This window comes from Castanea sativa, chromosome 4, assembly GCF_040712315.1.
Source record: "Castanea sativa cultivar Marrone di Chiusa Pesio chromosome 4, ASM4071231v1".
NCBI lineage: Eukaryota > Viridiplantae > Streptophyta > Magnoliopsida > Fagales > Fagaceae > Castanea > Castanea sativa.
The window spans coordinates 46030024-46152663 of NC_134016.1; the positions used below are offsets into that span (position 1 = coordinate 46030024).

A 122640-nucleotide genomic window follows, 5' to 3' on the forward strand; every position below is an offset into this window, starting at 1 on the left:
GTCTTTAAGTCTTTCAAGTCTTGACTCTTGTTATCTTTCTTATCCATCTTCTTACGTATTGTTTGTATTGAACTAGTTTCTTTATTGCTTCGTCTTTCCATTCTTTCCATCATTTCTTTTACTTCTCTTTCTCTTATTATACTCTGTCGTCTTTCTATGTCATCTTTTCCTTGTATTATTCTTATAGCACTACTTTCTTTCTTTTCTGTCAGTGTAGTCTCTGAAGTCCTTAAGTTATTTCTTCCATCATCTTTTCTACATGTCGTGTTTATAGGTCTATCGGTGCTTACTAAGCTATTGTTTTGTCTACTATGCCAATTATTTGTCATTAAAGATGATCTATGATGAGGTTCAAAGTCTCTTTCTTGTTCTGAATTTAAAGCTTTAATTCTTTCATAAAGGTCCAGAAAACTATCATTTTTTCTTTTCTACTTTAATAGTGGATCTTTCAATAGCTTCTAAATATTCTAATTCTTTATTAATCCTATCTAAGAAACTATTATTGTGTCTATCAGTCTGTCTATTGATTTTATCTCCTGTTAATGTACTATTATTTATATTATTATAGTTATAATTATAATTATCCATATCACTGTCAAAGTCAGAACCTACCGACGAACAGGTGTTGTTTGGGTGGTCCCGCAATGGAGTTTCCCCAGGAGATGGTCTCGATAGCAAGGATACTAGTGGTTAGTAATAGTTCCGCCAGTAATTATTAATTGCTTGGAAATAGAATAAATACGTTTATCATCTCATCATTTGTTTACTTGTTCACACTTAGGTTCGGCACAAATTAATTATAAACATGGACTACGATGATATAGATTATGATGAAAGTTATAGCATAAGAGATATAGACAATAATTGGTTAAATGATAATATGGATTATGAAACAAATTCTGACTCAGCTCATCATTTGTTTACTTGTTCACACTTAGGTCTCGCAAAGAGTTTTGTTGTTTACTAAGGAGTACACTTCTCAAAAGGCCTACATTTTACTTTTAAATGATTCTTTATTTTTCAAAATGTAACAAGTGGAAAATTCCCAAGGAATGAGTATGAAGTTGCTTAATGTTAATTTTTGGAGCTTAAGCGGCCCATGTTTCAATTAAATTCTATGCATACCTGTGTACATGTGAAGGCAGGTAATTGCATGGGCTATATCTATTGCAATCTCCAGCCGCTCTGCCATTTCAAGTCCGTTTCCCAGTTTACCTGCATAAAAAGATGATTAATCTTTTCAGTTTCTTTTCCTAGTTAACATTTCAGCTGTTAGTTGAGCAACTGCACTTTCTGCTCATAGGTAAACTGTTCAAGTAATTTTTACAAAAAAAAAAGCTTCTACAATGAAGATGGTCTCTGATTTCTGACCAACCCATCACAAGATCCAACCAAATACTCAAGTATCAGATTCTAAATTTGCCGTTGGAAGTGAATTGGAGTTTTGACATTGAGAGTGAAGCCAAAAATTAATCTCATGATTCTCTTCTTGCAAAAAACAAAGATTTTCCAGTCAATAAGAATGAAAGAAAGAGCTGGTTCTTTAGTGTAGAACCATACTCTTAGAATGAATTTTCTTTCATTTCTTATCCTCATTTGATTTATACTGTTCTTCTGCTTCATGGAATTGGACAAAAGCTCAATAGGAATTAGTTGTGAACTATTTAGTTTTCCACGTGCAGCACACATACATACTTGACTTCTGCTTATGCTTTCCTTGATTTTACTCACAGTTAATCTTCAGAGTTATAAATAGTTGTTGCTTGACTTACCATCTAAATGTTCCCGAAGTGTTCCGTTGCTGATGTATTCAACCAGAATCATTTGCTCATCTCCATGCTCCAGATATCCATATAACCTTACCAAATTTAGATGCTCAATCATTGACAAGGTAAGTATTTCATTCTTGAACTCCAATGATAAACGCTTGTCATACTTGTTCTGCACATATTTTCATGTTGTTATGCACACCAATGGCAAATGACCTATATTTATACTTCTAATACATTTTTGTCCCTTAATCACATAAAATCATTACCTTTAAATATTGACAATTCAAGTGATATTTTATAGTTAGGCTTTACATTGTGTCTCGTATTACAACATTATCAATCAAAGGCACCACTATTAATCTTAATGTACCTGTTTCATGCGCTTTATTGCAACTAGTGTTCCATCTTTGAGTCTCCCCTTGTACATTGTTCCGAACGCACCTTCCCCACTCTTGATGATAGCTCTTTATCATCAGATCAAGACACCAATCGGTTTTTAGTGTAAGTAGAAATTAAACTTCATATCTCTTATTCAACCCTTAGAGACTTTACCAGTTGTGATAACTGAAATTCACTACTGGATAATACTTAATTTAAGAGGTTGATCTTAGTCAGCAGGACATGTCTTTGCTCCAACTAAACGGCGTGTTTAATGGGACCATGTGCGTTGAGGGGAGGATTAAAGAAAAGTCTCAGAAGTAAGAAGGCGCACAACAACACAATACCGTTTTAAGCAGCAACATCATTACCAAACAAAACAGAGTGGCTAACTGAGAGTTTGAATTGAAAAGAAAAACACAACTTGGTTTGAGTGTTTCTGAGAGCGAAAACCCTCGAAGAATTCAAAATTACTAGGTAAGTGTCTTAAAACCTAGTCACACCTATTTTCCTCAACGTTTACACTATTTTTTCCCTTGAGAAAATCAAATGTTTGATCTATTTGGTAGCTGAGAAATTTTCACTTTAATTTTTCATATAATTTTGGAATTGTATGCATTGTACGAAGTTTGAATGATCTAATAAAAAGACATGCTAAATTGTTGATCTATATGGGCTAGGGCCGACTCTAGATATTTTGGGGCATAAGGCGATAACTAAAATAGAGCATTTTTTAAATTTATGTATTATTTAAATTAATATTTTTAAATTATAATATATTTCATTTAAAATATATTTTTATTGCCTTTTGATATGCAAATTAACTAATTAAAATTTTGTATTCAAGTTCTTCTAACATCTCCTTTTCAATCGATAATATAACTAATCTACTTAATCTTTATTGGGAAATTGTTAATTTTAGATATGATTTTATTAAATTGTATTGTTTCATTATCTTCTAACTCCTTTTGGTGAATTTCTTGCTCATTTGTGGTATTTTCATTTAAATTTTGTATTGTATTTTGTTTAGGACTAATAATAAATTTATTCATTGATCCTTTTTGTGACTCAATTCATTTTTCTTCTTTTTTTATTTTTATTTTTATTTTAAGTTTTCCATATCCAAGTACATATTTTCTAGTACATTTCTAATCAAACTATATTTACAAATAAACACTATCTATAATATATTTATAATAACTAGAATACAAAATAATTTTCAAGGGTAGAGCAATAAAACCTTATATATAAAAAGTACAATTGTAGGCCTTGTAGCTACACCGAATAATAATAAGTATCTAGCAATCTCAACTTGCATAAATAAAGACATATTTATTATATTATTCAATGAATTAACACTAATAAAAATTTTATATATTTATTCTAAGTTACAGCTTACAAGTTTTGTTTTTTAAATTGAAAATTTTTTATATTATTTTTTTTGCTTGCTTTGTGTGAAGCTAGTATATATAGTATAGCACTACTATTTTACTAATACACAGTAAAAGTCAAACAGATCCAATAACAAAACATAATATATAAAAACTAAAAACACAAGATTATTAAAATAAAATAAAAATCACAAGCCCATAAGTAAAGTAAGCCCACAACACAGCCACAGCCCACAAAAGTCCACCACGATGAAACAAAAACAAAAAGCACCCTTGAAGATTCATAGTGCACTGAGGAAAACTGGAAAATTAGATTTTAAAGAGGGAAATAGTGAAACAAACTATATCTTAGGTCCTTGATGAGAGAAGAGAAGTAAAGCTGAGATAGAAAGAGAGCAAGAGTGAGATAGAGAGAGCCACAGTGAGTAAATTTTAGGGATTTGAGATTTTTTATTTATTTTAATTTGTGTGTAATATTTTTAGACTATTTTATTTGGTTAAATTTTGGATTGTTTAGAGGTTAATGATATTATTTTTGGGACAGTTGATTTTGTTTAGAATTCTTTGTTTTTTGGTTAAAAGAATGTAGCAGTTTTTTGGGGTTTAATTTGGAAACCAATTTTTATTTTTCCTACTACCTCTTCTTTTCCATTTTTTTTTCTTGCTACCCCTTATTTTCCAAACTTTTAGGGCCCCCTTCCCACTTGGAAGTCTTAGGCAATAGCGTAATTGGCCTAGTAGAAGGACTAGCCCTATATATATGTGTGTGTGTGTGCGCAATGTTGTAACTACTTAGTATAATATTAACAATACATAATTATTTAGTAATTCTTTCAAAAAAAAAGGGAAAAATGTGCCTATTATTTATTATTTAATTTATATGAATTATTATTGTACATTTAGAACATTTATTATATATTACTATTATTTATTTATATGATCAGTATGGCAAAGTAACATGTTACATAACTATTTTCCTTTATATCAAAGTTCATGAAATACAAATGTACGGCCTCACCCCCCGTCAAGCCCAATCGCCCTAAGGCCCATGAAGACTAACTCTTATAAGAACCCCGCGCTGATCACACATGGTAATGCACGTGCAGTCCAAGAGTTTTGAGCTCGGAGTGCTCAAAGCAGCCTGTGATGTGCTCTGCCAAGCACAGAACTTACATGCGGGGTTAGTCCCAACACCACTATCATTATCTCCTTCACGTCACTATCATTATCTCCTTCCTGCCACCAAACATTCACTTAGATGAAACGGTATTGGACCTCCCTTTCATTGCCTGGGGAACGCCCTTGCCAAGTATCAAATCCAGCGGTGGAGCCAATTCTAATACCACTCTCATTTCCTCCCACTCCCAACTAAACCCCCACTTATGGGTAATAGTATTGGACCCCTCCTTCCACCCACCAGGGGAATAATCATAACCGTTCCACTAAGTTTGGCTATAAATAGGTAGGGAAGATTCAGTTGGGGGGTTGGCAATTTCAGAGGGAAAAGACTAGAGAAAGTAATCTCAATCCTCTCCAAAGAATAAATGGGAGAGTTAGTGAGAAAAGAAGGGAGACTCAGGAAATAGGACAGCCGAGCATAACGCCACCCGTGGTAGGAAATCCAAAAACCCACTATACAAATAGATTGTAAGCCCAAACTTCTTCAAGGCCCAGTAGCCTTATTTTGGGACGCACAACAAACATAACCTTAAAGGTTCCAAAAGCTTAAAAAGCAAAAAACAAACCCCAAAAGAATGACTTGAAAAATTGCATTTTGAGTTTAAAATGAAGTTGGAAAATTACATTTTGAGTTTAAAATGAAGTTGGTAAAAAAGCTAATTGTGATGGTAAAACAAAGTTTTGGGTTTTAAAAACAATTTTTTTTAATCTTCCAAAACGCTTAACCAAACATCGGTTATATAAAGGAGGGGTTGGTCCAACAAAACGGCGCGTTTAATCGGGGTACATGTGCGTCTCTTAATTTGGGGGGAAAGAAAGATTGAAGAAAAAGGTTTGTCTCAGAAGTCAGAGAAAGTCACACAACACAACACGGTACCGTTTTAAGCAGCTGCAATTAGAGTTTGAACTGAAAAGAAAGAAAAACACAAACTGGTTTGAGTTTCTCAGAGAAAAAAAAAAACCCTCGGAGGAATTCAAAAAGTACTAGGTAAGTGTCTTAAAACCTATTCACACACAATTTTTTTTTTTTTTTGTTGTTCTTTTCATTTTTCTGAGAAAATCAAATGTTTGATCTATTTGGTAGCTGAGCAAATTTCACTGTAATTCTCGTATAACTTTATAAGATTATATGTATTGTAGGGAGTTTGAATGATGTAATAACCATAAAATAAAAATAAAAAAAACGCTAATTGGGTTGATCTATGGCATATCAGTTGTTTACTTGAGTTCCTTGTTGTTTTCGGATTCTATAACGTTGTGGAAAACGGTGAAGGATTTTGTATGTTGTGTTAGCATGTGTGATGATCTTAGCTTTGATTTTTACTCTCGGCATTCGAGCTCTTTCGTGCTGATTTTATTTCATTGTTTGTACATATATTATAGAATTCTTGTTAAATTTTGGGTTAATTGTGGTTACCCCTATTAACTATAGTTATAGTGCAGCTGCAATGTTTCCCTAAATTTCAAAATCGAGCAATGTCCGTGTGTATTAGAAATTTGAATTTTCTGTTAAATTTGATGGAAATCTTAACATTAGTGGACAAAGTGTTTATTTGCTTAGTTTTGTAGTTTAGGGGAGCATGGTTGTGGATGAAATTTCTACTATTTCGTGTACCGTTTATATTCTTGTTTATTCTCATTCTTCTTCTTTATCTGTTGCATGAGTTTGTCATATGTATTTGCTTAAGAGTATAATCTTCGTGGGGGCAAGTGTGTGTAGCTTGCGAAGGTGTATATTTTATTGATTTAATTTCAATTAGCGTGCTTTTAGATTTAAAATCTTAAGAGAGCTTTTCATGGACGGTTGCTTCTAGAGAAATTGTTATTATTTTCGTGTATTCTGCTTAAGAGCTGCTTTCAGCAAAACCATTGAGTTGAAAACCTTCAATTTTCTTCTACAGTCTCACCATTTTTTTGTTGTAATGAATATTTATACTCCATAGAGCAATGAAATGGGAGATCACTTGTTGCTTGCTTTCACCATTAATTCACTTTTTATGCAAATACGTGCTGGTGCACGCACGCACACACAGTAACACACACATTTTGTTGCTCTTTATGTGCAATTGATCTGTTCATGTTTGGTACAAAATTTTAGTGACTTGAATTTGACTTCTAGCTGTAATTTCAATGAAATTTTTTGGAATGTATTTCTTGATAATCACTTTTGCAAATTATTGCGGTACTTTAAATTATGACCAATTTAAGTTGAATGTTTGATACAAGTCAATTTGCTGTGGGCATATATGTTGAGATACCATATGAATATTGGATAAGAATGTTGTTGGAATCCCTTGTGTAGGTTATGGAATTCTCAGAATCTGCAAGTTCAGAAAGGGAGCCAACACAAGTCAATGCTGCTTCCAGGAAGCCACGGATTCTACTTGCTGCTAGTGGAAGTGTAGCTGCCATAAAGTTTGGGAATCTTTGCCATTGTTTCTCAGAATGGGCAGAAGTAAGAGCAGTAGCCACAAGGGCATCTTTACATTTCATAGATAGGGCGGCACTTCCTAAGGGTGTAGTTCTTTATACTGATGAGGATGAATGGTCTAGTTGGAACAAAATTGGCGACAGTGTGCTTCATATTGAGCTGCGCCGATGGGCTGATATCATGGTTATTGCTCCATTATCAGCCAACACACTTGGCAAGGTAATATATTTGAGAAATTTCAGAAAAAAAATTTCATCTTACTTTGAAATTTTACTAAGTGGCAACAGGATGATAGAGGTGAGTTCATCTTACTGGAAACAGCAAACATTACTCAAAAGTAAAAAAACAAAAAACTCTTGATTACCACAAAACTTGGAAATTAGTACCTGACTCCTTAATTTGGTTCTTGAAAACAGTGCATTAAAGGAAGAGAGAAAGTGGTTTCTTTTCTTACTAATATATTATTTGAAGGAACCAAATGGAATAGCAATCTCTGGTTCATCAGTGCAACTAGGCCAAGTCATTCATTTTGGGCCATACAGAGTACTCATTGAAAATTAGTTATTTCATTGATTTTCTGATTGAATTGATATATAGGGTGCATTCTGAAACTGAAAAATTATTGCTAAAAGTACTATAAATAAATATAAAAGTTAGTTGAAATAGTACAGTGAGGTCTATGAATAATACCAAAAAATGCAGTAAGACCCTTAAATAGTAGCAAAAATAAGCTGAATAGTGAAATTATTTTCATTTTTAAAATCTCTACCCGAACGCACACATAAATGCATTTTTTGAATGGGTGGCATTAAACAAATTAGAATGCCTTCTATTGCTTCACAAAAGAAGTTATAAAAATTGATGTATTAGCATGTCTTGAGAGTGAAATTTATATTAAATAAGCACATTAAAATTATTTTTTGCTATGGGATACAAAAAAGTACTGTTTCATTATGCTTGCTTCAGTTCTCTTTGGGAGTAATTCTGTTTGTCAGGTATCATGTGTGCACTGAATTGAAAACCTTTTGTGTGTACAGAATCCCTTTTTAGTGCTGTGAACTAATAGGTTACCTTAACTCTGTTGTGGGCCTTTTTTCTGCAGTCATGCAAAGGTTAGGAGTGCGATAAATAATGCTCGTCTTGTTGTCTTTGCTGATTCTTGGTAGTCTAGGAATGCAGTGACTATTGACCAAGACTCATGAATGTGGGACTCAGTTACTTTCCACTTTGTCTTTTTCATTTTGGTGAAGTAGTAAAGTTATCTATTAAAGAAAGAAGAAACTCGATACATATAGGATGTATACAAGATTCTTCTAAATAATTTAAATCTAAGTCTAAAAGACCTCAATGCAAAGTTTTGTGTTACAATTCATCTGGTGAGTGTCTATCCTGTGACTTTAACAAAGCAACCTAGTGAAATGGGACATAGCATTCAGCTCATGTGCGTATAAAGTGAGAATGGCAGGTATAAGTTCTCACTTTTCTTTTAATTGTTAAGTTACATACACACCTAGTAGGTTTTGAACCAATAATCCCCAGGTTTTTTTTTTTTTTTTTGTAAGTTGCACATGTATCTAGTTAATCTTGAACCCATATGACCTCACCCTCTATTCCATTATTAAAGGAAGAGAAAGTGACACTTGAACTTGACCTGAGCTAGAGTTTATTGACCCACCCTCCACCATTCTCATGTGAGGCCAATTCAGAGAAAAGTTCTCAATTCTTTCCCAAGCAATGAATAATGTTGGGAATTTTTGTAGGCCCCTGTTTCCCAGAAAAAATAAAGGGAAAGAGCATACTTATGGTTGAATATTGTGGTATAATATTAATTTTACTGACACACAATCACACAAATGTGGATGTGCGGGTGTATGTTGAAGTAGTAGAGGGTGTGACTGTAAGAGACATTCCCCATTTTCTGTGGCTGCTATTGGCTTTCCTGAACTTCCTTTTTAGCTTTGTATTTTGTTTGTCATATGATTTGAAATAATCAAGAGTATAATCTTTCTCATTATCTGAATATATTTTAATGCATGTACTATGCTCTTATTGTAGATTGCTGGGGGATTGTGTGACAATTTACTGACTTGCATTGTGCGAGCATGGGATTACAACAAGCCACTCTTTGTTGCACCTGCCATGAACACATTCATGTGGAACAATCCTTTCACAGAACGACATCTCATGTCAATTGACGAGCTTGGAATTTCTCTCATCCCACCCGTCACAAAGAGGCTGGCATGTGGGGATTATGGCAATGGTGCAATGGCTGAACCTTCTTTAATCTACTCAACAGTTAGGCTTTTTGTGGAGTCAAAGATTCAACAAGGTGGCAGCAGTAATATTCATTAACAAGTGTTGTAAAGCTGTATTTTTTAGGGACAAGGGAAGGGTTGGTTGACTTGGTATGGTTAACATGCTGATTTGTTGTGGTCCTATGTTGTATCAGGTGCATTGTTGTTTTTTTCTTGCATTTGGTCTCTTTATGTGGGCATATTGTATGTACTATGTACATTTTGAATATGCTAATTATTCTTAACACCATAATTAATGTATGCATTTCAATTCTTTCTGCCTCACTAGAATATGAACTTTCTCAAGATGATTGGTGTTTTCCTTAGAAAGTTATATGGGTTTAAGAAATTGATCCTTTATTTTTGAAGGAGTTGTATTCATTGTGTTATAGTGGCCGGTGAATAGTTGTGTCATTTTCAATTCCTCCCAAACCTAACTTGTAAACATGTACGGTGTTGCTGTGTCCTAATAAATGCTTACCTAGGGTGTGAGCTTGGCTTCTAGTTCTGGAGCTCAGTGTTGTTTTTACCTGTGGAAAGAGGAAAGAAACGACGAAAAGGCATTTTTTGGTAGTGGAATGGGCAAAATTTTAAAAACAAACAAGAAGGAACAACCTATTGTATCAAAAAAAGAAAAAGAAAAAAAAAAAGAAAAAGGAACAACCTATTTTTCTCAACCAACAATTAGGGCATATTTGGTAGATTGTAATAACTGCTGTAATGTAATAGTTATTCCTATGGTTTAGTTATTTTTTAGTTTTGTTATGTTTTTATTATAAGGAATAATCAATTCTTATGAATAACTATTCTTCAAAATGAGAAATAACTATTTCTCTTTAAAATGTTGTATTAAATATTCTTTAATAAATGCAATAATTTTAAAACTTAACATATTTCCAAATAAACAAACTTTCCATATACATCTAACAATTATAAAAATAAAAAAATCATAAAAAATAACACATATCTCTCTTAAATATAAAAATAACAAATTTTAAGGAGATATAATTGTATGAGTAAGATATTTCCCTAAAATAAATATTAAATTTCATTCTAATATTATAACTCACAATCAAACTAATGAATAAATAGTTAGTTATTACATTACAACACATTTTATTACTAGTAATAAAGATTATAATTTTTATCTTAATTCTCATTCAATGTACTAAATGTACCCTTAATGAGTCTAAAAAAAAAATTGTGTATCAAAAGAAGCTCTGTTTTTTTAGAGTTTCAATTTTTAGTGCTCTCTCCTAATAATAACTTGTGTGCAGTATAATTTATTTAGAATATCATTCTCTTTCGTCTGTGTGAATACATGCATGTTTGTTCCTTAAAAAAAAGTCATAATTTCTCAAACTTAAAAAAATATTATTGACAAATGGCTTAAGACAAATTTAATGTTGACAACTATGAGTAACAATTTTGTCAAATGGATAATTTGACAAGTATGCTACATTTAAAGTTGTCGACTAACTTCCACTCAAATAAGAACAATTTTTTTTTTTTTTGGGGTAAAACTATGCAAAATAGTCAAATAGATATTACTTAAAAAAAAATTAATTAACTATTTTATGTTAAATATCTCTCAATACTACACGTGGACGGCTCGTAAGACATATGGGGTGCATGTAAGACACCCTAATTTTTATAGGATAGACAAGAGCTACTATTTAGCAGTAGAAATTTACTCCTCCAGTTAAAGCTTTGTCTGTACTCTTTTTTTTTTTTTTTTTTTTTTTATGTATGCTGGTATTTAAGGGGTTTTACTTGTTTTGATTCCTCAATTATTATTTTTTTTTCAAATATACATTTACAACTCCTATGTTTAAATAGAGACAAAATTAAATGATAATTTAGTAAAAATACAATTCTAACACCTATTAAAACATGGCCCAACATCCATGAGAGAAAAAAAAAAAAAAAACCCAAAGACAATGCAATTTTCAACATCCAAAATAGTAAAGACAAACAGAAAATGAGAGTCAAAGACGATGCGATAATAATGCAGGTACAAATCATTACCATAACTACTTTTTATAAAAATTACATAGTTTTTATATAAATTTTAAAAAAAAATGGTAATTAAATGATAGTTCTTCAATTTTCAAGCTGAAGTAGATCATTACACATACACAGAGCTATGCAATATCATTACAAGGTCAGCTTAAATATTTCATTTCACAAGTTTATGCTTGACGTTTATTATACTTATCATTATTGTGTACGTTTTAAAGTCTTTGTTAATAATACAAACTAACACATTTTGTATCATAGGTTCATGGCAAATGCTGTCGGAAAGTAATTAGAATGTGGAACAAATAACATTGCTCCACCAACTTCTCCACTGTAGCCAGCATAATATTATTAAGTTCATCTATTCCATGTTTTAGATGTAGTGAATTATTTTACAATTTTACCTGATGTAAATATTTCACTTTTCTACATTGATCCATAAACTTCTTCATAATAGCTTTTGTAAAGGTTATCACATGTATTTTGTAAGTAGTTTTATAGTTATAATTTCATTATGCATTTTCAATATATGTTGTGCTCACCCCAAATATGGCTGATGGGCCTATAAGGTATTTGGGCTCACAATCTATTTGTATTGTGGGCTTTCGGATTTCCTACAATAGGTGATGCTATGCTCGGCAACCCCAGCGCCCACGTCTCCTCTGCTTTCACTATCACTCTCCCCTTTTTCCCAAGATGGTTACCTTTTCTCCCTCATCTCTCCTTTCCAGAATTTCCAACCCCTTCAACTGGATCTTCCTTGCCTATTTATAGCCAAGGTCAGTGGAATGACCATGATCATTTTCCTGGTGGGTGGAAGGAGAGGTCCAATACTGTTTTCCCTATGTGGATGCAAAATTATGAGTGGGAGAAGGTGACAGTGGCCTTAGAACTAGCTCTACTATTAGACCTGATGCTCGGCAGAGGCATTCCCTAAATAACGGAAGGAAGGTCCAATACCATTACTCTTAAGTGGATGTTTGGTGATGGGTGGGAGAAGGTGACAGTGGCATTGGAACTTGCTTCACTGCTAGGGGGATTGCTCGGCATAAATGCTCCATAGGGGATGCCGTTATAGCGAGTTCCTCTTGCCCCGGTAACGTGCTCACCGAAGATGAGGCCCTCATCCTTGCTGTTCATGCCATAAATGCTTTAATCCTTGGTCCTCGAGTTCTTAGACCAACGTAAAAATTCGCATGGAATGAGCCTGTCAGTCTGATCAGCGTTAGGTCCTTACATGTGGTATTACCTCCATGGGCCTTTATGAGTAAATGAGTTCGAAGGAAGGTGACGCCCGTACATATGTATTATTTATAAGATTTATTCAGATGATCTCTTTTTTTTTTCCCTCCCTAAAAGGTTAATACTAAATTATAGCATCATCTTTCAATCAATAACACGTTGATTATTGCATAAACAAAATTAGCAAAAATAGATGATAGTTAAGGAATACTAGCCTTTGAGCACGTGCTCACACGCGCTCAGAGGCTCTTATATTTTTTGGTTAATGATTAATTTAGAACATTTATTATAATTTGGGATTACTACATTTTTCAATCACAAAAAAAAAAAAAAAAACCTAGGGGTGTGATGAGTATTATGTGCGATGAAATAATTTTTCATTACACCCCTAGATTTTTTTTGGGATTGAAAAATGTAGTAATCCTAAATTATAATAAATGCTTTAAATTAACCCTTATTCAAAAAATAGAAAAGCCTGAGCACACGCGTGAGCACATGCTCAGAGGCTAGTACACACACACACTCATGAAGCATATATGATGATGTTTTTTTTTTTAGGTACACATTTTTCTACAAATACTAAGCATTGACACATGACCTTATTTTTCACAAGAATTTGATCCTTCTTGACCTTCCCTATTTCCAAGTCTTTCCATTTTAGGACCTATCATCATGGACAAATCAATTGCAATAAAATAAAGTAAATAATAAAAAAATTTACCCGAAATTCTATAGTTCACTGTTACAAAATTACAAAAAGAATGCAAAAGAAGAAGAAGAATATATTCACACATATAACTCACTCATATACAACAAATAATAACATTTAAGGAGAATTAAAAGGGGAAAAAAAGGGTAAAGGAAAAATAAAAAAACAAAACAAATAGGGTAAGAAAACAGTGCCATCTGTTGAACCATATTCATTGTCTAACTTCGATCTCATTTCGTCCTCAGTTCCTTGCTTTTGCCCTCATAAAAGCATAAATACAATAAACAAAATTGCTCCAATAACCCTAAAAAATAGTTATTATATAGTGTTTATTATTTCAATTTTTTTCTTACAATTTCCATAACAAATAAATCAAAATCATATGGGCAATAAAACAATAAAGAAAGAAACTAAACTAAGAGAATTACCTTGTAGTAAGGGCTACTCCTTCCTCCATGAGAGAAAAAGAGAGGTTTTTACTTTTTTATTTTTTTTAAGATTAAACAGAGAAAGAAAGACATTTATGTATGTTTAATTTTGGAAACTAACTTTCCATACAAAAGTAATAAGAAAAAATAGAAATGCCTAATTTTAAGGGATTAGATAAGGGAAAGTGAGAGAGAGACACTAACGTGAGAGAGGGGAAAAAAGTTTAAGACTCTTAAAAAAAACCTAAATAAAGATAATTGTTAATCTTTTTCTTTGTTATTATTATTTTACTAAAAAGAACTTTAACTGGAACTAAAACGTTTTGGATGTGGGTAAGAGTTAATGAGAAGTTGAAATTCGAATGAAAAAAATAAAATAAAATAAAAATTGCCGTGCATAAGAAGTTGGAGTTAAACGGTGCTTGAGCCTTGAGTAATTTTGGGGATTTTTTAAATTAGTAATTTTACATATTTAACTCTATTATTTGAGCTTTACAAACCGATAAATTTTAGTGTATTTTAGGTAGGGGTGTCAATGTTCGATCCAACTTGCGAACACGACACGAACTCAACACGAGTTTTTTCGAGTTAGGGTTGAGCCTTAATGAGTTTGGGTCATAAACGGGTCGACCCAAAAGCGACACGATAACACGATAAGACACGTGTCATAAGCGGGTCAACCCGTGTAACCGGCAATAGACATGTTTGACACGCCAATTTATTTTTGTCAACTCGAAATAACCCACTTAACACAACTCATTTAACTCGTATAACAAATAAATATTCATCTTATTTTAGATTTATCAAATATCTTTTATATCCAACATATATTTTAAATTTAAAAAGAAAAGTGAGTAATTACAAAAATTTATAAAGGATATAATTGGAAATTGAAACTTTACAAACCCTAGATCTCTAAACCCTACAAACCTTAAATCTCTAAACCTTCTTATAAATATCTTTTTTTTTTTTAAAAAAAAAAATTCAACCATACTACTCTTCTCATGCCAATTCTCAAACTCAAAGTGTCAACTCTCAAACTAATTATTTCTCTCTCTCTCTCTCTCTCTCTCTCTCTCTCTCATGTGTTTATTTTTTCTGCATAATGCTTTTGTATAGTAAACTTTGAACCCGTGTGCCTTGTGTTTTTCTAGATTGCATGATATGGCCCACTTGTTTTTGTTGAACTATGTTATTTTATTTTTGTTAAACTATATTATTTTGAATTTGGGTTTAAGTGTATTCACTTCTTTTGGAGTGTAAAGAACTTATTTCTAAATGAATATTATATTTTTGTTGAATTATATTATTTTGAATGTGGATTGAAGACTTGAAGTGTATGCACTCCTTTTGAGATGTAAAAAATATTATTTCTAGATGGATGTTATATTTAATATTATGCAGGTTGAAATGGGTTGGGTCAGGTCAACCCGCCTTATTAATAGGTCGGGTTAGGGTTGAAGAATCATGACACGATTATTAAATGGGTTGGGTTATGATTGAGCCATATAGTCGAATACCCCTACCTCGATACGACACGAACCCGACACGCTAACCCGAATTGACACCCCTAATTTTAGGCATCAAAATTGATAATTTCAAATAGTAGTATAGATATATATAGTTTTTAGTAGGGGTGTCAATGTTCAACTCAACCCGTGAACATGACACGAACCTGATACAGGTTTTTGTGGGTTAGGATTAGGCTTTAGAGGGTTTGGGTCATAAACGGGTTAACCCGAACCCGACACGATAAGAAACGTGTCATAAGTGGGTCAACCTACGTAACCCACAATAGACACATTTGACACGTCAATTTATTTGTATCAATTCGAAATGACCCATTTAACATATCCTGTTTAACTAGTATAACAAATAAATATTAATTTTATTTTAGATTTGTCAAATACATTTTATATCCAACCTATGTTTTAAATATAAAAAGAAAAGTGAATTATAAAAGCTTATAAGGGATATAATTGGAAATTAAAACTTTACAAACCCTATGGATATTATATTTTTGTTGAACTATGTTATTTTGAATTTGGGTTGAAGTGTATGCACTTCTTTTGGGGTGTAAAGAACTTATTTCTAGAAAGATGTTATATTTTTGTTGAACTATATTATTTTGAATATGGGTTGAAGACTTGAAGTGTATGTACTAGTTTTGGGATGTAAAAAATATATATACTTCTAGATAGGTGTTATATTTAATATTATGCAGGTTGAAATGGGTTGTATTACATTTGTGTTAATCTAACACGACCCGTTTATTAAGTTATGTCAAGTGGGATGGGTCAGGTCAACCCACCTTATTAATAGGTTGGGTTAGAGTTGAAGGATCATAGCACGATTATTAAATGAACTGGGTTTGAGTTGAGTCATTTAGTTGAATACTCTTACCTTGACATTATATGAACCCGACACGCTAATCTGAATTGACACCCCTAGTTTTTAGAGTTACCAATAGCAGAACTCATCATTTTTGTTTTGATATTTTTTTCTTCTTTTGAGAAGATTGTTTTGATAAATTAATCCAATGCTAAATTTTTTTTTTGATGAAATGATTTACATTATTCTAAACAAATTATAATTAAATTAGATAAGTTCTTCTTTAAAAAATATCTTCTTTTTTTGATAAGACAAAAATATATAATTTGATTACTTATTTAGTTAATAATATTCATTATTTACTACAATTACTCATTTTTGAGAATCTAATACTTACTAATTAAATATGCATTTTTTCCTTATATATATAAAAAATTATCTTGAATTGTGTTGGTTAGATGAAAACTTAGCCAACAAAAAAGAAAAAGTGTAGGCTAGATGAAATATGATTGTACGTGTGGGCTTTTGAGCCTTTAACTAAGTCTATGCACAAAGGCTATGAGCCCCGCAAATTGTTTCGGCCTAAACTGGCCTTATATTGGCCCAAAATGTGCAACAAAACTTACCGACATTTTTTTTGTTGTTGAGAAATCTTACCGACATATAAAAACCAATTACTTTCTAGTTTCTACCTTTTCAATTAAAAAAAAAAAAAAAACCACAAATGACTGATTAGGAACATGACATGAGATCAAAGCATATAATCACACAAATGATACAATGAGGACTATCATTCGAGAGCCATTATTTCTTAGAACATATTTATCTTTTTATTTTATTCAATAAAATTTCAGTTTTCCTATAATAAAAAAAAGTATATAATCATTGCTTTTATTATACATTTTCTTATAATTATCTTTTGTGATAAACACAGTGAGAGAGAATATTCACTTCTTCTTTTTTTTCTTTTTTGCTTAAAGATGTGTTTAGATACCGCTTATTTTATTGAAACTGAAAACTTATTATTAAAAGTACTGTAGATAAAAATAAAAGTTAGTTGAAATAGTATAGTATGCTCATAAATAGTATTAAAAAGATGCATAAATAGTACTGTAGAACCCACCATTTTTTAAGCAAAAGGCAAAACATTTTCATCCAAACGCAATTTAAACGCACGCTAAGGTCTGTTTGGATACAGCTGAAAATTGAAAGCTGAAAACACTGTAAAAAAATAATTTTTAAATATGTAAATAGTACCGTAAGACCTACTTTTAATTAAAAAATATTAAAAAATACGTGAACAGTGTGTGTACGGTGCATGTATAGTAACTTGTCCCCTAAAAATAGAAACATGCAGCAGGTAAAAAAAAATAAATAAAAAAAGGAAAACCAAATTTAAGTACAAAACTAAGAAGCTACAGTAATAATTTTTTTTGGCTGAATAGCTACAGTGATGAAGATGTTTGCACGAGATGGTACTAGGTGGCAGTTCAGCCTTCAAAGTTCAAACCATGATTTCTGGCTGTCTCACCTAATACCGTCTCATGCAAACATCTTTATCACTGTACCTAAAAATTACTCGTGCAAAATGCATTGTAATGGTGTGGTAAAAACAGTAAAATATTGAGAGACAAATAACAAAGATATATATATATATACACAGACACACATATATATATATATATATATATATATATATCCAATGTTAGAAATAATATTATGCATTGAATGACCACCAGATAAGAAACTAGTATTAAGATATAATATTCTTACTTTCATATTTTTTATTCTTGTCTTTATATTTCCTTTATTTTACAACATTTTAAAGTAACGTTACAGATTTGTACAGAAAAGAGAAAAAATTGAACAGTGAACTTAGATCTAGTCCGTCGTTTAGGGTTACGATTGAACCCAGCAGAGCCTTGTGTTATTCGAGCTTTGGCTTCCTTTTGTGTTGGTCTGCTTGACCAAAATGAACAAATAATACAGTACTAGTAATAATGCTTTAATTATCAATGTATCATATATTCATACGGTTGAGTTTTCAAAGATATACTTTGTAGCTTCAGATAGTTTATAAAGATACTTAGTGTTGTTGAATCATCCCATATCGGTAAGATGTGATATTAAAAAGGGATTTATCACTTACTCCATGACACTAAGTGCTGCATTCAGTTTTAGTGTTGGCGTGTGAGTATATTATCTTATTTCATTATCTTTTCCCTATATGTGTGTGTGTTTCTTAAAAAAAAAAAGTATTTCTTTGAATGATTGACTAAAACAAACAAGGGCTAATAACAGCTTTAACTCACTAGATTCTCTTTATTTGAAATGGTTTTATTTCATTATTTAGGTTAAATATTACAAATTTACAAATTTAGAAATTGCTCCATGTTATGGCTTTGGTTATATTGATTTGTGTTGGCAAGAGAACACTTTGGGGAGACTCCTGTTGAGGGGTTGTTTGGTCCAAACAATGTTACATATTTTTTTATATAACTATTTTGGACGAGAAAACTATGTTATACTTGATATATACCATCTGACGAGGAAGAAAACACATTGGAAAAACTCCAGTTGAGGGGTTAATATAACACATAGGAACACCGAATTAACCCGAAAGCTTAAATAATAAGTTTGAGCCAACTATGTTATATAATTTATATATTAAACACCCACTATTATCATTATTATTTAATGTATGACTTCACTTATACATATATGTATATCCAACAATTTGCTTGTCCAAAATGAAGTCATTATAAACTAATTATGCTCTAACAATTATCAAGTAGATAATTTATTGAAGTAATTCAATTCATTATTTAGATTAAGTATTCCAGATCTAGAAATAAATCCATAATATTATGGACAAATAATGCTTTAATTATTTTTTTAATAATTCTTTAATTATTGATATATCATATGGTAGATGTTTTTGAGATATATTATTTTATGGCATGACATATTTTAAATTTACGAGTTTTGTTTGAAAATTTTGAAAAAATCTTATTTTGGATTGGATTTTGCGAAATAAATAATGAATGAATGAAGAGGATATTATTGTTGGTTCAAGTTAACTCAAGGGAAATGTAAGGACGCAATTTACACCTAAGCCTAAATCAAGGTGGGTGTAGGCCCAAAGAGCCTAATACAATAAATTTGTAGAGAGTGTGTTTGAAATCTAGTTTCTTATGAGCTTAGCTAAAAAAGGTAGTGGCCCAAGATCACAAAACAATAATGATAGATTAGTTTATATGGTGAAAACTTGTCCTTGGACTCGAGCTGATGAGCTTGTTCTTATATTTTTCCTTTCTTAAAGACAAATTATAAATATTCAATTTACAGTGTTCACTTCTCTCCTTTTTCTGATCCCCTCCCTTGAATGTCTCTTCCTTCTTCCTCTCTACATCCTCTACGTATGGATCAGATTATTGGTTTGAATACTTGTCCCATCAATCATTCCCTGAAATCTTTGGAAGTAGCTGTAAGGCTGAACTTTGATGTTCAGGCATCACTTCCTCATTAATGCGGCTAGAGGACTAACTGCAGAGTATTTAATGTGGTGGAAGCAGCTTTGTTCTAGATATTTCATAGCCCTTTCATTGTCCTATGCGTCCACGATGTATACCCTTACTTACAGGATCTCCTAGAACATTGCTTCTGGACGGCGAGCCACACCTTCCTACCTCGGCTTTATTTTGCCGAGAAATGATTCCTCCTCGGACCACCTTCTTGGATGATCTTGATTAAACTTTACCTTTTTACTCACCAATACGGCCTCTTAAGTAGATATTTCACCATTTTCGGACTATTTAATGTTCTCGGATTGAATCTCTGGCCCAATAGACACGTATACATGTAATACTGGATTTATAGTCCCTACAGGAACGTTTTCAACCAAAAAAAAAAAAAAAAAAAAAAGCTAACTCAAGGGGAAATGACACTTTGCTCATTTGTGATTTACTTGAAAAATACTTTGCCTGCCTGTAGTTTAAAAATTGACACTTTATCTACTTGATATTAGTTTTATTTATCTTATGTTACTCACTTCTGTTAAAAATATGATAAATTTGTATTTTTATTACCCTTTTATATCTCTCTTCTTTCAAAACATAAAAAAAACTAAAAAATTAAGAGAAAAAAAAATCTAAAAGTTAGATATTATAAAAATTAAAACTTAACTTTTATATTTTTTTTCATGTATAAACTTTTAGACCTTTTATTTTAATACATTAAAAATTGAAAAAAATCAATAAAGTTCACCTGATCTTATTCTAAGAAGCTTCATGGCCTAAGCTAAATTGACAGACAAAAAACGCACAATTTGGTTGATATTCGTGAAGCATATCCTAGATATTCTTAAAACAATTGAAGACTTCCTATTGAGCAAAAAACAGAAATGTATATTATTACTCATAAAGTCTACAGACGGCTTGGACTAATGCAATCACGAAGGACAACTTCTTAATCAATTGCGAAACTTTTCGTCAAAATAACGTGTAAGGACAATTTAACACAGTTGTCAGTTGTCACACTTTGAATTATTTTCGAGTATAAAGGTTCTGCAATTTACCAAATGCTTGACAATCTGAGCGTTCAACTCCCAATAGAATTTGCTTGCTTTGACAGTAGTAGTTGCGCAAACTTTCATGTCAGCGGCCCGCACCAGAAAATGCATCATTTCAGTTTTTAATGCGTTAAAATAGAAGATTTAAAAGTTTAATTTTTAATTTTTTTTTGTTTTGAGAGAAAAAAAATATAAAATAGTAATAAAAATACAAATTTATCTTTATTTTTAATTTTAATTGAGGTGAATAACTAGAGATAAACAATACTAACCACAAATAAACAAAATATTTTTTTTGATAAACCACATCTGAAGAAAGTGTAATTTCCCCTTAGCTCAACCAGTACTTATCAGAGAGATCATCAATGCACTGCATGATTTTGCATTAAGGTTTGGTAGTTTACCTTCTGATGTAGTTCACTTACAGTGATCTTTCTCGTTCTTTCAGTGAAAGTAATTCAATGCATTTATTTTGGCAATCTGACAACCACATCCCTAAGTAGGTGTCACATATATCTCTTTCTTCACTATAATTAAATCACGAGGATGGCGGTCGGAGTAGGGACGAGCTCATTTAAAGCCCCAACTAATTTTCTTTCATGAACCAAGAATTTGAAGAAGAAAAAGAAGTTTACCAAAATAAAAAACAAAAGAAGAAGAAAAAGAAGAAAAAAGAGGACATTATAGCCACATGTTCTAGTTTCTTCCACCTTAGTGGTACTATTTTTTATATCTCTTGTGAGGGTGGTTGTTTTCGGTGAACAGTTGAATCATAAATGGGACAGATTTGATTTTGGTGTGAATCGAATATGTGTTACTACATGGTTTGATCATATGCAGATATGCTTACCAATCTTTTCTATCAGGGTGAAAGGAAAGGATCATTTTAATGGTTGTTTTTTGGATAATTATTACTAAACTATTTTAGATAATAAATGAAACTATATAAATGTATAGTTATTAAGTGATTGTTACCACAAGTAGGTAATATTTGTTGCAAACAATTTGTTACACACAGTTTTGCATACGCTCTATTTTTGAGTTGAAATTGTGACTTAAAGTCATAATTTTCTAAGTTTAAAAGTCACATTTTAATTTAAAAATTGGGTGTGTTTAAAAGTTTGTGTATAATAAATACAACCCTATTATCATATTTGACGTTGTTTGGATGATCTAGGAGTAAATTACTAAATTTATTGCATCACAAGGTATGGGTGCAAGGGAAATTTAGTAATTTACTACTATTGAGATGTAGTGTACAAAAAAATTAAAAAATGTTAAAGTTACAAACTATTTTACAATTTTTTTTTTACAAATTTAATATGGTGAGTGATTATTAATAAGTAAAAATGTGGTATTAGTAGTGCATCTAAATAAGAACCCATAAGAATTTGGCATATTAATAATTTATAAAAATGTTATAAAATAATTTGTGGAGGTAGGTAGGTAAGTAGGTAAGATTAGTTTAAAAATTTTTAGGTAATAAATACAACCTTATTAGCATATTTAAAGTTGTTTGGATGATCTCGGAGTAAATTACTAAATTTATTGCATCACAAGGTATGGGTGCAAGGGAAATTTAGTAATTTACTACTATTGAGATGTGGTGTACAATAAAAATTGAAAAATGTTTAAGTCACAAATTATTTTATAACTTTTTTTTACAAGTTATTAATATAATGAGTAATTATTAGTAAATAGAAAAATGATGTTAGTAATGCGCTCAAATGAAAACCCAAAAAAAAAATAATAATAATAAGAATTTGTAAAAGTATTGGGAAATAATAGGTGAAAGTAAGTTCTTAGTAAAAATTTATCATTAATGAATTCACATGTGAGACACCTAGAATTTTGTTGAAAGTCGAGACACCTAGAATTAATCACAAATAAGTTGAATCTTTTAATATTGCTCAGTATATATGGGCTCCAAGACCAAAAGCTCCTGAGTAAAGCTTAGAAGACTTCAGAAAAAAATGGTTTCCCATTTCACATCTCACCACTCTCATCAATTCATCTTCATCACCCTCACTACCATTTTCATCCTCACTTCTTCAACATCTTCTGCTGCAACAGAAACACACCCATCACGTCCATTCAAGAAGATCTATGCCTTTGGTGACTCATTCACTGACACAGGCAACACAAAGACAGCCACAGGCCCTACTGGTTTTGGTCATGTATCAAACCCTCCATATGGAACCACTTTCTTTCACCACCCCACAAATAGGTACTCAGATGGAAGGCTTGTGATTGATTTTGTAGCTGAAACACTGTCTTTACCTTACTTGCCACCTTACCGTAAAATCAGAGCCAAAGTTTCTTCTTCTACTTTTGGTGTTAACTTTGCTGTGGCTGGTGCCACAGCTATAAACCATGCATTCTTTGTTAAGAACAACCTTTCACTTGATGTCACACCTGAATCTATCCAAACTCAGTTGCTTTGGTTCAACAAGTACTTGGAAAGTCAGGGGTGTAAAAACGCATCTGCATCAGATTGCAAAGAAGTCTTTGATGATGCACTCTTTTGGGTTGGTGAAATTGGAGTCAATGACTATGCATACGCTGTTGGATCCTCCATACCAGATGATACCATCAGAAAGCTTGGTATCGCAAGCTTTACTGGGGTTTTACAGGCAAGTATTGAATGATAGCCAAAACTTTATAAAATTATAAGTACATAGGTGACCACCAAAACTTTCTTGCATTGTTTGTTTCCTTTTATGACCTTTTTTTTTACTAGCTAAATACTAAACCCTCTTAGGTTTATTTAATTTTCATAATTGCTATTATTTGAGCCCCAATTTTTTCCTTCCAGCCCTTCCTATTGCAAATGGTTTGGAAGCCTTATGGTTTTCTAGTTTTTACTTAGGCTTTAGCTCTACTCTAAAATTGCTGGATTAGTTTTTTCTGAACTGAGATTTGAAAAAGTAATACATAACTTTTAAAGCTAAAAATAATCCAAATATTTCCAAACCAAAGTCTTCCCCAAACACCCAGAAGACCAAAAAAGAAAAGAAAAGAAGAGAATAACTCAGTAGATGTGTCTTGTTACATAAATTGGTATGTTCTCCTGTAAAATGCTAATAATAATAAATAAATAAAAATCCTATTTTTGCTTTTTGGTCCCTGTCATGGTAGAATCTATTATATATAATCCGGTTTCAAAGGTGGAAAATTTTGTTTGACTTATTGAGGCGAATATGTTGCATAAAACAGCCAAGGTCGCCTCAATAAAAGTCTTTCAGACTTGGAAGATGGCGTTACTAAAAGCTTTCCTGAGGCAACAAGATTTTGAATATGTCTCCTGTACAAGTATCTTTGTAATATTCCTATTGCAAAGTGTTACCAAAAGCCTAATGATATGTATATTCTTTTTGTAACGTCACTTTTAGTTATGTTACCAAGATATGAGTAGAGTCTCCACGTGACACACCCATTTTTACATCCAAATTCACATTCTCACACCTAAATTCACACTATGTTTTAATATCAACTTAATTACATAGTGTCAACTCATAATTGGTGCATAATTAAGTTGACACAGCATGCTTAGGTAGTAAGTACCCGTGGTAGACTTAGGTAAAAGTGTTGAAATTTAATTATAAGTTGACATATAAGTAGGGTATAAATTTGAGTATGATAGGAAATGTGTTTATGATATTATTCATATCCGTTAGGGTGGGATGAGTCGCTTTTAACAACCACATTACAGTAAATTTTTATTTTAGTCCCACTTTTTTCATTGCATTTCACTGAACATTGAACAATAGGTGAAATTAACGATTGAATATTTACATTGGCTTGCAGTCATTGCTAGAGAAGGGTGCAAAATATGTTGTTGTCCAAGGCCTACCCTTAAGTGGGTGCTTACCGTTGGCCATGTCACTAGCTGCTGAAGATGATAGAGATAACATAGGTTGTGTTAAGAGTGTGAACAACCAGAGCTACGTCCACAATGCTGTTCTCCAAGCAAAATTGCAAGAACTCAGGAAGCAATTTCCCAATGCTGTCATTACCTACGCTGATTACTGGAATGCCTACCGCACTGTCATGAAGAGTCCAAGCCAATATGGGTTCAAGGAATTGTTCAGTTGTTGCTGTGGAAAAGGTGAACCATACAACTTTGATGTGTTCACTACTTGTGGAATGGCTAATGTTAGTGCCTGTGCAAACCCTTCAAAGTACATCAATTGGGATGGGGTGCACCTCACTGAAGCTATGTATAAGGTGGTTTCAAACATGTTCCTCAACGGGACATTTAGTCACCCTCCATTTAGTTACTTGTTGGGTAGAAAAATCAAACAATGCGGGTGACCTATTTCTCACTATATTATGTTTTGTATTGTGATCTTAATAGTCGAGCTATGAGTTGGAAATTATGTGTGACAAAATTCACATGATAATTTTATACTACAAGTTTTATTTATTTATTTACAATTGATGGCCTCTCCAAACTTTAGCAAATATTTAAAGAATTTTTGGATGTAAATGTTTGCTATATAAGCTTATTACTTATTTGCTGAAACTTAGTTAAAGTATTATTAGACATATTATGATCCAAGTGACCCAAACTTATTGTAGTATACTTGTAGAACAAGCATACTAAACTTGGGTTAGTTTATGATTATGATTAGCATAGGGTTAGTATAAGGTTCTCTAGTATATAAAACTTAAATTGTTTTCATTGTAATCAAAGAACTTAACAGTAAAAATGTAGCTGTCAAGAGTTTTTCATTGTAGATATAGGTTGTTAGGTCACCAACTATATAAACCTGTGTTTGCTTTATTTTTCATGTTTCCTCATCACTCACAATCGCATAACAACCCTAACAAGTATAATTGCACAACAATCCTAACCCTAACAAGCATAACTGTCCAACAACCCCAACAATTATAGTTGCGCATTAAAAAAAAATGTACATAAGTACATTGAGATCTTTTCAAATAGCCATCTAAACACCTACTTGATTGTGCATACAGTGTCACAGTGTTACTCTTAACTATTCAACTTTGCTGCAATCGGTTGTCTTTTGCTGTAAGTCTACAAACATTTACCTGCATGTCTGGTTTTACCCCTTGGCATTTTACAAAGCCGACATAAAATGGACCTGCTGTTGGAACATTAAGTGCGTCATCAAGAATTGGTTGGGTAGATTTGTCATCAGTGCACTTAGCATTATGGCAATCACCAAAAATTCAATCACTTGGTTTGGTACTTCATTCATGATGAAAAGAAATAAAGGGTTGGCATCTGTGCAATAATCATCAAGGGGGCCACCATTAATGAAATTAACAATTTTTTTTCCCTTTTTTAGATGATGGGTAATGTTAAAGGGGGCTTGTGTCCGGTGGCAGTTGTCGCTAGACACATTAGGATATAGACACGTGTCCGCAATCTAACATGTTTAGTAACAACTACCACTAGACACAAGCTACACCCGCATGTTAAAGTTACTTTTAATTATTTCTTTATATTAATAGGAGCCCTTTTGTAATCATGTTATAAGCTTTAATATAAATATATGCTAAGGTGAAAGTATGATTGATTAGACTCGATACCTTTCTTTTTTCTCTCTCTCTCTTTATTCACCTCTCCTTTTTCTTCTCTCTTAACCCTAGTTCAGTAATTCTTCATATTTTAGTGCATTCAACTTGGTACTACAACCATTCTTGATCTTATCAAAAAAAGAAAAGAAAAAGAACCATTCTTGATATTAGAGCCATTAGTAAGTTACACACATATCTAACTCTATCTAACCCTTGAACCCACAGCTTGACCCTCCACCTTGTTTTTACAAAGAGATCAAATATTATTTGAACTAGAGCTCTTAGCCACTAATAACTTTTTATATGGTATCCAAATGTTTATTTTGATTTATGAACTAGGTAACAAGGATTCTCTATTGTATGTATCTTCCGCAGAAAAATTTATTGCTTGTGTCATTTTGACACGACACCACAATAGATACATACTAGGCCTAGTAAAAAGTGAAAACCAAATTAAACTTCTTTTATCCGGTATGGATGAGACTGCTTGCACAAGAATTGCCAAAAGTTTGCAGCTATTGATATATAACTTGTCATCTTATTCTATAAAACATTCCCCTTTTAGACAGAAAATTCTTCTGTTTCTTCTAGGACTTTTTTTTTTTTTTTTTTGAGAAGCATTTCTTCTAGGACTTCTTGGATCAGCCACTACTTTTCATGCATACACCCTTCAAGAAAACACAATCAATAATAATTAATTTAGCTAGATTGTAAATATATCCATAGAATCATAATTCTTTTTCCTTGTCTCCCACAATATATCTATTATCTATAAACAATATAGAAACTGTGTGCCCAAGTATTCAAAGAACATACTACTCTCCATGTTTCAATTAATATATAATCCAAAGGACAAGACACTATGCTATCCCACCATACTGATGCACATTTGGAGCCCTGAAGTTCATAAAGGTTGTCTGTAGGCCAATTGACCTGATCAAGAAAATATGATTGAAGCTAAGTAATCGGCCATAAAGGTCTCCCAGTCATGAAGGAATACCCTTTAACATCATTTCTTTTCATGAAGGAGTACCCTTTAACATCTTAGTGCATTCAAACCCCCCCCCCCCCCTTTTTTTTTAATCCTCTTGTCACAACTTTCGCCTTCTGGTTTGATACAACTGCAGCCTACTAGAAAATATGAAAAAGGCTATGCCATAATACACCATCAGAAGAATTTCAGAAAATTTGTGGCAAGTTCAGAATTAAAACTCATTCTTTCCCAGACATACAATCATTTTGAGTTTTAACCTTAGGCAGGAAGTTCAGATATGCAACCAAGATCTTTACACAGATTGCCAAGTTACACAGATTTCACCGGTCAAATAAACTGGGGTATTTTTTTCCCCTGTTGGAGTAGCAATATAAGAAATTGCAAGAAGACCACATCATGAAAGTGAATAAGTTCTATCGTGGAGGTTTATCAATTGAATGAAGCTTGAAATGCATTTTGATTCAATACAGAAACAGTTAGTTTTTAGAATGCGCAAGACAATGATTAAGGATAAACACTGGCATTTCTTTATAATGGCATTGCAAAGCTGCAAACTTGTGTACCTCAGGTATACAACATGTAGGAATTCAATTTAATGCACTCAAGCATTTTCTTTGGAATTCTAATGAAAGATATTTTCAGGCTTGTTGAAACTCAAGCAAGTATAGTTTGAGAAGCTAGAGAACATGTTTGAAAAGCTTGATAATAGCATAATACACAAATCAAGCAGGACGAGTAGTACACATGAGCTTCTCCAAAAAGGGAAAATGTAAAATATTAGCTTTTATGATGCTTATCTATAATTACTTGCTTCATTTGTCAATTTTCTTGTGATTATAAGTATAACTATGATCTTTTTTGATTCGTGCAAGGCACTCAAAAAATGTGAACTAGTACATGCCCAAACAGTTTCATATATTCACAAGCTGGCTGTTGCTTGTACTGTGCTAAACCATGGTTACTTGCAATATTAGAGAGCAAAGAGTCACTTCAAGGAAAAAAAAAGAAAAAGAAAATATTAAGGAGGAAAAGTAGTTCATGAGTATCATTTGATCATTACCTATTCAACAAGAAGTTAACTAGCATTGGTGTGTGTGTGTGTGTGTGTGTGTGTGTGTTTTGCCAATGCCAATGAGCTTCTATTTGTAATGTGAGACATCACAACGCATAGCCTCAACATCTTATGCATTCTCAACCCATAAAAACACAAAAACAGTATTTCTAGCCGGAAAAAGGGCAACATTGAAATTAATAACCGGGTCTCTTCAACAGAGGATGTACATTATTCACCCAAATATCAAGTTGGAATGAATTTTCTACGTGGAAACCTTACCAGACTCTATGGACAGGTAATGGTTGGCATATTTCCTTCCTGTACATTGTTCTTAATGTCTGTTAGATTAAAATAAGTACTCATAATACATTAAGAACAGAGCATCAGGGATATCCTTAGGCAGGCCATTTATATAAAGATAGAACCGCAACATGTCCTCCTTCAACACAGTTTGAGTGTCAACCACATCGCTACTGCATGTCAGAACCCACAAGTCCCCTGATTCCACCCTCTTCAAACTTCCCCGGCAAAATGGGCAAGATTCTGACCTTGTGCTCCTATAACATGTAGAAAAGAAATGGAATTTGTAACTGTTAAAAATTAAGGCTTCTCTCCGTTATCACAAATCAACAGCGGGCTAAATTGGAAATGGAAGGATGAATTTGATAAGGTTATAAATACCAGTCATGGTAGCAGTTGATGCACATGGAGTGGCAGCAATTAGGCAAAACCATTTTAGTGCAGGACTCCAAGCAGATCCCACACTCATCTTCTCTCTCCAAGTCCACATCTGAAGTCTTCCTCTTATCATTCAATTTCTTCTTGACAATCATTTCTGTGCCGTCATCTTCCTCTTGACTAATATCAAACTCTGACAAGTTACAATTGAGATGCTGAAGAGATGGCAATATAACAGCTGCAGTCACAAGTTAAGGACACATGGTTGACATAAGATGACAAAAGAAAAAGTGAAGCACATGACCATCAAGCGATTTCTTTTTCTTTTGTTGTTCTTAGGGATAGTTAAAAGATTATAGACATGAATATGACATTATTCTACTCTAATTTCCAAAACATATAAATTATAGGTGTCCTTGAAACCAATTGATTAAAAAACATTGGAATTATATCATCTTATTATACTAATAAAAGGATAAGTGCTACATTCTTGGTAATCTTTTTGAATCAAACACACTGTTTTCTTCTATGTATGATGCTCAATAGCCCTCTTATCTTAAATATGGTAAATACAGAATTGAAGATAATTTACATACTGTAGAATTCTTTAATAGTAGCTCTCCTTCCACTTGAAGACATTCTCGGCTTCCCATCAGAGTGCACCTAAAGAAATAAGAGATTAACATACATATCAAATTTCAAGAGCTTAAATTTTACAAGTACATACAATTATGGATATAAGATGTATTAGAGATATGGTAATATAAATTATATACCATCTAATTGGCTATAGTAATGCATAAGCAAGGAAGTGGGAATTAACCTTGTATACAATTATGTGAAATAGGTTTAAATAGCTTGAAAGTAGACAAGTACATGAGCAATCCATCCACTGAAGCAAAAGCAATATAATGGGTGCCAAATGATTGTAAACCAATTTCATTTGAAGGCAGGCACCACCCTTGCCTCTTGGAATTGAAGCTGCCCTGCATACATATTCAAAAGATCAACTGACTAACCAAATCTTGGTCTATTAATTCAATGATGCATTACAAGGCTCAATAGGAAATTCATATATATATATATATATATATATATATATATATATATATATATATATATATATATATATATATTGATGGTATGGCCTTTGAAATTTGAAGGGGGGTGGACTAACACAAAAATTACAGGTTTTCAGCAAACCCCACATTTGCTTGTATAAAGCAAACACTTTTGATCATAAAACAACGAAATTTACAATAAATCAAAGCTGAGCCAAAACTTTCTATACATACAGATATACCCAAGTTCATGACTTGTTTTCAGAAGTTCCTAAAATGCATGTAGCATTTAATTTTTTTTTAGTTATTAGAAAAAAGAAAGAGGAACCCAAAAACAAAAACAAAAACAAAAAAATTCAAAAACAAAAACGAAACACAAAAAGGAACCAAACTAAAAAATTCCCATTAAAGATGTGAGCTTTATGGGTTTGGCAAAGTATCCAAATCCTCTGCAAGTGTCAGCCACAAAGTGGTAAAGTAGAATGTTGAAACAAAAAAGGCAAAATCAAAATCAAAATCATGCTAACAGAAGCCTATCAGTAAATTTCAAAGAATCTCAGTCAGGTTAGTTAGCACACCAAACAAGTCCCAGTTACACAACTGAACCTACACACCACAGCAAAAGAAACAAAAAAAAAAGGAAAAAAAAACCCACAAAGAGAGAAAGAGACAGAGAGCTTACAGCATATTGGCATACTGAATATCACTCTCAAGAACCATAATGGAATCATGGTAAGAGGGCTTATCAGCAAGCTGCTGATAGTAATCCAACATTTCTCTTCACTCTTTTTTTCTTTTTCTCTTTCTACTATGATAATTTTTGTTAGGATTATGGGGTATAAGAAGAACCAACAGTGAGAGATGATCAGAGAGAAAGAAACCCAGAAAGTGGTGGGGTCCTATATGTATTATCAGTGTACACAAACACTAAGAAAAAAGTTGGTTTGTAAAGTTGGTTTGTTTGGTGTATGAAGCAAAAGGCACAAAAGCAAGCTCTTTTTGAAAGCCTCAGAGAGAGCTTATACAGTGTAGGTGTGTCTTTTGGGACAACTTGCTTGGTCATCAAAGCCATTTCATATGCACGCTCCTGTAAGTTGACCGTAGAAAGAGCCCGGTCTTCCTTTGCCACTGTTTTGAAATTTTGATTTTTTGTGTTAGGAATTCTATCTCATTTTTAATTAAATTAACAGGCCAAACTTAGCTACTGTTCCTAAAATGTGCCGAACTATAGAGTCCTAATTAATTAGAACAATCTTATTGTAATAAAGATCTTATCGCATAGTAATTAAATTCTAAAACGTAATGTGATTGAAATAAATTAAAAACCTAAATTATAGCACTTATGGAAAAATATATTTGAAGTTTGTTTTTATATCTAATTTTTTGTTCATAAATTATTGAAAATGTTTCACTTTTTATTTTTAAACTTTGAAAAATATGTGAGTTCAAGTTAGCTCAATTGGTAAAATCTCTGATAGTTGTATAAGAGATATGAGGTTCAATCACCACCTACACCAAAAATTAATTGATGTCTTAGTCTGATGATAGAGAGCTGTCATCAGGAATTGACACCATACATTAAAACTCTCCAAAGAAAACTTTAAAAAATATCATTTTTTAAAGTGTTTGTGGAGTATGCAGGGTAAGAGTCCAGAATTTAAGTTTCTAAAAGGGAGCATCACATACACTTATACACTTAAATTATGTTAGAGTATAATTTTTATCTTGTATATAAAAAAAATTATTTTTATCTTTAAACTTTAAAAATATTATTTTTTAAATCTAAATTATTGAAATTTTTTCTTTTTTTGTATCCCTATAAACATTTTTTTATTATAAGTCCTGTTTTGGAGTTTGCCAAATCTCTAAACTATTAAAAAAATTATTTAGAAGGTTTAAGGATAAAAAGAAAAACAGTTGGTGAAATTTTAGAACTAAAACAATAATTTAGCCAATATATTTTGTATTTGAAATTGATAAATTTTATTGTATTTACTAGAAAATTGCTTCTTTTTCTATTACATAATTTAAAGTAAGTAGTAAATAATTTTGAAACTTCGTACACTGTCACGTAAAATGTACCTAGTCCTCGAGTGTGTCGATGTTTAATTAAATGAATTGAATTTTTTGACTTGGTAAACTTGGCCTTTGACTGCCTATATTATAGTAGCTTTTAGTTTGAGTGGTTACAAGTAGGTAGTGAGTGTTTCCAATGAAAACTTTACATTTGGTTAGAGGAGGATAATTGGCAAAAAATATAGGACCACTTCCCCCCCCCTTTAAACAAATGCCTAATTGGGATTGAGAATCGGCATTTGTGAAATTAAAATTTGCCAGTGCAACCAACTATAGAGACGTGCTGATTGGGCCACAAATCTCACAAATCACAGAGACTCCACCACCGTCACTCTGCGTGGCTTATGGGGACGTGTAACAAGTGGTAATTCGTGTATATTAACATTGTCAATAATTTTAGGACCATTATCCGCACCATTTTTTACTACTATTTTATGTGATTGATTATGTGATTAATTGTGATTTGTGAGTGACAAGAAAAAAAGTAGTGGGTTTATGTAAAAGTGATAGACAGTTAGTTATATTTAACCAAGAAAAATAATTATGAAAAATTGTATAGTAAAAACCGTGATTATATGCTTTTTTTTTTTATATATAGGAAAACTGAAATTTTATTGAACGAAATCAAAAGATATTATATCATTTGGAAAAGCATCATCTAAGAAATAAAAGGCTCTAGTCAATTCAAGTAAGATAGTCCTCATTGCATTATTTGTGTGATTATGTTCATTTGTGTAATTATGTACGCTTTGATCTCATGCCATGCTCCTAATCAGTCATTGGGTATTTTTATTTTTTGATAGGAAAGGTAGAAAGTCATTGGTTTTTATATGTCGGTAAGTTCTGTTGCACATTTTGGGCCAATATAAGGCCGGTTTAGGCCACAACAATTTGCGGGGCTCATGGCCTTTGTGCGTAGGCTTAGTTAAAGGCTAAAAAGCCCACACGTAAAATCATGGTTCATCTAGCCTACAAATTTTTTTTTTTTTTTGACTAAGGGTCCGTTTGGATAAAACTTATTACTGAAAACTAAGAACACTATAGCAAAATATTTTTTAAATGTGTGAATAGTACTGTAGAACCCATTTTTAATTTAAAAAATTCTAAAAAGTGAAGTTTGTGGGTCCTGTGAACAGTACACGGACCCACATATGTGCTGAAAAGAGCTAAAAAGGCAACAAAATGCATATTTAATTAGTAAATATTAGATTCTCAAAAAAAGTAATGGCAGTAAATAATGGTCACTCCACAAGTATAAGTGTTTGTCGAGAGTATAGATGTTTGTGGGATGCGACGGGTAAGGGCTAGAGTTTAAAATTATAGGAAGAAGTTTCACACACATATATATTTAGATTAAGTTATAGTAGAATTTTCATCATGTATATAAAAATAAAAATAAAAAGTAAAGGGGAGTCATGGCCAATTATATGTGGCGTTGTCAAGGGGAGTCTCCCAATCCACCACAAAACTATTGGTGCAAAAAGGAACAATACCTGAGGAGGAAAGTGTTCACACAAGAAATATTATGTATAAGGATGTTTTGTTCTCTTCATCATAGGTATTAATTAACAATTGGAAAAAACTGTCTTACATATAAATTTATTTTAATAATTTACAAATTTTAATGGTTATGTGGTTTACGTTTTAATATTTTATTTCTTTATCTTTTTTATGTATACAATTAATTGGTAACAAGAAGGATGCCCAACTCGAATGTGAGGATTGAGTCTACTATGCTAAGTAATGGAGTGCATGTTGTTCCTACTACTCATTGGGAAAATTGGAAGGATAATCAATCATTATTAAACATGGAGGCCATTGATAACAAGGTATATTTCTTTTTAATGAAATCTTTAATCAGCATCCCTTTTTATTGTTTTATCAAAATTAATATTAAAAATGTCATGCTGCGTATGGGTTAGATTCGCAAATTAGAAATTTATTCACTTGGTTGGGGATTCACTATTCGAGCTGACAAGAAAGAGCTTTGGAAAGAAGTGAAACGAGTTTTAGAGTCACAAAAATTAAAAAGGTTTGTTACGGTTTTTTTTAAAATAGGAAAATAACTAATTGATAGTCTTAATATACAAACAATTTTTTTTCTTCATTTTGAAGTTCCAAGAACAAAGACAAAAAACAAATCAATGTCAAGAAGAGCAATGAGGTGCCCAACATCCATAAGAATAAAGACAAAGGAAAAATGAAGGACGATGTGATCTCTAATACTCATGCCAACAGAGACAAAACGAAGAATGAAAATCAAGGACAATGTGGTTTCCAACATCCAGGAGAAAAAAAGATATGAAGAAAAAAAAAACCAAGGACGATGCACTTTTCAAGACCCAAAATAGTAAAGAAAAACAGAAAATGAGAGTCAAGGATGATGCAATAATAAAGCAGGTACAAATCATTACCACGTCTACTTAAAAAAAAAACTTAATTACATAGTTTTTATATAATTTTTTTAATTTAATTTTTGGTAATTAAATGATAGTTCTTCAAGTCCCAAGCTGAAGTAGACCATTTCACATATGTGGAGCTATGCAATATCATCACAAGGTCAGTTCAAATATTTCATTTTACAAGTTTATGCTTGATATTTATTGTGCTTATTATTACTATGTACGTTTTAAAGTCTCTATTAATAACACAAACTAACACATTTTGTATCATAGGTTCATGACAAATGCTGCTGGAAAGCAATTAGAATGTAGAACAAATAGCATTCCTCCACCAACTTCTCCACCGTAGTCAGCATAATATTAATAAGTTCACATATTCCATGTTTCAGATATAGTGCATTATTTTACAGTTTTACCTGATGTAAATATTTTAGTTTTCTACATTGATTCATCAACTTCTTCATAATAGCTTTTGTAAAGGTCATCACATATATTTTATAAGTAGTTTTATTGTTACAATTTTATTATGCATTTTCAATATATGCATTATTTATAAGATTTATTAAGAGGATCTTTTTTTCCTCCCCCTAAAGGTTAATACAAAATTATTGCATCATCTTCCAATCAATAACACGTTGATTACTGCATAAATAAAATTGGCAAAAATGGATAATAGTTACGGAATACAGTTGATTACTGTAAGAGGATCTTCTATTTTTTGAGTAAGGGTTAATTTAGAGTATTTATTATAATTTGGATTACTACTTTTTCCAATCACCAAAAAAAACTCTAGGGGTGTCATGAAAAATTATTTCACCGCACATAATACTCATTTTTATCATAAGATTGTTTGCAAATTATGTGCGGTGAAATAATTTTTCATCATATCCCTAGATTTTTTTTGGTGATTGGAAAAAGTAGTAATCCCAAATTATAATAAATGTTATAAATTAACCCTTACCCAAAAAATAGAAGAGCCTCTGAGCACGCGCGTGAGTGCGTGCTTAGTGGCTAGTTTAATTATAATTTGTTTAGAATATTGTAAATCATTTTATCAAAAAAAAAAAATTTAGCATTGGATTAATTTATCAAAACAATCTTCTCAAAAGTTAAAAAATTATAATAAAAAAAAATGATGAGTTCTACTATTGGTAATTCTAAAAATTATATATATATATATATATATATATATATATATATATATCTCAAAAGTTAAAAAATTATAATAAAAAAATGATGAGTTCTACTATTGGTAACTCTAAAAAATTATAATAAAAAAATGATGAGTTCTACTATTGGTAATTCTAAAAATTATATATATATATATATATATATATATATATATATATATATTATGTATAAAATTTTGGTACTTATGTATATATATCCAAATAATGAATTGGAAAATGTGAGCCTTTTAGACGTTAATAAAAAGTTATTAGTCTCATCACAAGCGTTTTGTGCATGCGATGAGATTTTTTTTTTTATAGTGTCATAATTTTTCATTCATTCCAATTTGAGGTCTACACGTTTTTTCATTAATATTTTGCATGAGAGAGAGAGAGAGAGAGAGAGAGAGAGAGAGAGAGATAAGTGTTGATAAGGGAAAAAGAAAAGTGAAAACGTTGGGCTTAGTGGTCCTATTTTGTAGCAAAAAAAAAAACTTGTTTTTTTATTTTATATATATAATTTTTATTTTGATAATCTAATTTATAAGAGGATAAAGCAATTTGAAAAGGTGCTACGTCCACAACATTTTTACAATAAATCATAGGTGGTTAGTTGTTATAGGTTCAAATTTGAATCTAACCTAAGATTACTTTTTTGTCCCAACAATAACAACCGGTAACAGCTTGCCACTTAGGATTTGTTGTAAAAATGTTGTGGACATATCATTTCTCATTTGAAAATCAACAAGAGACTGACCCTATTTTTTAGGCAATATTTTAGTGAGAGTTAAAATTGTAATTTTACTAGATTATCCTTTAATTTTGTTTTTACTTAAACATAGAGGTATAAATGTATTTTTGAATTAAAAAAAATGAGGATCTCAATTCTCAAACCACGAAAGCCCTTAAATAGTAGTATAGACAATGTGCTTGGAGAGAGAGAGAGAAATTAAATGGTTATCTCTTTCCTTTATTTAAGTAGTGAGAGGAGAATAAATATCTTCTTTTTTTTTTAATTTCAAAAATTAAAATGGGAATAAAAGGAAAGGATAAGAACCCTTATTTTGTTCACAATTTTAAAAAGAGCAAATATAAATTGAAATCCTAAAGAAAAAAATTGAAAATTAAAACAATTTTAGATCCAAATGCTGAATCTACTATTATATAGTGCGGGACAATGACTCCTTATTCAAACCCCAAAATTGAAGAGGAATAATATCCATTTCTATTTGGGTTTTTTATATTGCTGATTATAATAGAGATAAATTTTATTTATATTTTAGAGATTATACAACACACCAATTATCTCACTTGTTCACAATCAATTGGGAGTGGTAAATTTGAATCAAGTATGTCTCGTTAAAAATATCATAAAAATGATCATTTTGATCTCAAAAAAAAAATCATAAAATTCCAATTAGTTGAATTACAATTTCTTTGATATTTCACTTAATAAAAGTATACATTAATAGAATATAATTTTAAATAAATTACTAATATTAACATATTTTTTTATTATAAAATTTATGGATAATATTTAGGTATAATTCCGTAGTATTTTAGATTCTCTAATTATATTCAACAATTTTATTCACCAAATGAATTATATTTATATGGTTAAATTTAATTTTCCTTAAAAAATAATGTTACTTTTTATACATTGGTCAGCACTTAATTATCTATACTACTATTTAAGGGGCTTTCCCTGTTTGGATTCCTATTTTTTTAGTTCAAAAATGGCCCAATAGTCTTATGTTTAAATAGAGACAAAACTAAAGGACAATTCGGTAAAATTCATTTTTTAGTTCAAAGATGCCCCTACAGTTTTATGTTTAAGTAGAGATCTATACTACTATTTAAGGGGCTTTCCCTGTTTGGATTCCTATTTTTTTAGTTCAAAAATGCCTCAATAGTCTTATGTTTAAATAGAGACAAAACTAAAGGACAATTCGGTAAAATTCATTTTTTAGTTCAAAGATGCCCCTACAGTTTTATGTTTAAGTAGAGACAAAACTAAAGGACAATCCGGTAAAAATACAACTCCAACTCTCACTAAAATATTGCCTAAAAAATAGGACCACTCTCCTATTAATTTTTAAATTGATTTATTCATTTATAAATTATCTATACTACTATTTAAGGGGCTTTCCCTGTTTGGATTCCTATTTTGTTAGTTCAAAAATGCCCCAATAGTCTTATGTTTAAATAGAGACAAAATTAAAGGACAATTCGGTAAAATTCATTTTTTAGTTCAAAGATGCCCCTACAGTTTTATGTTTAAGTAGAGACAAAACTAAAGGACAATCCGGTAAAAATACAACTCCAACTCTCACTAAAATATTGCCTAAAAAATAGGACCACTCTCCTATTAATTTTTAAATTGATTTATTCATTTATAAATTATATTTTTAAAATAAAAATCATATATGTATATAAAATAATTAAATTCAGTTTTTTTCTACAAAATAAGACCACTAAAAAAGATAAAAATCATAATGTATATAAAATAATTAAATACAGTTTTTTTCTACAAAATAAGACCACTAAAAAAGAAAAGTCTCATCGCACGCGCGAAGCGCGTGTGATGAGACTAGTATAAAATTTAAATATTCATTATTAAAAAAAAAAAAAAAGACTGCACACTTCCAAGAGTCCAAACTAAATCCTTCGTGTTGTTTTCACCAAAAAAAAAAAAAAAAAAAACTAATCCTTCGTGCTCTCCGAAAACGACGCCGCATCTCTCTCACGCATTTTATAACCATGCACTCTTTGTCAGCGTGACACTACAAAACCGCACACAAACAAACATAGTGAGAGTCACAGTCAGAGAAAGAGAGAAAACAAAGAGAGATTTGAGAGACCAAAAAGACGGTTAAAGCTCTGAGAATTCACACAAAGTTTTTGGTAATGTTTAACTCACTCTAACTCTCTATCTTCTTCACATTTTTGGGTCCCAAAATTTTGATCTTGTTTTTCAATTCCATAACATGTTCATTTCTGTGTTTTTCACTGTAAAAAAAGAAAAAAAAAATTGTCACCTTTATTAGTGTTTTTCATCAATTCTAATCATGGGTTTTTGATGTGCATGGTTTTGTAACAATGTGGTCAAATTTTAGTACATATTGGGCTTAGGATTAGGTTTTTTTAGACACCCAAAAGACTAGAGTTGATGACAAGTACTAAGAGTCATGTTGTGTCAGTGAAAAAAAGAGTTTTTAGAACTGTTTTCTGGGTAAAGTTTGTTTCTTTATAATAATGGCACCCCGTGTCTTTATAATAATGGCCTTTAATGTAACTTATGTTTCTGAATTGTGTGGCTTTATGTGTCTTAGAATCTAAGATTTGTCTTTATGTGGAACTAAAAGTGACTTTAAGCCATAAGTTTATTTTTTAATTGTGTATTTCTTAATTAAAAAAAAAAAAAGAACCCTCTACAAATAATGACCAGTGCGTTTGGATTAGGTTTTTGCTTATTTGTTGAAATAGAAGAAATAAGGTTAAAAAGTTGTACATGATATAAGCTAAATGGAATCCCAAAAATAAAAGCTGCAAAGCAAGACTTTTTGGGGAAAAATTATATATTTATTACATAAAAATAATTCATATCTTATTATGAAGCTTCACATTTGGTGTATGATTATCATTTTTATTTTTTGGATAATTTGATAGTTGGGAATGTGGGATTTGAGCACTGAACGTCTTCGTTGAAAACATCAAGAAGTTTCAGTCTCTTGGTAGGCGTACATGTTTAAGTTGCAATTTTGTTTTTTTGTTTTTTGTAAAAGAATGTCCCTTTAAGCCTGAAATTTTAAATTCTTTTGCCCCTTTTCCTGAGGTTTTTTGTTTTGGTATGTGAAAAATGTGACATGAACAATGAATTAGTTTGCGTTTACATTAATTACCATTTTTGTTTGTTGTTGTTGTTTGTGGTTTTTTAGTTGGCATGGGACGGGTGGCTGGGTGTGGAGGGCTTCTCTCTGTGAATTTCCTTCAGGGGTGTTATATATCATATTCTTATATGAGTTATGAGAGGATATTTTGTAGTGGTACCATTTTTATGAAAAACTCTTAGTGGTCCATGGCCCAGTAGAGTTTTTTAATGCATTCAGCTGGAATTTTAAGTCCATGAAAGCCTTAGGTAGTATTCGGAATTTGAACTTAGCAGCTCTTATGTGGAAAGTATTATACTTCTTGTCCATCTATGGGTTAAAGAAGGGATTGGTATTGATGTAAAGATTATTGTACTTGATCTTTTGTTGAAGCAATGGAATAACTGTGTATACATTGTATAAGATGTTTGGCCTATTACAGTGGGTAGTAAAGGCACCTTATTTGAATCATTTGAAATATGTTAAATACTATTATGATTATTTTGTGTTCTTGATATGTCATAGATTGCAGTTTGGATCCTTACTATTTCCCTCCTTTGGTTGAGAACTTATGCATCGTATATTCAGTAAATGGTTACATGCTTTACATAGTATTAAATTATTTTGTGTGTTTCATGAAATACAGTTAAGTAGTTAACTTTTTTTAAAAATAAATTTTTTATTTGAACTTGGATGATATTTTTCTTTTTATATTCTTTGGTGTTCATCAGATTGGCAGGTTGATTTATAAAATCTGTATACGGTCACCGGACCTGATGGCATCTCCTCCCCTAATTACCAAGGGTTAGAGTGCTAGATTTTGGTTCAGTCCCATGCAAGTACAAAGTTGTATCTTAAAATTTTTTTTTATAAATATAACCCCTAACTGCCAGCTTTGGCAGTTGTGTTAAGGGTCAGGTTTTTGAATCACACTAATGTGGGCTTTTTAAAAATGCATATCTCCCAATAATAATGTTGTAGGTAGGTTAGTTATTTGTAACTGGGGTTCTTAAATAATCCACAGTATTGCTTAAGCTGGAAATTCTGTAGTATGTTCTTGCTAAGTAGGGTCCAATGACTGCTATTATGCCACTTAAAGCTTGCCCTTGTTTCTTTTTGTACTTTTTCCTAGGACATGATCTCCTCTTGGTTTCTTTTCCCTTGTCCTGAATCAATTTTCTTGTTGAAACCAAAATGTTTTGCAGTGGAGGAAGTGTTTAACAAAGTGGGGGGCAAATGGGTGGCAAGGTGGAAGCTTGTGTGGGGTGCACCCAGAAATGTTTACTGATTCATAAGAAGAAGAAAAATTCATCACCTGTAGTTACCTCTTTTTTCAAAGTCATGATTGGTGATCAGTTTTCTAAAGTGTTGGTATGATAACATTTTGGGCTTTTCTTCTCTCTTAGCCTCTCTATATGCTGATTGCTGTCATTTTATCTTTAGTGTTGAGTATGTTACTATGTTTGCTTCCCCAATGCCTCCTGCATTTTTGTATCATAGTGTTAGCATGATTGAATCGGAATTGATTTAATATTGGTCTTTCATTCTCTTGTCATGGCTGAAGCACTTCAATTCTGATATATATTCTGAGTTTCTGACTGCTGTTTGAAAGAGATAACTCGATCCTTATGGAATTTTGTTGGATGTAGAATGAACATTTTTCCAAATGTTATTTGTTTCAGGGAAGGGTGTAAGTATAACCTGAGTTAATAAAATTAATTAGTTGAGTTTTTGTTTTTGACTACATATGTTTACATTACTACTTCGATGGCTTATATCTTTAATTATGTATTTTTCTATATGAGAGGCATATCTATTGCTATGTTAAAAGTTCTCAATATGATTGAGATAGTTTTTTACATTGATAAAAATTTCATTGTTTAATATTCTCCTTTTCTTTCTCATTGTGTATGAAATTGAGTCAATTGAAATATTTTTTTAAAGAAATACTAACGTTGCATTGAACTGTGGTCTATACTCTATTTGCACCAATATGATGCTCTTAATTTTCTTGGCTAAGGTACTTGTTAGGTTTTTGTATGGAGAGGTATTGAAAAATCTTTTTATCACACAGTAATCTTTTTGTAAGATTTTTGTCCCATATCATTGACTTCAAATAAAACCACTGTAGCCCACTAACTCCTACATGCTTTCCTTGTTTAATTGGTGTGCATAAAATACCCACTTTTGCAGTTGCTTAAACCCCCCTCCCCCTCTCTTCTCTTGTTCTTCTTCCCATTTTCTTTAAGTTGCAAAGAATCAACTTTTTTGTACTAAATGGCATGTTTTTCAATTGTGACAAGGCACTTTTCCCTTCATCTCCTTTTGATATGTGTGAATGTGGTTGCATCCCATTGATTCTACTCTTCTTTTGCATCAAAAGTCTTATAGCTGTTAAAAACTTATGCACTCTATACTAGACGGGCACATGGAAGAAGAATCTTATTTCATACTGGGTTTAACTCTGTTGTGTTATATATAATACATACAGCAGTTTTTATTATCTGCTGAAAACTGATGTTAAAGTATGGGGTAAAGGGACTTCTCTCCGACTGACATGCTACACAACTTTTCCCTCCGAGTGATAATGATCTTTTTTGCCTTAGTAATGATGTGCTCCTTGTAGATCATTTTTTTTTCTAATGAACCATTTGTGTATCCATTTTGAATGTGTCATTCCCTTGCAGTTTCTACCTCCTAAATTTGCTGCTACAGTATCAGCATTGGTCAATCAGAAAACATTTCTCGAGGACTCAAGTGGCCAGCAATGGAAAGTAACGATATCCATTGTTGATGGCTCTCTTGCTTTTCAACGAGGGTGGAGTTCTTTTTCATTAGACCATGGCCTAGAAATTGGAGATTTTTTGGTGTTCAATTACATGGGATCACACTTTGTTGTTAATGTATACAATAAAACTGGATGTGAAAAATTACTCTTTCCTGAGAACAGCAGACTGAAGAAACGAGCTAGGAGTAATTGCAATTCTACTGCCAAACCTAGCCAATGGCACGCAAATGATGAAGATTCAATGAACAAACAGGGCTCAAGCACCTCTGCTGTATCTATGTCAGGTGCAGAAATAAGTCAAAGTCAATGCACAATGGAAGTCCCTGAAAATCTTTCCAATCATGAGGATATCATCCAAAGGCCCAAACCTATGTCAACAGCAGAATACTGTGAAGAGACATATTACATGATTGATCGAGATGTGGGGGACAGACAAGATGACAGAAGCTCTATGTTGGACTTGTCTAAATTTGAAATGAAGAACATCAACTCTGTTGCCGATGTTACCAAAAAATCTGCAGCCAAAGATGTGGGATCTTCTACTTCACAAATGTTTCTTACAGAAACCTGTTTAGTTGATAAGGATCCAGTGACCAGTGGGACAGTGAGTAAAGTAGGAAATATAGATGCATCAGAGATTGAGAGAAGTCATTTTTCGGAAAAGCTAGATAAGAAACCATCCCTTCCCGATAAATTTTTTTGCAATGACAGTACATCTGGGCATCTCTTCGCCACTTCTGCAGTGATGCTTGACAAAAATAAAGAGAGAATTTCTGACATATTAAATACAAAGTGCCAGATTGCTGGGGAATCAAGTGACAAAGTTTCAAGTAAATCACTTCTATTTGTTTTCTTTTCAGGATTTCTTGTGTTTATATACCTTCTAATCTTTTCATTCATGGTGTGATAATTGGATGGTTTGTGTTTGAAAATCTCTCAGAGTCATTAACACTAAAGAATCAGGTGTTTCTGTCCTCAAAGGAGCATGCTTTGCTCAATGACATTGACAGTTGTCGATCTGCTGCACAGAAATTTATTGCTATGTCAGAGTCCTTTGGTGTTCCTAATAACTTTGAGAGGCAGAACTGTCAAACTGGTTTGTGTCCTCTGCAATTACATGTTCTATTCATGATTGTTGGGCAGCATTGTTTCTTCTCAAGAGCTATATATTTCATCATGATTTATGATGATTGTTTAATATGTTTTACCTGATAGCTAAACCAGAAGTACTGCCATTTTAAACAGGTGAATTGATAAAAAACCTTAAAAAGGAGGCTGTGGAGATGACTCCAGATTTGCGCAGTCATAAGGAGAGAGGTGTTAAAGAAATATATGGTCAAGTTTTATATTCATCTATTGATTGGTTAAGGACTAAGGCGTTGTTGTTTAAGGAGTCGCTGCTTTTTTTAAAGCTCAATATGTGTTTGCATGCATTAACTTGCTTATGTGTCTTGTGTCAATTTTTTTTTTAATTATTATTTTTCTCTTTATAATTTGGCTTGTAATAAATGCAGGGAAGGAGTCAAAGGTCATCAAGGAGGAGTTAATTCAGCGTGCTGATACAATTGTTCGAGATAATGATATAGGTCTTAGAACGGTGAAAGCTGAACCTGTTGACTCAATTGGGATTCTCTCACCGAATACAGCCAGTATCTCCTGTTTGGTGGCCACAGAAAATAATTCTTCTCTTGTATGTTACTATTGAGTTAGCATTTCTTTATGTTGCTACTATTGGCTTTCAGCTGGTCTTACTCAACTAATTTGATCTAAATCAACTATGTTGTCACATATTGCAGTTGTTGAGTTTTGTTTCAGTGATCCTGTTATTTCTTCCTAAATATTGTCATTCCTATTGCTGATAGCCTGATAAGGAGCACCTAGAAATTATTTGCTTCTATATAATCAATTCTACCCTTGTTGGTGGCACTCTTTTTGATTCAATCTGAAAGATTTAAATCATAACTTATAATCAATATATGGAAACATTAACACTATATTATCATTTAACTGTAGAACACACTATCTAAATGAATACGCATTACATGCCTGTGTATTGATTTGGAAGATTTAAATACGACCTTTTAATCAGAATATGGTATGTGTGATTCTTTTTGTATCTACTGATTATTTTCACCTTCCTCTTACACTCATGCAGGAGTTGTCCACATGCTTGCCGTATTCTTCTAAGGGAAGAGTGAGAATGGATAGGAAGGTTGTCTATCTGCGAGATTCAGATATGAAATTGTGGCCAGTCCTCTACCATGAGAGACCCAATCTCAAGCTTTTGGCAAGTGGATGGGAATCTTTTAGCAACGCGAATAAAATTCAAGCTGGAGATGAGTGTGTTTTTAGTCTTGAGAGTGAGGGTATATATGGTGTCCAGATTGTCCGAAAGTGAAGAAGCTAGAGTTGGTTTGAGCCTCACACTGTATAAATTCACCCCTATTTTGTGAAGAACTGTTAAGAGTTATATATCAGTGTTTGTGGACCTTTAGACCAGAATTTAGTCAGAGTAGTCATGTTTTCTATCTTTGGAGTTTGATTGTTAATTTCTGAAGTATTTTTATGATGTGTTTAGGTCAAAGAAAAGAAAAAAGAGAATAGTAATTCTAACTTGTAACTGAGAATGCTATTGGATAATAGGTGGCAACATGAATAGGTTAAAGTAGGATTTTGTATATTTTGATAGGCACTCCAAGCAATTTTCATGGTGTTCAGAGGGAATTGGTATTAATAAAATTTGAGAAATTGCACCTGAGCAATAATTTTCCACTTGTGACTCTGAATTTGAGAATTAATTTTCGCACATCTTTTTTTCTTACAAAAAAACCCATTAACATTTCCTTCTTGAATAAACTTTTTGGTCAATAATTTCATTAATAAAATGTAATTCTAATAGATGTTTGTTTAGCTTTTGTCGAAGCTTTGACCCTTTGAGGGGCAATGATTAGATTATATATAATATATTAATATTGTGTTTTGGCTGCAAAATTACAGTTTGATATAGTCACCCAGGCGGACAAAAGGAATATAAAGAAAGAAAGAAATAAAAATTTGATTTTACATTTTATCCTATGAGTTAGTAATAAATGGTTTTCTTCACTTTTTTTTTATATATTAAATTATTCCTTATTTTTTTTCCTTAAAACATTTGGGGGAATTAAAATCCAAATTCTCCTCCATGAAAAAATATTATCACTGTAAATCATAAGGATTTTGACAACAATTAAAATTTTATTAACTAATCACATAAGATCATCATTTAGCAGAACCCCAATGTAGTCCTAGCCACTAGGAGAGGGCTTAATTCGTGACCATACGCTCTTATACGAAAGAAAATTCTAAAACTACCATCAATATGTCATTTGTTTCTTTGTAATTTGAGATATTGCTTCAATCAAGGCACAAACTAAAAAGTTGGCTTAAACTATTGAGTAAAACATTTTGTATAGATAAAATTTAGGTACAATATATTGGGTTTCTTGATTAAAAAAAAGAAATAGGAAAAAAAGGACTTCGCCTAGACTTCAAATTTAAATGCATTTCCTAACCTTTTTAGAGAATAAATAAATAAAGAAAAATACTTTAGATGCATTGGGTTTAAAATGGAATCCTTTTTTAGGAAATGAAAAATTTTAATTGTCAATACCAAAGAAAAGAGTCAGAGCCAGGAAGGCCCACTCTCACTTAAGACAAAGCTTCCCTTCGAATTATTAGACAAAGACCACCTTGCTAAAAGATGAACTACTTTGGTTACATGACTTACATCTCTAAATTTCAAATGGGCCTGGCCAATCATCTTTTAATGAATGGATGCTACTAATTGGATTTAAAGAATGGATACTACTAAAGTACTAATTGCAGAAAAGTTAACACTGTGAACTACCCCCATAAATAAAGGCAGGGAAGTGCCTTTTCCCCAAATTAATTTGTTTGGTTAAAATTTGTTTAGAATAATAAATTTGAAAATCTATTGAAACAATTTAGAGCTTTGGATGAAAAAAATTGTATACTATATAATAAAATTTTGGTCTTAAAAGTCGTAGATTGACACAACTTATGATATTTTTCCCATTCATATTTCAACCATAAATCAAGGGAATTGCCTCTCAACAATTAAGATATTCACCAAACCAAAAAAAAAGGCAATTCAATTTTAACCTATTCTAAACGCAAATATAACATTATAGGATAAGATACAGTAAACATCCTTGAGATTTGAGTTGATGGCAAGCATGTCCAAAACATTGATCCATGAGCTATATGCTAGATACAACAACTTCAATTCTAATAAGAGTATTGAGAATTACTTCATTTTGTAAAACACCTTTTTTTTTTTTTTTTCTTTTTTATAACAAGTGGGTAAATGAAGACTTGAACTCTCTCTCTTCCATATGAAGAACTAAGAAATGTTAATCAAGCACAATATTTGTCAATGTTACTGCAAAAGGCCTTGTTAAAAAGACGTATTAGACAATTTGGCAACAAAAATAATGTATCATTGTTCTTAGAGTTGTTATCATTTTGTATTATTCCTATTACAAAAGCACCCATATCTTGTGATGTAATTTACTCCTTTTGTCCATCAATTGGTTCCATATATGACAAATCCACTCAAATAATATTCGATTGGCACGAAATTTGACATACGTATTAAAAACATAAAAATCATGCAATTCAACAGTTAAATTTTCAAAATATGTAGTCATGTTAAGTTTTATAATGAGATTTATAACTATTAATTACAACCAAGTTTGTAACCAAAGTTTATCACTATTGGAAAGTTTCTCTCCTCTCTTCTTGTTTTATTTGTGGAGGCTTGAGGTTTCATTGTTCCATTAGCTTCATTATTGTTTTTTAAGGGTTCCTTTGGAGTGACCCTTAAATGTGACAGCTACCAGTGATAGATTTTCAGATTGCTAAGCCACATGCATTGAACTACTTCTCAAGCACACGCAGTCTAAATCTGATGGTGGTTCAATAATGGGGAATTAGTGATTAAAGTCTTGTACCATTAATTTTCTAATATCTTACCCATCATTTTCTTTTTCTTTTTCTTTTTTGATAGGAACTAACCCTCCCTTAATTGATGAATAAAATTATATGAACTCCAATATAAAATTATCCTAAAAACACCGCCAAAAGGCTCATCCTTAACTTTGGGGTTTAGTACGAAGTTTTTTTTTTGAAAAACAAATGTACACACATAAGAAAGAGGGAAATAAGTTCTAATTGCCATAATCAGTTGTCAATCATTCATTTTTGCTAATCTTACCCCAAAAAATAGTTTTTCAAAATTTTCGAATAAAATTTGTATAGCATGTCGCGCGTGCTATACAAATCTTACCATATAATAAATTTCCTATCAAATAAATAAATAATAAAATAAAAATATGATAAATTGATAATTAAGGCATTATTAGTTTTTCAATTTTCCTTTTTTTTCTGTGAAACATATCTATAACATCACTTAAAGAAAAGAAGAAACAAAAGATGAAGTCTACAACATTGAATGTGACATACATGTTTGTGTCCATTTGACAAAGATTGATATTTGATACCCATACTTGTTTAAAGTTGCATTATCAACCGCAAAGCAAAGTTTTCTAATAAAAATAATAACAGTTATGTCTATAATTGATTTTTTTTTTTTGATAGGAATGTCTATAATTGATTTGTTGCACACACTTTGTGCACACAAGTACAAAATGATTGTATCTACTTCTCTTAATATTTGAATAAACAGCAAGCTTAAATGTGCCTTGACTTGTGTCCCTAAGAGTTATAAGACATTCATCAACGGTATTTTCTTAAGTTTGAGAAAATACTAAAGATTTTATCTAGAGTGAGATTAAGTGTTAATAAATTTGAAGGAAGAATGGTGAGTAACTAGTTTTTTGAGAAATAAAAATAGTAGGCTGAAAAAAAAAGTAGGTTTATTTATTTATTTTGCCTTTTTATACTTCCAGCTTTTAAAAAAAAAAAATTATTATTATACAACACCAACAGATATAACAAATGGTTAGTACTTAGTAGTTAGATTTGGGAGGAAATATATTGAAAATGTAACTGAACTATTCACCGACCACTATATAACACAACAAATACAACACCTTCAAAAATAAATAAACAACCTTAAAATTTTGAAGAAACCTTCAATCATCATGAAAAATAAAAAATAAACTTCATATCCTAGCAAGGCAGTTTGAATTAAAATGCATATGTCAATTCAGAAAATTAGCACATTTATGCAGGACATATAATATGCAGTACAGAGAGACCAAGTGCAAGTAAAAACAAAAAATGCACCTGATACAAGATAGGGCCGCAAAAAATCTAGCATGTTAATCATACCAAGTAAACCATCTCTTCCATTTGTACCTAAAAGAATTCCAGCTTTACAACACTGTCTAAGGAATATTACTGCCACCTTGTTGAATCTTTGAATTTACAAAAAGCTTTACTGTAGAGTATATCAGAGAAGGTTCAACCATTTCACCATTACTATAGTCCCCAATGCCAGCCTCTTTGTGACAGTAAGCTTGTCAATTGACATGAAATGTCATTCCATGAAAGGATTGTTCCACATGAATGTGTGCAACAAATAGTGGCTTGTTGTAATCCCATGCTCGCACAATGCAAGTCAGTAAATTGACACAATCCCCCAGCAATCTACAATAAGAGCAGTGCACATGCATTACAACATATTCAGAAAATGAGTAAGATTGTACTCTATGATTATATCAGTAAAATGAATATTATATTATAACATGTTCTATCAATTCAATGATCACTAACCAGAATTAGTCATCTGGTTCGCTAAGGAAGAAAAAGTCGTCAGGATTAACTTCATTAGGAAATCGATCATGTAAGTTCTCATCACGTGCAAAGAGCTTTAACCTCATCTCACTTCCGGTTGTAACTCTAATTGCCTCATGCTTAATTATTGACACGGTGAGTTCATTAGAAGGACAATCCACTAGTACAAACTGAGTATAGAAATAGCTTCTATTTGCTAGTCGTAGCACCTCATACTCAAACATGCTCCTTATACGAAACGGGTGAAACCGATAAGGTAATAGGCCAAACCTATAAGAGTGAATAATAAGCAGACAAACCTCCCTATCTGTGTCAAACCCCTTATATGCCCGCTTAGCAGAAAATCTAGACACCAAAACTTTCATTCTTCTCACCATAACCAAACCTTTCACTCCTCTCCTACAAAGGTTGGCTTTCCAAATTAACTTCTTTGCCTTCAGCTTCTTTATAGCGGCACCACACAAACTGATATGTTTCTTCATTCTTGTAACAGATTCCATCAAACTTTTGAAGTTATAAATTCGTTCACACTTGCTTGTCCAATGACTTCTCCGATCTGTTTAAATCAATTGCATTAGTATTAAGGCCCCCCAAAAAAAAAAAAATGATTACTTTAATGTTATTTTTAATTTCTAACAATTACCTTCCCTAATCCTGCACTTATCGCAACCATACTCATGCTCACTTGGCTCATACAGATCACAACTTCTCAGACATGTCATTACATATTTCATCTCTTCTGTAAAGAGAAATATGTTAAAATGAGTTCTGGACATGAATAAGGCAATAAAAAGGCAAATTTTAAAGAAACCTACCATCTACAATGCTTGGGAGAAGTTGGGCTCTTCTATTGTGCAAATAAGGGGATCTTCGGTAAATGAATTCGTACAATTTCTCAACCATTTTATCAACTACCTGTGACATTAAAAGAGAAACCAAACAGGTGTCAACATTCATTTTCAAATCTCTAGTTAATTTTCCAAGAACAATGAATAAAAAGAATACAACCAAAAATTTATAAAAAATATAAAATAAAAATAAATTCTCAGTAACTTACAATTAGTTCTTGCTTCAAGTTTTCCTCATCGGCCATATGAGCAATAAGCAAGTAACACCTGAAAATAATGATGATATTAATAGTAAATAACAGTATTTGTAATACCAATCAAATAAAAAACATATACACAAACAGAATGCTGCATCAATCTCAATATTTATTTGCAGAACAGGTATAAATTGAATAGTACTGTGCTCCCTAAAAAAGAGAACATTGCATGAAATAGTGAAATGTGGATAGTGATGCAATAAATTCAGTGGAAGGTAATGTAAAACTCTACCAACACAGGAAGTAACAATTTTTATTGTGGAAAAGACATTGAGTGTTAGACAAAGGGGACAACTGAAACAAGTATTTTGAATTACAAGAATCAAGCTCTTGATCATCCACCGATTGCATCAGATCATATCAATCTCCTATTGAATGTTTAATACGCCTTAATATGTATCCTTAATTCATTTGTTAATAAATTTATTTATTTTATTTGGAATTTGATTCTATAAATTAAAAATGATAAAAATCATATAAGAAAAAACATGTATAGTCATTCTTCTTTAAAAAAAAGAAAAAGAAAAAGAAGGTATAATCATGGTTTTAAGAATAAACCCAATAAATCAATCCAACTGAGTTAACCTTGAACCAATGTCTATGTTCCATCTATTAATCAAACCCTTGCCCATCATATCAAAATTACACAAAAAATAGTAAACATTCTTGAATTAAACAAAAAAGAAAACGAATGAAAGAAAAATAGAAGTTTTTTAAATAATAATAAAAAAACCCTAATAACCCAACAATAATTTCAACCAAAAATAGCAAAATATCAGCAACACCCCAATAACCCAAATCCTTAACCCTAGAGTTATTGTATGATAAGTTTAAAAAGAATATTCATAATGGTACAAATCCGACTCTAATAACCCAACAATAATTTCAACCAAAAATAGCAAAAAAAATCAGCAATACCCCAATAAACCAACACCCCTTTTAACCAATCCTCACACTAATAACCCTTGAGTTAGTGTATAATAACAAGGCTTAAAGCAAGCATTCATAATGGTTCAAATCCTTAAAAGACCTTTAATAACCCAACAATAATTCAGCCACCCCCAATAAACCCAACACACATTTTAACCAATCCTCACACTAATAAAGCTTTAAAAGGTGGTTAACTCAATTGACAAAAGTTTTTGTCGTGAGACAAATAATTTAGGCTCAAATCCTGTCAATCTAATTGGTTTCTCACTTTCTTGGCCTTAAAGCATTCACAACAAACTCGACTAAATTTTAGTTAAACTAACCATAAAAACTCATCTTTCAATATTTTAACAAATAAAAAGTGGATCAATCTCAATATTTATTTATCTGCTTTAATTAAATATTACTTTCCCTCTCTCCCTTATATATATATATATTTTGTTCTCCATTCCCTAGAAACACCATCACAGACCCACGGTGCCACCTTCAAGGCTTCAAGTCTTCAACACCATGACCACTGGCATTCACCACCAAAGTGCCACCGATCACAAACCCAAACAACTCATGCAACCAATCACCTAAAACCACCAAAGATCATACCCTTTTGAGCACAACATCACCCGCTGAACCCAATCACCGCCAAACCTATAAACCTAAAAACACATGCAAACCCACAAAGCCAAGACCCAAGAACACAAAGAAATTTCACGACAAACCACAATTTCTTTCTCAAGCTAGAAGTTAGCAGTGGATAAACCAAGATTCACCTCCGTTTGTCGTGGTGGTGATCAACGGCGAAGTAGCGAGCGAGGCTATGAATTCGGCCTTATTGGTGAAAAAATGAAAAGAAGAGAGAGATGAGGCCAGTGGTGAACGGCGGTCTGAGGAACATAATATGAACATTCATTAGAAAATAGAAAGTGGCGCTCTTTTTTTTTTTTTTTGAATATTAATGAGGTAAAAATAAAAATATAAGCATAAATGTACTTTTGATCCTTATATTTAGAGATCATTTCTATTCTGGTCCTTACATTCTTACTTCATCACTTTTAGTCCCTAAATCAATTAACACGTTTTATTTTGGTCCTTACTGTTACTCATTTAATAGAAATTGCTGACGTGGCCAATAAAATAATATTAAAAATGCCACGTCAACTTGTAAATTAAAAAAAGAATTTATTAATTTTAATTAATAAAAAAAATTAAAAACAGATGGTTTAAAATAGAAATTAAATTAAAAAAAATTACATTATGTTCTTCCCAGTCATCATGAAGAACATATTCATATTCTTCCTCAAATAATATGTTTGGTTACCGAGAAAATTAAAAAAAATCAAGAACATGCGAACACGGAACAAGTAAAATCAAAGGTCACAAATTTACAAAATACAAAGATGTTCAAAGATTCAAAAAAACCCAAAGAACACAAACGAGAACTGAATCACCAAATACAAACATCAAAACCAGTTTTGAAAAAGTCTAACTGAATCACCAAACGCAACCACCTAGCTGAATCACCAACCAAAAAACTACTACTTCAAACGACCCTGTTCTCCTCAGTTCTCAACCTGGCATGCTCTCTTCCTCTCCTTCACCTTTTCTTCTTCTTCACCTTCACAATTCTCTTCCACTTCAAAACCATAAAACCCTCGCAATGAAGGATCGACCTCACTCTTCCTACGGCGCCGTTTACGTTCCTTCGCCCCACCGCTTACGCTCCGTCATCACTAATTCCAACTACACTTCCTCGGCCACCGTCGCCACCGCAATTGCCGGTTCTAGAGTCGGAGCCAGAGACGTAGATATCATCGACTCCAAGCTCCGCGAGCCTCCACAAACCACTGTGATAAGCCCTAGACAGACTCATAGTCCTTACTCGCAACAAGAACAACTCCACAACAGGATTTTGCACTTCAATTCGCCGCGGCCTCCGCCGCCCTGCAATGATTCCATCTCCGAAGAAGGCTCCGATCGCGAGCTTGATTCCTTTCCTCTACCCCTAGATCTGAAAAAGGATGATTTGAGTTTTGTGGGTTTGATGTTTGTATGGAGGAGGGTTTGATTTCCTCTACCCTTAGATCTGAAAAAGGATGATTTGAGTTTTGTGGGTTTTATGTTTGGGAAGAACATAATATAAAGAATTTTTTTTAATATAATTAATTTAATTTCTTTTTTAAACCATCTGTTTTTAATTTTTTTATTAGTTAAAATTAATAAATAATTTTTTTAATTTAAAAGCTGACGTGACATTTTTAATATTATTTTATTGGCCACATCGGTATTTAATGTGCCAATAGTGGACCCTGTTTGTCACATCAACAATTTTTGTTAAGTGAGTAACGGCAAGGACCAAAATGGAACGTGTTAATTGATTTAGGGACTAAAAGTGGTGAAATAAAAATGTAGGGACCAAAATAGAAATAACCCCAAAATGTAGGGATCAAAAGTGCATTTACGCCAAAAATATAAAATAGAAAGGAAATGGGCAACCATGAAAGTTTTGAGAGACAATAATGACATGTTTGGTATATGTGTTTAAATATATATTTTCAGTTTTTAAACAATATTATTATCTAAAATAATGGTAACATGAATATGAGACATTATCATATAGTCCATGAGATGCATTGTATGTGATTTATGTGAAAAGTCACAGAAGATGTAAATCACAAATTCTTTGTAAACTCAGAATTTATAGTTCGTAGTCGGTGATGAAATTGAGCATTTCATCTACGAAGACTATAACGTGTCAACTAAGATGATTTGTCTTGATCATGGAAGTGGAGACTTCTAGTTGATATGTTGATATGTTTTAAGAGTTAAAACATATTGAACAGGACCGTTGTGAGATTTATTATTCTCCTAATGACTGTAAAATGAATAATAAATCTCACGACTTCTATTTGCATGAACTCTTAATCCTGAGAGAATAGTGGACCTGATCATGAAGTGTAGGTTGCTTTGATATATCAGGAGTGACATCTGAAGTGACGGTCAAAACCTCAGTATGTTGGGCAGCCACATTTAGTGTTGATGGAACATATATTCTCAAGATGGAATTTATAATCTCTTGATGGAGATATAAAATATTCCCTTGAGATAAGTTTAATGGTTTCAGTTATTCAAAGAGTTAGGCCTAACCACTTTAGTAAGAAATTGCTAAAGTATATATTTATGAAATTGGATTTCATAAATATATAATGAATAACTTTAAAGGATTAAACTGGGTACTCAAGGATAAGATGTAGTAATTTACAAAGTGGCAGTCTACATTCATGACTTTGTGTTACTACGAATATTTTATGAAGGGGTTACGTGTATAATAAAGTCTTGGAATATAATTTATTAATAAGGCCTAGAGTGCAATTATATTTATATAGTGGTATTAAATATAATTAATGGTAACTTTGGACTTGTCAAGAGTTGACGGAAAAGCCCAAGGCCCATTGGAGCTAGTGTCTTATTGGTTCATTTTGGTCCCACTTCAAGCCACACACTAAAACCCAATAGGCCAGCCCAATTAGATAATCAGTTAGTTATAAAGGGAGAAACATACATAATTTTTTTTAAGAGATTAGAAAAGAGAAATAAGAAACGGTGTGTGACAGAGTGTGAGACACACTTTCATTCTCCCTTTGAAAAACTGATTGAGAGACCACACATCTTGGGCGTAAAGTGGAATTGGAGTGAAGATTAAAAGTGTTCCCAAGTGCTTCTAATCTTTGTTTTGAATTTCTCCACATCAAGGTATGCTATCTTGTTCTTAAATTCTGAAATTTACATTGTGCACGTTATCAATCATGAATAAAATAGATTCTTGTTCGTTGCTTCCGCTATGTGTTTTGTATGAGATACAAAACCAGAATTTTTCCTTCAGTGACAAATTTTATCGATATCCATGAACCAACCCATGACCCACCTAATTTGGATAAGTCTTAACCCAACCCATTTGAATATTTGGGTTAAATGAGTAAAAAACTCATTAGGTAATTTAACTATATGAGTATTAATGGATATACCCAATAAATACACATCTAAAATCTAAAATTTAAATAAATAATAGAAAATCTAAATTTCTAAATCAAAAACATTCACAAGCTCTTTGTCTCTCTCCATAACGTCAAAATACAAACCTAACCCGGTGATTTTCTTTAGCTTTTTTTTTTTTTTTTTCCCCTCACTCAACTAAGAATGAATTCAACTACATAGTTAAGTTCATGTGATTTTTCTACTGAATTAGATTCTTTCCCATACATTTTCCAAGTACCCAAACAGGTCAGGACTTCAAATTAAGGAAGAGAGAGAGAGAGAGAGAGAGAGAGAGAGAGAGAGAGAGAGATAAGTCTATAAATGTAGAAACTATACTAAACCAAAGTCAAGAAAAAGAGTAAAATCATTGTGCGGTGATCACTCCACAGGTATAAGTACTTGTGGAGTGTGGGAGACAAGGGTCAGAGTTCAAGTCTCCAAGAGGGAACTTTACACACATATGTACTTAGATTAGGTTAGAGTAAACTTCCTATCTTGCATAAAAAAATAAAAATAAAAAGAGTAGTAAATGGATAATGGTGATTCATTCATTTCCTCGATAACAATGATAAAAAAAAAAAATTGTCTTATTGATTTGCCCATTAGGAAAAGAAAAAAAAAACTATTTATCACTAATCAAATGTTATTGTCTTGGGAAGTTTTGGCTTTTTAGTGTTTTTGAGTAATTTTAGACATTCTAGGTATATTTTGGTAATTTTGGATGTCCAAGGGTTTTCGGTAATTCTGAAGGTCAAAAGAGTATTTGTGTAATTTAATTAGTTTTAGAGGTATTTTGCTCATATTGGATTAAATGGGTAGGTTACTAAATTAAATAAGTTGGGTGAATAATAGGTATTTAATTTATATATAAACAGGTTATAAATAGATAAATAGATAATTACACACGCAACCTAAAACCTGCCCATCCAACCCATTTGCCACCCCTAATTGTACCTAAATTTAATCCATTTGACAAAATGTTTTACTCAATGGTTTATTAGTTTAAGTCAACTTTTTAGTTTGTGCCTTGATCGAAGCAATATCTCAAATTACAAAGAAACAAATGACATATTGATGGTAGTTTTAGCATTTTCTTTCGTATAAGAGCGTATGGTTAAGAACCAAATTGGTTATTTTTTAAATATCTTAGACCTATTTGGCAATAACTCAAACCTTAGGGGTGCCGACAGTATTTTACCCAACATTTATATTAGACTGTAATAAAGCTTGATGTGCATGAACTCACTGCAACTAAAGTTACTAAACAGAAAATCTAAACTTAAAACTCTTCCATACAACACTCGGCCAAGCCGTCACATACTAGTATACAATGCTAGCTCTACAATAACATTAATTCCACCCAAGGTGGGACTCTTGTTGCAAGTTCCCTAGCACGAGCAGTACCCCATTCTTTCAATCTAGGATCCCTTTCGTCCCAAAACATATCCTCTGCATATGGATCACGGGTATCGATAATTATCTTCTGCAGTGACACAGCATTACTGAGTATGTACAGAGCAAGCTCCATATCAATTGTACAACCAAGAAAACCTCTCAATTCAAACACTGAGAGGAATTTATGTGGATGTTCAACCTTCAGCACCTTCAGCTCTCCTGCAGGGCCATCTACATAAGTCAACTGTCACAAGAACGAAGTTGATTAATTACAAAAGGGTTAATATACCATGCAATGCTAGTACACACATTTATTAACAAGCCATCAACCAAAATTAGAAGCTAAAAATTATATGGAATTGCATGGGTAAAATGACCCTTCTTTTTGGGGAAGAGGGGGGGGGGGGGGGTGCATAAGACTTTGAATTGAGCTTATTTCTTGATGAACTTAACTAACTTCATAACAGAAAGAAAAAATATGCATATGATGACAATAAAAAAAAAAGGCCATTATGCCAGTGCAATTTGTACATCTAAGGTGCCAACCAGTTGCAGTTTGCCTATGGGAAGGAAAGTGATGTATGATCATAGGTACCTTTTACAGTCTGACTAGGCTACATCTAACCTTACAGTAGTTATAAAATACATAAATCAAAATTTTCTTAACCATGAATGCCCATCAAAAAAGAACGTGATGGTTTAATTTGCAGAAGGCACTCAAACAATATAATTTTTTTTTATTACAATGGACTGCAGATAACTTGCATTTGGCAGGTGTATATACACTGAAATGCAGATAACATGCATTGTGATATTGCATTTATAAGAGCTATTCATGATTAGGAGATGGATATGTTAACAGATTTTCTGAACCTCATTTATTCAACAAAAATTAGGAGGGATGTAGAAGACCAGATCTGTACAGGCCTACAATGAGCAGATTATTTGGGGTAAAAATCTTTCTATAGAGTGATTTATACTGGAGGCATGCGATCTTTCCCCTGGAAAATCATTTGGAAGGTTGAAGTCCCTATCAAAGAAGCTTCTTTACTTTGACCGCAGATTTGCAAAAACTCTAACAATAGATAACTTATGCAGAAATAAGATTAATGTTCTGGAGTGGCGTTGTACATCCGAGAAGGCTGGAGAGACTGTTGATCATTTTGTGTTACATTGCGATTATGCAAGAGATTAATGGTCTCTACATTCGTTTGGGGTGTAGTGGGTTATGCCTAATAGATTTGATTTGCAGGTGTGTTGGAAGGGAAGGTTAGCTAAACACTCATTGGTGAAATTTGGAGTGCAAACATTTATGCATTATGTGGGATATTTGGAGAGAGCGCACCAACAGGGTATGAGAAGGTTCTTAACAGACAATGGCTCTTAATCTTGATCCTTTTTCAGTCCTTGTATGAATGGATGACTGTTTTAACATGTCATTCTTGTACTAATTTGTTGATTGTTGGGACTAAGGCATGGTTGTTGTTATTATTGATTGTGGTACTTTTTCTTGACTTTGATGCCATCCAAGTACACTTATTGTGTACTAGGTGGAGATTTGCTTTTAAAAAAAGTTAATGTACTTATTTGATTTATATAAAATAAAAATGAAGACTATTTATTTATTTATTTTTTTTAAAGAAGAAGAAGAAAGGACCCTCAACGCCTCATACCTAGAGTCCCATGCATTTGCTCAATTGCACCAAGGGTTTCCTCATCATAAAAAATAAGTCTTTTTTTATTATTTAAATAAGTAATGTAGTCTTATTAATGATCAGATAAACTTTATGTTCACCAGAATGAACACAAAGTGTCAAAAAAGCATGGAATTCTCAAAATAAAAATCTAAGAGAAACTTGAAACTCTAAAATAGAAGAACAATGTGTGAAACTCCAAATCCAGGACCAATCAAAAAGAGTACAAGCAAAAAAAGTTTTCAATTGATTCAAGGAGCTCTCCAGGTCGTGTTGATTTTGGACCCACATTAAAATTAAACCATCTTTTGGAATGTATTGATATGTAAATTGATATTTAGCCTGCATGGGTTGGTACTAAAATCTAATTCTGAAACCAAAACTTAGCAGGAACATAAGGGGGTTGAAGAAAAGGTTAACCATGGAAGTTAAGGGCAAGGATATTCCTACAAATGGTCATCCTGCCAGATGACAGAGATATGACTTAGGTTTCACTCTTCAGTCTCAAACTTGCCTCCACTTTCACACTTAAAACTTTGGAATCGATTACGAAAACCAAATTTTATACTACTTAAGGATTGGCACAACAATCATTGCAAATAACTATAATTGCAAACACATTTAAGGAAACCCTAAGACCTTTGGCCATTCTTTCATTGGCCATAATTAATATCACAGTATTCCAAAATTAACAGGTTTATTGTTCTAATTAGTGTGGTGCACATAAAACATATTTCAAGGTGATAGATTAGGAGAAAATATTTCATCTCCACTTATGTCATTTATCACCTTTTTTTTTATAAGTTTATTTCATTTCTCATCTTGATTGACAATAAACCAATCTTTATTTAATCATATTACCAAGAAAAAAACCATCACATACCAAGAATGTGTTCATGCACCATCTAATTTCAGCATCAATTCGTTTAGAGTCTCCAATTATATTAAACTCCACCTAGTGTTAGTATCAACAGAATGATTGACTAACACAAGACTAGGTGCAATCAGTTATAGATCATGGTGATATAAATATATAAGCAAACAACTTTTTTATTCTTTACTCCTTAAAGCATAGTTGAACATTTGGGCCATACTGACAAAATTCATCAAGATTCCAACAGGAATGGCGTGCTTGAATTCCTATTCATGCCAGCATGTGCAATGTCTAATCCTAACTATGAAGCATGTTTAGAAAGAGAGATATCACGTCCATACCATGTGCCAACCAGATTGATTTTATTGCTTCATTTTTAAATAAAATAACAAAAGATTACTAAAGAGTGCATAGAAGGAGGACAAAAAAGAAGTTTCAAGGATGCATTCTTAGATAGAATAATTGTGTGTGTGTGTGTATGTGTGTTTGTGTTTAAATAACCACAATTTATGTGGTTACATGCTAGACATTCACAACTACAAACCTTAGAATCATTTATAAGTGGAAGGAAAAGTGCCATTAATGCATAAGTTCAAGTGATTAAAGCAGCTTATGCATTACAAAAATATAAAAAATAATTACTTGTATTCTGCAAATTAAAATGAACAAAGGAAAATAGTATTTACCTTCACCACAAATCTATGCAAAAAAGGAGACGCCTCTAATACAGAAGTGCAACAACGGAGAGGTTCGACACCAGATGCCACTAAAGTCAGTGTCAGCTGCCTGAGATTCCTGAATATGGGAAATCTGGGGGTATCCTCAAATAACTGAACAGTTGAAAAAAAAAGCATTAACAATCTTTGCTGCAAGGGAGAAAAAAGGGCACACTGTAAACAAACATAAAATGTTTTCAAGTACTAACCCTCAAAGACAGGTCTAGAGAAAGTGTCTCCACTTGAAAGAGATAACTTGGAATCTGGCTGCAATTTGTTACTAAAGAGCAAGCGTATGCAAGTGAATAGGATGCCTCAACAATATTAGGAACATCCCCTAGAAGAATCCTTGCTACATGCCCGTAATATTTAAATGATACAAGATTTAAAGCAGAAATCTCAAAATTTTCAAGTTTAAAACAGTGTATTATCTCTAAGTGCTTTAACTTGAGCAAAGGGCCAGAAGGCTTTAAATTCACAAGAAACTCTGTGGCTTCCACGTGTAACACTTCAAGAAATGGACAATTAGATAAAACATACTCAAGAACTTCTCCAGTCACTTGCACACTATTCAAACAGAGAGTTGTCAGGGAATCAAGGTGGTAACTACGGAGAAACTGATCAGTAAGAGTGTATTGCCTGATAACTCTAATAGATTCCCTTGTATGAGCTAAGTCTAGTACAAGTCTCTTAACTTTCTTTCTCAGCGAAAATCTTATCCAATTTTCAATGTCCAATTTGAAGTGCTTTTCATTCACAGAAAAACAAACTTTGAATTCATCAATAGTAGGACCTCGATGCAATTTCAATACTTCATTCACCCATCTAACAAACCTATCGCTTTCTTCACTATAAGACTTTATGACCTTTCTATATTCCATGAGCCATAACAACAACGAATCATCAAAGTCCAAGCTACCAGTGGTAAATGTCCACAGATATCTCCACCTACGAGAGAGGACACTTGTTCTCGCCGCTTCTTTCAATATCAATAGTGACACAATGGAGACTAGAATTTCATCTGGCAATTTACCAAATAGATCCTCGGGGAAATCGTTTTTCTTGTTACACTAAAAATTTAAACATGTGTTAGCAAAACAATAACTTTTTTTGGCTACTTTAATCAAATTTAAGACAATTATCCCAATATTACTTGATCAAACTAATAGCACAAACGAAAACTGCAAGATAAAGAGAAAAATAAAATTACGGTAAATTGCACTTCCCTAGACTATGATGCAGTTGAAATGTCTCTCCATACTACAAAACTAAGAAAATGTTTCCCCTTAATTATTGGTAAGATCACATCTTCTTCTTTTTTTAAAAAAATTGAATTTTCCATCAATTGGATGAAAATTTTAAGGGAAAAATTTAGGTACAATTCTTTAGATGAATTACATTAGGTTCCCTAATTGGATTCAAACACATGGCTGCATTGACCAATAAAATACTAACAGTGTTATCTTTTCCAAGAACAACTAAATTCAATAAGTTAATGTTGGCCATGGGTAGAAAATCCAACTTTTTAAGGAAAATCATTCGAAAAGTTGTCTTTTAGTTTTAAAAAAGTACAAGTTTCTTTAAGTAGCAAAACTTAGGTACATTGCATAATTGAATTCAAACACATGGTTGCATTGACCAATAAAACACGTACCAAATTCAACATAATCATGTGTTAGAATTTAATTGGATACTGCACCTATAGTGTATCCAAGTTTTACCCAAATTCTAATAGTAGTGGGTAAAGTGCTTACTAGTTAAGGGTAAAAAAAAAAAACTAAAGGAAAAAAAAAACTAACTTTTAATAGTTTTTGATTTGGAGAATGATTAGCCTTGAGTAGTGGAGATTCATAGCTGGGCTGCACTGTTACTGTCTTCGCCATTTTTGTTGTTGTTGTTGTTGTTGAAGGATTCAGATATAATACAATGTATCTACAATGCAAAGAAAATATTCAAACCATAGCCGAGATTAGAGAATAGCAAAAAGAACAAAAATTTATAAGATGAATGGAAGTAATTAGAAGAGAAATTATGCATCACCCTTCACTGCAGAGAAAAGCGAATCCTTTATAATTGTACACAGATTATATGACTTTTTCGGATTGTATTTTCTTCCTACACAGATTGTGTCTTCTGTTCACCCATTCGGAGTTCGAACTGTACGACAGTGCGAGATTTGGATATATATTGCCGTGGATCTTTATTAGTAAAATAGGTCCCCACAATAAACGTATATGCGGTTTTCAAGTTTAAAACCTTTTATATAACCCTACTTTACTATTTCCTATTTTTTATTTTTTTATTTTATTTTTACCCAAACTTCATTATATAATATATATTTTATCATATGCGCTTTGTGGGTGCAATGAGGATTTTTTTGCTTGAAACTAATAATCAAGTCTAGCATGAACACTTTCTCAAAAGAAAAAAAAAAGTCTAGCATGAACACTAAGGGTCAGTTTGTGATACGTTTATTTTGTTAAAATCGAAAACTTTTTACTAAAAGTACGATAAATAAAAGTAAAAATTAGCTGAAATAGTACAGTGAAACTCATAAATAGTACAAAAAGTGTCCATGAATAGTAGCAAAAATAAGCTGAATAATAAAATAAGTTGACAAAATTAATTATGTCAAACGGACGCTAAGAATCAATTTAACCATATAGTTTTATCAAAAATAAAAATAAAAATTTAACCATATAGTTTTTTTTTTTTATTAAGATAACTATACAATTACAGTGCATATTCGGAAAAAAAAAATTGTCTATAAAGAAGATGAGATGAACAGTATGTCAACCAAAATTTAATGAACCTTAAGAATCAATTTAATGACTACAAAATTTTAGGTTTACTGATACATGCCTTCCTTTCCCGTAGTGTTGATTGTGTAGCTCTATCACAAAATGGCTCTAGCAAAAAAATTTGCATGAACAAAAAACAAATTCAGTGCATTTTTTTTTTATTTTTCTAAAAAGAGGAGGAGGTGAGCACTTTGTTATTTCAAAAGAAAATGCTTTAAGTAGTACGTATTGATTTACAAAATGGCTTTGGAAAAAAGTGGGAGACGCTAGGTGAATGATTGTGAGATTGTACGTTTGTTTAATTAGTTTAAAAAAAAAAAAAAAAAAGATGAATGTGAGATTTTGAAAAAAGAAATTCAAACAAATAAAAATGATAAATTTTTAGAAATAAACCATAACTGTTTTTTTTAATATGTATTTTTTTTAACTGTTTTAAACTTGATTTCCATTTAAAATTAGTATGTATTACAAATCTGGTGGTACATCTTCCACCCAGACATGCAATTAAAAAATAGAAATGGCTAGGCGAGTGTGTTACAATGATACAATGCCTATGTACATGGGAATAATATATTCCTAAAAACAGGCAGGGTACTGTGTCTTTTGCTATATGGCCGAAGTGGGACAAAGAGTGAGAGCTGGTTTCAAGAGCTGTGATGAGTATTTGCAAATCGCCTTCCAAGATCACCCGATCAATACCTGTCTCCAAAGCCAACTTTAGAGCTCTCCTAGCTGCCATAGCTTCTACTTCAATGGCTGCGAAAGGGAGAGTAGTTTTTTGAGAGAGAGAGAAACCATAACTTGTCCCATGTCGTTGCGAATAACCACGCCCAGACCAGCACAGTTTTCTGAGTTGAATTAAGCGTCAAAGTTTACCTTGTATTGGGCTATGTTCGGAGGTTGCCAGCAGGTGGGTGGTCGTCCCACCGGTGTAATAGTCGAAGAATTATGGAGAGCAAAGTCACGCAATCGTTCCTTAACTTGGAGTAGCAATTGGTCGAGAGAAACTGTGGCTTTTCGCCCAAATTACAATGGATAAGACAGCCAAGTCCCTATTTTTTGTAAAAATACAACCCAGTACGTCAATAAACTATGCCACTTGACGTAAGCTATTGTGATTGCATAGAGGGGCTTTGCTCCAAAGCTCCAGTAAAGTCGGACAGTGGTAGAAAGCGATGGTTCCAGGAATTTTTTCCAACCTTTTTCTTAAAAGGTATAAATTACTCAAATAGTTTGTCTTCTATAAACTATAATTTGTTGAATTGTGGTTTCATTAATTATAAAATTATTAATTGTTGTTTAACTTAACATAATTTAATTTGTTTATCTTTTATAATGTATTAGTTAATTAAATTATTAATTATTATTGTTTAGTTGCTTCATTATTTTTTTTTACTAACTACTAGTAGTCTAGCACACACCCTACTGTGCATTAGCATACACTAGAACACACCTCATGTGCATCATCTACTACCCACTACCTAATGTCTAACATAATTTAATTTTGTCTTTTATAATGTATTGGTGTCTGCCTCTGCGTGCTTTTACTTCTCTAATTCAAATATCTCACCGCACGACCCCCCACAGACAAGAGTCACAAGAGGAGCCAATCAGACAAATTCACAATACACTAAAAGACAAACTCACCAACACACCAACGGATAAAGTCAAAACAGGGTCAAATAATTATAAAGTTATAAAGTAAAGCTGTAAAACCAAGCTAATTATAGTTCTGAGAGAGAGAGAGAGAGAGAGAGAGAGAGAGAGAGAGAGAGTCTCATTTCAGTTCAAAGAGAAAGAGCTCTCTCTCTCTCAAACCACAGTCCACAGCAAACCCAAAGATGTAAGAGAGAAAAACAGAGAGAAGTAAAATGTAAAGAACTTAAATACCTGAATGGGAGGCCTAAGGGGCAGCGCCGCGAGCTGCAGTAGCACGTCGAGGCAAGGAAGGACTCGAGACCAAGCGTTGCAAGCTCTGATCCGATCGGACCGATCTCCGATCTCTAATGCCTGATGTGCTTTGTTGCTCGAGTTTGAGGTCTGATGCGATGTGTGCTCTGTTGCTTGAGTTTCAGACAGAGGAGCCATCGCGCCGATGTGCTTGGTCCGTTGGTCGTTGTCATTGATGAGGTTTTGTTCTTTAGGTTAGGTTTCCGATTTTAGTTTTTGCTTTACCATTTGATTAATCAGTAGACGCGGGTTGGTTTTTTTTTTGAGAATTTGTTTGGGTTGGGCCGGTTGGGTATTTAGTTAATAATTATTTTGATTTAAAAATTTAATTGGGGTTAGTTTTGTTTAGGATTGATGTTGGGCTTTTTTTCCTTGGGTGGGCTTTGCTCTGTTACAATTTTTTTATTTTTTTTTTATTTTAGTTCAAAATTTTTTTTGAGCTTTTTCTTTTTGCTTGAAAGTAGAACAAATAATCCACCAAAATTTAATTTTATTGGCATAAAAAAATTTTGAGAGTCTTCCTAATTTCTTTTAAGGGTGTTCCTAATTTTTTTTAAGGGCAGATAAATAAAAATTTTTAAATTATTATATATAAATTTTTTTTCCAGGTCAAGGTGAGCGGACCACCCTGGCCTGAACGTGGCGCCGCCACTAGTATAAAGCATGGCCTACATCTTCTTGGTGATTCGACAGAGCTCACAGAGATTGTTTGTGATAATTTGTTGCTTAACCAAATTTGTCTTTGGTAAAGAATTTTTTTTGTTGCTCACTGATGATGCCGAAAAAATCACCAGTAAACTGCAAGCACTCCCCAAACCAAAGCAACATCTGCAAAAAGAAAATAGAGGACCTAAAAGAGAGCACCGGTGTGGTGCCGGCCAAAAACCCTCCGAAGGTCAAGTTAGAGTCTGTTTTTCACAACCCTAGAGTGCCAGAGTCGAGTTAATTATGCGTACCTTGATTTGTGAGGATTTTGGTGTATTTATAATGGTGTAGGGTTAGCATCCATGCCTTGATTACAAAGTCCTTTCCTTCTAGAATTAGAACTCTTTCCTTTCGAATACCTTCTATCAAGGCTAAACGTGCGATGCAAGAATTCCCCTTATGCACGTTTTATGTGGAGAATAATTAAGGCCACATTAGCCCTAATTATATAATGTGAACTCTTATTCAAGACTTCTGTGGAAATAATCCTGGAAGGTTGATCCTTGCATGTACCCGTCTGTCCACTGTGGATCTGTCCTCCTTATGTCGTCATATCTACCAAGTAGACCCGTCAAGATCACTTTTATTCCCATTCAGTTGCCCTTTCATTCCATGAGACCGTCACCTCTCCTTTGCGGTTTCATGGAATGACGGTTAGCCATGACATTTGACAGGTGTGTTTTTGACGGACAAGCTGGAATGCTATCATAAATGCACAGGGACACGTGGGGGTACTTTACTGGTTGTTTGCTGGAATCGATGCGTCCCTTCGTTTATCGCGCCGTTCCCTCTATATATACTACCCATCGTTTTCATTTTTACACTTTTGGAAGATTGTTTGCTATTCAGAGCGCAACCGTCCACCTTGTGTGATCCGTCGCCTTTAGAAGCCGAGATCCAGCATTCTCTTAGCTCGTCCGTCGCATTTCCTCGCCGTCTACCTGTAAGTACCATTTTTACTTAGTTTTTGTTCTTTATTTTGTATGTTGGTCCTGTTGTCGGTACAGATTTAGAGTCTTGGGCTTCCTTTACCCGTCATCTGTAGGTTTCAGATGTCTAGTGAGGCATTAAGTAGTCAGTCTTATGCCCGCGAGGGAGCGGATTATGAAGAGGTGTTCTCGTCAGGTCAAGCAGACCAAGACACCTCCAGCGGGGAAAGGGAACCGTCAGCTAGCTTTCCTTCCCATGTGGAAGATGAAGGGCAGGATGGGGACGGGTCAGAGTATGACTCGACCGACGACCTAGATGGTATAGATCCACCGGTCCAATCCGTCATAAGTCCTGATGGTTTTAGAGAATTCAGCCTGCTCCCCTTGTGGACGGTGAACGACTTCGTTTCAACCATCAAGCTAGTGCACTTCAATACGCTAAGGCAAAAGTACCAAATACCCGACACCATACCCATCTGTCTGCCGTTTAAATTAGAGAAATGTTATTATGATAGTCTTGAAGACGTCGTGGTTTACGAGCAGATGCTAAAAGCTGGCCTCCGTTTTCCTCTGAGTGCACTACACCGTTGTCTTCTTCAATACCTGGGTCTGGCCGTCACTCAGATCTCACCGAATGCTTGGAGGGTTTTCCTGAGCGTCGAGGTGTTGTACGGTGTAATTTCGGACGGGGCGAGACGGTTAACAGTGGAAGAATTCTTTCATTGTTACCGTCCGTCTGAGATTACGAAATCAAAGGGCATGTATAGCTTTGTGCCGAGGAGTCTGGTACTTAGGCTAGTGTCTGAGACCCCAGACTCCAATCGTAAATGGAAGGGTAGATACTTCTTCCTTCGAGGAGATAACTGGATGTGTCGTTCAGGTGACGACTACATGCCGGTAGATAAAACTTGGGGAATAATGCCCCCGTCTGGTATGAGACCGTCTTATTCTTAACCACCACCCCTTCTTTCTATGGATTTATTCTCAGTCTCAGTTTTCTTTTTCTTTTTTTTTTTACAGCGAGGGACCGTCCACCTGTTACGACAGAGCAATTTGGTTTTTTGGAGAAAATCTTTCAAAAAACTAAGTTGTCGGAGAGGACTTGGTCAAAACTTGTCACCTTAAACACGCTGCACTGGTATTGTGACTGTCCAGAACCCACATCTGCAGCCCGTCGATACGACGCAGGAGTACGCAAATGTAAGTTCTATAATCCTTCCGTCCTTACTCTACTTTATGCAACTTTTTTTTTTTAAAAACCGTCATCTTTTGCAACAATGGACGATGCAAGGAGACGGGCTATTATCAAGCAGCAGGCAGCCAAGAAGAAACAAGGAGGTGACGCTCCTAAGATGGATCCGTCTCACCCGGCCATAAAGAGACCTTCCACTGAAAAGTGGGACCGTTACAGCAAAAAGCAGAAGCTGGTGACGGGGTTACCTACCAGTCCAGGGTCTGGCGTGGTGAGGCTGCCTCCCAAGCTAGGAATAGGTAAGGGTAAGGGCCTAATGACTAACCCTGACCCCGTCAAGGAAAAGCCTCCCAACTTGCTCTGGGAAGATCTCCAGTATGCTCTCCGTCGGATCGGGTCTATAATAATGGACGAAGACTATGAAGATCTTGGAAACCATGCTACCGAGGCTATGGGGGAAACCTGTTTGTTCAGTCTGGCTCAGGTCAGTATCCGTCATATATTTACTCCGTCTTGTACCTTTATGCCTTGAACTAACTTATTGAAATTGGTGCAGGGGGTGCTCATGGCCAAAGGCTTGTTTGACCGTTGCCTGGCCCAAGAGAAAGCTTTTGAACGGGTTCGTGCCAAGGCAAAGGCGACAGCAGAGGAGCTAGACGAACTAAAGCTTTGGAGGGTTCGTCATGAGCAGAAATTGAAACTATCCGAGCAAGCTCGTGAGAACTTGGAGAAAGAAGTGGAGTTGTTGAGGGAGACAGTAAAAGCCAATGACGATAACATTCGCCAAGCAAAAGTCGAGGCTATTAGGGAATACCGTGACTCCGACTCCCTTCTGGCCGAGCTTAGGTCCTCCTTTAGCGATGGATTCGACGACTGTCTCCGTCAGGTGAGGGCCTCATTTCCTGGCTTGGACCTTGCTCACATCAACATCGACGCTGAGGCCCAGACACCTGCTTGCCCCGTCGACTTTGAGGGGACGGAGGAGCTCTTTGGCGAAGGTCTTGGTGATGACGGGGTCACCAAGGCTGAAAAAGAAACCGTCATCGTCGACACCCACCAGCCGTTACCAGAAGGTCCCGAGAATAACGAAGAGACCGTTGTAGTTCAAGACTAATATAGATTTTGTAGTGAACGAAAACAATTTATCATTGTCTTTTGTAAACTTTATTTTTGTAATGTGTATGACTTTCTCTATTTATAATCTAGTTGGTTTTTATTTTTCATCGGGCAATCTGTTCATTTTGTGAACTTTATTGTATTTTTATATTTCTTGGATAACCCGTCCACATGTGGACTTGATGCATTTTCATCTTTCTTTAGATTATCTGTCCACCTTGTGGAACTAAAAACTTTTCATCCATTGTGGATTATCCGTCCATTATGTGGACTTGGTAGGTTTCATTACACTTTGGATGATCCGTCCACTATATGGACTGCTCATTCACTTTGGATGATCTGTCCACTTATGTGTACTTACTACATTTTGGATTATCCGTCCACTATGTGGATTTGGTAGATATTTATCCATTTTGGACGATCCAACCACTATGTAAACTTCGTAGATTTTCATCCATTTTTGGACGATCCGTCCACTATGTGGACTTGGTAGATATTCATCCTTTTTGGATGATTCGTCCACTATGTGGACTTAACATGTTTCCATCCTTTTGGATGATTCGTCCACTGTGTGGACTTGGTAGATTTTCATCCTTGTTGGATGATCCGTCCACTATGTGGACTTAACATGTTTCCATCATTTTGAATGATCCGTCCACTGTGTGGACTTGGTAGATTTTCATCCTTGTTGGATGATTTGTCCACTATGTGGACTTACGAGGACTTAACATATTTTCATCCTTTTGGATGATCCGTCCACTGTGTGGACTTAGTAGGTTTTGAGCAAAATACATTCCATACGTTTTAAATAAAACTCCTCCTATTACGACATATTGGTAGACTATATTGTTCATGGAAAATAAAAAACTTTGGCTTTAATAAATAAAAATTATGACTGTTTAAAAATAAACTATAAACGAGGAGGTAGATGTTGCTGTTGTCTTTTCCCTTCGTCTACTGGTAGTATTTCTTCAGGTGCTCTGTGTTCCATGGATGGCTCAGCTTTCTTCCGTCTAATGTCTCTAAGTAGTACGTTCCTTTCCTATGCCATGAAATGATTCTATATGGTCCTTCCCAATTAGGACCCAGTTTTCCTTGGGAGGCATCCTTTGTGGCGCCGAGTACTTTTCGTAAGACCAGATCTCCCACCTGGAAATCCCTGTGCCTCACCTTGGAGTTGTAATGTTTTGCCATCATGTCTTGGTATCGCACTAGTCTTTGTGCAGCTGCTGCCCTGACTTCGTCTACAAGGTCAAGTTGTAAACACAAAGCTTCGTCATTCTTGCTCTCATCGTAGCTTTCCACACGGTAGCTTGTTAATCCTACCTCTGCCAGTATGAGGGCCTCAGCACCATACGCCAATCGAAATGGTGTCTCTCCTGTCGGTGTTCTCGCCGTTGTCCTGTATGCCCATAAGACACTTGGTAATTCGTCCGGCCATATGCCCTTTGCCCCCTCGAGCCGGGTCTTGATAATCTTCAACAAGGACCGGTTCGTGACTTCAACTTGTCCGTTGGCCTGCGGGTGGGCGGACGATGAGTAGTGATTTTTGATTCCAAGCTGAGAACAAAAGTCTCTGAATGTGTCGTTGTTGAATTGTTTCCCGTTGTCTGAAACGAGCACCCTCGGAATTCCATATCTGCAAATAATACTTCTCCACACAAAACTACGGATGTTTTTTTCCGTGATAGTAGCTAGAGCCTCTGCTTCCACTCATTTGGTGAAATAGTCAATACCAACCACCAAAAACTTCAGCTGCCTCACCGCTGTTGAGAATGGACCCATGATGTTTAACCCCCATTATGCAAACGGCCATGGAGCCGTCATAGGGGTGAGTTCTTCCGTTGGCTGCCTAATGAAATTGCCAAATCGTTGACACTTGTCGCAAGCTCCAACATATGTGTGGGCATCCTTTTGCATTGTTGGCCAGTAGTATCCTGCCCGAAGTAGCTTGTGCACTAGAGACCTTGATCCAGAATGGTTTCCACAAACTCCTTCATGGACCTCCCTCATCACGTAGTCTGCTTCTTTGCAGCCGAGACATCTTAGATATGGTCGGGAGAATCCTCTTTTGTATAGGACGTCTTTAATCAAAACGAACCGGGCAGCTTTAACCTTCAACTTCCTTACGTCTTCTTTGTTATCGGGCAACTTGCCTTCCTTGAGATAAGCCATAATTGGAGCCGTCCAACAATACTCATTACTTACCTCCTGCATGCTAATGTCATCTAATAATGATGAAAGCTGGACGAAGGACAATACCTATTTAGGGATGATCATGGGTTCGGGCAAAGCTGCCTTTGCGAGTCGGTCCGCTTCTTGGTTCTCCTCCCTTTGGATTTGAATCATCGTGAATTTGAGGTTATTCGTTCGACCCTTCACTTCCCCAAGGTACATTTTCATCCTCTCATTCTTGCAATCATAGCTTTCATTAATCTGACTGGCCAAGATTTGAGAATCGGTGTAGACGACTGCCCTCTTAGCTCCTGCCACTATTGCAAGCTCCAATTCTGCAACCAAAGCCTCGTATTCCGCTTCGTTGTTAGTAGTGGTGAAGTCCAAACGGATCATGCATTGAATCTTGTCTCCTTTCGAGGAGTGGAGTACGACACCAACACCTCCAGCGTGCTTATTGGAAGATCCGTCTGTATGAATTCTCCATATGGGCGTCTCTTCTGCCCTCTGCTCCTTTGCGGTAGTGAATTCGGCAACGAAGTCTGCCAATATCTGTCCTTTCACTGCCGTTCATGGCTGATATTGGATATCGAATTCACTTAGCTCGATTGCCCATAGTGTCATCCGTCCAGCAGTTTCGAGATTGCTCTATGCTTTCTGTAAGGGTTTATCTGTCAGGACATTTATGGCGTGTGCTTGAAAGTATGGCTTGAGCTTCCGAGCCACGGTCACAAGAGCAAATGCAAGTTTCTCCATTTGAGGGTATCTCTCTTCTACTCTTCTTAGTGCTCGGCTTATAAAGTACACGGGCTTTTGTACCTTTCTTTCTTCTCTAATGAGAGTTGCACTGACCGCGGCTGAGGAGACGGCAAGGTACAAGAACAATTCTTCCCCCGGCATAGATGGGCTAAGCAACGGCGAAGCGGAGAGATATATCTTTAACTCTTCAAATGCCTTTTGGCACTCATCCGTCCATTTGAATGATCTCTTCAGTGTTCGGAAGAATGGGAGGCATTTGTCCGTCGCTCTTGATACGAACCTGTTCAAGGCTGCTATCTTCCCGATCAAGCTTTGTACTTCCTTTACCGTCCTTGGAGGAGACAGTTCCATAATTGCCTTCACTTTCTCTGGGTTGACTTCAATGCCCCTCTGGGATACCATAAATCCCAAGAATTTTTCTGCGGTTACTCCGAACGCGCATTTATTCGGATTCAGCTTCATTTTGTATGCCCGAAGAGTATTGAAAGTCTCCTGGAGGTCCTTCAGGTGATCAAACACCTTTATGCTTTTTACCAACATATCATCCATGTAAACCTGCACGTTTCTGCCAATTTGGTGCACGAACATCTTGTTCATCAATCTCTGATATGTGGCTCCCGCGTTTTTAAGCCCGAAAGGCATTACCTTGTAGCAAAAAAGCCCCTAACTCGTTACAAACGAGGTTTTCTCCTGATCAATCTCATCCAATTTGATTTGGTTGTAGTCGGAGAAGGCATCCATGAAGCTCAAAAGTTCATGTCTTGCGGTGGAGTCTACCAGGGTGTCAATGCGTGGGAGTGGATAACAGTCCTTAGGGCAGGCCCTATTCAGATTCGTGAAGTCGACACACATTCTCCACTTCCCATTGGCCTTCTTGACCATCATTACATTTGCCAACCAATCAGGGTAGTACACCTCGTGTATGAAGTCTGCTTCTTGTAGCTTCTGTACTTCTTCTGCTATGGCTCGATCTCGTTCGGGGGCGAACACTCGCTTCTTCTGTCGAACAGGAGGGAAAGAGGGTGACACGTTCAACTTATAAACTATGACTGTTGGATCTATTCCCGGCATATCCTCGTGACTCCATGCAAAAACATCTTGGTTTTCTTTGAGGAACAATGCGAGTGCTTGTCGAACTGTTTGGTTGGCGAGGGTGCCGATTCTGGTTGTTCGGTATGGCCTAAAATCATCCAGTTGTACTTCTTCCAACTCTTCCACCGGTTCTGCCACTGTTCTCTGTTCCTCGATGCTCATTGCTTGTAGGTGGTCATCCATTTCCATCATGGTGATGTAACATTCCCATGCAGCCACCTGATTTCCCCGCAGCTCTCCAACTCCATATTCGATGGGGAATTTGACCATTAAATGGTAGGTAGAGGTGACAATCTTCCATGCATTGAGAGTGGGCCGTCCTAGGATGGCATTATACGCTGAAGAGCAGTCAACCACAAGAAAAGCTACATTCTTGGTTATTTGCTGTGGGTAATCTCCGATCATCACAGACAACATGATAGACCCTTGTTCCTCCGAAGCCAACGAGAGGTGCATTCGTTGGGATCAATCGTTCTTTAGCAATCCCCATTTGCTGGAATGCGGGGTAGTAGAGGACATCTGCTGAGCTTCCGTTGTCCACCAAAACTCGATGCATGTTGTAGTCCCCTGCTCGTATGCTGACCACGAGAGCATCGTCATATGGGTGGTGAAGGTGTCGTGCATCTTCTTCCGAAAACCCAATGCTGGGGCTATCTTGTCGTGTCACTTTTAGTGAGGAACCTGTCAACTGGACGCTTTGAATCGTCCGCAAGTAGGTCTTTTTGGCCTTTTTGGACGACCCTGCAGAAGTAGTGCCCCCTACAATCATCCGTATATCCCCTACAGGTGGTCTAGGAAGCTCGTTTTCCCGTCGGGGATTTTGTTCCTGGAGTTGATCCGTTCTCTCCTTTCACACGAACCTCTGCAACCTTCCTTGCCTAATGAGGGCTTCAATTTGTTGCTTTAAGTCATAACAGTCCGTCGTATCGTGGCCATGATCGCTATGAAAACGGCAATATCTGTCCCTTGGCCTCTTGTTCGGATCTCCCTTCAGCTTGCCAGGAAACGTCAAGGTTCCTTCATCTTTGATCTGCATTAACACTTGGTCAATTGGGGCTGTGAGGGGGGTGAAATTCGTAAACCTTCCCGTAGGCGGTTTGGGTCATCGATCTTCCAGTCGTTCTCTGGTTCTTGCCATTTTTCGTCCCTTGTCTGGTTGTGTATCCTCCTGCCTTTCCCTCTTTCTGGGTTTGACCTCTTGAGCCAGCAAGGCATCCTCTGCGTTCATATACTTCGTTGCCCTATAAAACACTTCGGACATAGTCTTTGGGTCATTCTTATACAGAGAAAACAAGAACTTACCCTTTCGCAGCCCGTTTGTGAATGTTGCCACAAGTATCTTGTCATCTACCTCGTTTATCGAGAGGGCTTCCTTGTTAAAGTGGGCTATGTATGATCTTAAGGTCTCGTCTTTTCGCTGCTTAATGTTCAATAGACACACAGTAGACTTCTTATGCCGGTGACTCCCGATAAAGTGTGATACGAACTGTGCGCCTAATTCCTTAAAAGTGCTGATGGAATTAGGTCTCAGCCTACTGTACCAATCCCTTGCAGGCCCTTTCAACGTGGTAAGGAAAGCCCTACACATGATTTCATCCGGTACGCCTTGAAGATGCATCAGGGTCTTGAAAGATTCCAAGTGATCCAACGAGTCCTTGGATTCGTCGTAATTCTCCACCTGAGGCATGCGAAACTTTGGAGGAAGGGGGCATGAATTCACGAGCGCTGTGAAAGGCGAATCTGTTCTATGGACTAGGTCGTCCAGGTCGCTGGAGATTCGTCCTCTAAGGGCGTTCATCATCACATCTATACGTTCCCTCATCTCCTACGTCTCAGCTGCTATGTGAGTCGGCAAGGTGTCCGAGATGGATGGCCAGTTGGTCTCCTGCCGCTCTGGTTTAGTCGGAGCGTTGCTACCTCAAGCCCTTCCGCGTTCCTCTCTTCCGGACTAGCACCTTTTTGGTCTTCCTCCGGCGCACTTGGGTGTGCATTCCTTTGTCGTAGTTGCTCTTCTAAATCATGATTCTGCTTGGTGAGGCACTCAACCGCCGCCGCAAGCGTTTGGACTTGCCTCTCCAGAACTGTGGCGCGTGGTTCGTCGCCTTGATTGTTGGTTGTTGCCATCGATCGAGTGAGTACCATGCAACTCTTTGTCTTAGGGATCGAGCACATGCTAAATAAGCTTAAATTCCACAGACGGCGCCAACTGATGATGTCGAAAAAATTACCAGTAAGTTGCAAGCACTCCCCAAACCAAAGCAACACCTGCAAAAAGAAAATAAAGGACCTAAAAGAGAGCACCGGTGTGGTGCCGGCCAAAAACCTGAATGTCAAGTTAGAGTCTGTTTTTTACAACCTTAGAGTGCCAGAGTCGAGTTAATTATGCGCACCTTGATTTGTGAGGATTTCGGCGTATTTATAATGGTGTAGGGTTAGCATCCATGCCTTGATTACAAAGTCCTTTCCTTCTAGAATTAGAACTCTTTCCTTTCGAATACCTTCTATCAAGGCTAAACGTGCGATGCAAGAATTCCCCTTATGCATGTTTTATGTGGAGAATAATTAAGGCCACATCAGCCCTAAGTATATAATGTGAACTCTTATTCAAGACTTCTATGGAAATAATCCTGGAAGGTTGATCCCTGCATGTACCCGTCCGTCCACTGTGGATCCGTCCTCCTTATGTCGTTATATCTACCAAGTAGACCCGTCAAGATCACTTTTATTCCCCTTCACTCACCAAACCAAATTCTTTACTTTACTCGGAACTGATAAACTCCAAATTGCTTGCCATAATGGCTTCATGTACTCAGGTTCAAACTGACCAAGTTGTGAATTTTGGAATTCTTGCTGCAAGAATTTGTAAATTACCAATAATAAAACTAAAAAAATTAAGTTCAATCAATCTATTTTACCCAGAACAAACTACTTGGCCATTTAAAAAATTTTAAACAAAAATTCTTAGTAGTAAAGCAGTAGACCCAAAGGTTGAAGTTGCTGCACACATGACTAGCAGCAGAGTTGCCTCTCTTAATTCCAAGTCCTGGCTCCTTCCCTTACGGTTAAGATACAAGTAGGTACAATACCTACTAAAAATATAAAGGGTACAATAGAATGACCCTAAAAGAATAAATAAAAAGAAAAAATGACCCTTAGGCCTAATTGTGACTTGGGATAAGATGGAGTGACTAAGAGATCGAGAAACGACGCCTCTTTGCTTTGACCTTGTCCCGCTGAGTTTTTTTTGTTTGTTTTTTTGATAATGGTGCTAATTTATTAATATGATCAATTTGTTAGGAAAAGTTGTGTTTGATTAAGGAGTTCCTTTCAAATTAAAAATGAGAGCTCCAATTTCCCTTAAACCTTTCTCCCTTCCTCCAGAAACATCTAAATATGAGCAGCTCTAGAGTAGAGCTAGAGTTCAATTCCCAATTTACCCAACTTTTAATAATAATTGAATTATGTAAGGAAAAACACATTCCCTTTCTTTTTGAGGTTTTTCCTTCCCAGAATAATACTTTTCATAAAAGAAATAATAGGAAAGGATTCAGTATACTAAAAGTTAACACAGAAACAATATAAAAGGTATACGTCTTTATCCGTTAAAAAAAAAAAAAACTCTTTTAATCACATTATTGTTTTTACTCTAAATTGAAAGCTAGACCTACTCACTTGTACTAAAACATTCTATATATACCAAAGTGTTAACGACAGAATTCTGTAAAACTAAATCTTTTTATTTTCTTTGTGACATAGAAGTTTAGGAATTTTGAATAAAAATTCTTATAATTTAGGGATTTTGAATAAAAATTCGTCAATTATAAAAGAAAAAAAAATGATTGATTATTTATCATAACTTAAACAAAAAAAAAACTAGATTTTAAGGCAATATAAATCATGTACATTTTTATTGGACACACCAAATGTGTCAATCAAACTATAAAACTCTAAGCAAACAAAGTAATATTTGATTGCCCATTTTTTACCCTGGGGTGTAAATATTTTGTGTTAGTTGGTATGACTATAATCATATGTAAGGATTCCATTGTTCCTTTTATGTTTGTAATAAACATTCAAAAGATAATAATAGATACGAAAATGATGAAGACACTTAATTTATATTACGCACCAGTCCAATTAATTGGCTAACTCTCATTCTTCAGAAAGGAGCTTTCGATTTAGTGTAAAAACAAAAATGTGTTTAAAACTTTTTTTAAAAAAAAATGGACACATACATATAATATACCCTTTTATATTGTTTCTTTGTTAGCTTTTAGTATACTGGATTTTTTCTATTATTTTTCTGAAATTTCTTTTATGGAAAGTATCATGAAAAAATCACAAAAATGTGATAATTTTGTTTGACATACAAGGTAAGTTGGGACCCCTAAAAAGTAAGAAAACCCTAGGTTCCTAAGCTAAACTAGAAAGTAAAAGAATGTCGTGAACTAGAAGACAAATTCGGAAGCTTGGTTACGTGTGGGGAATGTGCTAAGCACCCCACAACGTCTATCCAAAAGGATAGAACCTTGTTTTGAATTTAACCTTAAATTTTACCATTTAAAGAACAACTTAAAATATTTGGAATTTAGTTTTAAAAAGAATGAGATATGCACGTTAATGTGAAATGAAATAATGATTAAGCTTACTATATGTGACACGTGATCTATCCTAGAATGACATGTAAAAAGAACATGCATAATCTATCCTAAGATGACATATGAGAAATGGCATGTATCTATCCCAAAGATGGCATATGAAAAATGGCATGTATTTATCATAAGATGACATGTGAAAAATGGCATGTATCTATCCTAAGGTGGCATGTGCTAAGTGACATGTATCTATCTAAAGATGACATGTGAAATATGTCATGCATCTATCCCAAGTTGAAATTTGGATGTATGACATGTACAACCTGCCCTAAGGTGACATGTTTATGAATGTACATGTGAACAATCTTAGAATTACATATAATTTATCTTAGGATGACATGTGAATGCATGACATATATAATCTACCTGACGGTAACATGAGCATGTAGGCATGTGCACATGGACATGTGAATAATTTATTTTTGAAAACAAAATTAAAAAACATTGTTAAGCAAGTGATAGCATGACATTTGCTAAGAAAATAAATTGAATTAGGCTTACCTCATTGCATAGCCATAATACAGCATACCAAGTGCGATCTTGCAATTCTTCTTCCAAAAGTATTTTTTTCATGCAAAAGACACAAAGAAATAACAAGAAAATGGTAAATTCAAAGTGTGAAAACAAGGTCATTTGACAAATTTATGATTTTAAAGGAATAAATTTTATTTGCGCACAAAATGAGATTGAAAATGCATTTTTGGAAGTGTTAGAGGTCAATTTGTGACTTCAAAGAGTTTAAGGTCTTTTGGGTCGAAAGTTTAATTTTGGAAAGTTTGAGGGCTAAGAATGTAATTTTATGATTAGAGAGTTGTAATGTAATTTATGAAGTTTAGGTGTTGAAATGTCATTTGGAGAATTTCGGGGGTTGAAGTGTGATTTTGTGAAGTTTTGGGGTCCAAAGGTAATTTTAAATTGGGCTTAATTTTAGTTGGGCCAAAGTTGAGTGTGGATTTTTTTTTTTTTTTTTTTTTTGTGAGTGGGCTGAGCTGGTCAGTTTGCTCTAAGTTTGCTGGGCTCCTTGTATGTTTCGGATTGAGCTGAAACATTTGTGGGTTTTGTTTTATCTTAATTTTTTTTTATGTGAGTGGGCTTGGGGTATAAGTGAGAGTGGCTCTTAAAGTTGGACTTGGACGCATTTCAGACCCAGGCTTTAGTGAGGCCGGACTGGGCTTTAGCTAAAGTGAATGTAAGGCTTTTGTATTTTGGTGTGGGCTAGAGCTTATTAGGTTCAAGTTTGGGTTGAGTTGTTGTTGCTGGGTTTAAGAGAGCTGATTGATTTTTGGGCTGGATGAACTTTTATGTTTACATGTGGGCTGGCGTGAGACAGATTTGGGTTATAAGGAATGGGCTAGACATGGGTTGGAGTTGGACTGGTTTAACCCGGTCCAGGTCTATACTAATGAAATCCCATCACCCAATCAGGTCCTATATAATCTCTAAAGGCACCAATGAAGAATTGCCACCTCACCTAGGGCTGTACACGGTGCGGTCGGTTTTTGGGGCTATTTTGCACCGCACTTGTAGGGGCAGTTTCCTTGCATGTCTGACCGCACCTCAATTGTGGAGGGGTGGAAACCGGCCTACACAAAGTGCGGTGCACCATGCCGATTTGATGCGGTTAGTTTGGTTATTTTTCAATTTTCTCAAGAGCCAAACACAATAGATTTAACACACAAACCACATCAAAATCATTAAAATACCCCAAACATTCCCAAAATTATAAATTGCTCAAATAAGGAAACCCAAATGGTATATTTAGTAATAATTTTTCATGGAAATCACACTAAAATTTTAGCAATTTTATAGAAATTACATACTTTTTTCATAATTGGGTAATTTCATTCAACCAGTGATGTCTCATGAAAATCAGGTTTGATTTTTGCCCATAACCAATCAAATTACATTAAATTTCATGGTTTAAAAAAAACATCAAAATTAATCTAATTGCATGGTTAGATTTCAATTTAAGCTCAATCAAATTGATATAGACAAAAAAATGAGGTTTAACCATTAAAACCATGCAATCCTTAATTAATTTAGGGTTAAAACTTCTATCGAAATTTAGAGCTAGACAAAATAGGGTGATTGGGGTATGCTAGAATTTCATGGGAGCTCATTGTTCGTTTCCAACCAAAAAACAAGAAATTTCATGCTTGGCATGTTCGGCCGATCCCATTAGAGAGAGGTGCCTAAAGTTTGTTACCATTCTCAATTTCTTCTTTTATTTCTGGATAATATATAATAGTATGGTCCACGAAATTTTTAGAGAATCTATGAAACACGTGGCACTTTTCAATAGGTAGGAATCACAAGAACACCAAAGTATTACTGATCAATCAATAGAGAAGCCACCTTGAGGTTGGATGGTGGTTCTGCAGATTAACCACTTCTCTGTTGATGTTGAATAAGGTTTTTCCATTTTTTTTTTTGTGTTGTTGAATAAGGTTTATCCCTTATTTAATGTGCATGAAGCGATACTGATTACAAGGATAAGCATACAAAAAACATAATTTTTTTGTGGTTTTTCCCCCTCTGGCAAATGTCTAAATTTTTTTGAAACAATATATAGTACAACCACAGAAACTCTTGATTAAAAAAAAAAAAACCCACACAAATAGCCAATTGAGCAATTGCAAAACTTAAACATAAAAATACTGAAGATAACAGAAAGCAACATAGTTGCCAACTAAAGAATCAAAATGCTACTAGACACTCATGAATCCTTCTATATCTTTAATGCAAGAATTTGACTTATGCTCATCTGGGAGTGTTTCCCACCACTTCATAAAGGTGGATTTCTTGAACAACAAATTGTGATGGGCCTTTTTGTGTCTTGCGCTGGATTGTTCCTGATGCACTAAGACCCTATGATTCTGGGGTTGGAGAGCTGGGATTGGCCTAACTAAAACACACCTTAGGCCAGCTTATGTGCAAGTTAGGGCCCTTCTTGTGCTAATGCGCCCTGGTAGGAATCTTGAGCGTGTTGCATGCTCACGGCAAGAAATACTGTTACAAAATATTATAGCAGGAAAAACATAATATAGCAGGATAACTAAAACACTTTAACTAAAATACTTTCTATTGACAACAATAATACTTGAACAATTCCACAAAGGAAAAGTATGACAACATGATTACGACACGAATATATTAATAGCAGAAAAGGTCACGTTAGTCCTTAATCAAACATGGCAAAAGAAAAAGAAGATTAGTCTACTAAAGGAATGAGCTTGAGTCTTCAACATATTCAAGTCCAAAAAGGGACACTAATCTCAAATGCGTGTAACCTCAGAGGGAAATCTTGCTATAGAAGTTACTCACTTTGAAAAATAGACCGAAGTGGCTTGATATCAGATTCTTGACTTATTGGAGAGTGGACTATTGAGAGGGAGAGAAGTGGGTAGCCTATTGGTGCATGCTTTTACTTCTATCACTCATATTTTCCTTCCTCACTCTTGGTTTTCTATTTTTTCTTTCCTTTACTTGTTTTCCTTGTTTTCTTTCTTTTCCCCTCTTGTTGTTGTCGTTCTCTCCTTGTTGTCGTTCTCTCCTTATTGTTTACTGTGCACGTCTATGGCCTTTTTATATTGCCTACCATGATATGATATACCATTTTTACCCCTTAACTCCTTTTGGCCTGTTATGAGTGTCCTTCCAAGACTGCCCACTGGTCTGCCGGCTGTCCAGCCACCACCACTACACTGTGTTGGCTATGTCACGCCTCATTCCCAGACAAATGTGGTTTTGTTTTGTTTTTTACTTCCCTTGACACTCCTATCCAAATAAGGGCTGGGCTTCTCCCTTACCAACCTCTATAACATGTTCTTAGTGATTTCAGCTCATGTTTATCTCTCATGGATGAGATGTCATCCTAGTAGGACCATTTTCCCAAAAGGGCTTGAGCAGGAACCCCAAAAATAGGCTCTCTCTTCTCCCCACCGCCAAACCATACCCTTTCTTACCTCTGACCGGTGGCCCACCTCCTCTATATTGGTTGGGTACAGGTAGGTGGTGCTTGAGTTTTGTATGCGTGCTCCACTCATATATGAATCCATTGCTTTTCTAGCGCTCATGCATTTGCCATTGCCTACAGTTTTGTCTGACTCTACGGTACGCTCTGGTGCCTGGTTTAACTCTTGTAACATGAATGAGTTCTTGGGTCTTCATTCTCTGCATCTCATTTCTTCTTCGAGTTGAGCATTGCTTGGGTGTGAGCTTTCTCTTCTTTAATTCAGCGCATGTCTCTTTTCATCCTTTGTCCATGGGCAAGTTGGTGCTACTGCCACGCCACTGCATTGTTCCTGTTATGATATCATTTACCCTTTTTTACCTTGTTATAACTTCTGGGCTTGCGGGCTTAAGCGCTTGCCATGCCATATTTTCATATTATTCCTTCTTTTAGTTTTACTGCCCAGTATTCCTGTTGGGCCAATTCATACATCTCAGGCTTCCTCGGTCCATTTCACTCTTTGGGCATCCTCTACCCGTTTCATTCTTTGGGCATCCTTGGCCCATTTCATTCTTTCCTACCTTTTGCATTTCATTTCTTCCCTGGCTCAATTACCACATCATTTACCTTTGGGTTTATTGGTCTTCGAACCAATCATATTTACTAATTCCTTTCTTTTGGGCTCCTTCAGCCCGTTTCTACTTTTTTTTTTCTTTCCATTTCTTACAATTTCCATGGGATTATTACTTCATTTTTTTTGGGCTTTTCCGGCCCGTTTGCTTTCATTAAGACCACTTTATTATTTTGTGGGCCTATGGACCATTATTTCTGTCATTCTAGCCTAATGGTCTTTATTTTATTGTTTTCTTTCTCCTAATTTTTTTTATATTGTTGGGCTTCTTCTGCTATTGGGCCATTTTGTAAAAAATAGGCATCAACACACATCTTTACCCAACTCGTTGCCATTGATCCATTTCTTTACTTGTTCTTCTAGTTGCAAAACTTTTTCCTTGACTGGTGCAAAGCCTCCTTGGCCGCTAGTGTTCATGCGCAGCTCCTCTACTTTGGCCCAAAAGCATGATTCTCCATAAGATCCAGTAGGCATCCTCTGAGCATGCTCAAGCTATCTTTGAGTGAACCTGTAACATTTTGGCCTGCCCCTATCCATATCAACTCCCGTGTCTTTGTTTTTCAAGTGTCGATAGTAGTTGGCAATGCTTAGGGGCTCACTAACGCGGCGGTACCTTGTTCCAAGTTCTACCCATTTTTTCTCGCCGTCAAATGCATCTAGGAGTTCATACCTTTTTAACATTTTGATGATTTCATCCCATATACCTGCTAACTCAAGCCCCTTCACATGAGCATCAAAATCCTTGAAGGTTTCTTGAAGCTTGAAGGCATCATAACAACCTAGGCTACTAATACTATGCCCACAATGCAATCATTAGTCTTCTTGTAGGTAATTCATTGCCTTTTCAATATCTATCATCTTGGTATCAATGCATTTTTGGTTGCCATCCTTTCAATTCTCTAGCTCCCCAGCAACGCGAAGACACAATCTAGCTCTTGTGCTCTCGAACCCCCCAAACACAAAATAAGCATATAAAGAATGACTAAGAAAATTCTTTGGCAGCAGTGTGCTAAGTTTAACACATTTTCTAGCATTAAACTATTTTTTCCTATTCTTTTGGTAAAGTCTTTTGCAAGTCAAGTTTTGAAAACAATTATCTTTTAAGAAGAGATTATTGATTTCAAGATTTTGAAATTTGTTGAAACACCAATAAAAAATATTTTGGCAATAACAAGCAAAGGAAATAGAACTTACCAAGCCAAGGTCCTTCAAGGTTGTGTTCACTGTTGCAGTATCACCACTTGTGGAGTCTGTAGATAATGGAAGTTGTTCCAATGGCTCCAACAAAACAACATCTACCATATTGAAGCTCTCTTTCAATTCATTCTCATAGCTGAAATGTTGTTGAAGGCTTCTTTGGGCAACATCTATACGTTCTCTTTCACTACACAACTGAGAGGAGTAAAACAGTAGTTGCAAAACAGCATTTGGGTTCCTCAAGATAGCCAGTTTTCCATTCCCAGTGCAAAAGGCATAAGTTCCAAAGGGCTTGTAAGGGCTTAAAGCAATGGAATTGGTTACAGTTTCCAATAGCAGTTTTGTATTTCCCATGAGGTTGCAAGCAGCATGGCTTGACAGATGATGCATTCCTCATTACATTCGAATAAAAATTCGAAGCCTCCCAGGGTGTGTTAGCGGATGCTTTTGCATTAAGGAATTGGAGAACTAGTTGTAATTCTTGTTTAGTGGATGACAAAGGAGCAAGCAAGATCCGAGGGACAATGTCATATATCTCATGACAAAATGTATGAAGTAGGGAGCCTATTTCTCACGCCTAAGAGCATGGGAAAATATATGGTTACTGGTTAGAGGATATCCAAAAGTCAGACAGCGAGGTGAGGCTCTTGAGGTATCTGGTCTCAAGTATTTTTTAGGAACCAAATTGTTGCAAGGATGGCAATTGAACCACCAGTGGAGTGTCCTGTGAACACTATTTGCTTCTTCTCATTCATAGCCTTTTCCACCTAAATGAAATAATCATAATAAACCCAACTTTTGTTAGTTTAAAATGATAAGTAATCTTATCAAAAAAAGAAAAATGATAAGTAATAGGATCATATTAGCGAGTGTCCTTAGGACAATTGTAAATAAACAAGTTTAGAAAAAATTTTATACCATTTTTATGGAAAATTGAAAGGGTTGTCAAAATATTATTTGTTTTTTTTTTCCTCATAAAAAACTTTCCTAAAATAGTTTACTAACAAATGCATTTCTAGTAATATAGAAAGAATAAACATTAGTATTTTTAAGTTAATTTTTTAAAAAATCATATAATCTGTTTAATAAAAATTGCATAGAACATTTTAAAATTTTTGAGTATATTCTTATACTTTTTATACTCCTTATTAATTTATATTTTATTTTACTTTTAACTCATTCAAAATTACTTGTTTGAATATCTTAAAATTATTCTTTTAACTTCATACTCTTCATCTATAATGACTATTTTATTTATATATTTTTATATGTACATAATATATATATATATATATATATATATATATATATATATATATATATATATATATATATATATATATATATATTGTAAGGACTAGATTTAGCGCTTGAGCCCAAACGAGTGAAGGACTCAGGCCTAAATAGCCAAACACAATGAATTTGTTAGAAAGTGGGCTCCTAAACTAGGCTTTCATGGACGAGATAGCATTTACCACGGGCCAGCAATAACAATGAGACAAGGAAAAGTAGAAGGCTATCACCAAATTGAGAGGGATAATTCTCCTTGGATAAGTCCGAGGAGGTTCTGTTCTTGAATATATCACTATCAGACTTGTTTACAATTTGCTTTCTTCGTGCTATAGTATGTTTTTTTGACCCCTTCCTTCTGGGGGGCCTTCTATCTTATATAGGCCCTTTTGGATGATCCTATCCTTCCATTTGTTGATCATGCAGGCCATCACTCAAGTGCCAATCTCATCAACCACCTTCTCATTACCCCTGTGAGATGGGGCATCTAAAGCAGCACTGTTCAAAGGTTTTCTCCACATAAATGCGGTCAGGAAGTTTGGTAGAATGCATTGAATGTGGTGGCAGCCTCCATCTCTTCAATCACGTTAGTGCTAACTCTCTTCCCAAGGCTCTTTCCGCACGGTAAGGCCTTCTCTGATGATGCGATCATAGAGTCTATGGATGTGGACTCCTCGGCGCTGTAGCTGACCTTCTCGGCTACGTCATGACACGTGGTGTGATTGCCTTACTCGGAATTCTAATACCCCCCCCCCCCTCCCACACACACACACACACACACACACACACACACACACACACATATATATGTGTGTGTGTACTTTTGGTCATCTCAGATTATGAAGTACCGTAAACATAACAATGATTTTAGTATACTTCAACTTTAACATTAGTTTTAACTACCAAAAAAAAAAAACTCTAACATTAGACACAATAATAATAATAATGACACCATGCACGAGAAAATAAATTCTCACATATTCACATTATTTTTTTATGTCAATCAATTTCTGTTTAATTAATTAATTACTTTTAAATATACTAATTAATATTTTGAAATTAATCTGGCTTTAACCTTTTATTTTAATCATTGTCCTCTACTAAAATCCTAGTTCTGTTACTGCTACCATGTAACCACTTCTCCAGACAAAAACTAGCATTCTACTAATTTTTTAATTTCTAAACATTTCATATATTATATTTCCACCAAACCTTACACATTACAAATACATATAATATGGTTTACATTCTTAACATATTTATTATGGCGTAAACAATGTTAGCAAATCATAGAAGACAAGCAAGTGGTCCGTCCATTTATTTATTTGTATTTCTTGAGTTGGAGCCTAAAGACTTCCTTTAATTTTTATTTTTGTCTTTGGCCAAGACTGGGTTAAAAACAATCATTGACGGCCAAGACTTCCTTTAATTTTTAATTGTCTTTGGTTAAATGAACAATGTCATTGACCAAGACCTGCTGGAAGGTGATTGGAGTCTGGGGCTACAAAAATATTCTTAAGCCTCCAATGAAAAGCCTCATTAGTGAAAACTGGCCAGACACATTTCTTCAAGAAGTTTCTTGATGTGATTAAGGATGTTGCTCTCACAACTTCCTGTTTGATCTTTCTTTTTTCTTTTTTCTTTTTTTATAAATAATTTTAGTGTAAGTGAACTGACTGTGGTAACTACGCATTTGGAATACTTCAAAGATGTCAAACCCATAGTTATTAAACTTGTTAAGGATATTATTTCGATCTTTGAGTCAGATCACTGGGTTACTGATTCACTAGTCAGTTATGAGTCAAACCACAAGAGAAAATAGAAAATTTTAATATATATATATATATATATGTATATATATAGTAAGTTTTAGAAATCATAATATTAATACATAATTTTTTTTTAAAAGCATGTATCTAAATTAAACTAGAAATTATAATTTAAAATCAAGGTTTCACAATAACAGATTAGTTTTTTGATAGCATGAGAGTTTTGGAGGTAGGTAAATAGATTGAAAATTTTTTTTTTTTTTTTTTATAAAAAAATTTTAGGTTTTCTCTTCTTTAAACTAACATATTATAACACATTGATTAGTAAAGATGTCAATAAAGTGGACCTATACATGTAATTTTATAAATTTCACAAACTGAATTAGGTTATATAAACCCATTTGGGTTACCCTAGTTGCCATAAACCACCCAAGTTTGACTAGGCTTGATTGAGTCCTAACTCATATGCAGAAACAATCCATTTAAACACTCAAATCAGTCTAAGTGTCGGGTCACCAAGTTTTTAGTACAATTGACCAGTTCAGTTTGAGTTTAATAACTTACTAACTCAAACCATTTGTATCTGTAAACGTAAAATGACATAAATGTAACATTTTGGCTTAGTAACCCAAAAAACTACCCACGTCAATTTGTTCACAATTATGAATATCTTGTCCACATCTACAATACTCAAGTAAATTTACACAGCTAAAGTTCATGTGTAAAGACATACTTTATACATTTCTCAATTCACGATTGCGTGTGTTTGAGTAATGTGAATGTTTTAAAAAAGTGGTTATGTGAATAAGGAATGAATGTTTTATTGAAATATTTTTAGAATAGTCTAACATGAGTGTCTTTAAAAAATAATTGTATAATAATAAAAAATAATAAAAATAAATTTTCATGCTAACATCAATAAGAATTCTGACGTGAATGCTCTTTTCCGCTTTAAATGTAGCAATACTATTGTTCTTACTGTGTACTTGGAAAAAGTAGGATTGGCCTACACGACACGTTGAGAATATGTCTAGTGGAATTGCATTTGTAAATCACTAAATCCCCAAAATTTCACTGAAAATAATATAATCCAAGCTTAACGGTAGGAAATGGACAGGGCACCTAACACCCACCCACTTTAGCCAATGTCTAAATAGAACCTACATGGAGAATAAAAGGGATAAAAATTACGGGCACTCTCTCTCTCATGTAAAATTATTTGCATTCAAAAGATTTGCGTCATTCGCTCTTCATTTTTTATTTTAATTTTAAAACCTTCACATCATTAGAGTTCGTCAAAAGAAAGTTTTCCATAACGGCCTTACCAATATTTTCCTACCAATGAAAACAGAAATAAAATTGCAGGCATTGTTTATATTCAAAAAAAAAAAAAAAAAAAACACGTGGGGCTTTATCATTCATGGAAGAAGATAAAATCAATCAGTTTTTCTATGAAATTCAAATGCAAGAATTGGATGGTTAAAAAAAGGAAGAATGGCAAACAAAATATATCCAAGAAAAAACGGAAGATTATAAGATTTATTTATTTTTCTAAAACTGAAAGTCTTGGGCCCGTTTGGTACATGCGTTTAAAAACTGAAAATTGTTATTTAAAAACATTTGTGAAAATACATGTGGGTGAAAAGTGTGTGAAAATGCGTGAAATGATGTTTAAAAACTGAAAATGATTGTTTGAAAACAACCACCAAACACCCCCTTAGAATTTATATGTGTTATCTTTAGCATAAATATTATTATTGAATTAGTATGTAACCCGTGCTACCGCATGGGAATGGATATAATTTAATAAAACAATGAAAAAAATTGCATTTTATTAGTTAAGTGATACTATTGGTTTTGTTTTTTTATTTTTTATTAATCATGAGTTTATTCATGTTTAAAATGCTTAGTTAAGTTTAAATTCATGTTTAAATATTAAACGGGAATTGATATCATTTAATAAAACAATGAAAAAAAATATTACATTTTATTATTTAAGTGATACTATTGGTTTTTTTTTTTCATTTATTTATTAATCATGAGTTTATTCATGTTTAAAAGGCTTAGTTAAGTCTAAATTAATATTATTAACCAGAAATTTTCATTAACAAAACTTAGCATTATGTAATTTTTTTACAATTGCATGGATATATTTAAAAAATACACATTAAGATACATAGTATAATTCTTATATATATATATATATATATATATATATAATGTAAATACTATTGATAAATAGTCATTCTTATATTTTGTTAAGTCTTTAAAAAATGTTGTAAGGATATTATTAGGTAGATTTTTTCATGTTTAAAAGGCTTAGTTAAGTCTAAATTTATATTATTAACCAGAAAATCTTGATTAACAAAACTTGCATTATGTAATTTTTTTACAATTGCATGGATATACTGAAAATACACATTAAGATGCATAGTATAATTCTTATATATATAATTTAAATACTATTGATAACCGCACGGAAAATGGTTAATTGTAGTGATACTATTGGTCAATTTCTTTTTTGTCTTTTTGGGTTTATCACAAAGAGGATAGAATTAGATAAAACATTAAAAATATATATTGCATTTAACTACAAATTTTTGATAATCACAAGGATAAGGTTGATTACACTTTGAATTTTCCACAATCTATAATCATTGATTTTGGCAAACCATTAAGGAAATCATAATTGTAAAACTTTTGCAAAGCTTAACAAATAATTAACAATGGAACAGAATATTGCATCTTATTATTTAAGTGATGCTATAATCAAAGTAAAAAAATACAATAAAAGAGACTTAAAGAAGCCTATGCACCAACTTAAACATTTCAAGGTCGATTGAGTATCTTTTGCATGTCACTACAAATTCTTCATGACCGTAAGGATAAGGTTCATATCGGTTCCAATGTCCCATTCCAATTTTGTGGCATGCTTGAAAGTTTGGAATTTTATACATATCGGTTCAAATGCATTTTTCAGCATTTGACAAGCCAATGCTTCCCATGTTCATCATTTAAAATTTCCAAAAGGTTATCAATGCCTTCATTATTTGACTCACAAAGTAGCATGATTCCATAAATATAAGGTGCAATAAAATTGCCACATGGAAGAGTTTTTTCAATTAATTTTTTTCCTACAATGACTTCTTCATTCAAAAATATTGGTAGCTTCCCATTATCAGTAGCGCATAAGGATTTTCTGCTTCATAACATGAAATATTAAGTTTTTTTCTTTGTCATGTAGTAGAGCTAGATGATTGAAATACGGAGTTAGCTCAATTTGTTGGAGGACTAATTTCTTTTCTGTTAACTTCTTAAAGCGTTTGCAACTAATTAAGACAAAGGGAAAAAATTAAATTAATAGACTGAATTATTTATATAAAAGGAAATGAATGAGTAGATACAAATTGAAGAAATAGTTTTTTTTACCTTAACTTAATGTTTCCTAAGAGTGTTACCAAATCTTTGCCCACTTTCGAAAAGATTTCAACCCATATGTCATTAGAAAGGTTTTTTAAAGTATATTGTTGTTTTGTTTGAAATAGCATTATAACATTTCATCTACTATTTATAATAAAATCATTTTTTAAGGTTCATAGTATGATATTAAATAACAATACATAATAATCACGTGTTTAAGAATTTTGAAATGATTATACATGAATTTGATGGTGAAATGGTTCAATTCGTATAGAATTTTGTATTGCAATTGGTTCTTAATGAATTTCATTGTTTCTATCCGTTAATATTAATACTTTACAGTTAATGTTAGTGGTTAATTAGGTTCATTGAATTGCTGTTTTAGTCCCCCAACGATTCACAGTATTAGAAAGTGGGCAATGTTTCGGATCCCAGGAATATAACACAAACTAGTTCAATGAATCAACGAAAACGAAAATCAATGTAAAACATAAAGGAATTGAATTTTCTTAGAAGGAAGGGAAAAAAGTCATAACATAGAGAAGAAAATTGATCAAACTTATTAATTATTATTTATTGAATTGTACAATGAGAAGAATCCAGAAACAACTATAAAGATAGATTTAGAATTGGGTCACTACTTCCTTCAAATTTATATTCAAATATTGGTAAACTATTAAAGAGTGACAAGAAATGTGATTCATTTAAATCGCTCAACATATTATGTATTCAATTTTAATTAGTATATATCTAATCATTATGAGTTTAGTCATGGATGTTTATGTGTGATCTTATTATTATATGTTTAAAGTGACAAAAAAATAAAATAAAAATAAATAAATACGAGTTATTATCATGTGATATGGTGAAACCTCCCATCAAATTTGACTCTTGTCATAATTTATAGTTTGGAAAAAAAATTATCAAAGACTTGTGGGGTTACTGTTCAATGTGACATGAAATATTAATTGATATGATATAATTCTTGTCATGAATAAGTTACTATAATCTTGTTAGTTTCAGTTCAAATTGACAAAAATGAAATGAAAGAAAATAAGAAATCTAGCTTTTTACAATGCAACGTGGCAAACCTAATTAACTACTATGTAACCATGTCATGGTCTAACTTAAAATATAACTACGAAAAAATGGTGGAGTTATTACTTGATTTGTAATATTATAGTCCAACATGAAATAGAAAATAAAAATAAATAAATAAAGTGAAAAAAGTTCTTTAGTTACCCACTTGGTTTAAGGTTATTAGCAAATATAACAAATTAAGTTACTGATACATTTTTATTAATTAACTATTTACATACAATATGATTGGAATATATAATATTTACTTTATAATGATTATTTTTTATCATTAGACCAAAATATTGATGAATTAAAATTATTTATTTATTTATTTAATCGGGGCTTTCATGCACTAAGAAAATAATCTTTCTGAATATAGATCTTTTCTACAATTTAAAAAAAAAAAAATTGAATGGTTGTAAAAATTATGAGAGATTTAAACTATGATTCAACTAATTCAGGAAAGGATGCTATCCATTGAGTTACAAAATACTCCTAGCTTATCTTAAACTTATAAATTATGTTTATATGTTCCGTCTAATGACTATGCTTTTGAATTTCATAGTTGATTTGTCTTCTTTTCAGTATTTACAAAATACTCCTAGCTTATCTTAAAATTAAAAATTATGTTTCATCTAATGACTATGATAGTCATTTGGTAAGGAAATCAGTAGTTCTAAAAACTCAGTTCGTTGGCAACAAAATTTCCAATATTATGACAATCTCCTGTGAGGGAAAAAAATATAGCAAATAAGGACATAAACTGTGAAAACATAAACAACAGTTGTTATGACAATAAGTTGTTTACGGCATATACTATTACGCAATCAGGGGAAACCTGATTAACATAGGCAAACAAAAAAACTTTTATGAAACATGAAATAGGAAATGAACATGTAACATCAATCATAGGCAAACAAAAAAACTTTTATAATTAGAGAATAAAAATTGTTCACAAAAAGGACGGAAACAATAGGCAAATAAAAGAAAGGAGTAATCAAACTTTAAGAATGGTTAGAATTCGTTTTGCAGACCATAAACCAAGGCCATTAAAATTCTGAATTTTCTTGCAACTTGTTATGGAACAAAAAATAAACATGCAACATTAATGATAGGAAAACAAAAAATTTTATAATTAAATAATAACAATTATTCACAAAAACGAACGAAAGTATAGGCAAATGAAAGAAAAAAGTAATCAATCCTTAGGAAGCATAAATCAGGACCATTAAAATTGTGAGTACAATCCGAATCTATGGAAAACTTCTTCTTATATATAATATAGAAATACCCAAATACATGCATCATTGATACTGAGAGATTCTTATCAAATTCCATAGCATTCATTAAACAACAGGGGAGCCGAATATGAAGGTTATTATTGGATAAGGGGAGATGAACCTTGAAATACACAGGCGTGGGGAGATGAACCTTGAAATACGCAAGTGTGGGAAAAAAAAAAAAAAAGCACACCGGAATTACAACTGATCCAACTAAATTTAGACAAATGGAACCATATGAATCTTAACACATGACACAAAATTAGGATTCTAATTTAGAATTGCAATTAGATTTTATCTCTGCTTCACCTATTTTATATATATATATATATATATATATAGATTAGTCTTAGAGTATTGGCACACCAAACACTAAAAAGCCTTCCACACATCAAATGTTCTAAATGTTAAAAAATTTAGCATTGATGAATAGTATAATTTCAATTTTAAAACAATATGAACATAAATTGTAAAATTTTTATTGTTTTTTATTCTAGTTTTTTGTCTCCTACTTCTCTCTCTCTCTTTCTCTCTCTCTCTCTCTCTCTCACACACACATTTTCTTTTTTGATTTCTCTCATCACTCTCAGCCTCTCTTCCCCTCACTTTCACCCAACCTCTCCTTCTTCCTCTCTTACTCTCACCCTACCTCTCCTCTCTTTCTCTCTCAGTCACACTCTCAGCCTCGCCAAGTTGGCCACCATCCCACACCACTCCTCCACAGTGCCTTACTGTCGGATCTCTCTCTCTTGATCGACGAGTAATAGGTTTTAATTCTGGGTTTGTTTGTTTGTTTTTTGGGTTGTTGTTGTGGCTAATTTTGGTGGGTTTTAATTCGGGTTTGTTTGTGTTTGTGTGTGTGTGTGTTTTTTTTTGTGGTTATGGGTCAATTTTGTTTGGGGTGTAGTGGCTGATTTTGGTGGTCTTGGTGGTTCCAATTGTGGTAATGGGTTCGAATTTGTGGGATCTGATTTGGAGGTGGGTTTGGATGTTGTTGACTAGGTTTTTGCATTTCGGTTTTTATTTTTAGTTTTTGTATTTTTGTATAACCATGGTGGCGGTGGTTATGGGTGGTGGTACAACGGTGGATGGGTGCTAGGTTCAAAGAGTAGAGAGCAGAGAGATGGTGGATGACTTCTGGTTTAGCATAGAGGGAAGAAAGAGAGAGAGAGAGAGAGAGAGAGAGAGAGAGAGAGAGGAGTTTTTGGAGAAATTAAATTGATTTTTTATTAGTTGTTTATATTTTTTTTAATGTGTTGTATAAAAGAATAGAAGATGTGACGTAAGGTGTAATGTTAAAGGCAATGTTAAAATAGAAAAACTAGGTTTGGTTGTGTTGAATTGGCATTTGGCATAACAGCTAATGCTAGTGCTCAAGAGTGTTAGGGATAGCATAGCAATTACATTAACTATCAAGTCAAAGTTTGTGACGTTAGAATTAATTTAATGCAAGTAAGTTTCCATCTCATTGAATACGAGTTTTCGATGAAATTGCTTCCTTTCCATCTCATTGAATATTAATTAGCTTAAGCTAAAAGTTTTGTTGTTTAATTGACACTTTTTCATGCACAAAGTACTCGGAGAGTCTAGAGGTGGAAAGGAAAATATGGTAGTATAAATGTGAATTATTAGAGGATAGTTGTCCTCCTTTTGCTAAGTGTGGAGGTGCGATAAAAGAAATTGGGATTAAGTAGGGTGGATTTTGGTTTCATGCATGTTATATACGACCAAATAACAACTTTTATCTTCTGGAAATAATGACATCATATTCATATATTTTTATGTTGTAATCTTATCATGTATTTATCGAATTAATTTATGCTCAAATACGAGTTTTATTCACATTTAATATGGCATATAACTTTGTTGGCCGAACCCATTAGAGAGGAGTGCTTGAAGTTTGTTACCATTTTCAATTTCTTGTTTTATTTTTTGGATAAAATATAGTAGCATGGTCCACAAAATTTTCAGTGAATAAAAGAAACACACGGCACTTTTCAATATGTAGGAGGAATCACAAGAACACTAAAGTATTACCAATCAATCAAATAGTAATGCCACCTTGAGGTTGGAGTTGGTCGGTGGTTCTGTTGAACAAGTTTTTTCCCAATTTAATGTACATGAAGTGATACTCATTACAAGGATGAGCATACACAAAACAGAATTTCTGTTTAGGGAATGATAAAATTTTATTGAAACAAGAAATATGTTACAAACAACCACACAAACTCTTAGAATAAAAAAAATAAAAAAAATAAAAACTCACACAAACACTCAGCTGAGCAATTGCAAACTTTAACATAAAACTATAGAAGATAACAGAAAGCTGTTGACAGTAGCCAATTAAGAAATCAACATGCTAGGCACTCGTGATCGTGAATCCTTCTATATCGTTAATGCAAGATGCTAACTTGTGCGATTCGGGTTGTTTTTTCCACCACACCACAAATGTGGAATTCTCCATCAACACATCTTTACCCAACACTTCGTCATTGATCCATTCCTTTGCTTGTTTTTCTAGTTTCAAAACCTTATCCTTGAATGGTGCAAACCCTTCTTTGTCGCTAGTTTTAATGCGCAGCTCCTCTACGTCGGCCCAAAAGCATGATTCTCCAAAAAATCCAGCAGGCTTCCTCTGAGCATGCTCAAGCCATCTTTGTGTGAACTTGTAACGTAGGGGTGGCAAAATTTGACACGACCCGCGAACCCGACACGACACGACACGAAATTAGCAGGTTATGGGTTGAGGCTTAACGGGTTCGTGTCATATTCGGGTTGACACGACTAACCCGTTTAATAAATGGGTTGGGTTAGGGTTGAACACATAGAACCTGTTTGACCCGTCTGACCCGTTTAATTAAATGATATTTTACCAATATACCCTTCAAACTCTAGGTATATAAACTTATTAGTTGTTGTGATTTATTTTCTTTGACATATTGTGATTGATTATTTGTGATATTGAGATATGCTTTAACTTTGAATGATTATTTGTGATGCAGTTACTGGTTAGTTCTAAATTTTATATTAAAAATATTTATTTGTTTGTTTTTTCATTAATTTTTATTTTTCATTTTGATAAAATCTGATAAACAGGTCGACACGACTGACCCGTTTAATAAATGGGTCGTGTTAGAGTTGAGAAATCTTAACCCGTTTAATAAACAGGTCGGGTTAGTGTTGACCTATGTAGTCGAATACTCATGACTTGACACGACACGAACCCGACACGCGAACACGAATTGCCACCCCTATTGTAACGTTTTGGCCTGCCCTTTTCCATATAAGGTCCGGTGTCATCATTCTTCGAGTGTCTATAGAAGTTGGCAATATCTAAGGGCTCAACAAGGCGGCGGTACTCTGTTCCAAGATCTATCCACTCCTCCTCACCCTCAAATTCATCCGGGAGGTCATCCCTTTTTAACATTTCAATAATTTCATCCCATATACCTGCTAACTCAAGTCTCTTCACATTAGCCTTGAAATCCAAATCCTTGGTGGATTCTTGAATCTTGAAGGAATCATAACAACCTCGGCCTTGATGCTCACAACTCAATTTGTAGTCTTCTTGTAGGAATTTCATTGCTATATCTACCTTCTTGAGATCAATGCTGTTCTTATTTCCAATCTTCCGCTTCTCTAACTCTCCAGCAGCACAAAGACACAATCTAGCTCTTGTGCTCTAGAACACCTCACATAGGAAATTAGCACAAAGAAAAGAGTAAGAAAATTCTTTGGTGAGTTGTGCTCTAAATTCAACATATTTTCAAGCATTGAAATTCTTTTTTTTCATTCTCTTTGTATAGTCTATTGCAGGTCATATTTAATTACATTTTAAAAAGAGATTGATTTCAATATTTCAGAATTTGTTGAAACAAGCAAAGGAAATAGAACTTACCAAGCCAAGGTCCTTCAAGGCTGCATTAATTGTTGTAATATCACTACTTGTAGTTGTAGAGTCTGCAGATAATGGAAGTTTTTCCAATGACTCCAACAAAACCGCATCTAGCTTATTGAAGCAGTCTTTCAATTCATTCTCATAGCCGAAATGTTGTTGAAGACTTCTTTGGGCAACATCTGGACATTCTGCTTCATTGTCCAACTGAGAGGAGTAAAACAGTAGTTGCAAAACAGCATCTGGGTTACTCAAGATAACCAATTTTCTATTCCTAGTGCAGAAGACAAATGTTCCAAAGGGCTTGTATGGGCTTAATGCTGTGAAGTTTGTCGTGGTTTCCAATAGCAGGTTTGTGTTCCCCATGAGGCTGCAAGCAGCATGGCTTGCCACAGATGATGCATTCTTCATTACATTCGTATAGAAATTCAAAGCCTCCGGGGTTGTGTTAGTGGATGCACTGGTGGATTTTGGATTAAGAAACTGGAGAATTGATTGAAATTCTTGTTCAATTGATGAGATAGGAGCAAGCAAGATCCGTGGGACAATGTCATATCTCATGACAAAATGAATGAAGTATGGAGCCCATTTCTCACGCCTAAGAGCATGGGAAAATATACGGTTACCGGTTAGAGGACATCCAAAAGTCAAACAAAGAGGTGAGGCTGCTGAGGCATCTGATCTCCAGTATTTTTCCAAAAACCAAATTGTCGCAAGGGTGGCAACTGAACCACCAGTGGAGTGTCCAGTGAACACTATTTGCTTCTTCTCATTCTTAGCCCTTTCCACCTGAATGATATAATCATATTCAGTCACATCTGGTTTTTTTTTTTTTAATTATCTATACTATCTCTAAAGAAGATTCCTATCTTTAGACCTTTTTGTGGTTTAAAAATACCCTTAAACCTTAAGTTTAATAGAAAAAAAACGTAAGAACAACTCGGTAAAAATATATCTCTAACTCCTTTTAAAATGCCTACAAAATGATACACTCTCCAACTAATCCATGTTTTAAAAAAAAAACTTATCAATTTTTTTTTAAAAGGAAAATTATAACACTAGACTTAATATATATATATATATATATATATATATATATATAAAAGCCTTTTGAAACTATCCATGTTCCTAGCCAAATCAAGCTGAATCGTAACATATTTAAGGTCTATTTGGAATCCGCTTATTTTACTAAAACTGAAAATTTTTTGCTGAAAATATTGTAAAATAAAAGTAACATTAGCTGAAATAGTACAATGAGACTTATGAATAGTATAAAAAAGTACAGTAAAGTCCATGAATAATAACAAAAATAAACTAAATAGTAAAATAAGTAGGCAAAAATAATTTTTACCAAACAATCACTTAGAGCTATTAAAATAACAATCAAAGAAGGGTTTTACTGTAATGGCAAAATGCGATTGACAAATCAATAAAAGTAGTAGGCTAAATATGCGTGACCAAATATGGGACACAAGTATTTTTTTACTTAAAAAAATTGATTCACATTGGTATTCTCGAATGGGTTTGGTATTGTCTCAATTGAGAAGACTTTGATTCAGCAACAATAAATGAGGATATTATATAAAGACCTGGCCTCTACTCCGTTGGAACTGAATTTTTGTTCAATTGGGTTTTATTTATTATAAAACTTTTATAGGTATTGTAATGAATAAATTTTCAATGCCGTTAAAATGGCTTTTGTTCATGATTTTTGTTCTTTCTCTATACTGATATGTGTTTTGTCAGTTAGAACAAACAAAACAACAGGTCCTTCGATAATACAATAACAATAAAGAACATGTAAATCTAGGTCAATAAATATAAATAGAAGTTAAGCACTTACATGAAAAATACAGAAAACACTGAGTAATCTTGATGGAAATCCAAGCAATTACTCAATCAAATCAAATACAAACAAGTGATGCAATTACTCAATCAAATCAAATCAAATGCAAACTAGCAATGAGGGATTAAGGGTCTATTTGATAGTGATGTTCAAACAATAGTTTTAAGTATTTAAACACTAAAAATTATGGGCAAAAAAAAAAGTTTGGTAGCGATGTTTTATTTTAGGTGTTTGAGTTACAATTCTCAAATTAAGGTGTTTAAAACATGTATTTTGAAAACTCATATATATTAGTTTTGTAATTTTTTAAGTAAAGTTGCTAAATGGACTTTTTGTAAATAAGTTGAAAATCATAAGGGCCATCGACAAAACCAAACTCTCTACTTGTTTTTCTTTCTTTCTTTTTCTGCCGCAGGTCCGCCACTTTGTCCTTCTCTTTTTTCTTTTCTTTTTTCCTCTTCTTTTACTGTACAATCATCACTTTTAAAAAAATTCATACACATACTCCTTGAAAGAGAGAAAAAAAACCCTTTATGAAGCTTTCCAATATTACAAAATGGTATCTTTTCACAACATTCCTTAACCAATGTGCCAGTACTAAAAAATGTTTTTTTTTTTTTTTTTGCAATAAACCCACCTTCTGTTAGTTTGAAATATTAAGTAATATAGAAAGAATAAACATTTAGTACTTTTTAGTTAATTTAAAATAAATTTATATAATGTATTTAATAAAAATCAAGGCTTGTATAAAACAATTTAAAATTTTTAAGTATATTCTTATAATTTTAATACTTCTTCTTATTATTATTATTTTTTTACTTTTGAAGTCATCAAAATAACTTGTTTGAATATCTTAAAATTACTCTTTTAACTTCATCTATTAATGACTATATATTAATTATTTTTATTTATATCTTTTACTATATATTTAAAGTATACTTTACTTTTAGTCATCTATACTTCTATACTATTAATAACAGGATTTTATGTTTGGGTTTCAACTTTCAATATTTTACGTACTAAAATATCATCACACAAATTTTTAAAATCTCTAAAATACCCTTATCTTTTAGCTAAATAATTTTAAATTAAAAATTACAAATTGGTACTACCGCACACCCTTGGTACGATGGTCACTCCACAAGTATAAGTGCTTGTGGGGTGTGGGGGGCAAAGGTCGGGGTTCAAGTCTCCAGGAGGGAGCTTCACACACATATATACTTAGATTAGGCTAGAGTAGAATTCTATCTTGTATAAAAAAAAAATACAAATTGGTTAAAAGAGTAATCTACTATTCCTAAATTTTAGACTTTTTCCTTTATCTTCTCCACTTAGCCTATATCTTAAGGCACTATCTCTATCTTATTTTTAATATTATTCTACGTTACTTTACCTTTTTAAAAAAAAAAAAAAAAATACAAACAGTTAGAGTATTATATATCACTTTTAAACATTATAGCACTAAGCAAAAAAATAAATAAATAAATAAATAAGAGTATTATTGCACGCACTTTGCACGTGTGATGATTCGTCTTAAATAACGAAGTACCTTAAAGATTATGTTTATACTTCAACTCTAACATTAGACACAAAAATAAATTGACACCAAGCACGAAAAAATAAATTGTCACTTATATTTACATTATGTTTTTATGTCAATCATTTTTACATATACTAATTAATATTTTTGAAATTAATCTGGCTTCAACCTTTTATCTTAATCTTTGTCTGAGACTGAAATCCTTGTTTTGTTACTGCTAACAGGCAACCATTTTTTCAGACAAAGTAGATAATAACTAGTATTTTTTTAATTTCTAAACATTTCATATATTATATTTCCACCAAACCTTATACATTACAAATACATATTTGGTGTAAAAAATGTAAGCAAATTATAGAAGAATCAAAAGTAGGAACAAGCAAGTGGTCAGGAATTTTTTTTTTTATAAAAATTATAGAGAGAGAGAGAGAGAGAGAGAGAGAGAGAGAGAGAGAGAGAGAGAGAGAGAGAGAGCAAAATGTACCTCATTTATGAAATCTTGGTTCCGAGAGATTTTGTCAACAAATATCCGCAGAAAGGCTTTATTGACCTTGGCATGTTCATCAAGGCCTATGCTTTTAAGAGAAGGAAACAAATCAAGATTGATCTCGGTTTCTCCAAAAGGTTCTCCAGCATACCAGTCATTTTTAGACCAATATCCAGGAAAACTAAAGATCACATAAGATGAACCACCAGTCTTCTCAAGAATATATGACTTTTGTGAAGACCTGCTGTGAGCTTTTACTGCAAGAGAGCAAGCCTTTTGGATTAGGTCTGTATTGATTTCTTTGTTTTCTCCAACCTTTAAACTAGCCATTCTTCTTGCTCTTTCTTAAGTTAGAGCTTGAAGCAAGGAAATAGTTTGTTTATGCTGCAAAATGCAAATACCCTTTAGCTTTTATGCAGATTATAACGTGAATATTGGGTTAAAAAAATTATTGACCAAGACTTGCTTTTATTTTTTATTTTTATTTTTGGCTGATTAAACAATGTCATAGACCAAGACTTTGCCGAAAGGTGGTTGGAGACTTGGAGCTATAAAAATATGCTTAAAGCCTGCAATGAAAAAATAAAAAATAAAAACCTCCAATGAAAAGCCTCATGACTTAAAACTGGGGCCAGCACATTTCTTTAAGGAAGTTTCTTCGGTTTGTTCAAGAATGCTGATACCAGGAGCTTTCTACTTGTCTAGGTAAGCATTTTTGTCCATTCTTTTTCTTCTCTAGTCAAGTGAAGTGGCTGTTGGGTAATTACGCGTTTGAAATACTTTACATTTTTAGATTCCATCCACCGTGGAAAGATATGACAATACTCAGTGGCGGCTCCAGGAATTTTTCCCAGGGTATTCCTTAATAAGTATAAATTACACGATCTAATAAAAAGAAAATTTTATATACTGACAACAACAATCAAAAAACATGTAAATACATAAAATTTTCAATTGCCTTCTACGATTTTTCATATTTTGAAATCGTTGCATGATAGTCTCGTTATCAATGCTACAAGCTATATCTTTTTCAATATATACAACCAAGCAATCATTCATCCACTGATCTCCCATTCGATTGCGCAGTTCATTCTTTATATATTTCATTGCTGAAAAACTTCTTTCTACTGTTGCAGTAGCAACAGGAAGAGTCAAAGCTAACTTCACAAGCAAATAGACTAATGGATAAGTCTCGTGCTTCCTCGTGCTCACTAACTTTTCAGCAAGTTCACTAACTCCTTGAAGCTCTAAAAACAAGTCATTGTTGCGCATATAAAAAATGAAATTCTGAAGCTGAGAGTCAAGTGCCAAGATATATGTCCCAGGAAAATCATATGGATAGAACTTTGCTAGATGTATTAACTTTTCCTTATCAAAAGCCACAAATGAATTACTTGGATTCAAGCAAGCCATACAAATTAGCAAATCGGTATTCGCCTCTGAAAAAAGATTGTTTAGCTCTTGAAGTTGCATATCTATGACTGTGTAGAATAGCTCAACACGATAATGATGTAAATTTGTATTTTGTTGGGTGTTGCGTCGCGGCCTCCCACTAACTACAAATATTTCATCCATGTTTAAGATAGGAATTTCATGTGTGGCACAAAATGAAGACACTTCAGTCAATAAAGATGTCCATTCATCATCTCTCATCACTTGCAATCGTTGCTTAGACACTTTAACAAGATCCATAGCATTTATTATATCTTGATTTCTTTTTTACAATGCTATTGACAACTCATTTGTAATCCCTAAAATGTTTTTCATCAAGTGTAGAGCAAAAACAAATTCAAAAGATAGAATTGACCTCATAATAGATCGAGCTTCAACTTTTTGGTCGGAGAGCCCATCTTCTTCAATAATCTCAAGTACATCAGCAACAGCAGAGAACATCAAAATCAAGTTGAGAATAGTCCCATAATATGATCCCCAACGTGTATCACCAGGACGTTTAAGATTTGTCTCTTGATTCAAACCTTGTCCACTTCTTCGTACACCATTCTCTAAATCTTCTTTAATTTTGGAAAATTGAGCATCTCGAAGAGCATCTCGTCTCTTACAAGAGCCTCTAACAACAGTTACTAAATTACTAACCACAAAAAAAATCAGCAATGTTAATGTGATTTTTAGTAACGGCAACAAGTGTCAATTGAAGTTGATGAGCAAAACAATGGACATAAAATGCTGACTTATTCTCTTTCAAAATTAAAGTTTTGAGACCATTGATATCACCTTGCATATTACTAGCTCCGTCATAACCTTGCCCACGTAGTCTCGATAAACTCAAATTATGTTCACAAAGTAAACCTTCAATAGCACATTTGAGTGACAAAGCGGTGGTACTTGCTACATGTACAATACCAAGGAACCGCTCTATAATAATTCCTTGTTTGTTCACATAACGAAGAATGAGTGCCATTTGTTCTTTCACTGAGATATCACGTGACTCATCAACTAATATTGAAAAGAACCCATTGCCAAGATCCTCGATGATGACTTTGGATGTTTCATGTGCAATTGCATTCACCATGTCTTTTTGAATATCAGGATGGGTAAGCTTGCAATTTTTCCAAGTATTTTGCATCACTTCATTGATAGATTCATTGTGATCCCCCAAAAATTGTAGAAGCTCAAGGAAATTTCCTTTATCACTTGAACCTTGAGATTCATCGTGACCACGAAAAGCTAATCCTCGGAATAAAAGGAATCTTACGCAATCAACTATTGCGTTTAATTGAATCCGATATTTAGCTTTATCTTGATTTGATTGCTTAACCAAGACACTTTGAATGTGTTGCTTTTCCTTCTGTAAATCTTCACCCTTCTTGACAGCTTGGTTATGAGCACTATTAACTCCTCTAACATGAGAATCTAACTTCCCAACCTGATTCCAAAGTCTGAATCCCTTCGTTACAAAAGTGTCACCTCCTCCTTGCTTACCAACATCTTTCCCAAATAGGTAGCAATAAAAACAAAATGCTGCATCTTTGGCTATACTATATTCCAACCAATTTCTATTTTCATACCATTCGACTCTAAATCGACGGGCTTTCCGAAAAATATGATACCGGGTAATCATGAGGAGGTCGACAAGGGCCTTTTCCTAAATAATATCTTCTTATTTCATCATGATTATTAGGATGATAAGATGATATCTTTTGTCGTAGCCCAGGATCTGAAGGAAGATTTTCTAAGTTAAAGTCAACACGACTTCGCTTAGAAGATGGAGATGAATCTTGCACAGGAGATGAATCTTGGGTACGTGGTTTTTTTATCAAGTATTTGTCCATAATTCTAGCAAAAGAATAAACAATAAATTATAAGTTTATTTGAAATATCAATAAATTATTAATTATTATTATTTAGTTGTTTCATTAATTTGTTTGTCTTTTATAAATTATAATTTGTTATATTATTGTTTCATTAATTATAAGATTATTAATTGTTATTTAGTCTAACATAATTTAATTTTTTTTGTCTTTTATAATGTATTGATTAATTAAATTATTAACGCTAAAAGACAATCAGAAAATTTCACAAAATCTAGCTACCAATCAGAAAATTTCACAATCACAATTTTACAAATCACAATAACGCTAAAAGACAATTAATGTCTTTGAGTTGAGTCCAATATCAATGCACCAATAATCCAACATGGCAACACCAACACCAACACATTTCAATTTACACACCAATCAACGGATAAGATTCAATCATAAGATAAAGCCAAAAGCAAAATGTCAAATTTAAAAAGTAAAAAATTAAAAATAAAGTTAAAGTGTTACTGAGTGCTTGTTTCTTTAAAAAAAACAAAAAAAAACAAACAAACAAACAAACAAAACTGAGTACTGCTGGAATCAGCAGCCAATCACGGATCACCAGTTGGTCCAGTTCAACAATGAGACAAAGTGACAAACAGACAAAGTCATAAATTTAATAATGACTAAAGAGAGAGAGAGAGTCATAAATAAAGATTAAAGGCAGGCACACATTTCATTTTCATTCATTTATTCCTATTTCATTTCAAATTTGAGAGAGTATAGAGAGAGTGAGAGACCGAGAGGCGAGAGAGAGACAGAGAGTCAGAGAGAAAAAGAGAGAGAAATACCTGGGATGGCGACGGCGACAGCGACGGCGATGGCGATGGCGACAGCGACGATGAGCGCTGCGACTGGATGTTGCGGAGTTGCGGACCGATCTCCGTCTCCGATGCGACGAGGGCGACGAGGCCGATCTCCGACGAGCGACTGGAGCTGGACCGATCTGGCGATCTCCGATGTCCGATGAGCGGCTGGAACCGTGGACGGTGGATCGATCTAGCTTCGAAGGGGAGCGTCGTTGCTCTGTTTCTCCTTTTTAGGTTTGTTTAGCTTTACTAATTTTTTTGAGAAGAGCTTTAGTGATGATGTACTGAACTCTGATAATTGATTTGAGGTTTCTGATGGGTCTATAATTTTTTTTTTTTTTTTTTGGTTGAGAAACTATGGGGTTGCTTCCTCTGTCTCTGTTGGGCTTGCCGTGGGCAGTGGGCTTGATGTTGGGCTTGCTGTGATCCGTTTGCTCTTACATTTTGCTGTGATTTGTCTCTGTTGGGCTTGCTGTGATCCATTTGCAGTTTGCTCTTACATTTTTTTTTTCTCTGTTACAATTTTTTTTTTTTTTTTTCAAATTTTAGTTGAAATTTTTTTTTGGGTTTTTTTTTTTGGCTTGAAAGTAGAACAAAATTTTTTTTTTTTAATGTGAGGGTGTTCCTATTTTATTTTTTAAGGGTAAAAAAAAAAATTATATATATAAATTTCAAGTCAGGGTGTTCCTGGGAACACCCTGACCATAACGTGGCGCCGCCACTGACAATACTATCGTTCTTTGGGTACTACATAGTTCTTGGAGAGAGTAGGATTGGCCTACATGACACTGACACATCAATATTGCATTTGTAGAACACGCTTGTATTTAGTGCAATAGTGTATTAAACACGTTGAGATATGAAAATATGTTAAAATTAGATATGTGCCCGCATCTTAATATGTCTGGTACATGACACAATCTTAACCCTTATTTTTATACACTTTTTTCCTCCTAAAATTAGAAATTTCACTTGAAATAAATAATCCAACTTTAAAGGTTGGAAATGGAAAAGTACCATCACTATTAGATTGTAGAAGTTCGATTTTGGTGTAATAATTGCATCATCTACCCCCATAATGTCCTTTTAGGAGCCAATGTTTAGAGGATTCACGTTGGCCAGCACATTTCTTTAGGCTCCATTTGGGAGTTTATAAGGGAATAGAATAGAATAGAATGGAATTGAATGATCATAAGGGAATGGAAATGAATGGAATGGAATGGAATGAAATGTATTTAAGTAAAGGAAATGAATGGAAAAGAATTGAATGGAATTAAGTAACCTTGATTGGATGTTTTAAAAATAAAGGAATGGAAATGAATGAAAATGAATGGAATGTAAGTAATCTTGTTTGGGAGCAATATGGAAGGAATATAATGAAATCATTTTATGATAATATTACTATTAGACCAATATTTTAAAATAAAGGGTTGAATATATAGGGTATTTTAGGAGTTTAGTAAAAAATCATTAAATCTAATTCCATTCACTCCCATTCCTCCCAATTTCGGAGGGAATGAAAATTTGAGGTTTTAAGAGAATAGAGAGGAATGAGTTCCCTCCCACTTAAACTCCCAAACAATTAAATGAGTTTTTCATTCCCTCCTTTAAAACTCCCAAATAAGGGAAATGAAGAATATTCTAAAATTATTATTTTCATTCATTTCCATTCCATTTCATTCCCTCCTCCCAAACGAGGCCTTAAAGAAGTTTCTTGGTTTGATCAAGAATGCTAATACCAAAAGCTTTCTACTTGTCTAGGTAAGCATTTTTGTCCATTCTTTTTCCTCTCTAGTCAAGTGAAGTGACTATTGGGTAATTACGCGTTTGAAATACTTTACATTTTTAAATTCCATCTACCGTGGAAAGATGTGACAATACTATCGTTCTTTGGGTACTATATAGTTCTTGGAGAGAGTAGAATTGGCCTACATGACAGTGATACATTGAGAAATGTCAATATTGCATTTGTAGAACACGTTTGTATTTGGTGTATTAGTGCATTAAATACATTGAGATATGAAAATACATTTAAAATTAGATATGTGTTCGCATCTTAATATGTCTGGTACATGACACAATCTTAACCCTTATTTTTATACCCTTTTTTCCTCCTAAAATTAGAAATTTCACTTGAAATTAATTATTGATGATAATGGATAAATATGGCTTAGGGTAGTGTTAACGGTTTTTTACCCTTATTTACTCTTGTTTCGCACTTAGTATAAATTAGAGTAAAAGCTATCTAGCAGTAATTTTTAACTGGGGGTCTGAACAAGCTCTTGCGTTTTAGCAAAAATCCGAGCTTTCATAACTAATGACCAATTTAATTATTACTTATGTAATAAAATTTAACAAAGCTAACTAAATAAATCAAATTAACTTATATTAATAACATGCACGTTCAAATTAATTAAACTCAAAAGTGATAATACATGATATATGAACCAAAATAATAATATCTTTTCATCAGCTTGGCTAATCAACTCCATCTAAGTCAATGATTCTCCACAAAAAAAAAAAAAAACTCCATTACTTGAAGTTACCATCATGTTCAGCATCTTGCAAAATTATTTTTTTCATAGACAGTTTCTTCATTATTATCAACATTTACTATTTTTTGTTTTTTTATTCTAATAATTTTTTCTTTATATTTTTTCTTAGCATTCTAGCTTTTTAGACTCATAATAATAATGACAAAAAAATAATTATATTTTCATTTAATACATTATTAAAATTTTAGAAAATAAATTTGTACATATGAAAGTGAGTGTTACGAGTATACTCTAGATTTTGTAGGAGAAAGAGAAGGGAGGGGAAAAAAAAACTCAATTAAGTTTTCCAATAATTTTGTGTTATAAAAGTCTAACAATTTGTTTAAATCAAATAAAACAACAAATTTTAACAAAAAAAAAAAAAACCAATTTTAAACCCATATGTCTATGTATCGTACGATACGTATAATTCACTGATACAATATGATTCATTCAATATGTACCTATGTATCAGATGATTCATGAGAACTTACGATATAAAACTTTTTGTACACGATACAATACATATTATGTATTGTATTGTGTATCGTACGATACTGACAACTATGTTAATGGGTAATATGCTAAAGTAAGAGATGGGATATAGGGGGTATTTTTAAATGGAATGTCAAAATAGATAAAATAGGTTTTTGAGGTACTAAAAACTAAATTTTTTAACACCACCAATGTGAATGCTAAAGAGCCTAAATGGGGGAAAAAGGATAAAAATTATAGGCACTCTTTCATCTAAATTAAATCAATAACTTCAACCCATCATAACATTAATAATATTTGCTAACGGAAATCATGAGAACTAAATTTGTATCCCAAGAATTACATTGACCTAATCAACTTGCATTCAAAAGATATGTCATTCACTCATCATTTTTTTTCCAACCTTCACAACATTGGAATTGAGCAAAGTTAATTATAACCAATAATCTCCTACCAATAAAAAAAAATGAAAATTCCATGTCAACATAAAATAATAATTAAAATAGACACATCAGCATCCACGTATACATTTGATTCTAAAAGAAATTAATTTATTCATTTTAAGAAAATAAAAAATAAATAAAGAACATGTTCTTTCATGTTCTTCTTGAAATAATATGTTTGGTTGTCAAGAAAATTAAAAAATCAAGAACAAACTCAACATGAAACACATAAAATCTAAGGGCATCGATCTACAAAATACAAAGACCTTCAAAGATTCAAAACACAAAGAACATCACATGAAAAATCAAACCCTCCGTACAAATATCAAACCCAAAAATAAACCAATAAATATCAAACCCATAAAAATTCGAGAAACTAACCCACAAATTCAAGAAACCTAGAAACAAACCCACAAATCTCCACCGCAATCTCCGCCACAAATCTTCCACCTATCTCCACCACAATCTTTACCACCGAGCTAAAAGATTGAGAGATGAAAGAGAGAGACCCACCCACCAAATTAAGAGAGAGACCCACCAATCTAATAGAGATCCACTGATCTGTGAGAGAGAAAAAGAGACACCAATCAGAGAGCTAGGTTTAGAGAGAGTCGAGTCGTGCTACCTTGCTCTTCCTCCAAACCTTGATCTGATACTTTCAGTTATCCAAATCAAAATGAGAGAGAGAGAGAGAGAGAGAGAGAATGCCTTCGATGGAGATGGCGCGGCAGAGAGGATCGTCGGTGACGGCGTCAAAGGAGAGCAATGCAAAGGTTGAAGAGTGAAAGGGTCGGTTCACCGCCGATCTACTTCAAATCACCGCCGATCTTAGCCCCTCTCTCTTTAAACCCAAATCCAAACCACCGCCGACCTCAGCCCCCCTCTCTCTACCCAAATCCAAACCACCACATCTCAGCCTCTCTTTCTCTAAACCCAGATCAAAGCCATATCCCAAAAACTACAACCTGAACTTAAAGAGAAAAAGAAATAAGAGAAATCAAAGAGGGAGAGAGCAACGTTTGAGTGTTTGACCCAAGAGGGTGAGAAAGATAGGAAAATGAAAATTGAGTTTGCACTGTGTTTCAGTTTTGTGTTTATTGATGATGTTGTGTTTGGTTGACAAGATAATATTTTTTTGGGTTTTGAATTTTTTGTGTTTGTGTTCTCAATTCATATTATTGTTGGTTTTTAATTCTATTTTTGATTTTTTTTATTTAATTAAAATTGATAAATTAAAGTTTTTAGTTTATATGTTGACGTTGATAGACATGGCATTTTAAAAATGTCAAATAAATTTGTTATTATTATATTAATGGCCACATCAACATTTACTATGTCAACAGTGTATTCTGTTTGCCACATCAACAATTTTTGTTAAGTGAGTGATAGTAAGGGCCAAAATGGAACATATTTTTCATTTTAGGGACTAAAAACGGTAAAATAAAAAAGTAAGGACCAACATAATTTATAAAATGGTATTGTAGCACAATTGTAAACTTTTTTTACAATTACAAATTTACAATTCCAGGTAATGCACACTTTTATGGTTTTGATGCTATAAATTTACAATTGAGGGGTTTTACCATGCCCAATGTCAATGCTCTTAGTACATTAAATACATTGAGATACAAAAATACATTTAAAATTGGACATGTGTCTGCATCTTAATATGTCCGGTACATGATATAATCCTAACCCTTATTTTTATACCTTCTTTTCCCCCTAAAATTAGAAATTTCACTTGAAAAAAATTGTCCAACCTTAACAGTTGAAAATTGAAAAGTACCATCACTGCTAAATTGTGGAAGATCAATTTTGGTGTAATAATTGCAACATCTACCCCGTAATTTCCTTTTAGGAGCTAATATTTAGAGTATTCACATTAGTTTTGTTAAAATAGTCAAAAAGCTATTTTTGGCAAAAGAAATACCAAAAAGTATTTCAAATCAACAAATTCATTGTGTTTAGAGCATTCACATTCACATTGTGTTTTTAGCATTCAAATTGCGTTTAGAGCATTCACGTAGCAAGTTGCTACTTACTTTTATTTATTTATTATTCTCTCTCAACTCAACCTCTCACTCTCTCTTCTGTTACTAATGGGTGGATGTTTTATATTATTTTAGTGGGTGTTTATATTATTTTCATTAGTTGTCAAATCGTGAATCGATTTTTAATTTTCCTATATCATGTATCGTATCTTATCGTGTATCGTAGGATACACAAACATCTAATAAAATTATAAAATAATTATAGATACACATATATAAAAAATATATTCATTATAAATTTGAAATACATTCAACTAATCACCAATTTAATCAATACTTATGTAATAAAATTTAACAAAGCGAACTAAATAAATCAAATTAACTTATGTTAATAACATGCACGTTCAAATTAATTAAATTGAGAAGTGATAATGCATAGGGGTGTGCATAGGTCGGGTTGGGTCAGGTTAAGGGAATTTTTTGACCCAACCCACCATGGTCCAATACATAGAACTTGTTTGATCTGTCTAACCCATTTAATAAAATAAAAATTTACCAATATATTCTTCAAATCCTAGGTATATAAACTTATTAGTTGTTGTGGTTTATTTTCTTTAACATATTATGATTAATTACTTGTGATATTTAGATATATTTTAGTTCTGAATGATTATTTGTGATGCAGTTACTCATTAGTTTTGAATTTTATACTAAATTTTTTTTTTTTGGTTTTTCATAATTCAATTTGGTTAATACCATTTTTTTTCATTTTGATAAAATCTGATAAACAAGTTGACACGATTAGCCCGTTTAATAAATGGATTGTGTTAGAGTTGAGAAATCTGGACCCGTTTAATAAACATGTCGGGTTAATGTTGACCCATATAGTCGGATACTTATGAGTCGACACGACACGAACCCGACACGCGAACACGTATTGCCACCCTTAACTTTCGTTTGTTTGACTATTCTTATTTTGGAGGTCACTAACAATGAATTTTTTATGGAAACTAACAAAATAACTAAATTGAATAAACTTAAAAGTTAAAAAACTTAATTAAATGAAAGTGAAGTTAGATGACTAAACTGAAATTTGGACAAACTTAGAAGTTGTAATTTATAATTTAGCCTAAAAAATCATAGGCTTAGTTTGTTGAATAAAAAAAAGTAGGATCATGTAGGTAAATCACATCCTACCGAGCAGAATTTACCATGAGATTCTCATATTGGCCTACAGTCCCAGTACTAATGAGTCTCACACTACTTGAACTCAAGCGCTATGACGAAGTGGATGAGGTGCTTCACCACTAGACCTTATACCAGGGGTTAGACTGTCTGCATTTTTTCTTGTTGTAATGGTTTTGGTAATAACTTGTTTGAAACTAGGATTTTAGGCTATACATTAACATGTCAGCTTTAGAGTTTGAGATAAATGTCTGGATACAGAAAAAGGCAAAATATTGGAGATTTTATTATTGAATGTTGATAATTAAATTGCCTTTAGGCTATTTAGATTGCTTAAAAAAGGTGGGAAAAATAAAAGTTAGGTACAGTACAAATTGCGCTAAATTAAATTTAAACATGTGGTTGTATTGACCAATTACATGGTTAAAGTTAGTTGTTTTTGAAAATTCTATCAAAAATATTAATTTTAAAAAAAAAAACATTATTTATGCTAAATGTCAATAAAATTATGTGATTGAAAGTTAATTTGAGACCTAAAGAACTGCACATAAATTTTGCTAAAAAGGAATAGTAGGCTGCATCATGGTCAGCCATGAGATCTTCCATGCAAAATTGGGGTTGTTATGAGATGTTTGGTCGATCACAAAATGATAGAAAATTGAATGAATAAGACCATTCAACTTTTATTTATTTTAATTTTAAGTCGAGTGGCCGTTCATATAGCTTCCTAAGTGGCATAAAAATAATACATTATTCGGTTGCTGATATAAAACTCTTGAAAAAAAAAAAACCCACACAAGTAGCCTATTGAGCAATTGCAAACTCAAACATAAAACTACAGAAGATAACAGAGAGTTGTTGGCAGTAGCCAAATAAGGAACCAACTTGCTTGACACTCATGAAACCATTAAATCCTTGATGCGGGATGTCAACTTATGCTCTCTAGGGAGACCTTCCCACCACTTCTTAAAAGTGGACTTCTCTAGCAACACATCTCTATCCAACTCTTCATAATTGATCCAATTCTGTACCTGTGCTTCTAGCTGCAAAACCTCTTCCTTGATTGGGCCAAACCCTTGGCTGCTAATTTTAATGCGCAGCTCCTCTACCTTGGCCCAAAAGCATGATTCTCCACTGGATTCAGCAGGCATCTTTTCAGCATGCTCGCGCCATCTTTGCGTGAACCTGTAACGTTTCGGCCTGCCCCTTATCATATAAGCTCCTGTGTCTTCATTTTTCAAGTGTCTATAGTAGTTGGCAATATCTAGGGGCTCAACAAGGCGGCGGTATCTTGTTCCAAGCAATACCCAGTCTCTTAGGCCCTCAAATGCATCTGGGAGTTCATACCTTTTTAACATTTCAATGATTTCATCCCATATACCTGCTAGTTCAAGTCTCTTTACATTAGCATCGAAATCCTTGCGGGCTTCTTGAAGCTTGAAGGCATCATAACAACCTAGACCACGATTCTCACAATTTGATCGGTAGCCTTCTTCAAGGTATTTCATTGCTTTCTCAATATCTGGCTTCTTGAGATCGAAGTTTTCTTTGTTTCCAGTCTTCCACTTCTCCAACTCTCCAGCAGCACAAAGACACAATCTAGCTCTTGTGCTCTGGAACCCATCACACAGGAAATTAGCACAAAGATATAACTAAGAAAATTCTTTGGTGAGCAGTGCTCTAAATTCAACACATTTTCTAGCATTGAAATACTTTATTTATTCTCTTTGTATAGTCTATAGCAAGTCATGTTTAAAAAACAATTATTTTTTAAAAAGAGATTGAATTCAAGATTTTCAAATTTGTTGAAACAAGCAAAGGAAATAGAATTTACCAAACCAAGGTCATTCAAGGCTGAATTAATTGTTGCAATATCACTAGTTGTAGAGTCTGAAGATAATGGAAGCTGTTCCAGTGGCTCCAAGTAAACCTCATTTAGCATTTGGAAGCTCTCTTGCAAATCATTCTCATAGCCAAAATGTTGTTGAAGACTTCTATGGGCAATATCTGTGCATTCTTCTTCACGGCACAACTGAGAGGAGTAAAACAATAGTTGCAAAACAGCATCTGGATTCCTCAAGATGACTAGTTTTCCATTGCCAGTGCAGAAGACATATGTTCCAAAGGGCTTGTAAGGGCTTAATGGAATGAAGTTTGACACAGTTTCCAATAGCAAGTTTGTGTTTCCCATGAGATTGCAGGCAGCATGGCTTACCACAGATGATGCATTCTTCATTACTTTCATGTAAAAATTTGAAGCATCGAAGGTGTCAATGGATGCACGTGCAAGATTTACGGATTTCGCATTGAGGAATTGGAGAACTTTCTGAAATTCCAATTTAATGGATGAGATTGGAGCAAGCATGATCCGTGGGACAATGTCATATCTCATGACAAAATGTATGAAGTAGCGAGCCCAGTTCTCACGCCTTAAAGAATGGGAAAATATGTGGTTACCAGTTAGAGGACACCCAAAAGTCACACACAGAGGTGAGGAAGGTGAAATTTTGTAGTTATATTCTGATTTTAAGCATTTTTCCAAGAACCAAATTGTTGCAAGGATTGCAATTGAACCACCTAAGGAGTGTCCTGTAAACAGTATTTGTTTGTTTTCTTTCACTGCCTTTTGCACCTGAATAATGTAGTAATATTTAGTAACAAGATATCACCTGTTTTCCAATTCCATATGAGTATGTTTTAGTGCTTGCATGGCATCCTTTCTATAATCTCTTTAAATTCTTATTGAAACTAAAGTTCCATATTTAGACCTACTAAAAAAACAATCAAACTTCAAAAATAGGCTTTTAATTTTCTATCTTTACATTCTATTAGACAGTGCATTCTATTGGCAAATAGAGGGGGCCTTGAATTTTTTTTTCTCTAGTTGAACTATCTTTGATTAAAATGTTTTATTTTTCTTTATTAGAACTCTATTAGACAATTTTGCAACTCACAATCTAACTGAACATGTTAGACATGTTAAAGGTTTATCGATGTGGATGGAAAATGATCCCCCACACCTTCATGATGTTCTTCTAACCAATTATGGCTAAGTTTCTTTCTTTCAATAGAGTTTCTAGTATCTGGTTCAAGTTGACCAACTTATTTTTCATTCTTCTAAAAATAAACCTTATCTATTATTTGGAATAAATTTTTTTTTTTGAGTAACAATTTTTTGGAATAATTTACTTTTTATTACTATAATGAAAATATGAATTTGGAATGAACTTTGTATTAGTAATTTTGGATCTCAAAAAGTAAGAAAAATATATTTTAATTACACACACATATATATAATTTAATTAATATTTAAATATAACAAAAAACCCTTTAAAATTTTTGCCTTAACCCCCAAAATTTCGTTGAGCTAGCCCTTTAAACTAATGTGTCAATTTTTTTTTTAAATTCTTTTACAATGATACTTTTAAGCTAATCTAAAAAACATCATATAAATCTCTTAAAAATATATTCAAGGCTTACATATAATATTTTAAAATTTTCAAGTATATTATTATACTTCTTAGTAGTTTTTTTTTTTTTTTTTACTTTACTTATAAATAATAATAAAAAACTTGTTTGAAAATCTTAAATTAGTCTTGCAACTTCAGCTATTAATTACTATATGTTGATTATAAGTATTTATATCTCTTTTACTTGTTTGAAAAATATATTTATAGTTAACTTAGATTATGAGGAGGTGCCTTAAACATAAGGATGATTACACTATCTTTCAACTCGAACATTAGATAAAAATAAATTAACACCAAGCATGAAAAAAAAAACTATCACTCATATTTACATTATTTTCTATGTCAATCAATTTATTTATTTAACTTTTGTTTCTTTCATTAATTACATACTTTATTTATGTTAATTAAAATTTTTAATATTAATTTGGCTTCAAACTTTTATTTTATAATCTTGTACCCTAAACTAAAATCCAGTTTGTGTTCTGCAAGCTAGAAATTTTTGTTTGCGGGCCAACTTATAAAACTAATTTATTAGCTTAAACAAACTTCCATAAACATGCACAAATACAAATATTTATACACACAACTTAGTGTCCTTCATAATGAATCCTTAAATTTAGCAAAAAATAATAATAATAATGAATCCTTAAAGTTTTCATTTTTAATATAAGCTACCAAATTGTCTACCAAAATGTATAAAAAAAATTTCAATTGAACTAATAAAATATTTAAAAACATGAATAATTTAAAACTTTAACAAATATAAGAACACATTTTACGATAAAAATTAAATATTAGGGAAAAAAACATTTAAGAGCATACTAACTCAAATATTTGGAGGTCATCTCATTTTTATAGACTAATAATTAAAATATTAAATATTTATATATAGTATAAAAATATTTTTAAAAGCATGGCCCTCCACTCATACATGTATCTCCGCCCTGCAATCATGCGACCACTCCACCAGACAGATAAAAAAATTAAGATTACTACTATATTTTTTTTTTCTTTAAATTTCTCAACTGTTCATGTTAAATTTCTACCAAACTTTATGCAGCAAAACAAATACATGGTTACATTCTTAATTTATTTAAGGCATAAACAATGTGAGCAAGTTATAGAAAAATCCTGTTCATCAAATTAAAAAAAAAAAGTTATAAAAAAATCCATAGTATGAACAAGAAGTACCCTTAAAAAAAAAAGAGTCCAAGAAAAAGAAGTAGAAGAAGAAGGAAGCAAATAGTACCTCACGATCAAAATTTGAATTCCCCAAGATTTTGTCTACAAATCTCTGCAAAAAAGCTTTGTTGACCAAGGCATTTTCATTAACGCCTAGACTTCTAAGAGAAGGAAACAATAATGGAAGATTGATCTCCGTTGCTCCAAAAAGTTCTCCATCATACCAACCATTTTCAGACCAACATCCAGAAAAGCTAAAGATGATAGGATCTGATGAACGACGACTTCTTCCCTCAACATAATATGCCCTATCTGAAGACTTGTTGTGAGCCTTAACTGCAAGAGAGTAAGTTTTTATAATTAGCTCTGTATTGATTTCTATGTTTTCTCCAAGATTTAAACTGGCCATTTTTTTTCTTTCAGTTGTTTCTTTAGCAAGAGAGTATAAGCTTTTTGCTTGTTGCTACAAATTAGTTTGTATTTTATACTGCAAATACACTGTGGTTTTTATGGATGAGTTCTGGGTTAAACAATCATTGACCAAGACTTCATATTTTATTTTTATTTTTATTTTTTTGGCTTAATAAATAGTGTCATTAATTGACCAAGACTTGCTGGAAGGTGATTGGAGACTAGAGCTATAAAAGTCTCTAAAGTAAAAACTGGGCCAGACATTTTTTCAATGAAGTTTCTTGGCGAGATCAAGGTTACTGATTTATGAGCTTCTATTTGTCTGGATTCGCACGACTCATGTTTTCCTTTCTTTTCCTTCCTTTTTTTTATTCTAAAAAGTGCTAGTGAAGTGACTGTTGGGTAATTAAGCTTGTGAAATATTTCAATTATTGTACATTTTTAGATTTCCTCTGCTATGGATAGACCAATTTTAAAACATTTAGAGTGTGTTTAGATAAAATTTATTGTTAAAATTAAAAATTAAAAATATTATAATAAAATAATTTTTAAATATATATATAGTACTAATTTTTAATATTTTTTTGAATAAAGTGTTTGTAAATCTCATGAACCATAAATAAACATTATCTAACCAGTATGTAAACAGTAATTTACCGTGATAATCAGTACTATTTGTCTCCCAAAAAGCAGAAAACGCGTGAATAAAAAACAAAAAAGCTGAAACGTGAACTGGAAAGCATACACGCAGATACTTTGTATCTAAACGGACACTGGATTGTCCAACATTTTATGTTTATTTTAATGTAAGAATTTACTCCTTTTTTTTCTATTTTATTTTATATAACTATTTTTTCCAAAAACGCCTACTTTAGACTTTTACACATTTTCATTAAATATTATTTCATTATCAATTTTTTATTACTCGTTCAGACTATCTCTCTCTGAGTAAAAATAATATTAAAAAATAAATTTACATGTGAATAATAACCAAATATATTTACATAGTTAATATAACAGTAATCTAAATTTACATGTATTAATATGGGTGATTTTAGAGGTTAAATGTACAAAATTATACGTTAATTGATGTGAGTGCTCTTGGAGCATCTGCAGTGAATAAGGGATATCTCAAATGCAAACCCATTTTACAATTTTGAGCCCAAAAGACCACTCCAACGAAAGATGTAAAATACAACTATGGCCATAGTTTTGAAACCCGGACCGAACCGTACGCTCCGACCGGAAAACCGCGAACCTCTCCGTTTTGCGGTTTTTTTAGCATCAAGAACCGCTTTATGGAAAAAAGCAGGGACCCGTGCGAACCGTGGTCGGACCATACGGTTTTAAGAACCGTGACCGGTTTTTGAGGTTCGGACGGTTTCTTTTTGTTTCAGCTTTTCCGGTGAATTTTGGGCCAATACACCGGTATGAAGTTATGATCAGACCTAGAAGAAATGAAAAAGAAATGAAAGAACACGAAGAAGAACATAGATCGGAAGGAGATCTGACAATTTCAGATCTTGAACAAGAGAAGAAGAAGACAAGTTCCTCAGGAAAAAAAAAACACACACACACACAACGAAGCAGGGTCTGCGTCTAGTTGAAGCAGCAGTCAGCAGGTTGCCAATGCCGATCATGCCTTCGTCTCCTGCTGCTGCTGCTTCTTCTTTCTTCTTTTTTTTCTTCTCCTTCTTTTTTCCGTTGATGGAGCCATGGTTTTAAAAACCGAACCGTAAATAAAACCGTTTTTTTTCAAAATTTCCGGTTTTGACCGGTTTTTCCCGGTTTTTGACCGATTTTCCGGTTTTTAACCGGTTATTGACCGGTTTTGAGACATATAACCGGACCGGACTGCACCGGTTTTTCCGGTTGAACCGGTCGGACCGGCCGGTCCGGTCCGGTTTTTAAAACAGTGGATGGAGCTATGTAATTGCCTCTTTTTTCGCTGAACTATGTTTCTCTTTCTTTGTTTAGACCTTTGTTACCTTTTGAATTCCTTAAGTCCCTCACGTGACTGACATTGGAAATGAAGAAAGGTTTTAATTTTTTAATAAAAGCAAACAAATTTCAGCCATTAGATTTACATCCCTTTTTCAATTTTCTGCTGCCCAACGTGAAGCGACTTGACATGCATTGATAGGTGCATTAAATAAATTAAGTATTTTTAAGAGAAATAATGCTACAAACAGAAATTATTTTACAAGATTTTTACAAATCGTTAATGTGATAAATTCTTATTAGTCCTAATATGAACTCATCACTAACATCACATTTTTATTTGCAATACCTATTTAGAAAATACTAAAATCATATCAACAGTCTGTAAAAATGTTATAAAATAATTTGTGTAGGTAACGTTACTATTTTAAGAGTAATGTTGTATAACATTATTTTACACAATTTTTTGCTAAACTTTGACACGTGGTAAAGTGTGAGTAATGAAAAAAAAAAATTATGGGTCTACATTTCTATTATTTATATCTCGTCACATGGTAAATTGTGTCAAACTTTGTATAAAATGCTATAGTACTATTATTGTTATTATTATTATTATTATTACAAGTTTAACTAATCAATATATAAATAAATAAATAGATATTGTATTTAAATTTGCTTAGGATTTGATATTTTTTATTTGTCTTGTAAAAGTTATGATATGAAAATGTATATTTGAAATAGATATTTATATTTAATTGGATTATTTTAGTTAAATTTTCTATTTATACTAATTTAATATATTTATTTATATTTAAATAATTATTAAATTAATTATGACGTCATCACAGTTCGACTTCGGTCTGATTTTAAAAATTTTGAATCTCTTTCTTTTACGGTTCATTGAACGGTCCGGATCTAAAAACCTTGACTATAGCAAAAAAAAAAAAAATTGAGCTACAATGCGATTCTACATTTAGAATCGCACTGTAGCTCAATGGTAAAAACAAAAAAATATATTTTAATCGATTTTGGTCTTCTCTCCCCTTTCTCAGATCATTATTTTCATTTTCTTTCTCTCTCTTTCTTGCTACTCTCTCTTCTTCCTGCTCTCTCTTCTTCTACTCTATCTTCTTCCTGCTCTCTCTTCTTTAACGGCATGGAGGCAACGACGTAGAGGATCAACAACTTCTATGGTAGAGGCGTGGAGGTCGTGGGTTTGTTCATGGGTTTCCGGCGACCCTCTCTCTCTCGCCATAACTGTCCGTGAGAACAGATGGGTTTGGGTTTGGTGAGAATAGATGGGTTTCATTTTGGATTTTGATTTTTGATTTTGATTTGGCTGGATTTTGCTCAGCGGAGGTGGGTGGTGTGACTGAGAATGGTGGAGATTGGTGTGGGTTTTGACAAAATCGACGTAAGTGTTGACAACGGTGGAGATCGGCGTGGTGGAGATCGATGGGTGGCGAGATTAGCGTGGCGGAGATCAGTGGGTGGCAAGATCAGTGGAGCTGTGGTAGGTGTGGTGTTGTGATCGGCGTGGGTGTTAATGGTTTTTTTTTGTCTAGGTTTGCTGGTATATGTGATTGGCGTGATGGTTTTTTTTTTTTTTCTTTTCTTTTCAGTTTCGCCGATCTAGGTTGATATGGATGATGGAGGAGTTGTGTGGAGGAGTTAGGTTGATATGGATGAGGACTCTGGAAGAAGGTGAACAGTGAAGCAATGGAGGATTCTGGAATGTAGTGTGGACAATAAAATTGGAAAAAAACAAAAAAGGAAAAAATATATTTTATTGTGAAGATATTATTTTAATGAGTAGAATAGAAAAATAGAAGTTTGGATGTTGGGTGTATTGAAAAATGGTATTGTGTAATTGATAAAGTAGCTTTTTGAATGGTAAAATAGGATAGAATTGGGATAAATGAATGCTGATGCTCTTAATGCTTTAAGTGTGGCAATATTATTGTTGTGACCCATTGAGAAATGAGTAATTCTAATACCACATAAAAAGCCACAATTATCCTACGTGGTAGATTGTAATTGGATATTTATCACTTTTACACGACTTCACCACTTTTTCTTCACTACTCACAGTTTGTTACATGGACAGATGTGGAAAAAGTTATGATTTTTTATGTGTTCATCAATTTTTGTTGAGAAAATGTCCTTGCTCTAAAATCTTGTTTGCATGGGATTGCATTTGTATACCTTGGAGATTTCAGAGCAACCACATCAGTTCCTTCATTTTACACATCTATTTTTAAAAACTTATTTTTTTTTCTATTTTACATATCCATTTTTACAAAACACCTACATCAGTTCATTTATTCTATCACCTCTTTTAATTAAATAATCAATTTTCTCAAATTTTTTATTATTTCTCTCAACTACCCCCTTTAATACGCGCGCGCTCTCTCTCTCTATCCATTTTTTCTAATTTGTTGCTCTCTCTCTCTATACCCATCTCTATCCATTTTTCAGATCAACTCTCCCTCTCAGTCTAATCCACACCATCTCGGTCACAAGCACTGATCCACAGCTCCGATCAGGCAAGACCCGATCAAGTACCGATCCACAACTCCGATCAGGTAAAACCCGATCAAGCACCGATCCATAAGCACTAATCTCCCTAGCTCCGATCCACAAGCACCGACCAGATCTCCCTAGCTCTGATCCACAAGCACCGATCTCCCTAGCTTCGATCCACAAGCACCGATCAAATCCGAGATCTCCCTAGCTTCGATCAGGCAAGACCCATTTCGGTTAGATCTCCCTAGTTCCGATCAGGCAAGACCCACGAGCTCCGATCAAGCAAGACCCACGAGCTCCAATCAAGCAAGACCCACAAACACCGATCGTTCCAATCAAGCACCGATCGTTCCGATCAAGTGTATCTCTGTTGATTTGTCTATGTGGGTGTGTTTGTGTTTGTGTGCATTTGTGTTTGTGTGCATCTGAGGAAAAAGAAGAAGAGGAGAAGCAGTTTGTTGAGCACAGAGAAGAGAGAAAAAAAAAACAAGCGAACGTGAAATTAATAAAATAAGAGATAGACGAGCTACAGTAACTGTATAAATATACATGGTTAGTGTAGATTGTAGATGAATTTGCACATTTTTACCCAACTTTACACCCACTGATGTGGGTTTTTTTTTTTTGTTACCAAAATGTGTAAAATGAAGGAGTTTTTGTATTATAGAAGAGTATCCACCAACTGATGTGGATGCTCTCACTTGAAATAATCCAAAGCTTAACTACGGAAATGGACAGGGTAGGTTGTAGAAGATCAATTTTGGTGTGATAAAAATGGAAGAATGGTAAAACATAAAATAGATACAAGAAAAAGAAAAAGAAAAAAAAGGGAAGGTTGTTTAGAATTTTTTTTTAGAGATAGTTATAAGCTCGAACTCTTTCCTCCCTGTTCTCTACCACTCTGTGCATGGGGAGGTGCCAATTCAACTATAAGGCTTTTGACATAATTACTAAACATAGAATTTGTATTTGTTATCTTTAGCATAACTACTCTAAATCTCTAAGAGTATCAGGAATAAAATAGCGATTAGATTAAATACCAGGTGGAAGTTTGTACCGTGACAATAAATTAAATTAATTAGTCCAAGTAAGTTTCCATCTCATTGAACATGAGTTTCCATCTCTCTCTCTCTCTCTCTCTCTCAGAGAGAGAAATTTGGAACCCACAAAATATAAAAGAGTTTTCATGGAACCCCAAAAATAAGCTGTAGATAAGTGATAAGTCCCAAAAAAAAAAAAAGCTGTAGAAATTTGGTAAATGAGCACCTTTGGATTGACACTGCTACTTATGGTTTCGGGCTAAACCCATGGCCCCACGACCCAAATCCGAAAAGGCCCATTATCTGTATGGGGTTGGACTGGCCCAAAAGTATCCATCAAGCTTCTTTACCAATCATACTCTGTGGTCGCACCAAAACTTTTGTCATACAATCAGCCAATTAGGTAAAACTAATACCCTTTCTCAAAAAAAAAAAAAGGGTAAAACTAATTCCTCTCTTTGCTTGAAAAATGTGGAAACTATGTACATTTTATATTGTTCGCAAACTAATTAGAAACTAGGGTTTTAGTTTGAGGTAAATATATGGATATAGAAAAAGGGAAAAATCGGTGCCTTTTGGCTGTTTTGGTTGCTAAGATTAAAGGTAGGAAAAGGTCTTCTAATTAAATTCAAGCATGTGATTGCATTGACCAATTAAGTTCTTTTAAATGTTCTTGAAAAATTTATCCCGAAAATATATATATATGTTCTTGAAAAAGAAAACATTGTTTTTGTTATATTATTTAATACTTATACAACCATGTGGTTGAATTTAATTTGAGACTTAGGGTCTGTTCGTTTGAGTGGAAAATAGAGGAAGAAAAATAGGGTGGAAAATATTGTTTTCTACTGTTCGTTTGGGGAAGAAAAATAGGAAGGAGAGAAAACTGAGGAGAAAGTTTTCTCTCCGAGCCCACATTTTTTTTCCTTCCAAATCGGAAGGAAAATCTGGAGAGAAAAGTGTTATGGTAGCACTTTTATAAAAATACCCTCTTCCCACCTATTTTTGTTCAACGTTCTCTTCTCTCTTTTCGATCTTTTTTTTTTTTTTAAAGTTACCTGAACGTTTTTTTTTTTCAGTGTTACCTGAAGGCTGAACTTTTTTTTTTTTTCAACGTGACCTAATCTAATTTTTACATTATAATAATAAAAATAAAAATTTATATATATGATATGATAAATTTTATATTATGTAATGAGTACAAATAAACCTATTTCTTACATATTATGTAACAAGGGTATAATAGTTAGTTTATATAAATTACATTTTTCATCATTTCATTTTTCTCTCCAACCGAACAAAAGAGTTTTCCACCCTTCCACTTTTCCATCCCTCCAACCGAACACACAAGAGGAAAAACTAAATATTTTCCATCCTTCCACTTTTCCATCCTCTAACAATTTTTCATCCTCCCACTTTTCTACTCCTCCAACTGAACTGACCCTTAGGATCCGTTTGGATACAGCTGAAAACTAAAACCAAAAACTAAAAAACATTGTGGCAAAATAATTTTTTAATGTGTGAAAAATACTGTTCATGCCTAAAATCACTGTTCATGGCTAATGAACAGTGACAGGTGCGCGTCCAGGAA

The 122640-nt window shown here is 33.4% G+C and overlaps 8 protein-coding genes and 1 pseudogene across 11 annotated transcripts; 3 read left to right on the forward strand and 6 right to left on the reverse strand.

The window, feature by feature from the left end:
* Positions 1 to 1743: 1743 nt before the first annotated feature.
* Positions 1744 to 9730, forward strand: LOC142630469 (phosphopantothenoylcysteine decarboxylase HAL3a-like). Of its 2 annotated transcripts, none has more exons than XM_075804469.1 (3): positions 1744 to 1891; positions 7023 to 7370; positions 9207 to 9730. In XM_075804469.1, exons 1-3 carry the CDS (start codon positions 1805 to 1807, stop codon positions 9501 to 9503), a joined length of 732 nt encoding a protein of 243 aa, XP_075660584.1. In that variant the 5' UTR covers positions 1744 to 1804; the 3' UTR covers positions 9504 to 9730. The 2 variants fall into 2 exon arrangements, with proteins under 2 accessions (XP_075660584.1, XP_075660585.1); XM_075804470.1 differs by lacking the exon at positions 1744 to 1891 and adding an exon at positions 5531 to 5708.
* Positions 9731 to 22664: 12934 nt separating this feature from the next.
* LOC142630574 (GDSL esterase/lipase At3g48460) lies at positions 22665 to 25190 on the forward strand. The gene is made up of 2 exons (XM_075804585.1): positions 22665 to 23377; positions 24552 to 25190. The coding sequence occupies exons 1-2, from the start codon at positions 22718 to 22720 to the stop codon at positions 25056 to 25058; spliced, it is 1167 nt and encodes a 388-aa protein (XP_075660700.1). The 5' UTR covers positions 22665 to 22717; the 3' UTR covers positions 25059 to 25190.
* Positions 25191 to 28503: 3313 nt separating this feature from the next.
* On the reverse strand, positions 28504 to 31126 carry LOC142630789 (E3 ubiquitin-protein ligase AIRP2-like). The gene is made up of 5 exons (XM_075804840.1): positions 30761 to 31126; positions 29841 to 30003; positions 29614 to 29680; positions 29021 to 29255; positions 28504 to 28896 (listed from the first exon to the last, which is right to left on the reverse strand). Exons 1-5 carry the CDS (start codon positions 30850 to 30852, stop codon positions 28686 to 28688), a joined length of 768 nt encoding a protein of 255 aa, XP_075660955.1. The 5' UTR covers positions 30853 to 31126; the 3' UTR covers positions 28504 to 28685.
* A 7380-nt stretch (positions 31127 to 38506) lies between these two features.
* On the forward strand, positions 38507 to 45081 carry LOC142632299 (uncharacterized). 2 transcript variants are annotated; one of them, XM_075806737.1, is made up of 8 exons: positions 38507 to 38629; positions 39395 to 39459; positions 40800 to 40965; positions 42282 to 43212; positions 43323 to 43478; positions 43628 to 43717; positions 43897 to 44072; positions 44538 to 45081. In XM_075806737.1, the coding sequence occupies exons 3-8, from the start codon at positions 40831 to 40833 to the stop codon at positions 44778 to 44780; spliced, it is 1731 nt and encodes a 576-aa protein (XP_075662852.1). In that variant the 5' UTR covers positions 38507 to 38629; positions 39395 to 39459; positions 40800 to 40830; the 3' UTR covers positions 44781 to 45081. The 2 variants fall into 2 exon arrangements, with proteins under 2 accessions (XP_075662852.1, XP_075662853.1); XM_075806738.1 differs by lacking the exon at positions 39395 to 39459 and having other exon boundaries at positions 38565 to 38629.
* An 11362-nt stretch (positions 45082 to 56443) lies between these two features.
* Positions 56444 to 62114, reverse strand: LOC142631048 (F-box/LRR-repeat protein At3g58900-like). Its single transcript, XM_075805124.1, has 5 exons — positions 61985 to 62114; positions 61744 to 61876; positions 60154 to 61014; positions 59915 to 60058; positions 56444 to 56904 (listed from the first exon to the last, which is right to left on the reverse strand). The coding sequence occupies exons 2-5, from the start codon at positions 61825 to 61827 to the stop codon at positions 56605 to 56607; spliced, it is 1389 nt and encodes a 462-aa protein (XP_075661239.1). The 5' UTR covers positions 61828 to 61876; positions 61985 to 62114; the 3' UTR covers positions 56444 to 56604.
* Positions 62115 to 82204: 20090 nt separating this feature from the next.
* LOC142633010 (protein EDS1-like) lies at positions 82205 to 84909 on the reverse strand (annotated as a pseudogene).
* A 9074-nt stretch (positions 84910 to 93983) lies between these two features.
* LOC142630890 (protein EDS1-like) lies at positions 93984 to 100118 on the reverse strand. Of its 2 annotated transcripts, none has more exons than XM_075804947.1 (4): positions 99703 to 100118; positions 95836 to 96621; positions 95187 to 95619; positions 93984 to 94602 (listed from the first exon to the last, which is right to left on the reverse strand). In XM_075804947.1, exons 1-4 carry the CDS (start codon positions 100033 to 100035, stop codon positions 94583 to 94585), a joined length of 1572 nt encoding a protein of 523 aa, XP_075661062.1. In that variant the 5' UTR covers positions 100036 to 100118; the 3' UTR covers positions 93984 to 94582. The 2 variants fall into 2 exon arrangements, with proteins under 2 accessions (XP_075661062.1, XP_075661063.1); XM_075804948.1 differs by having other exon boundaries at positions 94114 to 94602; positions 95167 to 95619; positions 99703 to 100087.
* Positions 100119 to 100200: 82 nt separating this feature from the next.
* Positions 100201 to 102784, reverse strand: LOC142633011 (uncharacterized). The gene is made up of 4 exons (XM_075807303.1): positions 101938 to 102784; positions 101536 to 101786; positions 100824 to 101373; positions 100201 to 100274 (listed from the first exon to the last, which is right to left on the reverse strand). Exons 1-4 carry the CDS (start codon positions 102782 to 102784, stop codon positions 100201 to 100203), a joined length of 1722 nt encoding a protein of 573 aa, XP_075663418.1.
* An 8343-nt stretch (positions 102785 to 111127) lies between these two features.
* Positions 111128 to 115621, reverse strand: LOC142630519 (protein EDS1L-like). Its single transcript, XM_075804511.1, has 3 exons — positions 115199 to 115621; positions 112314 to 113111; positions 111128 to 112092 (listed from the first exon to the last, which is right to left on the reverse strand). The coding sequence occupies exons 1-3, from the start codon at positions 115538 to 115540 to the stop codon at positions 111376 to 111378; spliced, it is 1857 nt and encodes a 618-aa protein (XP_075660626.1). The 5' UTR covers positions 115541 to 115621; the 3' UTR covers positions 111128 to 111375.
* Positions 115622 to 122640: the final 7019 nt, after the last annotated feature.

Bases quoted from the DNA above. Each gene is read 5' to 3' on its own strand.
- LOC142630574 (XM_075804585.1), top strand. From the start codon at position 22,718: ATGGTTTCCCATTTCACATCTCACCACTCTCATCAATTCATCTTCATC. The intron at 23,378-24,551 runs GCAAGTATTGAA...ATTGGCTTGCAG, and splicing joins GCTTTACTGGGGTTTTACAG to TCATTGCTAGAGAAGGGTGC.
- LOC142630890 (XM_075804948.1), bottom strand. From the start codon at position 100,035: ATGGCTAGTTTAAAGGTTGGAGAAAACAAAGAAATCAATACAGACCTA. The intron at 95,620-95,835 runs GTAAGTTCTATT...GAGGTGTTCTAG, and splicing joins CCTTGAAGGACCTTGGCTTG to AGCACAAGAGCTAGATTGTG. The intron at 94,603-95,166 runs GTCGGGTTCGTG...CTACGTTACAAG, and splicing joins GTGGCAATTCGTGTTCGCGT to TTCACACAAAGATGGCTTGA.
- LOC142630469 (XM_075804469.1), top strand. From the start codon at position 1,805: ATGTATTCAACCAGAATCATTTGCTCATCTCCATGCTCCAGATATCCA. The intron at 1,892-7,022 runs GTAAGTATTTCA...TCCCTTGTGTAG, and splicing joins GATGCTCAATCATTGACAAG to GTTATGGAATTCTCAGAATC. The intron at 7,371-9,206 runs GTAATATATTTG...CTCTTATTGTAG, and splicing joins CAGCCAACACACTTGGCAAG to ATTGCTGGGGGATTGTGTGA.
- LOC142630519 (XM_075804511.1), bottom strand. From the start codon at position 115,540: ATGGCCAGTTTAAATCTTGGAGAAAACATAGAAATCAATACAGAGCTA. The intron at 113,112-115,198 runs GTACTATTTGCT...TACATTATTCAG, and splicing joins ATTCAAATTTTGATCGTGAG to GTGCAAAAGGCAGTGAAAGA. The intron at 112,093-112,313 runs GTAAATTCTATT...GATGGGTTCCAG, and splicing joins CCTTGAATGACCTTGGTTTG to AGCACAAGAGCTAGATTGTG.
- LOC142631048 (XM_075805124.1), bottom strand. From the start codon at position 61,827: ATGGCGAAGACAGTAACAGTGCAGCCCAGCTATGAATCTCCACTACTC. The intron at 60,059-60,153 runs GTTAGTACTTGA...TCAACTGTTCAG, and splicing joins CTCTAGACCTGTCTTTGAGG to TTATTTGAGGATACCCCCAG. The intron at 56,905-59,914 runs GTAAATACTATT...TTCTTGTGACAG, and splicing joins TGCATAGATTTGTGGTGAAG to TTGACTTATGTAGATGGCCC.
- LOC142630789 (XM_075804840.1), bottom strand. From the start codon at position 30,852: ATGTTGGATTACTATCAGCAGCTTGCTGATAAGCCCTCTTACCATGAT. The intron at 29,681-29,840 runs GTTAATTCCCAC...TTATTTCTTTAG, and splicing joins TTCACATAATTGTATACAAG to GTGCACTCTGATGGGAAGCC. The intron at 29,256-29,613 runs GTATGTAAATTA...TTGTGACTGCAG, and splicing joins TACTATTAAAGAATTCTACA to CTGTTATATTGCCATCTCTT.
- LOC142632299 (XM_075806737.1), top strand. From the start codon at position 40,831: ATGGGTGGCAAGGTGGAAGCTTGTGTGGGGTGCACCCAGAAATGTTTA. The intron at 43,479-43,627 runs GTTTGTGTCCTC...CATTTTAAACAG, and splicing joins GAGGCAGAACTGTCAAACTG to GTGAATTGATAAAAAACCTT. The intron at 44,073-44,537 runs GTATGTTACTAT...ACACTCATGCAG, and splicing joins CAGAAAATAATTCTTCTCTT to GAGTTGTCCACATGCTTGCC.
- LOC142633011 (XM_075807303.1), bottom strand. From the start codon at position 102,784: ATGATTACCCGGTATCATATTTTTCGGAAAGCCCGTCGATTTAGAGTC. The intron at 101,787-101,937 runs GTGATATCAATG...TTAGTAATTTAG, and splicing joins CGGAGCTAGTAATATGCAAG to TAACTGTTGTTAGAGGCTCT. The intron at 101,374-101,535 runs GTTGAAGCTCGA...AAAGTGTCTAAG, and splicing joins ATGGGCTCTCCGACCAAAAA to CAACGATTGCAAGTGATGAG.